The sequence below is a fragment of the Sceloporus occidentalis genome, unplaced genomic scaffold (assembly GCF_023333645.1).
Source record: "Sceloporus occidentalis isolate IW3139 unplaced genomic scaffold, rSceOcc1.0.p SCAF_3, whole genome shotgun sequence".
NCBI lineage: Eukaryota > Metazoa > Chordata > Lepidosauria > Squamata > Phrynosomatidae > Sceloporus > Sceloporus occidentalis.
The window spans coordinates 179,155,824-179,300,002 of NW_028316983.1; the positions used below are offsets into that span (position 1 = coordinate 179,155,824).

The 144,179-nt window shown below is 39.6% G+C and overlaps 1 protein-coding gene across 3 annotated transcripts; it reads left to right on the forward strand.

Moving 5' to 3' along the window:
* The first annotated feature begins 14,909 nt into the window (after nucleotides 1-14,909).
* LOC149317169 (uncharacterized) lies at nucleotides 14,910-95,676 on the forward strand. 3 transcript variants are annotated; one of them, XM_089518835.1, is made up of 4 exons: nucleotides 14,910-15,007; nucleotides 18,994-19,068; nucleotides 92,473-92,597; nucleotides 95,428-95,676. In XM_089518835.1, exons 1-4 carry the CDS (start codon nucleotides 14,913-14,915, stop codon nucleotides 95,517-95,519), a joined length of 387 nt encoding a protein of 128 aa, XP_089374961.1. In that variant the 5' UTR covers nucleotides 14,910-14,912; the 3' UTR covers nucleotides 95,520-95,676. The 3 variants fall into 3 exon arrangements, 1 of the variants encoding a protein (XP_089374961.1); XR_016280735.1 differs by lacking the exons at nucleotides 14,910-15,007; nucleotides 92,473-92,597; nucleotides 95,428-95,676 and adding exons at nucleotides 16,172-16,342; nucleotides 21,689-21,794; nucleotides 23,064-23,590; XR_016280736.1 differs by lacking the exons at nucleotides 14,910-15,007; nucleotides 18,994-19,068; nucleotides 92,473-92,597; nucleotides 95,428-95,676 and adding exons at nucleotides 16,172-16,342; nucleotides 21,689-21,794; nucleotides 23,064-23,590.
* Nucleotides 95,677-144,179: the final 48,503 nt, after the last annotated feature.

A 144,179-nucleotide genomic window follows, 5' to 3' on the forward strand; every position in this document is an offset into this window, starting at 1 on the left:
GTGATTTGGGATGAGATTATCTGAATGATCATTTTCTCTCTTATACACCTGTCTAGACCTTAAAATAATCTTCAGAGGCCTTCTTTATAGTGTCTCCATTAAAGACACTGAGTTAGGTGGGAGCTAATGATAGGATTTTTCAATGGTGAAATCTTAGTTATAGATTGCTCTTCCCATCTCACACCTGCCTTTGATGTTTTTATCATCAAATAAAGCCTAAACTCTCAGACTTTGAACCCTTTACTTGCTTTCCTAGTGGCCTTCTTGTTATTTATCTCTTAGCACTATTGTCAAATTTATTTTGCTTTACTTTGAATTTATTATGCTTGTATATTGTAATTGTGGTAGTGGTGACAATGGTTATGATGATGATGTTTACAATGGTAGTGGTGAAGATGATTGTATTTTAAACTGTGTTCTGTATTTTCATAAGCTAAGATTTTATTTTGTTTTTTTTAAATTCATACACATCAGTTACTAGAACAGAGATCATGTCCATATCCTAATCTGTGAATTAACTGTCCATATAAATGTGTGGTACACAAAATAATCAGGGCTGGAAAAGTTTCTTTTGGGAGGCTACAGATTCTAGAATCCTCTAATCAGCATGGACACTAGGAGTCATATCAACTATATAGGTTGACATGGCCTACTTCTGACAGAGAATGACAATTCTAGTAGATCTCATAAGAGATATCCGTCTTCTTTTTATTTTTTATTTTTGGTAAAATACTCCTATTTTCCCCTTGATGTTGTTAAACAGCATGTGCTTGGAACATCTCCATTCACTCAGTATTCTCACATTTCACAAGCATGTGTGATGTTGATGAGTGAAGGGTGCCCTTTACAATGATGACCACTTGACAGACATTCCCTAGCCTCTGAATCACTTTCACAGTTCTTTTGTTTGGCTTTAATACCTTTGATAATAAGCTCTCTTGATCCCTGCCAAAATGACCTTACTTGACTCTTGTTCTTTTGGAGACAAATTCTCTCATGTTTTTGTCATTTCATTCACAAGGAAAATGAAAGTTTTAGCTAATATGTTGTCAACACCATTGCCCTGATGGTAAATACAGTATTCCCTTATTGGCTACTATACCGCCTGTCTGAATTGTTTTTGAGCATACTGGCATGTCTCATTGTGAACTTATAAAAGATATTTCATAGTCCTGTGTATTGAAGGATAGTTCTGTGCAACCAGAGGATTGTTATATAATCCTTTGGTGTAAATGTGAGCCACAAACTCTGCATAGAAATTGGAAAGCTGTACTGAACTCTTGGCAATGTGTGTGTCTGTGTGAAGGCAGTGTTCAGTATTTTGGCATATGCCTAAATGAGGCAGATTCCCCCCCACCACCACCTCTCTTGTATATTAGTGTTGCATCTCCACTAGGGACAGCAAGAATATTCAGAAAGAATGGTTGAAAATGTGTTTCTTGAGTACTTGGAATCTTTGCTGTTCCAGACTTGCTGTGCATTAAAAATGCACTTTTTACTATCTATCTATCTATCTATCTATCTATCTATCTATCTATCTATCATCTATCTATAGTGTTTGTGTGCAGATGGTAAATTTCTCACAGAAAACAGCATCTTCTACACAGGAATAACTTTTTTGCATAACAAATTCCATTTTCATGCAGAAAGGTTGTTTTCCTTGTTGAAATCATATTTTCTATGCAGAAAATGCTGGGTATTTGGCCAAGAAAACTCAGAAAATTATGTTTTCTATGCAAAAAGACCATTGTTGTAGAAAAAGTCTTGAACAATGAATGATCTTTGAAAACAGCAGTTTTCAACAAATTCTGGGGAGAAAAATGTAAAATTATTCATTCTTAATGCAAAGAATGAAATTTACAAAGATTTGCATCCCTACAAGAGCAAATTAAGGTGGTCAAGGCCATGAGCAGTTCCACAAACAGGAATCCCCTTTTTGCATGTGTGTGATCCATTTTAGTAACTGCGGTAAATAAATAAATAAATAAATAAATAAATAAATAAATAAATAAATAAATAATACTTTAAAAAACCTCAAAAATCTTCATGTAGGAACTCATTTTCAACCCTACAATTTCAATAAAACTAGAAGTCTCATCACATGCATTTTTACTCAGTTGCTCAAACAATACATGAATGATAAGAGAACCATGAGAAGATTCAGAAGGTAACTGGGTAGAGGAGGAAGCAAAATAAATCCCCCCCCCCCCCGCGTTCAGCTTTGGACTTCTAGCCAATGAACAGTTGTATCAACTGATCCATTCATTGTGCTGATTGGTCACAATTATGCCAATTGATCCATTCATGATATAGCCCTATATCTCTAGAGGCTTTCTTGAAGGACCTACCGTAGGTTTCCAAAAAATTGCTATATGAAGATATGTAGATTTCTTGAGAACAACTTAAGAAAGGATTGAAAACTAGAGGATTGAAAATCTGACCCCTCCCTCCTGCTTTGAGTTGGGCTTTTCCCCAGTTCTTTTCCAAGCCTGCACATAGAGAAGTTCACTGACATCCCTTCTGGAGGTGTACTCTGTGGACCAGTTCACATGGCCAGATTTGTCACTGTTATTATATTAGAAATGCTTCTTACATGAGCCAGGGTATCAAGAGATATGGTGGCTGCTTTTTTTTAGTGATGACTTTTGTAATCACATTGGCATATTTGTCAGTGACAATGTTTCCAGCGATTGCCACAGCACATTTTTCAGCAGCACATTTTTCATGCAGAGACAGTCTCTGCAAGAATGTGTCCTCAGGGAGCATTGCATGGAGACAAAATTGACTCTGTGAACCAGTCCTATTTCTCTGCAGAGTATATGTCTTACTCACTCATAACAGATCTGTGACTGGTTGCTTTGTATAGTTTATATATTTCTGGAATAGATAAATGTACCTTGAATAAAATTGGATGGACGGAAGTATCATAAAGAAAGAAAATTAGCAACTCTATGTTAGTGTATTTATAATCAGACTTTCCCTGGTTGACTGACCCAGCCACCCCTCACTGATTTGATTGATTTGGACTGTTCTAAGACTGCCCATGTTGTCCAGTTTTTGTAAGGACTGTTGTACTGATTTAATAATTTTAATTGTTTTATTATAGTTTGATGTACTGTAATGTGTGGATTATTTTAAGGAAGAGGGGGTTGTGGGAATATTTTATTATGCATTTGGTTTTCTTGATGTAAATCGCCTGGATCCTATTGGATAAATAATAATAATAATAATAATAATAATAATAATAATAATAATTATATTTTTGGCAATTTGAATCATCCATTTGCTTAGCAACAGTACATGTGCAAGTGGAAGCCTGCCTTCTTTTTTTTTGTGAAGCCTAACTTCAGAAACCCACATAATATGGAATACTCATACAATATTTTCTTCACATCTTTCCATGCTTTTTTGAATCTTAAGATGCAGTTTTTTAATATTCACTGTCAAACTGTATGTGTGCATGTGTCTTCAAGCTGTCTGTCAATTTATGGTGAAACCATAAATTTCATAGGATTTTTAAGACAAGGAATATTCATGTGTGGTTTTGCCAGTTCCTTCCTCCCAGAAATGGTCTACAGCACTTGCTGTACACATGCATTATAATGTTTAGCTTAGTCAGGTAATGATTGGATTAGAAAAGTCAGGCAACAGGATGGCCATACACAAAGGGAAAGTTGAAGTAAAATATTCAAAATGTATGCTTTTAAAAGAACCAGGAATAGAAAATTAAGTTAGATAGGAATGGAGGGAGCCAAATTTTTTTTTTGGGGGGGGGGGATCAAAATTATAATAGAAGGAAAGAAAAAGAAAAAGGAAAAAATGGATGAAATTAATGTGCATAAGAGGATGTGAGTGATGTTTATCACACTATACTCTTAACGAGCCATGATTCCAGTGTGACTCCTCTAGCTGCCTCCTGCTGCATTCTGGGATTGGCAGTTTTAAGGAGGGGTATTTAGAATTCTCAGGCAGAGAAGTTCAGCTCCTTAAAACTGCCAATCCCAGCATGCAACAGGAGGCAGCTAGAGGAGTCACACTGGAATCATGGCTCGTTAAGAGTATAGTGTGATAAACCTCTTTGTTATGACACAAGATTTAGATAATTGCATAGGGATAGGCAGAAATTAATGTGGTATTACTATTATTATTATTATTATTATTATTATTATTATTATTATTTACTTACCCACCTCTCCCCAAGGCTTGAGGCAGGGAGCAACACAAATTTAAACATATAAAACCATTTAAACACATTGGGTGAAATCATAGGAATAATTAAAATAATCCAACATAAGATTAAAATATACAATTTTAAAATTCATAGTTCAAAATCATCATTTGATAATGATAACTTAATTCACACTTCCTGGATTCACACATAAACTGAAAGAGGATTGTGTTCCAAAATTTATACACTTCTGAATATTGTCATATGATTCTCAAAAAAAGTAGAAAGAAATGCCTTTGAAATGTACGTAGCAGAAATTCATGCAAAAAATGCAAATGGAAGTTAATTCAGATTTTTTTAAAGTTCATGTATTGTAGAAATTGAACCATTTTCAAGCTGAAAACAAAATGAGAAACTAGGTTTAAGAGTCAGTGATCTGAAACACACTGCCAAAAATAATCCAGTTTGAAACCACTTTAACTGCCCAGGTTCAATGCTAGGGAATTCTAGAAACTGTAGTTTAATGAGACATTTGGCCTTCTCTCAGAGAGCTCTGGTGGCACAATAAGCTACAATTCCCAGGATTCCCTAGCACTGAGTGAGGGCAGTTAAATCAGTCTCAAACTGGATTATTTCTGAAGTGTGTTTTGGACCAACATTAAAGAAGTGGAACAGGATTTAATTGGAAAATTGTAAAACAAAGATAGAACAGAAAAGCAGAATTCTATCTGTCCTTACTGTGGGCACAGCATTTCTCATTATATTTCATTGCTTTGTTTTTGCCATGTGCCTTCAGGTCAGCTCTGACTTATAACAAGCCTAACATGAGATGTTCTTTGCATGATTTATTCAGAGAAGGTTTCCCCTTGCCTTATTCTTAGATTGAGTTGTACAAGTTCACCCAGTGGGTTTCTATGGCATAGCGGGCAAGATACACGGTATTGGCTTCAACCTTTAAAGCCCTACGTGGCTTGGGTCCTGACATCTCACAGGAGCACCTTCTCCCATACAATCCACCCTGCACTCTTTGTTCTGCTGGGAGGAATCGGCTAGACTTTCAGCAGTGACCCAGAGATCTTTTTCATCAGCTGCTCCTAGACTCTGGAATGACCCGCTGGACAAGATCCGTTAGATTACCACCTTGGAAACCTTCAAGAAGGCTATTAAGACAGATCTCTTCTGGCAGGCCTTTCCAGACTAGAACACCCTTGTTGACCTGCCTCCCCCCCATCCCTTCATCCTCTCTTCATCCTCCATCTTCTATCTTTTACCCTACCCGGACTCCGCTTGAAATTTTTTATCTCATTTTAGTGCATTTGTATATTAATGTTTCTAATTTTTCTTGTTTGGTTTAATCGCTTTTTAGGACTCCATTGTGTTTTTATGCTGGGGAGAGGGTTGGGAATTTTGGAATTTTTAATGCATTTCTCTTTTAATTGTATGTTATTTTACTGCTGTAATCTGCTTGGATTCCCTGAGATTAAGTGAAATAATAATAATAATAATAATAATAATAATAATAATAATAATAATAGAACCCTGGCCTCCAGAGTTGAAATCCAGTGTTCAAACCACTATACCATTCTAGCTCTGACTTCATTGTTTGCTCCTGCTTAAAGTCAGTTCTGCACATTAGAGAGGTAACTGTCATGATTTTCTTTACACATAGTTATTTTGTATTGGCAGTAAGTATAAATATACATCAAAAAAATTCCCAGCCTTAATTTAAAATGCCAAGTGATGTTTGGTAGTAGAGGAGTTTTTTTAAAAAAAAATCCCTATCATTAATTTTCTATCACTGTGATGAGACACATGAAGCAAGAGAGGTGTGACAAATGCCCTAGAGATCATTTGGTGTTAATCAAGTTAACAGTTGTCATACTTCATTTACCTTTAAAAGTTATTAATGAGCCCAGCATTTGATGGTCTGATTCTGTAATATAGCTAGACAGAAATCTTTGATTATGTGTGAACAGTGTCCTACAGTAACATCAAATAACTTCAGTTAATCCCCCAAATCTCAGTGTTTTGCTGCAACTCTTTTGCTGTTGGTTGCTATAAAACAGTAGCTAGAGAAGCAAACTACACATTATCTTAAGCAGCACTTAAACAAGCCTGTTTGTTTTTAAGTAGCTCTTCACATAGGAGCCTAGTTCACAGAAAGACCATAGCATGCAGGGAAAGGCTTTAACCTCTTTTAATCATCACCACCCCACACTATGTTGCCATGGAAAGAAATCACCTCCTGTGAAAGGGCTGCTTATTGCAAATGGCACATTTAAAAGCAAATACCTGCACCTAGAAGAGAGTATTCTGGGAAGAAAATAATGCTGAAGGAAAAGGTTTAGCTCATTCACCCCACAGCAAGGCTTCAGTTTATACTGGAACTTGCATAGCTGTTATGAGGTGGTGGGGTGGAGAGACATTTGTAATCCCAAACACATTAGATGTAACATGTAGTTTGGCCCTAACTTCATTCCATTGGTTGAGTGGCCTTTTTTTTTTAACACAAGCAATAATTAAACATAGAAAAGAGAGCTAATACTGGAATATAAACTGTGCACAACCCATTGCTACCATCTGCTTGATTGTAACAGATGTCCAGACCAGTATAAAAAAATCTTTAAAAATCTGTGCCAGATGACTGCTGTCTTTGTTGCAAATAAATCTCATCCAATATGTGTATTTAATGCTCTTGTGTTTCATTTTCTCAGCACTGCTTTGGCTTACAGCGTGACTAGATATAAAACAATGTGACACATAATAATTCAGTATAATTAAACACCTGAGTGGGAGGGGGCTTACCATTCTTACTTTGTTTGTCAATGCCTTGCCAAAGAATTATACTCAAACAGAAATATTTTTAAAAAAAAACTTTTTTAAAAGAAACAAAAAGGAAACATTCTTTTTTGGATCATAATTTGGAGCTAACTCTATTGCTAGCTTTTCCTAGAGTAGATATGGGCTTTATTCTGTCATTTTCCTTATGGGATATATGTGTGTTTAACTTCAAAGATGTATCTTATCACATTCTCCTGCATGCAGCCCATATGCAACCCAGGCGTATCCTGTGGCTTTTCAAGAATGCAGCTTTTTTCAAGGCTAGGTCAGCTAGTTGTGAAAACAGGCACAAGCCGAATCTGTGTAAATAACAGGGTAAAACCTACCTGACTAGTTGCAACACGGCAGTCCAGAGCCAAAAAACACAGACAATATTTTCCAGCAACAGTTGCTACCATTTCTGCTAGGGCTTCTATACTGCATGAACTCACCACACATTATACATTCCACCCCCCCCCCCCCCCGAGTCTCTGCTTCTGCTATCTTTTCAGAAGTTTCGCCACAAGGTGCTGAGAAGATTTTTCCTCCCGTAGGTTTTGTCCTGCTGTATCAACTAGAAGGCTGAAAGTCATGACATTGGTTCTCCACTCTCTGTAGTCCTCCAAATACTATGATGAGTCCATGTGTATACACTTATTGTCTCTGTCCCCAGGCTTTTCCTCTCACTTCTGGCTTTTTGGTTTCCCCAATGTTGCACAAGCCCAATAAACACAAGCACAAGCCCAAGAGGCAGATGGGAATAGGTGGAACCCAAACCACCTCATACTCAAAAGCTACCTACAATAATACCACCAATGCTAAACCTTCTCCTTTGCTAGAGCTACTTGTCCTGAGACAATTCTCTCTGCCTTGAGACCTAGAAAAGCACAGAAATTTTCTCAGACATCAGCTGATACCCTGATACCTAACCTCCATTCAAAGCATACTCTAGGTAACCCTAATTTTGGATTTAGCCTGTTGAGCCAGCATGCTGTAGTCTAGCAGTCTGAGCAGTGGACTACAATTCTGGAGACCAGGGTTTGGATCCTGGAAATGCACTGGTTGACCTTGGGCAAGTCATGCTTTTCCAGCCTCAGAAGAGGGCAAATACAAATTTTGAACAAATCTTACCAACCCCCCCAAAAAAAACTAAACAAAAAAATTTGATAGATTTGCCTTAGAGTTGCCATAAATTAGAAAGTACAGTGAGCCTTTGGTATCCACTGAGGTTTGGTTCCAGGAATCTGCTCCCCCCCCCCACAAGCATGCATGGATACCAAAATCAGTAGATATTCAAGTCCCATTAAATACAGTGGCATTGTAAAATACAGTGACAAAAGTGAGATACAGACCGCCAGAAAGAGGCGGCCAGGAGCCGCCTCTCTTTTCCACGTAACCACACCACAGCAACCAAATTTCACAGCGCAGCTACATGGAAAGAAAAAGGAGCGCTGAAAAGCGGCTCCTTTTGCACCGCTGCAAACTGCCTGAGGCAGCACGAGCACGTCGCTGCTGTGCGCGCCCATCTGGATGGCACTCAGCTGTGATGTCCTGGTGACGTCCTAGGGTTGTGGGGCGTCTGGAAATGGCGCCCTGAGGCAACCCTTGCACGTTGCCAGGACGTGCTAAAGGGCCCATTTGTACAGGGCCATAGTAAAATAATAATAATAATAATAATCCACAGATTCATTTTCCATGAATTCAAGTATACACAGCTTTTAAAATAAATAAATTCCAAAAAGTAAACCTTGATTTTTCCATTTTATATAAGGGATTATATAATGCCAAAATCAAGGTTGGGGTTTTGGAATTTATTTATTTTAAATATTTTCAAACTGGATTCTTGGATCAATGGATAAAGAATCCGAGGATATGGAGGGCTGATTGTACTTAAAGGCAAACAACAACAATTGTAAAATGCGTGTGTGTGTGTGTGTGTATTCAACAGTGGTTGATCATGATCTCTCTCTTTCTCTCTCTCTCTCTAATATGCATATATAAACACCAAAATAGCTTCCTTTAGCTCCTTCACTCAGCCTCATTTTATCTCTAGTTCTGTAGGCTTGATTCTGATTTAAGTTCAAGTTCTCTCTTTTGATTTCTCTGTTACTAGTTTCTTCACTGTTAAAATTCTTTACTTTCAGGCTGTTTGTTCTTTGTGGTATATGTATATATGTTTGAAAAGAAGGTGGGGAGAGAAGAATTGTGGATGACTTTTATACACAGAAAGAGACACATGCACTCACCTTACAGCTTTCATTACATATTGTACAGAAGAATATCTGGTGAAAAAGCAATTAAGGTAGCACTCAACAATAACATTAAAAGAAAAAAAAAATACAATGAAAGCACAGGACCAGATTAAAAACAAATTAAAACACACTAATAAAAAACCCATGAACAATAACAATTAAATAAGGACCTTTCATAAATTCCAGTGCTCAGGAGAAGTCAGTTTGACACTCCTCATGTTTTTGAAATAGAACTATAAATGAGCAGCTTATTAATAGGAATTTATATCTAAGTTCTTTATAAATAACCTCAGGTTGTTTGGCAATTTGTAACTGATTTGGTTTGTTTGTTTGTTTTTTCCATAGACCTTTCTGGGTTTGTATTTGCCAAAGGATTTCTGCACCTTTGGAGATTTGCTTCTTTTTGGAAGCAGTTTGCTAAAAGGAAACATTTAGCTCTCTGGGTGTAACTGCTGGTAATTCCGACTAAACCAAATGACATGATTTGCCACCTTTTCTAAGTGTAACACCTCCATTTTCTTTCTTCTAAAACGATGTCTATGAACGTATGCTTAGGTGTGTATGCTTGTCACAAAAAGAATGGCATAAATATGGTAATAAAGATGTGATGATGCAATAACTGATCCTTCCTGGAAAAGAGAGCAATGAGTTAAAAGATTTCTGAGGGCATTTTTTTAAAAAAAACAAAAAACCCTATTTCTGTCATGATATGGATTGATTGATAACCTTAAGGACAAATAAGTACTTCTATTTGCTTTGGTTGTGTGAGGTCATAGCTATGATTGCTCTGAAAGTTCAGATACAAATAAGACAAATGTTCTTTGCAATTTTGATGAAATCATAAATTGCTTCCATTAAGATACAAAGGAAGGGTTTTAAACTGTCACCATCAGCATTTGTACTGCTGTTTGATAAGTCACTTGTGGGTACTGAAATTTTATTTTAATAACAGCAAATGTTGTCTGTCAGCCATAACACTACTTAAAGTCACTGTCACGCTCATGATGTCTATAGCTGCAGTTTGATTTGCAGAGCTGGTAGAAATGGCTGCTGTCAGCCTTGGAATGGATGAAGAACAGAATCTGTCATGAACCTTGAGAACTTAATATATCACTAACGACAGTTAATTTAGCAGCTGTGACCCATGTAGGCAAGGGAATTAATAGCAAATCTGCTCAGCAACAATGTGCTCTCTGGTTTGCTTTTGGAGACTCATAGCCTGAACAGACCGGAGATAAATGCTGGCCTCAGGGCAGAGGGGGGCATGGCATCCACATGACACCTGCCCTGATGCTGCCCTGATGCCACTGACATATGATGTACCCAACCACATGGCGGGCAGCATCACGGTGTTCCTTTGGCACTGTGTCCAGATGATGCAGTGCCAAAACGAGCCCCAGGAGGTGTTGCCGTGGTGACCACAGCACCCTTTTCGCAGTGCAAAAAGGAGCCGCTTTTTGTGCGGAAATGCCAGATCAGGGCTGTAGCATGTAGTTGCCACAGCCCTGATCTGGCACTGTAAGGGGCGGTCTGTTCAGCCCCTCAGTCCAAAGTGATCCAAGCCTTCTTTCTAGTGGTGCAGCCTAAAGGGAACTGGATCACTCTGGGGCAGGAGAGCTTTAATGGTTTCCCAACAGGTATCCCAAAGTATAAAACAAATAGTGTAAGCTAACCCAAAGGTAGCAAAGATTAGGCAAGGGAGAATCAAGTATCACATCTTCATTCTGTAGCAGAGTCAGGATGAAGAAAAGCATATTGTATGTGAGTCAGTTCTGTCATTTAAGGGTCAGCTCCATCAGCCATTTTAAGTAAGGTCGAGAGGGAAGCAAAACAATCTGTCCAAAAAAAAGAGGCTTCTGGTGACCGGTGATGATGAACCGAGTTGAAGAGGCTGACAATGAAATAATCTGTCTATTAGCTATCTGCTGTCCAGAAAGAGTAGAAATGGCCAAACAGTGCTAACCTTGCGTGTGTATGTGCCTTGAGGTCACCTGTTGATGTATGACAACCCCTAGAACTTCATAGAGTTTTCTTAGAAAAGAAACACCCAGAGGTGGTTCTGCCAGTTCCTTCCTCTAAAATATACCCTAGCACGAGGCAATCAATGGTGGCTTCCCATCCAAGTACTAACCAGGGTTGACTCTGCTTAGCTTCCAAGCTCAGATGGTGCATTGGGTTTTTAGTTTTACCTCAACAACTGCTTTTCCCTCTTGGAAAAGAAAAAAACCCAAAATTGTTACTTTGTATAACAAGAATGAGGATCAATCAGTAGGGCTTGTGGATCAGTCACTTTCTAGATGTTGTTGGGATCAGCTTCTGACAGCATGGCCAGCATAGTAAGGAATGGGTGTTTGTCAACATTTTGGGACATATATCCCCCTTTTTTCTGGTTTAAGGTGGGTTATTCCCAATCAGCACTGCTCTGATGTGATGTAATTTCCCCCCCAGCCATCCCACCAAGTGAAAAATATCAAAGGAACCATGACCTGTCAAACAGTAAATTGCCACAAAATGTGGTAAATAAGATTGAATGTGATTCTGCAAGATTTGTACTTTAGGAGATAACAGCCGTTTAACCTGCAGTTATCACTGTCTTCTGCTTGCAATCACATTTTGGTCATACCGCCTGATCAAAGATACTGTATGCAAGATGTTGCTAATGCTTGCTAATAAAAATTTATGAATTTTGGCAAGTGGTGGTTTTGGTCCATAATCAGCAGATATGTCTCTGCGATAGAAACAATGAGAATTGGATATTGGAGGGTAAATATAAATGTAAATATGACCAATATAATATGTTTTACTACTTTTGCTCTTTGTCTGTTCAAAAATTAAATACACCCTACTTTTACACATTGATCAATGGACCAAATGTTAAATCTGACATTAATGGAATACAGTCTCTATACAACAGTTTTTTGATTTAATGTCATGTATAACGACTTCAGAATGCCATTTCAATTTTAAATATGTTGGTTTAGTTAATAATGACCATAATCTTGCTGTTGTAGAACTTATGTATAAATTTACATACAGAAGAAACTGGATGTCTTTCATGATTACCACACTACACTCTAAAGTGTTGCTATTCTTTAACTACTCTGGCTGCCTCTTGTTGCATTCTGGATTTGCAGTTTAAGGAGGGGCATTTAGAATTCTCAGCCAGAGAGCTCTTGGGCCTCACTGAACTACAAGCCTCAGAATGCAACAGGAGGCAATCAGAGCAGTAAAAGTGGAATAGCAACACTATAAGAATGTAGTGCGGTAATGTGGTTTATCTGAAGAGGAACATCTGCATTCAGGTCAAACGTGTGGAAGCAGAGTTGCATATATGGTGCCACTGTATATGCTAAGGAGCATGTGCATACATATTGATTCACTTGCATGGATGAGCATTCATGTTTGGTTAACTGAAAATAAAAACACCTTATTCTGTGCTTTCTGATTGCTTTTCAAGATTTGTAGACCATTTGTAAGCAGAACTATTGCACTAAGAGCACCCTGTTTTTCCTCTTATTAGGGCTTCACTTGCAAAGAACATTTAATTTATTTTTCCCCTAACCCTGTAAGAGGTTTGTCTTAGGGTCTTCATAAGTCAAAACAACTTCAAGGCACACAACAACAACAACCTTCTACCTCTTTTCCCTTTTATTACTCTCCCTTTTTCTATTTGAATTCCCTTCCTATCCCCTGTGGCTGGCTTTCTTTCTTTCTTTCTTTCTTTCTTTCTTTCTTTCTTTCTTTCTTTCTTTCTCTCCCCCACCCCCAGCTCCATTGCAGAGCTTACTTCTTGGTTCCTTTGAATACCACTTGAAAAAGCAGAGAGTAGCATCTTGACACGGCATGTGATCACTAATACAATGAGAGGAGGTGCTGATCTCTGAAGTGTCAATTCAATGAAGTAGGTGTGTGTAAGAGCAAAGGAGAAGGAAAAAGAAAGGAAATGGGGAGAAGAGGCAGATAGGAGGCTCAAAACTTAGGCATCTTAGAAAGGTGGAAAGTGGCAAAAGAAATGTAAGCACTAGAAAGGAACAAGTATATGGCCTGGGTTCATTTTGATGCATTATAAAGTAATGAATCTTTAGCCTTCTTTCCAGATTTTTAAGCTATCTTTAAAGTTCTCTAGCCTTTCTCTTTCCCATAAAAAAATTCCATTTCTCTCAAGCTGAGGAAAATATCCCATGGACTTGATGTAACCATCTCCAAAAATTTTAGTAAGCTGAACTATTTACAAATAAATGTTTATTTTTTTCTTAGAAGAGATCAAGGCAGAGAGCTCAGTTCTATTTTTCATTTGATGATAGATGATAGTTAGCTGATGGATGGATGGATGGATGGATAGATAGATAGATAGATAGATAGATAGATAGATAGATAGATAGATAGCACCTTTTGATTTAGAAAAGGCATAAAAAGAAAATGGAAAACTACAGTGGCTGAGACTGTACGTCACACTGATGAATTGTAAAATTCTATGTGATGTTGGTGCAGTACAGACCACTGAGAAACGATGGCCTGCTGGCACCCATTTTTACTCTGGAGGGACAGTGCAGCCTCCAAACCACATGCAGTCACTCTGAGGTGACACGTGGATACCACACGTTGCTTATGTCAAAATGGCAGTGCCCATGTGGATGGGACGCCACCATTATTGCACCACTGTGCCGTACTAGGGTTAGGGACCTTGTGGTTGGTGCGTGATCCCTAACCCTAAAATCGGAAGCAAGCACAGTGCTTTATGCCTGTTTGTATTGGGCCGTAGTTTCCTATCTTCCCTACTCCATGCCTGCACAATATCCCTGTTCTGGCTATTCAGTGGACAAGGGAGCAATGGGAGACAATGAGGTACAGCCAGCCTTCCAAGTAACCAGCCAGTCAGCTCTGTTCTTGGAATCATCAGAAAGAAGATGCCAGCCTGCTAGACCTCTGGACAATCTTCAGGAAATCGAAGAGGATGGCATTTTATTTCTGTGGGTGGCTGCTGTAATGCAGCAATTTAGCTTAGCTCCCTTTCATCCTCCCTCTGCCCTGCCTGGGTGCTGAATGGCTCTGTGTCTGTGTTTTGTGGGAGTGAGGAGAACTCGGCCTGAAAACAGGTAGGTTGATCAGGGAAGGAGTCATAGTAGTTGGAGGTGCTGATTTTCCCCTATATTTCAGGACCCAAAAAAGTTACATAGGCACTGTTTGTGACACCTGCATATGTTATTAAAAAGTTGCCAGTCAGTGACAATCAAAACATTCCTTTAAAACCCTGAAAATTAAAGGCAGACACTGAAAGTTAAAAGCAACACAGAAAGATCAAATGGCCCAGAGACATAGAAAATTTCCATACCGGATTGTATTTCTGGTAAAACATTGCTCAAACATCCTTAAAAGTGGAGGAAGCATTCATGTCTGGAAGCCAGGCACACTTCCTCAATCATCATGCAGTCATTGCTCCCTCTAGAATCTCTGAGTCATGTCAAGGGGAGCGGATTTCCAATGAATACAAAGTTTGCATTCATAGGAAATCCTCTCTCCTGAAATGATTCAGGGACGCTAAGTGGGAGTGACGATTGCATGACAATTTGTGCTGGCCAAATGGCCGTAATAAAGTTATTATTATTGATTGCATGACAATTGAGGAAGCACAACTGGCTTCCAGACACACACGCTTCCTCCACCTTTTAAGGATGTTTGAGCGATGTTTTACCAGTGATGCAGACAGATATGGAAATCTTCATAGAAAGGTATTGATCTGCTGCCAAAGAGGTTACAAAGTGAACAGGTAAGAGAAATTTCCATAACTACAATGTCAGGGCTGAAAGGACTGTTTCTCTGGTAGTCACCTACAAGGTTGGGTATTAATCATGGTTGGTGACTTGCATGTTAAGTGTGGTGAAGAGACTATTCCAGATTTAGTTCAACACCTGCTTTCAGTAACTTGATTATCTCCTTTAAAATTTGTACAAAAACCCAGGAAATATTCAACATGCCAGTGTCTGACACAGAAGCCAACCCTTGCCATGGGTTGGCACATATGAAGATAGTTCTCTACTGGGCATTGTAACATATGGATAGGCACATCCCATGTCATTCAGATAGTAGTCCTAATCACCTTTCCCCCTGAACAAAAATGTATTCATAAGTAAAATGCATCATTTTGAATTAGACCTACAATAATTGAAGTCAATGCAACTGGTATGGCATTGGGGCTATATCATCAAAACACTATGTTTTAGTTAGCAATCTAGCCATTACTTTTTAAACTAACTAGTTTGCAATCCATCTTTAGTGAAATAGTTCTGAAAATTACTTTTGGCAGAATAATCACATTAAATTCACTCATTCACTCATTTACTCAACAATCTGCTTATCTACATTTGCTTTCCTCCCTTATGCCCATACCTCTAATCACTGTATCTACACATCCCTTTCTTCTGATCATATTACCCCCCCCCCTTCTTTCATTGCTTTACCCACCTGCTGATGGGGAGGAGTGGTAGGGAGTAGATGGATCTATGCCATCACCACCGATCTCATGGCTGTACATAAAACATGGTGAAACACACCAGGCTTGCTGGAACCAACCAGTCCCAACAACTTAATATTCCTCCCACTTCTGTGCCTACATCAACATCACTATGGAGACGAGTACATACACACGTACACACACACACACACACACACACACACACACAGATCGGTTTTCCACTGAAATTGTAGTAAATCCCCACTTCTTCCACCTCCAGATTAAAGCCCTGATCTGCTGAAGAGGCCCAGATTCAGCCCAAATCATCTTGTACATTGTATAAACACATCACAGTGCAAATGAAGTGAGATCATTTTATTTGGCCCATGTAGAGCTTTTTCCAGTTCACAGTTGTCATGCAGAAGAAGGGTTGACAAGTGAGACTGCAGGAAGAAAGAAATTTCAGCAGCTGCTTGTCATACAAAAATCACTTGCTGAGATTTCCTATTCCACCGAGCCATCAAAGCTACAGCACACATGTCTCTTATTTAACCCAGCAATCCTATGCAGAAGGGACAGTATTCTCTGGGATTCCAGTAAAGGACATAAGGATGAAACCTTCCCTCTTTTCGTGTCTTGTTTTGGATCAAGGTAAAAGCAGAGTGTTTTTCTTAAATGTGATAAGTCTAACCATAGCTGGAGCTTCATATAGCATATTTAATGAGATGTATTTTGACCCAGTTCCTAATATTCTACTGCCTACTGTTTTAAAATGGCTCCTACAATTTTTCTTATAGATCCTTTGCATTTAGATCACCTTGGAAACCATTATAATGAAGTTTATTGCTCAAAAGATTCCTTTGATTCTGCAGAATGAAAACAGGATTATGTCTGAGGATATGTATATAAAAAAAGAAGCATCAGCAACAAATAGTAGCATACACCAAAAATCATTATTTTCATTGGAAATAATGGATATCTTAGTTTTGATTGCTACATTTGTAAAACCAGTGTGAAGGAAAATTTGTTGTAGTAGTGTGTCTTCAAGTAGTTCCCAACCTAAATATTGCAATTTTGTTTTATTTTGAGCCCTTCCACAGGGATTTGGAGACCAGCAGACTAAAGTAGGTGTGTGCTAGTTATGTCATGCCCTGAGTCTCAGATGTTAGCATCAGGTAGCACAGGAAATTATTTCAGTTTTTCTTCTTGCTGTTTATTCATTTTGCAGTCACAGCTTACAAATCACATACTAAGACAAAGTGAAACTCTATCTCTTTCATAAATTATGTTCATGTTTACCTTATTTTATACAGAGCACCTGCTTCTCAGTGTTTCTTGTTTACTGGATTCATCAAAGATTCAGAGTCTTCTAAGAGGAACTTAATTTGCTTCAAACTGACATTTCTAATCTAGATTCATCACCTTTTGAATCTGAGTTATTATTATTATTATTATTATTATTATTATTATTATTATTTCTTCCCTACATTTTATTCTTAATGGATGTAGTCACAGTAACTTCCATTCAAATTTCATTTCAATCACTCTATTTTTCAATAATTATTATACATCTCTCTTTTGGTATTGGATGGAACACAAGAAAGATAAATATTGGCTTTTTTCAACAGCAACTGCAAAACCTAATCTTGAATCTTCTTTTCAAGGGTATGAACATCTGACACCACCATTACAATGCTTGCATTTTTAGCCTGCATGGATCCTTTTTGCTTTGCATTGTGGAAATTCATAACATATCAAAGCAGAGAGTGCAATCTAGCCAACAAGAGTGTCAAGGTGTCTTTGCCTCCAATTTTTAAATGTAATTTTAAATTTTAGGAAGGATAGGTTTAAAGCCACATTGGGCAGTGAGGAAGGGGAATCCAGGGCATGTCATAGGCCATGGCAGGGTAGTGTGGGGGCACTCAGCTGGGTGTCACCCCTCTTTCTGGGGATGTCACCAAGTGCAGTCCACACACTCTGCACACCCTTACTGACACCACTGAACAACTTTATGGCAGTTCAAAGGATAGATGAGTAAATTGCAGCATATCAGATTTTACAGAACTTCACCTCCTAAGATTCCTCATCATACATTATGCTGGTTAGAGTTAACATGACCCGCAGGCCAACAACATCTGGAGGCACCAGTGAACCATGGGGAGGGACTGCTGGCACTGTTCTTATTTTGTAACTGTCTCTGCTTTGCTTACAGTTGCTACATGTTCCGTATGAATGTCTGGTTTGGAGGTGCTCATACATGTAGACAGCTATATGAGTGCCTGAAGTCCCACCTTGCACAACAAATTCTACAAAAAAATTATAGGTATAGAGGATTGTGCATATAGACTTCTCCAGCTTAGAAATCCAAGTTAACATGAGGATTTAGGGATGAGGCTAGGATAAGGGTGTGATATTGGGACTGGGATGAGCCTTACTGTCTTTTTACCCTTTCAGCACATGAATGGGGGCTATAGAATTGTCACAGATCATTATTTTCTTTCTTTTGGAGTATGTGTGCCTACCCACACATACACAACACTAAGGAGCTTATCACTAGGCTTGTAAATTCAGTTTACCTCTCTCTTGTTTAAAGCTTAATTCGGACTGCATCCTGATGTTATTAGAAAGTTTTTGCTGCCAAATTTGCTACCCGAATACAGCCCGGGTCCATCCCTGCTTCTAGGAGCACTCCAGCAGCCATTTTCTTAAACCAGAAAACTCCCGGATCCAAAAAGAGCCACATGGAGCACTCCCGGAAGCAGGGATGGGCCTGGGCTGTATTTGGGTGGCAAATTCAATGGCAGAAACCTTCTGATAACATCAGGATGCCACTTGAACTAAGCTTTAAGCTAGATAGAGGTAAGCCAAATTTAAAAGCCAAGCAATCACACACACACACACACATACACACACATTTTGAGACTAACTGAAGAAGCTGGAATATCCAACCATGATATTCAATGATTCCCTTTTCTTAATCCCTTTAATAAATACTCTGGGATTAAGCATCAATTTGTCTGAAGCATTATTAGATGCCTTGAAAATTCTCCCTCCTTCTCTCCCTCCCTCTCCATGTATATGTAGCTGCCAACTGAGAATAATACTTCAGGCCTCTGATAAAGGGAGCTTTGAGCTCTATTTAATCATAATGCACTATACATGTTGTTGTTGTTTTTTTAGTTTTGAGAAGGCACAAGGGTCATTGTTGTTTTGCCTTTCACATAAACCTGTTCTTCTGTCTTCACTTTCAACTCACTGAGTTGCAAAAACTGGATTATAACTAAAGATATTTTCCTCTGTAGACTCAACTTCAGCTGCAGCACTCAAAAGAATTTCAATCCTGCTTGTATTCCTTCAATTGAAAGACTACTTCTCAGGTAATTTGTACAAGTGTATTCTAAAGTACAGTAGACCCTTGTTATACGCTGGGGTTTGGTTCCAAGATCCCCCGTGTATAACAAAATCCGTGTATGCTCAAGTCCCATTAAATATAATGACATAGCACAACGGTGTCCCTTATAAAAAATTGAAAATCAAGGTAAATTTATACTTTTTTGGTACATTTTCAAACCGTGTATGCTTGAATCCGTGTATAAAAAATCCGTGTATAAGAAGGGCCGACTGTATCATAGAATCATAGAGCTGGAAGAGACCTCAAGGGTCATCCAGTCCAACCCCCTGGCATTGCAGGACCTCATAATCAAAGAACCCCCAACAGCTGGCCACCCTGCCACTGTTTAAAACCTAAAGAAGGAGACTCCACCATGCTCTGAGGGAGCGTGTTTCACTGTCAAACAGCTCTTACTGTCAGGATATTCTTCCTGATGTTGAGGGGGAAATCTCTTTTCCTGTAGCTTGCATCCATTGTTCTGTGTCTCAGTCTCTGGAGCAGCAGAAAAGAAGCTTGTTCCATCCTCAATGTGACATCCCTCCAAATATATTTTTTCCTGATTTTGGAAGATTGGATTCAAAAATTAATTTGATTATGTTACATCTTGTATAATTTGCTAGCATAAGCACTAATAACTGAAATAGTTTCATTTTGGAAGTTTTCATTAATTAACTAGTTGATCAGTTTAGGGAAGCATATTTTGTTACTATATCCTTCAAAAGATCTCTTTTTATCCTTTTGAAGCTGTTCACCTTTAACCTATTATTTTCTCCCACATGAACTGCAAAGTCTGTAATATGATTGTTCCCTGGGAATGATGGGAATTCAGGATATCTGAGTATTGTTGGGTTATAGAAGGCTATCCTAAAGCATAGTATTTCATCTTACAACCACTGTGATGCACTGTGTCACTTAGCTTTACCTCCTTTCCTTCCATCCTATAAACATAATACTTCACTCTCTTTCAACTGCCTTGTTAGTTATAATTTAATAAGGGGTGGTTTACTTCAGTAGGAAGGCACTGATCTACTACAAGCACAGGTTGCTCACAGGATCAAGAAAGAAAAAATCTTAAACTTTTAAAAAAAGTTTTTGATCATATGCAGAACATTTCTGTGACAATTTAATCACTGTGTTCTTTCTGTTTCCCAACTCACAACCAGAAAGTAGGGTCTGCAAAGATCAGTGGTAGAGCACAAGATTTTCATACAGGAGCCAGTGGCCCCAAATGCAGTTTGCCACATCTGCAATTCTAATGATCAGGCATCTTCCATGCCCACTCTTTTTTTATCTATCTTACCTTATTTGTATAATTAAAAAAAAAAAATGAGTAAGAAGAAACAGACGCAGTACGAGGAGTTAGATAAAAGCAGAAGGGGAAAGGGAATGAGTGAGAAGTCAAAAGAGAATGAAACCTTTCACTTAATTATCCAGGAGCCTAGCACTGTGTAATAATTACAGACTTCCAAAGGGGTTCATTGCAACTTGCCATAAATAATATTATATAAAACTGTACAATATACAATAATATACACTATAAATCAACCCTGCATCCTCCAGTGCAGGGGATAGAAAGTAGAAATTTCATAATATACAATAGAAATAGAAATAGTGTGATGTGGCAGCTAAAAAGGCCAATGCGATTCTGGGCTGCATCAATAGAAATATAGTGTCTAGATCAAGAGAAATAATACTGCCACACTATTCTGCCTTGGTCTCACTTAGCTGCACCTGGAATGCTGCATCTAGCTCTGGGCACCACAATTCAAAAAAGATGCTGACAAGCTGGAGCCTGTCCAAAGGAAGGCAACTAAAATCATGAAAAGTCTGGAAACCATACCCTATGAGGAATGATCTAGGGAGATGAGTATGTTTATCCTGGAGAAGAAACAGTTAAGAGGTGATATGATAGCCGTATTTAAATTTGCTTGTTTTCTGCTGCTCCAGAGAATTGAGCCAAAAGCAGTGGATTCAAACTAGAGAAAAAGAGATTCCACCTCAACATTAGAAGGAACTTCCTGAAAATAAGAGTTTGACAATGGAACACACTCCCTCAGAGAGTGGTGGAGTCTCCTTCTTTGGAGGTTTTTAAAAAGAGCCTGGATGGGCATTTGTTGGGGGTGCTTTGATTGTGAGGTCCTGCATGGCAGGGTTTAGACTGGATGGCCCTTGTGGTCTCTTCCAACTCTGTGATTCTGTGATTCTATTATTCTAAAGGAAAAGTCAGTCCAGAATGTTATCAACTGAGGGAAGTACTGAAGAGATTTACAATTGCTTCCCTTCCCCCAAAAAGACACCAAACAATTCCTTTCCATTCAGACCAGTAGGAAGATAACTGCCTTTAAAGGCTAAAAGGCATGGCTTCCTTGAAGGTCTTGGTTTCTTGCTAAGCAAATAAATCACTCCTAGCCACCCACACCATTGTATTGCATGACTCACTCCATGTTTTCCATTGTTGTTTTTCCTTCCCTAAATTTAGCTGTACTTCTGCTGCACAAACTCAGCTATTCTGCTCTGACCTGTGCTTCAGAAAGTTCTTTTTCTCCTTTTCCCTTCCTTTGCTATCTCTCCAAAGAAAATAAACATATTATCTTGCCTAACAACAGAGCCATGTGATATGTTGCAGAGGAAGGCAAGACACCATCAGAAGGAAACACCACAACACACAATTTGGTGAAAATAAGCCACAACTTTATTGAATACAGCTGACAGGTAAAGTTGGCCTAAATGCATGGATCTGGAGCTGGCATTGCCAACCCTCCCGTTGTTCAATAAACCAAGTGGCCCAGTCACAGCTGGGCTTCAGGATGACAGAAGGGGCAACCAACTGATTGCATGTTCGCATCTTCACCCCTGTGTCACTATGGGACGCCATACAGGAGTTGCTCCCACAATGGCAACATCCCACTGCTCCCAGCACCCCCAGGTCCTTGTGAGACTCTGGATCTTGTGATCCACAGTACAGGAGACTACACCCACCAGATCCACGACCCATGCTTCCACCGCTGAAAAGTTGTGACAGCACCCATAAACCCACAACCCAACTAAAGGGTGGGAGGGTGGCAAGAGCCAGGCAAGAATGGTGTCATCCACCCAAGCCGCTTGGCCTTAAATAGGACTATCAGCAAATCCTGGTCTGCAGTGGGTGGAAGTCTCACCCTTCTTTACCTCCTAGTCAATCAAGGAGGCTGCTTGCCAGGGCAAAGGGGCAAGGCTTCCAGCCGCAAAGGCCACTGGGACTTGTAGTCCTGACGTGGCACCAGAAGACCTGCCCCCCAGCAGCCCAGATAACCAATCTGGGCCTGGGAAGGCACAACCAGTGCACTAATAATAATAATAATAATAATAATAATAATAATAATAAAGCTTACTACCCCCCTAACCATGTGGAGGAGCTCCATCCACACCCTGATGACTCCCTCTTCCCAGCAACTGAGTTGGCCCAGTGAGTCATGAAGCCCCATTCCCCTCCAATCCTCGTATTTCTTTTCTTCTGAGGCAACAGGCCTATCTATTTTGCTAAATGTAACACAGATGGGGCACCCAAACTAATAAATTCCAATGAATACTAATAATTTGATTCACTACACTTTCAATGAGTTAATTTCACATTTTATAATATGCATACAGAGACACACAAAGGAGTAAGTACTGAACATGCCCTCGTCTGTTGCAAAAACAAACAAAAAACCCTAACAGATCTAAACTGGGTTGTTTTCCAAAACAGCAACATTGTTCTTTTCTGTCAGCAACATCCATGACTGATGGTTGATCATGGAAGAAATGAAAGGGACAGGAAAGAACAAGAAAACAAGAAAAGCTTTCAGCGTTTATTGGTTTAGATCCATTCCAGGAGTGACTTTGGGAAGAGTGTCAAGCTGGTCAATGTAGTGTGACTGCTGCAGGAATATCAGTCCAACCACTGGCATTAGATGACATTAACTTCTTAACAAGCTCCATATTTTTCTACTTGTTTTTCAGAACTGTAAAATTCAAGTAGGTTAAAAAGAAGATAAGAATATATCACTCCTGGAACCTTCTTCCCCCACAAGCAAGAGCCATCACTTCTTTAACTAGTTTCAAAACGGAGTTGAAAACCATTCTGTTCAGAGAAGCCTTCCCAGGCATTGCATAATTGTCGCTTACTATCTGATGTTCTTTTGTTGCCTGTTTATCGAACCATTTCCTGTATTGCTATGTATTGTATATGTATTATCCTACTTGAGAGTATGTATTTTCCCTGGATGAAGATTAACCTTCCATTTTGAAGCCAAGCCCTCCCTCCAGTCCATCTGCCTTGGTCCAGGCCTCAGAGGTAGAGAGGAACTGCTGGACCTCTTACCCTTTCCCGCCACCACTCCCTTCTCCTTCTGTGTCATGTCTTTTTAGATTGTAAGCCCGAGGGCAGGGAACCGTCTAACTAAAAAGATTGCATGTACAACGCTGTGTAAATTTACAGAGCTTCATAAATAAAGGTTAATAATAATAACAACAACAACAACAACAATAATAATAATAATAATATAGTTGATCATTAGGAAGCTATATTTACCTCCCATCCCTTCAGTATATGATAATGAAAGATCACAGACATTACAGTAGTTTAATTTAAGGATGAAGAGGTCAGTCTCCTTCCAGTCCATTCTGTTCTGACATGCGTGCATTCCTCATTGTTTCTACATCAACAGGCATATTTTCTTTAAAAAATAGAATGTTTCCTGATGAAACGTGCATATTTGTATTCATTCAGCTCTTAAACAATCATTTTATCCCCCAATATATAACTGTGTATGCATACTATTTTGAAATATACAATTTTTAAAGTATTTTGGTATGCCAGATGAGAATTGTGTCACAGAACAGGTCTGAGTGTTATTCTTCTGATATTTCTTTATTTTGTACAGTTATAGTAGCAATTAGAATCAGTAGGTTGAGAGGGAAGTAAAATTTATTTTGTAAATTTCTTATTATGTCCTGGCACATCTCCAATGGAAATGCAGAGATATTTTATCCACAAGTGTTTTCCATTATCTTCTAGAAACAGAAGAAAAACATGCTACCTGGACTAAGGATAGAAGCACACCGAAGCAGTAAACATGAGATTTCAAGGAGAGTGTAGCCCCATCCAGCACAGGCAAAATACCTATTCCCTGACTGGCATTCCCATTCACCAGAGCACCTCTGTCTTGTCTGGATCAAGCTTCAATTTGTTCACCCTCATTCTGTCCATTATTGACGAGTCGACACTGGTTCAGTACTGAGACAGCTTCCTTGGAGTCAGATGGAAAGGAGAGATAGAATTATGTATCATCGGCATGCTGATGACACCAAATTATAAAACTCCCAATGCCCCCTCTAAGTGACCAGCATGTTCAACAAGTCACCCAAACCCACCTCCAAGAAAGGCTAGAGCCATTGTAAAACAGTGCCCATGAATCCCATCCCAGAAAGGTGGCCCAGAAGAAAACCATGGTTGATGGTATCAAAAACGACTGAGAGGTCCAGCAGTACCAACAGGAACACACTCCCTCTGTCCAATTCCTTGTGTAGATCATCCACCAAGGTAACCAAAATTGTTTTCATCCTATAACCAGGCCTGAAGCCAGATTGAAATGAATCTAGAAAATCCATCTCATCTAGAAACCCCTGAAACTGGAAGGTTACCACACACTCCAAAAACTTTCCCAAAAATGGAATGTTAGAGACTGGCCAATAATTATTCAGAACAGTGGGATCCAGGAAAGCCTTTTTCAAAAATGGCCACACCACAACCTCCTTTAGCCAGGATGGAAATCTCCCCTGCTAGAGTGAGTCATTCACCATTCCCCTTACCCACTTGTCCAATCCCCCTCTAGTTAATTTCAGAAGCCATGAAGAGCAAAGATCCAGTGTATAATTGGTAGCCCTCACTACTCCAAGTATAAGGCCCAGAGGAAAAGTCCTGCTTAGTACAGCAGCTGCTAGTCAAATCTAAGATAATGCAGGTTTGTATGTAGCACCTGGAGCATATAGCAAGAAATCTCTTCATAGAACACATGGGGAACTTCTGCAGATGTGAATACTTAATAATAATAAATAAAAGTTTTATTTATATACCGCCCTTTTAAAAAATCAGGGCAGTGTAGAACATAATAAACAATACAATACAATAATACAATAAAAAATAAAAATACAAATACATTCAATTAAAACCATCAATAAAACAATTCCAGCCAGCTTGCCTTTGCTGACGAGAAGAGGAGGGGGGGAGGTATTCGGGGTGCACATTAGGGGTATGCCTGCTTGAACAAAAAGGTCTTCACCCCTTTTTTAAACTGGGCCAGGGAGGTGGCCGAGCGGAGCTCAACGGGCAAAGAGTTCCAGAGGTTGGGGGCCGAGGTGGTAAAGGCCCTCCTAGAGGTGGAAGCTAATCTGACCACTGGGACCCTTAGGAATTGTTGCCCAGATGTTCTGAGTGTGTGGGGCGGATTGTATGGAGAGAGGCAGTCCTCTAGGTACCCTGGACCCAAGCCATTTAGGGCTTTATAGGTAATTACCAACATCTTGTATTGCGTCCGGAAGCAAATGGGCAGCCAGTGCAGATCTTTAAGCACTGGTGTTACATGACTGGCCCTGGACGTGCCAGTGACCAGTCGGGCTGCCATATTCTGCACTAGTTGCAGCTTCCGGGTATGGTACAAGGGTTGCCCCATGTAGAGCACATTGCAGAAATCCAAGCGAGAGGTTACCAGAGCGTGTACTACAGTTTCAAGGTCCATCTGGCCCAGGTAGGGACGCAGCTGGCGTATCAGCTAAAGCTGATAACAGGTGCTCCTGACCGTCGCATCCACCTGAGATGTAAGGTGGAGGGATGAGTCAAGGAGCACCCCCAGACTGTGTACTGAGTCCTTCACAGGAAGCGTGATCCCGTTCAGGACAGGTGGAACCACCGCCATCCCCGGGCCAGGAGAACCTGTCACGAGCACCTCCGTTTTCTCTGGATTCAGGCTGAGTCTGTTTTCCCTCATCCAGCCCATTACCGACTCCAGACAGGCCACGAGAGGAGAGATGCCATCCCCGGTCACTGCATCAGTCGGAGACATAGAGAAGACTATTTGGGTGTCATCAGCGTACTGATAACCCCGTGCCCCATGTCTCCGGATGATCTCTCCCAGCGGTTTCATGTAAATGTTAAAGAGCATGGGAGACAGAATGGCTCCTTGAGGGACCCCAGATATAAGGGCCCTCTTATCGGAGCACACGTCTCCCAGCTGCACCATCTGGAACCTCCCAGAGAGATAGGACCAGAACCACTGAAGCGCAGTGCCCCCGATTCCCACCTCTGCCAGGCGCGCCAGAAGGATACCATGGTCTATGGTATCGAAAACTGCTGAGATGTCCAAGAGCACTAACAGGGACACGCTACCCCTGTCCATGCCCAGACGGAGATCATCGACCAAGGCGACTTGGATCAACTTCTCTGATTAGTTTCCATTTGTAAAATTTAATAAATAGTTTTATAAAATGTATCAAATGCTTATACAAACATTAGATCAACTAGTGCATGAATGTATATGTGTACACACATATATACATATTAGGTGTTCTAGAGAACATTGATTACAAAGTTCAGATAAGAAGGAGATAACTTTTAGTCAGATGAAATGTATTTCTTCCCTGGATCAAGGATCCGTTTATTGAACCCATCTGGTATGTTTAAGCTACTAAAACATTTGAAACAGCTTGGGAGCTTAGCAATCAAATTTGTTCTGGCAATAGAGATGCAAAATCTTTTCTTGAAAAAAATGAGTGCTTTCTTTCTAGGAGATCTATTTCTGGCCAATTCACACTTTGCTGCAGTTCATCCCTTTGAATATATCTTATCCTGAAGCTTTGCAAATTTATTTACAAAGCCTATGGTGAGGGAAAGAACATTAAGATGTTTTATCTTTCATTTCATCTGAAAATATGCTTTAAAGGTCTTTCCTTTGAATTTTTTTTAGCTTGCGCTCTGAATTTGACAGTGTTGTCCTTACATATATCTGCAAGGGAAATAGATTTCTCAGATACCTGCTATGATTCTATAAAAATATTGTATAGAAAAGATGCAAGGGTGCCTCATGGGAAATTTGAAGAAAGCAAACAAAGCTTCTCCCCTCCCCCCACCCATTCTATCTTCCACTAGTGGATTAGCATTTTGCACATTATAAAAAATCATTCCTTGCATTGGCTTCAAGTACTTTCAGCCTGGTCTTAATGTTCAGAATACATCTGTCCATCTTGAGCTTTTATCATCTTAACAAATGAGCTCATAGGCAATATGAGTAATCTAAACTTTGATATATCTTTGACATAGATTTTGAAAGAGTAAATATTAATCAACTACTAGAATAGACTGTGTGGCAGTCATTAAAGATTCTACAGCTGAACATGGAATAGCTTTGTTTAACTGCCAAATAATGATTTCATAAATTTGTTCAGAGCCAAACAGATGTATTTTAGATTTTTAAAGCTTAATCTCCACTTAGAAACATTGTTAATAAAGACATAGTCTGGAATCCTGATGGTGTCATATGCATATGTAAGTTTCCTTAAGCATATGATTATATTATTTTGGACCCTGTGCAGCAGACACTTTCAGTTCATGTTTGCATAAACAGAGTTCTACAAGTGTAAGTATTGCACATGCATAATGATTTGTCAGGGCCTTCATTGTACCATTTGATTAATTGGGATTGCAATACAGCTACTGTGCATCCCCACTAAATAAATGGAACAATAAACAACGTATTGGTAGATAGGCAAACTGTGGCATGAGGTCAGGCATATTCAAATTACTTAGAAGAAGGGTGATGTCACACAATTACCATGCAACAACGTGAATGTAGATTTACACAAAGCATATGTGATGGAAAATCAGAGATACAGTATTAATTTTGTATTATTATTAAATGTAACCTTAGGCATACTTACAGAAGAAATCCTGCTTGCTCACCGGTATGTGCTAATACAGTGCTAGACAAATCTTTATCTGAAGGGTCCATGTGCCCATTGCTACTTTTTACAGATTTCCAAGAATTTCTGACCATCCTAGAATTGTCACAGTATGTTCCTGGAACAATCTACAATTCTTTTCTTCTTCTTTTTAAAACAAAAGCTAGTTGGGTAGTGTGTTATTGGGTGCTGTCACAAATTTGGGTGGTAGCATGGGCTGTGAATCTGGTGGGTGTGGTTTCCTGTACTGCGGAGTGCACGATCGGGAGTCCCAAGGGAACCTGGGAATGCTGAGAGCAGTAAAGTGTTGCCATTGTGGGATCAACTCCTGAACAGTCTCCTGGTGACAAAGAGGCAAAGATGCGAGCATGCAATCAGTTGGTTATCCCTTCTGCCATTCCAAAGCTCTGCCATGACCGGGCCTTGGATTCATCACAGAAGAGGGTTGGATGATGACAGATCCAGGCCCATGCACTAGGGCCAACCCCATCTGTCAGCAGTATTTAATAAAGGTGTGGCTTTTTCCTGCCAATTGTGTGTCTGGGTGTCATTCACTGTGATGTCTCCCTTCCCATGCAATTCCTTCTTCCTGTAAGTTTATCACACCTAGTAATTATATTGATAACTTGAACCCTAAGCTTTTCTGTCTATCTCCTCCCCAAATATCATGAGTGCTAATTTTAACTGAACAGTGGATCTTGTATTAAACTAATTTGCAGTGTATTAGTAATACATTGCCACCCTGTTTTTATTAAGGTAAACATCCATATACAGACTGATACCTTCTTTTATCATTTGAAACTGGAGGAATGCTTATGCATACTTTGGTTTTAATATTTTTTCAGCAAGTTGTTACCACCATTATAGCCCTGTTAAGACTTGTTTAGATGAATCACATTCTGGCATTATAACTTGAAATAGAAGGGGGACAGCTCCTATGACTAATCCTTAGCAAACAGCCTCAAAATTGCTCTGAACTTTAAAGTGTAGGAGAAGGTGGTTTGAAGATGGCCAATATTGAGGTAGAAAGGCTAAATAATGGCTTATTTGTTGGATTTTAAAGTTTGATGAACGACCTTCAGTAGTTTGATAGGTATTCACTGTTATTTTTCTATAGGTCATGCTTGGATTAGAGTTGACATCTCTTTGATCTGACTTTCTCCATGGGGGGTGGGGAGGAACTGTTGTGTTAAATCAAGGAGAAGGAGTAGTATATGCTGTGTCCTAGTGATAACAGAAGGGGCCTAAATACCCTAAACACACCTGATTCCATCTGAACTGAATCCTGGACTGATAAGGGGTTTCCTCTCTATGGCTGGGGATGGTATGCTGCACGGTTCCCTGATTCAGATTCATATCATTCCCCCTGACTAACTGCTGAACACTAGAGGTTAAAAACATACTTTCTGGAAGTATTTCATTCCATTTACTTCTTATTACAGTGTTGACACGTAATCTGTTGTCATTAGCTGCTACAGTGTTCTTAAAAAGTGATTTCTTGTTTACTTTTGTTCACTTGTTCATTATATTTCTAAAAAAATATTCTTCATTCCTTTTAAAATTCCCTTTTAAATTCTTTTTTTTAAAAAGCAAAGAAAATGTCAGGTTCAATAGGTGACATAACACAAACCCTGAAAAATCTGACTGGAAATATTTTTTTTTAAATGTAAATTAAAATTTAACAAGAATACAAAACTCCATCACTCCAAATCACAAATCCTATTGTTACTATTGAAATATGTTATTATTGTTATTATTGCTATTACTATTATCATTAATTGTTTATGTCACATCTTTTGTCATTACATTTAGTGATATATAGCTATGAAGATTTCTGGGTAACATTATTACAAAAGGCATTACTAAGGATTCTGTATGGTGTGGCATAGGAGGATTTCAGTGGAGCAGGTGATATCATGAGTTACCATACCGGGTGACACCAGCCCTGGCAAAACCACTGGCAAGTGTCAAGGTTACATTCACTGGAACCGTATCAACTCTAGCATCTTGGTCTGAGTGAATCTGAGCTATTTTATTTGTGAAATGGTAGGCAAATTTTTCACAGTGGGCTATTGCTTGTTTACATTCTCCTTTGAGACAGATTGTAGCAGATTCCTGACCACTCAAAATAACTCTGCTGAATGTTTTTTCCCCCCAGATACAATGATGTTAGCCAGAAAGGCCTTTTCTACTAGCTTTATTGACCCACCATAGGCCTTCTGAGAGATTTTTGCTTGTTTTCACTTGGATTCACTCTGACTTTTCTGCCACTATCATTCTGGTCTTCCCCTTGCCTGTTTCACTGCTGCCTGCCCCTTAGAAAACCAGGGACTTTGTTTGTCTGCACTCCATGAGAAAGGTTGCTTAGGAGTAATCATGTCCCCTGGACATTTCCCCATTCCAAAGATCAATAAGAGCTTCAGCAGGATCACTGGCCAAGGCAGCAAGAAACTCTTCAAGAACCATCAGTAATTCATGAAATGTTATTTGAAATGGTATTTGAAAAGGGAAGGAAGGAAGGAAGGAAGGAAGGAAGGAAGGAAGGAAGGAAGGAGAAATGCAAAGGAAAAGGGAAAGGGAAAAGGCATTTCATTAAAGTTGATTAAATTGTTTTTGCTAAGTGCCTTTCAGGTTCTGCTCCTGCTTCCTAACATGTTCTCAAAATATTATAATAACACTATTTTTAAGTTATTAATTAGCACAAAACAAGGTAACTAGAACAAAATTATCAGCATAAAATCATTAGCACAGAACAAGGTCACTAGGATTCCAATTGTACACATTGACTACTCAGAAGAAAGCCTCACTATGATCAGTGGGAGTTTTTATGGATGACTGCCTATATGATTGAAACATAAATGTGATCCCAGCCAGAAGAATGATCTGTAACCTGGCCAGAACTCCATGGAATAGATGGAAAATAAATAAATATTGATAGTCTGAAGGACAATATAGCTAGATATTGAATCATCTTCAGAAAGGGAGGCCACAGTATCTGTGAACAAAGAGTGTGTCATTTCCTCCTGACAACACAACATATTGCTGCTGCACCAGAACCCATGAGAAACCAAGATGTACAGTTTGAGCACCACATGTTTTAAAGCAAAATAATGCTTCTGGAAGACTTCAGTCATCTATTGCTCTTCCTTCTCCTCCTCAGGGCACAAACTCCCTGCATGGCTTATTCTCAAAAGAAAATACTGAGACTATATTAGCAATTCAGTACCATAATGATAATTTGAGGGTGTGACCAAAGGCTTCAAAAACAGGAGCAGGGACTGCATATAGCCTGTGGACCACAGTTTACATCTAGGGATAACTTAAACCTAAGTGGCATGACAAACAGTTAAGGCACAGTTACTAGATGTTATGAACACCTTTCTAAAAGGTAAAGCAGCTCCAATAAAAGCTAGGCACAATCATGCCTACAAGCTTGCCCAGACTTGAATTGCAGCTTGTACAAACATTTGCAGCTGGGGGTTTTGAGGCTTGCCAGAATCATGCAAATGACAACTTCCTGCAGATCAGGAGAGGCTGTACTGAGCTGTCTGACCCATGCTTGTGGTCTTGACAGTTTCATCATCTCCTTCCAAAATGCAGACATCTTTCCCCCTAGGATATTGGCGGAATCTGCTAACAAGCAAAAGCGATTGGAGGTAGCAAAAACAAAAAACAAAAACTGGGTACTCCCGTGTTCTAGTCCAAGATCCTATCTGAGCATGCCAGTTGTTTTGAGGGGCAAACAAGCAGGTGCTCATTCAGGTCTAAGGGGAAACATAATGAAGAGATGTCAGTATTTTCTGCCAAGCTGGAAATGTGTTTGCTTCATAAAATTAATGAGTTGCATTCTGTTCCAGAAAATGCTTGGGGTGATGCACAGTAATAAAATCTCAAAACAACCATATAACACTCCTAATAAACAAACTTCAGAAATAGTAACAGCAGCATTTAGCTTTAAAACAAACAATCATACAATGTATTGAAATCGCAAGGCATAGGTAAATACAGTTCAGAGACATATGTTTCACAGTCTCGTAGGCAGCTTTAGTTCATGAATACATTATTAATAAGAATAGGTTTCAACTGGTAATAACTTGCTTTCATTTGCACCAGGGCTCAACTTGAGGACTAAGAGGGAAGGCAGACTGGCTGTAAGAGCCAGCTTGCTTGGGGGTGCCACTGGGGTGTTGGGGCATTTTGAGACATTTTAGAGCAATGTTTAGTGGAATTTTAGTGGAATTTGTCATCGTCTTTCCTAAGAGTCTTATTTTTTTTAAGGAATTAAAGATTATGAGCAATGAAAATAATATAATAAAGAGTTACTTTTTAATCACTGTAGAAGGTAATGACAACAAATCAATTTTAACACTATAATGAGAAAAATAGCTTGATAAACTTCAATACAGAGGAGACCAGGCCCTCCCGATACTGATGAAATGTTACTCCCATCATTCTACACCACTAAGTGGCTGATGGTTCTGATGATGGTGGGGTTCCTGTTATTCAATGAACTACCCAAAGTGCTGAACTTATTATGGGAAATGGTTCATTACCTTGGGTTGCTCTTTAAAGTTCAAATAAAACCTGGAATTGATATACTGCCCCATAGACAATGGGGACACCAACTGCCACGTTGATGGGAATTCAAATCTAACAATATATGAAGGGCCACAGGTTCCCTAGCCCTGATACACAGCCTTAGTGGACCCAATAAAAATCATGTCAGTTCTCCTTCTGCCATCTATGTACAGAACCATGACATCTTTTTCTAAAAAGGAGTCAACAGGCAGTAGAATAGATTTAAAGGTGGGGGGGCATAACAGACTTCTATTGGCAAGCAAAGAACAAGTACTTGTGCAGAAAAATCTCCTTTTTTCTAGTACATAGGTAATTTAACACACAGTGAAAGATACTGACAATGAAATGCAAACAAACAAACAAACAAACAAACAAAAGCAAAAACAGAATAGCTGGTATAATCTTTTCCTGCCTCTTTTCCATTTTAAATGTCCTTGTTTGCATTTTCCATTACAATCTTGTGGATATTTTTCCTAGCTGTCTTTTCTTTTAATTCCAAATGGCTCCAAAATAGAAAGTGTAAGAAGGCTTTGATAAGAAATTGCTATATAGCAACAGTACGTTTCATAAACTCCTCTGTAAATTGGTTCTTTCAATGCAAAAATGAGAGAAGACATTTTTATGTGAACTTGGAATATAGGTTATGTTTGGCCTGTTTCGCTTGTTCCAGGTCCAAAATACACTGCAGAAATAATCCAGTTTGAGACTGCCTTAACTACCTGGGTTAGTGCTACAGAATCCTGGGAACTGTAGTTTATTGTGGCACCAGAGGTCTCTGGCAGAAAAAGCTAAATGTGTCACAAAACTACAGTGCCCCAAATTCCTTAGCATTGAGCCAGGGCAGTTAAAGCAGTCTGAAACTGGCTTATTTCTGCAGTGTGTTTTAGATCCTAGTCTACTGAGACCCAATGAAAGGTAAGAAAGGTAAGACTGGGGGATAAGTGTTTTGCTGTTTAATCACACAGTGTTTTGTAAGGAGAGAAATAGTTTCCATTGTTGTTGTTGTTGTGTTCTACACACAGTGGACCCCTCTCATCCATGGAGATTTGGTTCACCCCCCCTTCAAGGATGTCAGGAAAATGTGGATGCTCTCACCCCTTATTATTCAATGGGCATGAAATATGCACATCCACATTATTGCATCTGTATGTATCAGCTGCCTTTGAATAATATGAGGGTTTGGCGTTCCACAGCTGATTGAATCTATGGATTACTAGCCAACCAATATGGTGGACCCACTGTATTTGATATGGAGGAACATGTAAGTGTTGAGTATAAATCAAAACAACTGAGTATTTTTCCACTCCAGATTGGCAAGTTCTCTAGATATGTGTTCTGATATAAGTAGTTTTAGAACATTTTGAAGTTAAACTACTGATATAGTGTAACTGAATGCCTGTCTAATGGTATTTGTTCCCCTGTAGATGTGTATAGGACTAGATAATAACTGGTGTAATTTGACAAGGGAAAATTGTTCTACTTACCTATGAGTATACTAGATATATGATAAAAAAGAACAAGAAGGAGAAAACAATTTTGAAACACAGCATACTCTTTTTTAAAAAGCAAATATAGAAAAATAAGTATGGTTTCAATCAGAGAAATTTATGATAGAAGACTGAGTGACATTGTGATGTAGTTCTTTCATTGTTGGACCAGGGTTCAAATCCCCTCTTGTTAACCCATTTGGTGATTTTGGGCAAGTGACACCCTCTCTTCACAGGGGACAATAATGTCAAACCTCCTTTGAACAAATCTTACCAAGAAAACTCTATGATAGGTTCATTTTAGGGTCACCATAAGTTGGTAATGATCTGAAGGTACACAACAACAAGATGAAAGATTACAGCTCCTCCTGAATGCACAAAATGGAACAACTGGTACGGGTTTTTTTATGGGATCAGACCATCATTACAATGCTGACATTTCCAGAGGTTTTAGACCAGGAATTTACAAACTACAAACCTGACACTGACAGTGCCCTTCCCTAATATTTTTTGATTGTTTGTTTTTGATGTTTTAGCAATTGCTTCATCCAAATATATTCAACTAATTTATCCTTGCATGTAAGAGAAAGTAATTTCTTCAGAATTTTCTCCACTGTTAAAGAAAATGACACCCCCCCCCCCAAGTCCTTTTCTGGTATTTGCACGTTCTAAAGCATTTTGGTAACCTTCAGGCTGTGCAGACCGCCCCTAAATGCAGCCACCTCCAGCTGCACTGGACCACAGCCATTGCAACTGCATGCCATGGCCCTGATCTGGCCTTTCCAGGCCACAAAAAGGAGCTGCAAAAAATGGCTCCTTTTTGAGCCCTGTAAAGGGCGTGATAGCCACAGCATCATGGCTTTAAGGTGCACCTTTGGTACTGCATCGTGTGGACGCAGTGCCAGAGGAGTGCCATGATGCCATGCTCTATGTGGAGCAGCACACAGCATCACGCCACCCTGAGGGCAGAGTCGAGGTATGTATCATGTGGATGCCACACCCCGATTCTGCCCCCAGGCCGCCTTTATAGCTGGTGTGCACAGCCCCTTATTCTCTGCAGATATACAAATGGATATATCTATGCATTTGTGTGTGTGTGTGTGTGTGTGTGCGCGCGCGCGTGCATGTGCTTTTTTTTGTTTGGCCCAATAAATGTATCACTGTTTTGTGGATTTTGGATGCCATTGTATTTTTGCTCTATGGAGAACACAGCTACCTATGGCTATATTTCCAGGTATCCACTGTTGTTATTGTTGCTTAGTAAAAAATTGCAATCTAGTAGAAAACATGGCTTTCAAATTTTTCCTTGAAATCCGCCCCCCCCCCCCACACACACACAAAATAAAAAAAGGCAACAGGTAAACAGCATTCTTTTCAGAAAAGGAAATTATTGTTTGTGTGAGTGTATGTGTATGTGTGAAAAATACCCTAGCAAGTTTGAACAAAAATAATGGGTTTCTGGAAAGCATTGTCTGTACAAAAATCATTTGGATTTCTGAAAAGAGTAATCTTTACCTATTACCTTTTTTATTTTGTGGGCAAAAAACACAATTTTCAAGCAAAATTCCACCACTTTCTTGATTTAAACATACCTCATTCTATTCTTATAGACTATGTCCTTTCCACACAAGATTTGGAGGAATCCAAGCTTTTTGTATGGAATCCATAGACTCCACTGAAAAAGGATTTGCAGTGTTTACTGGAGTATCTGCAAGGATGTGCATTATCAAAAATGTGATCATTTGTCTGCTTTGCATGTATTTTCATGGATGTGCATTTTTGGCAGACGGAGGGTGAATAGACATGAATTTGCACAGGAAAATGAAGACAACTGTTGATGTGGATGTATGAAAATTCCCAACAATTCACATAATATTCTTGTGTGTAGACTAGCCCTGTGTGAAGATTCCTTTGTTTTACAGAGAGCTTCCTTATCAGCCCCGAGGGTGGCACAGCCTCGCTTTTTCTGCATTTCTGTTTAGATTTATACTTAGCCTCTTTAGTGGATACTTGAAACTTGATCAGAGTATAATAAAGTTATGAAAAATTTAAAGTAATCCTTAAAGTGAGCCAACACTGAAAATAATGAACAGGTGGTATTATAGACCTGTGAAAAACAGACACACACACACACACACACACACACACACACACAGGAAAGTAAATGTTGGAGATGTAAAATGGACAACGGATCATTATTCCACATGTGGTGGAAATGTCCATAGATCCAAAAATTTTGGAAAGCAATACATTCTATAATCCAGGACATATTAGAGATTAAATTCCCCATGAATCCAAAATCATATCTATTAAACATGACTTCAGTATTGAAGGGGGAAGAGGGAAAAAATATTGGTGGATACAATTATACATCATTACAGCTGCTAGTATATTAATTGCTAAAAACTGGAAATTAGATAACATCCCAACAATAGAATAGTGGATGCAGAAAATTAATGAGTTTAGAGGACTAGATAGATTGACATGCACTATAAAAATTGAAAATAAGACTAGAAGAAAAGAAGAGTGGCAAATGATTCTACAATATTGGGAGACAAAATGGGGAATAAACCAAAAAAATTTAAGAAATTAAATCCCAAAGAAAACAAAGCAAATGCAAACAAAATAGTAAGGTTAATACTTTTGCTTCAGTATTTTCTAACAACTAAAGGAGCTGAGAATGTGAAAAAATATTGTATTAGAACAAGACACAAAAGCAAAAAGGGCAATTTTTAGTTCAGAAGATGAGAAATGGTACTCAATAAGACATAAATAACATTTCATTGATCTTTTCTTGGTTTTTTGTGATATCATGTATGTATATGATATTAGCATGTATAGTACAATGAAGATAAATATAAAAACAATGTTACAGGGACAAGTATGCCATAATTTGTATTGTTTACAAATCCAGGACTAAAAGGAAGTCATGAAAAGGGGTCATGAATTGCAAGAATGAAACAAAACTTCAATCTTGACTATACAAAGGATTTGAAATTTCTTTTGTATTGAAATTTATCTTTGCAGTATGGTGCCTTTGCAGTATTTCAATTGATAAAGATTATTGAAAAAAATAAAAAGAAAGTGAGCCAACATACCTATATGTTGCTGCATGTATAACAAATGTGTATGAATGGATACGTCCAATTACTAAACTCCTCTGCAAACATTACCTGTTACAACATCAAAGAATAAGTACAAGTCAGTAATTTAGCAGGCACATTATGTGTGAAACATACTCAACTATCATTAGATAAAGTGACAGGAACTAATAGGTGTTAGATTGAACAGGCATGGATATTATGTTCAGAAAATTATAGAACTGCTTGTATTCTTCACTTGAAACGCTCTTCTTTACAGTTGTTGACTTTGCAGAGAATCCACATATAACATTCAGTGGCATTTGTTCTATTCTGTGGTATTAACTTTACAAATAGACAAACTGTACTTGACTGGCCTACTGTTCAAAGTACATGCACCCAATGTATTTATAAATATTGCTTTATTTTTAAAAAGACAGCAAATAGGCAGGGGGGGAAATCTAGCTGTTTCTTCCTCTTTCTTCTTCCATGGAAGGTCTTCATATTATTTTCATCAGATTATTTAGGTTTCAGTCATGAACCATAAGATCAAAATTTCATCTTGAAACATCACTTACATATTTTAAATGAACAATTTTCATTGCATACCATGATAAGGGAGTGAAAATAAGACAGCAAAATTAAATTAAGTCATGCTTAATTTTGCTTAAATTAAACCAATCTGCAACATGGAAACAGGAACAATTCAAAAGGGGGCAACATGTGCATGTCACTGTCAGCATGTCCATGTGCATGCACTGCCATTGAATAGTAGGGGGTGTGGTGATTTGCAGGCAGTCAAATCCATGGAGCACTAGCCTGCTGATGTGACAGGCCCACTATACATGACAATACTTTATTGTGTCCCGTCACAGGGATATTCTCAGACTGGTTACAGAAATAAAGTGCTGTCTGGTGGGCTGCAGTAGAATTGGCTAAGCCCTTGTTGCTATTCACCTGTCACTCCTTCAAGGACACCAAATCAACAACAAGCTTCTTACCAGGCAATTGTGAGGATGTCCCTAAGTGTGCAAATCATGAGATTTCTCAAAGGGGTTTATCAGAAAGTCCACATTTTCATGCCCAGCTTGGTATACACCGAAACAACCCAATGAATGCTTATTTTCCAATGCTTACAATGACAATGTAGGGAAGTAGCGCCAAATCACTGAACCATCAACACTGGCAATCTGATTGGCACATAGATTATAATACTATTGAGGTTTAGATATTACTCAGAACATGTATTAGAATAAAACTGCCAGAATCCCCCAGTGTATGTGTGTGTGTTTGTGGTTCAAATACTTAATCACTATGCTACAGTAGCTTACTTAGTTTTGTTTTGATTGAATTCTTAGGAATCTTCTTTCCTTCTGTCCCTTCAAATAGGAAATCCTGAGCACCTTTTCACCTGCTTCTTAAGCAGGTTTCTTTCATGTTTCTTGAGATGGTGCTTTATATATTCTCAATTTATGATAACCAGTTGCTTTTTCAAAGCATGTAGATAAATTCTGAATGCCTTTCTCAAGGGATTGTCGTTTCTCACCTGAAACAGCAAATTCAAGAGTAATACTTGGAATCATGCAGTTTAATTAGCAAGGCAAGGAATCTCCTAATACTATCTGTAATATGTGTCCTTCATGCTTGTAAAACTGTCTGAATATGGAACTTTCTCTTATACTACAATGGATGCAGAAGAACCCATTCACTAGACTACTGAATGTGCTTCAGCAAGTTGAGTCTTCTCAATGAAAACCGAGTAATAGATCAGTTTTCTGATCCTATCGTGTTTTACCAATGGCTCTACAATCTGTTATTGTTGTGAAGAAGAGGAGCATTGTACACTTGTCCTGTTTTGGATCCCTTCTAAAGAAAAAAAGTTATCGAACTATACATTCTTCATACTAAAACGTACAGTTTTACTTCTTTCTGAAGCAGCAAGTGTACTTAGATTTTTTCTTCAACTTCTGCCAATAATTTTAAAAGTTATTGGCAATGATGTTTTTTGATCTACTGAACTTTAAAGGTTAAGAAAAACCTTGTATGATAGGAGTGGTAACTGCAAAATATCAGGAAGTCATTTTTAATTCCCAGGACCCACAGGAGAAGGAGATTGACATGGGCTATTAAAAGATAAAACATAGAGTTGGAAGGGGCTGCATCAGCCATCTACTCCAATCCCCTGCTCAATGCAGGATCTCCAGCTAAAGCACTCCAGCAGGTTGCTGTCTACCCTTTTTCTAAAGATGTCCAGGGAAACAGACCCCATCACTTTTCAAGGCAAGTTGATCCAGTTGCCAAACCACCATTACTGTTCTTCTACTGTTCAATTGAAAGCTAGTCTCTTGCAACCTCTAACCATTTGAAATTAACTTAAAGTGGACAGAAGCCCACTTCATGTTCTCAAAAATGGGAAAAAATTTAAGTTAAACAGCACTGAGAGACCTTGTAATCTAATTAAAAGGAAACTGGGGGCTTTTTGGCCGTAAGACGATTGGCTTGGGAGACTTGAAATATCAAGGACCACAAAACATCCTTGGTGGGCTGCAAGTCACCTCTAGACACAGACTCTATCTATCCCTGCTGTATGTAGTTGATCTGCCTATGGGCCTTCCTTGCTAAATGCCTTCTTAAAGAGTTATTATGCCTGCAAATTCCATCAGTTTGTGATGAAGCAAGGAAACAAACTTATAGCCTTCCTTGGATCTTCAGTTAAAATCCAGGTTTTGATAGCATCATTTTCTGAAGTGCTGAAAGGAGGTTTGAAACTAATCTTGTAGATGGTGCACATAGCACACATCTCCAATTTAGTCAGATGGCAGATTATGAATATTTTAACTAACAGAATAACATTATAGTCAAATGTTTCAAAAATACCCATTTTTATGCTTTTGAGTTGAGAGAGATGCCTAACTTATTTGCATATTTCATTTCATCCTCTTTGAATTGTACCTCTCTGAGAGAGTAGACCTCACTTCAGACTCTGATAGTTCTCACCCCACTTAAGTGAAAGGTTCCCTTCTATCAAGTTTCATCCATATGATGATTTTATTCCTGATGGCTATGCCAGTGTTGCACACCATTGAGATATGTGCCTGCCACCTCCTGTCACTTTTGTATTGCATTAATCCATCTCATCCAATTTCAAGCATTGTTATATATCCTTTGCTGAATGTGACAGTAGGGTGACTTTTCTCTTGGAAGCCAATTAATTGGCCTTTCTCTACTTGCCTTCTGGCCTTTCAGTTTCCTTTGAAGACACAGTATTAATCTCTGCCACTTTTTAAAGCTTGTTTACAGACTTTCCATGATTATCCATGGAAACTCATTGTCTATTGTGTTTTTGTTCTTTTTCCCACCAAATAGCAAACACTTTCCAGTAGCTGAATGCTAACAATAGCCTCACATCTATTTAAAAGTTTTGGATTTTATTTGTAACTAGACACCTTTCTCGTATTTTAAAGGTTAAGACATATATAGAATGCAATCTTATATATGTTTACTCAAAAGGACATAAAGGAAACCACTAGAAGCTTTGAAACTAGCTGGAAAAAATAAATTTCTAGCACAAACTTTTTGTGGACTACCATCATTGATGTATACTCAGAAATAAGTGTCAGGGATGATGGGAGTTGTAGCTCTTCACCTCTGGCTCTAACTCACCGCCTTGTTACGCACCGGCGCTGACCAGTTTTGGCCAGTGGTTAAAGCTTTGCTCTAAAGCAGCAGAGTTTCAGAGAATAGGCTGAAGACCCTGACAAACTCTCCAAGCCTTCTCACTCTTCTTCCACAGAAGTCTTCACACTTCTCCAGGATCCTGCTGGCTTTTGTATCTTCACTCAAGACACCAGACAACTCAGTAGTCTTACATAAAAGATCTACTTTATTCTACTATATACAAATACTAATGCCCTCACAAATCACAATCTCCAAACTACTCACACAACTCAACAACTATCCACAAAATACATTGGGAACCATAGCAATTATTATAGCCATTGTAAAACACCACCCACTTAGCCAGTTTCCACCCAGTGGGCGTGTACATCCATTTTGATTGGCTCTTATAGTTCAACCCATACTTAATGATTTCATCATTTCACCTTGTCCACTTAATGATTCTCAGGGGATTTCAATTATACACTCTACATTTCTGTCCTTGGCATTTAGGACTTCTAAATTATATTATCTTTTACACCTGTGTGGCTTCTTAATTGCTTTTGCTTAGTCATAGTGACTATCACATACATGTTTTATTTCCATCACTGTATATCCCATGTTGCATTTTCCTTAACAATAAGACCCAATGATTTCAGTGGAGCTTGTTCCCAAGTAAATGGAGATATGAATTCAGTATTAGGCTGTCAAGAAATGCAACATGGGATATGCAGTTATAGATATAAAATATGTATGTGAGAAGCAAAATGACTAAGCATGTATAGACAGAGAAATCACACAGGTGTAAAAGGTGATCTAATTTGGAAGTCTTGGGAGCCAAGGACAAATTTTGGAATGAATATTGGCAACACCTGAGACTTGTTTCATGGACAAGATAATCAGATCATATTCATAGGTCGGACTTGAGTCTGGGGTGAACAAAGTCAACCAATCATGTGAATGTACACACCCAGTGGGTGGCACCTAACAATAGCTATAATAATTGCCAGTTTTGTTAATGTGATGCTGGTTGTTGTGGATTGTTGTGGTTGATTGGTAGAATTGTGGTAGGATAGTTGGGCATATTCTGAGAGCAAGAATTGTAACTGTATATGGTGTATAGTAGAATAAAACAGTACCTTTGTATAAGACTACAAAGTCGTTTGGTGTCTTGAATGAAAACAACAAGAGTCAGCAAATCCTGATGGTGTTGGAGACATCAGAGGAAGAAGAGTGAGAAAGCCTGAAGGGGTTTGTCAGGGTCTTCAGCTTATTCTCAGAAACTCTGCTGCTTTGGAAGAAAGCAGTTACCACTGGCCAAAACTGGTCAGCTCAGCTTCGTTAACTTGGTGGTGAGTTACAGCCTGAGGTGAAGTGCAACAACTCCCATCATCCCTGACATAGGCTGTATCTGCATTGCATATATAATGCAGTTTGACACTGCTTTAAGTATCATGGATGAATGCTATAGGATTCTGGGATTTGTAGTTTGGTAGGGCACCAGAGCTCTTTGGTACAGAAGGCTAAATATCTCACAGAACTACAAAGGCCAGAGCCATGGCAGTTGAAGTGGTCTGAAACTGCATTTTTTCTGCACTTAAAGACTACAATGGTAATGTCACTAATTGTTTCAAATGAGGGCTGTCATTATTTCAAATATCACAAAGCTATTTTGTTGTTGTTGTTGTTGTTGTTGTTGTTGTTGTTGCTGCATGGAATTAAATGAGGACATTGGAAGTTCCCTTAAACTGTATCAGACCATTGGCCAAGCTAGCCCAATATTGTTGATGGGCAAAACCCGTGGTGAGTCTTCTGGGCCCAGGGCTCTCTGAAGGTTTTATCAGCCCCTCAAATGAAACCAAAAAGCTTCATCTGTATGTTATATTTTAAACAAAATATAATACTACTATTTCTGCATTTTTCCTCCTCCTCCTCCTTTTCCTCCTCCTCCTCTTTTTATTTTTTAAACCCTCATTTTAGAATTTAAGAATTTTTAGGAAAAGAAATCAGGGAAAATATTGGTATTATTATTATTATTATTATTATTATTATTATTCAGTTACTTAGGGCTGAAACAGATGGCCCAAATGTGCCGTGCTGGCTCCAACTTTAAGGTTAGGGACTGCACGGCAACCGCATGGTCCCTAACCCTAGCATGGCACAGTGGTGCTATAATGGTGTGTCCCATCCAAAATTCCAACCCATAATATCAATTACTGTTATTCACATACTAATATGTAGTTCAAATATGTAAAAATGTTCAGTATAGTCTGAAAGAATATTCTATTACTGTTTTGCAGCACAATTAATAAATGTCCCACCAGCTTTAGTTGGCACAGGAGTGAAATATTGTTCAGAGATTAAATTCTGCTGGTCTCGCTTCTTTCATTAACTTTCTGTGAAGTCTGAAGTGCTATATAATACAAAGTTAAAATATCTTCATTTTTGACAACAGGTCCTGACATTTCTAAATTCAATTCAAATGCAACATATAAACTTTAAAATACGGGCATTTTACAGTCATTTTTACTGACCTTGTAATTAATAAACTACAACCCAGGGAAATCACAAAAATCTCACTCAAGGCCAGGCTAGATACACTGGGTCAGCTAAATATATTTATTTGTGTATCAGTTCTGTTCACATAAAGCATGGAAAGGAGCATATGGATAAGGGGAATGAAGTTGTCTTTCTCCTTGATGTCGCTCCCCAATGCTCCATTACTTGAAGAAATTTTCCCTCAACCCTGCTCTGATATTGGAAGCAAGTCAATTTGAGAGGGAATTATTCATAGAGGAAAATAGTATTTCAGAAGAGAGGTGAAATTTGGCTCCTCAGGCACACACATATTGCTCTTGCAGAAACAGATCTTCTCTGCTTTCCATGTTATATGCAAACAGGTACATTTTAAAAGTCTATCTGTTATAAAGAGAACACAGACAAGTTCACGTAGGAATAGATTTTCTAACTTTATGTGTTCATATGTGCATGTATTGTAATGATAGGCACATTCTGCCCTATTTTCTTGAAGACACCCCCCCCCCCCAAATCTTGGCATAGTTTTGCATCCATATTTTCAAACATGCACATGTGTTTGAATTGTACACATTTTGGAACCATGCACCCACTGACTAAAGTGTGTGTGCATTTTAGAAACATATGCATATTGGTAAGCATCTGCTATTGTTTCATGGAATACAATTGTCCCTCCATATTCGCTAGGGTTAGGGGAACAAGACCCACGTGAATATGGAAAAACCGCAAATAACAAAAACACTGTTTTTACCTGAGAGGACACCTCTCTAGCAATCTCTAGGTCCTCCAGTGCAACTCTGTGGTCAATGTCCAACATACACTGACCATAGAATGGTGCTGGAGTAGCTACAAATGGTCTTTCAGTGCAACTTTTAGTTAAAGTCGACCACAGAGTTGCACTGGAGGACCTAGACAGTACTAGAGAGAACATATTAATGAAATCCGCGAATAAGCAAATCTGCAAATATCAAAGCCTCAAATATGGAGGGATGACTGTACTTTCTCAATCCCAGATATTTGCAGATTTCCAGTGGCAAATTACATCTAAATATGGCCTTTCAGGATATACTGCTTCATTGCACTAGGGGGCAAACAGGATTTAAACAAGAGTTAAACAAGAGTTAAACAGGAAATGCTTGATGTTTATCACACAACATTTCCTGTTTAATTCTCGTTTAAAGCTATTATCCCCCTGTAATTGACAGAACATATTCCATAGAGAGTGAGCTGTCATCTGAGTTAGCAAGATTTTGGTATTCATGGGGTGTCCTGGCAGACCTCAGCAGATGCCGAAAGCTCACTGTACTATTCACCAGGATTCGCATGCTTTTTAAAAATAATACCTGAAGTTGACTTCTTTCTTATACAGACTAAGCTACAATGGCAGTCCTTCCTCATATCTCTGGAATCACATTTTACCTATAACCAAATAGAACACTACCATAGAGAAACCGTTCCCATGTAGTTGGACAAGTGCATATTAAGTTCATGCAAAATTCACCATTTTCAATAGTTTAAAATAGTGTCAAATATTTAATGTATCCAAATAGTGTAGGGAAATATATAAGCATCTGTTTGACTCTAAAGGAAATTCAGAGATTGTGTAAGGTATACACAAGCCACCTTGCACAATGAATGCATGTGTAAGGTAGTCCTTCATTCAAAAGAGCCCTGGTGGCGCAGTGGTTAAATGCCTGTACTGCAGCCATTCACTCAAAACCACAAGGTTGCGAGTTCAAGACCAGCAAAAGGGCCCAAGCTCGACTCAGGCTTGCATCCTTCCGAGGTCGCTAAAATGAGTACCCAGACTGTTGGGGGCAAATTAGCTTACTTGCTAATTAGCTTACTTGCTGTTCACCGCTATGATCTTTGGAATAGCGGTATATAAATAAAACAAATTATGATGATGATGATGATGATGATTAAACCAACCACAAGCACCAGGCTGACCATGTGTGGTCACTGTGTGAATGGCAATGAGAAAGAAAGATTTTGAAGGAATTTGTGTGGGCTACAACTGCATGTAGGCTACAACTGGGAGCATGGGTGTAGGTTGGATTGCAAGCTTCATCCTTGGCCCAATGTAGTTACAAAGTTCTTGAGAGCAGTAAGCCTAACACGATTGTGTACTTGCTCACAGGATCTGTTTAAAGAAGCAGGTCTACTCAGCCTGGCATGCTTCCAGGGTCACTAAAATGAGTACCCAGCTTGTTGGGATAATTAGCTTACACATTTTATATGACTTAGGGAGTTCTTAAGTGCACTGATAAGTGGTATAGAAATGTACTTGCTATTGCCATTTAACTCTATTGAGCCAGACACAGTTAAATAGTCCACATCAGAGTCTCACACTCAAAGCATGAAGATCTAAGTTATTTCCAAGTACTCAGGGACATTAGCTTATTTGGACACTTACAGTACATCCCCATTCTCATTTCTAGGCCTACATGTGTTCAAAAGAATGCCTGAAAAGGGCCTGGGTCTCAAAATGCGATAGAAAAGTAGATAAAGGGGGTTTTAGTCATTGAAATTCTCTCACACATTTTGGCCAATTGGTGATATTATTATCATCTTCATAGGCAATCAATCCTAGGGCTATCTCTGACCATCTGTTTCCAGTGTTATTAACTGGATTGGGATAATAAGGATTGCACTATGTTTAGAAACATCCTATACATACAGATTGATGCATGTGAGAAACCTGGGCACAGCCTGTGGGCAGAGCTTGGGTTCATTGGCTGGTCAGGGACAAGCCTTTAAACATTACTTATTGACTACAACACTCAAAATCCCCAAAGCAGCATGGCCATTGGTATACTCCCTTGTATTTTCATGCCATTGTATAATATAGCAGTTTCTTTCTGGGATCTTACTTTCATGTGCTCTTGATCAAATTGTCAGTAACTCCACTAGCTGACTGCAATCTAACAGTCTGATCTTGTGCTGCCACTTCAAGCAGAAGCAAATGTCACTAAAGTGTCATCTTGTGTTAAGCAACTGGTGCAGAAGCTTCTGGTGCTGCTTCCACTTGTCTGTTAAAAGCACTAAATTCTAAAATTTCTTCCTGAGATTTGCTGGTGCAGAGTTGTAACACCTCCAGGGTGAGAAGAATACTTAGACTGCTCTTAATGCAAGAAGATATTTAGGGAAACCACTCATCCTTAGAACATACATTCCGTTTTTAATTAGAACAACTCCTCTGCATATTTTACTTCAGCTCAATATTGCTAAGGAAGCTTCTCCACATACCACTTCTGTCAGAACATCCTTTTCCCCATCTTTGTTGGAAATTCTCCTTTGCAGAAAAGTGACAGGATATATTAGGTTCTTGAGCTGCTGCAGTATCTTTAGGTTTGCCAACCAGGAAACTAAAGCTGCCTGTAAATAGTAGCTTTTTACAGCATAAACATAATCTTATGCTTGTATCTATACAGCAGGATGCTCTTCAAGGTATAGGTAAAGTACTTCGGAAACTATAACTAGTTCATAGTGTTGAAATCAAACAGTTAGAGGACAGCATGAGATTTGTATGCTCCTGCTATGAGTGTTCACATAATACTAAACCAAAGCAATGAAGAGTTTTCGCATAATGCTAAATCAAAAATCCCGATTGAAAAAGCCAGGATGTGGATAAGTAGCATATGTGTACATATATCTCCCTGATTCCATTTCATTTCATCTGAGAAACCAAATCTGCAAACTCTAGTTAATAATAGCTTCCTGTGCTGGGAAATATAAAAGAGAGTAGGGATATCCCAAGCAGAGCTATCATTTGGATAGGCAGAAGCTGAACAGCAACCCATGCTGACGCATCCCATAGAGGTTCTAACAAAGAACTTTTTTTGGTAAACAAACAAACCTTATACAAGTAGCATACCTTACAGTACCTGTCCATAATCAAATACATGATTCAATGTAGGAGACAGAAGAAAAGCATGGATATTGGTATTAATTATTCAAGAAGAGAGAGCATGTGGTACAAAGATAAAAGACCAAGCTACACGTTGCATCCACACAGCAGAAATAATCCAGTTTGACACCACTCTAACTGCCATGGCTCAGTGCTATGGAATTCTGTCAATTGTAGTTTGTTGTGGCACCAGAGCACTCTGGCAGCAAAGGCTAAATGCTTTACAAAACTACAGTTCCAAGAATTCCATACCATTGCACCATGGCAGTTAAAGTGGTACCATAATGGATTATTTCTGCAGTGTGGATCCAGCCACAATGATATAAATTGTGTCTAAACTGCTGTGCAAATCTACAGCGCTAAATAAATAAATAAATAAATAATAGAAGGTAACATGTAATTTATCAATTAGTGAGTATAATCACACAAAGGTTACAAGCTGTGTTCCATGAAAACCAGGCTGTGTATTTGTCTCCAAACAAGACAGGACATAAACCAGCCTTGAAACATCATTTGAAGATGGCTTATGAATTCTGATTTTTTTAATGAATAACGAAACTTTTTTCCAAGTCACACATGATGAGAAGCCATGGTGAACTACATCTCTATGGTCAGCTTCTCTATTCATGTGATGGAAGCAGCAAAATGGGAGTGAGGCAGCTGTGTGCACCTGAGCAGAATTAAATGTGAATAGGGCCATTAATGTGCTACTTTGTACTTTAAATTTTACTGTACATTGCAGCATAGTATTGGGCAAGTTTAGAAGGATTTCAAATATATGCTTTCAAAATTATTCCAGGTTAGCAATAGCCTAATACCTTAAATGGCACATTTACTAAACATTTTGTGATGCAGTAAGGTGAGTCCCCAACAGCCAATCCTTGTGTAGTAAAGGAGGGGTTGCTGTGGGAGGAGTGACTATAAAAAGGGAGGAGCAACTCAGAGACAAGGAAGAGTTTAAGAGAAAAAAAAAAGAGAGAGAGAGAGAGAGAGAGAAAACACGAACCTTAACAGAAGACATAGTTCTGTTAAAGGGAACAACATTAATAGTATGAGAGAAAAGGTTTAAAAGAAACAAGAAACAGTTTAGGCTTGAAAGAGTTAAGTGAGGGAACTGAATAAGAAATATCTTGTATCTATTAAAGTATTGTGATTGCTGTAACCATATGATCTATGAAACATTCATTCAAAAATACAGTCTTAACACATGCTTGTAAATAGAGTTAATGTCTGGAATAAACTCTTCCAAAACATAGCCACATAGCCTGAAAAACTCACAAAATATCTATGGATGCTGGCCATGAAAACCTTCCACTTCACAAAGTGAATGTCTATTTGTTTCCAGAAGAGCATTGTCCTGAGTGAATTCATAACAATAACTTCCACAGACAACACACTACCAAAGATAAAACACATGTAAGAGAAGGACACTGGGAATCCCAACCCTAATTCATTTAAAGGAAAGTGTATTAAGGGTAGAATTGGGGCAAGTGTCAAGGACCGAGAGGTCTTAGGATGTTTACGAGATGAAAAAACATCTTTGAAGCATTGAGGGAAATACTGCCTTGGTCACATGTGAGTACATGATTGATCTGTGAGAACTACAAAATTACAAAAACACTATTATATTTTGAACCTTTTCATTGCAAACATATTTGCCATATTAAAAATAATACATAAAATGTGTCTTCCAAATTTGTCCTAACTTTAATTTTACCTTCTGTAGCCTTAATATTCATATATTAGGCATCAGTATGCACAAACTGCCCTTTATGCACCAAAATGATATGATAGATCATCTGTACAAATGGCAGAGTTAACCCAGATAGCATACATAAGTAATGTAACTAAAAGGCAAATTACAGTATCCAACATTAATTGCAGCATGTCCATATGTAGAAACCATATGCCAGTGAATGTGTCATTTACAGTCTGCCTTTTAATGAGTTTTGACACAATCACCAAACAGCATTCACAGACAAATGATTTAGCAACAGCAAAACATTATAGTTCATTCCAAGAAACTGTTTGTTTTGAGTGTAATGTCTCCTGGATTTTGCTTAAAGGTATTTGCTGAACATTAAAATGACCTCCATATATCTTCTGAGTATGTGGAATAAATGAGAACCCTTTGATTGATTAGCCAATTATCACAACATTTTCCAGCTTAAACACCTGCATATTAATGAGTGTTATATTCAGAAAATGGAAAGAATTAAAGAAATAATATTTCAAAGACTTAGACAGTGGGGTTATTTCTCTCTGTGTATGTCCATGTATGCTTGTGTGTGTATATGTGGGTCTTCACATACATTTCACTCACAAATCTACATTCTCATCAAGAAAAGAATAACTTGTAATCACTAGTCAATATTGGGCATGCTACATGTAACTTGAGCGTGTTACAGACCGCCTAAAAGCGGCGGTCTGCCGGCGCTGCTGGTTGCTCCGTGAGGGAGCCGCAGCAGCCAAACCGCGCAGCTCCCGTGCAGAGCAAAAAAGAAACCCCAAAATGGTGCTTCTTCCCGCGGTGCGGTTATGACGCCGTGAGGCGCCAATGGCACACTCACGATGTCATAAGCGCTGTGCGACGTGCGGACGCTATGCGCTCGGAATGTAATAATGGCGGCGCCTGTGTGTATAGGGCACCGCCATTATTACGCCCCCGTCACATGCTAGGGGTGAGGCCGGTGTGGACTCAAGGTCCCCGGCCAACCCCTAGCATGTGATGGGGGCGCCTCAAGAGCCCGTCTGTAACGGGCCTAAGTTTATAAGTATTGTTTAAACAAAATGGTTCCCAGCTGGGAAATCTGAAGGTAAGGGGTACATAAACAGCAGGAGAAACCTATTTTTACAGTGTGGGCAGTAGGAAGCTAAAGGACCATAGAGAACATGGGCTAGGAGTCAAATGGTCTTCCAGTGTCTCTGAAAAACAGATCTAAAATGAAATGATGCTCTAAATCAGTGGTTCCCAAACTTTGGTCCTCCAGATGTTTTGCTCTTCAGTTTCCAGAATTCCTGACGGTTGATCAAGCTACCTGGGGCTTCTGGGTGCTGATGTTCAAAACAACCATTGTTCAAAACAACAATTTTTAAATGAAAATTATTTCATTTAAATACAATGCAGTAACCTCTGGTAGCAGTTGGGAACGAAGGGGGGCCTCTCATCTGCCTCTGGGTCTAGACATGGTGGACCTTTTCTTCTCTCCCTCCAAGGCAGGGATGGTAGCAGCTAAGATTGAGGAAGGGCCTTTCATTTACTTCTGAGGCTAAACATGGTAGAGCTGTGCCTGCCTCTTCTTCTTCCTCTCTGACACCAGGTTAAGATGGAATAACAGCATTCCATTTACCTATGAGGCAAAGCATGGTAGAGCTTTTAAGTAGAGTGGTAGAGTATGAAGAAATACTAGTAGGAGAGCGGAGAGGAGGAGAAGGAGGAGAAGGAGGTGGAGGCACTATTAATACTACTTTCCTGCTTTCTTGGTTCACAGAACTCTAAAAGTTTTGTTTATTTTTCCAGGGAAGGAGACAGAGAATATTCATAATTGTCAGTTGCTTGCCATAAGTGTGAAATGTTACAAAGATCATAATATATGATTCTGTTGTCTGCAGTATAGAAGGCATGGTAATAAACAAAAGGAAATTTTGACATTAAGCTGTGAAGTGAAGGAAAAAAATTTCACTGGATAAAAAAAAGACATTCAGTGGAGAAGTTTAATATGGCCAGTGGTGTGAACAAAGCAGATGGTCTTCATAATTATGCCTGGGCAGAAGTGAGAATATGAAAATACAATTTAAAAAAGACATTAAAAGGAAAAATTTGTAGAAATTGGAGTGGCAAAAACATGAATCATAATGATGGATTATACATGAGTAATATTAAGAAAGACCAGAGAAAGGACATGGCAACAATAGAGATGAAAAAAAAAAAAAACGCAAGCCAGGGACAATGGTTTTATCAGCGATGAAGAAGGACAAATTTCATGATTCAGAGACCTGATGTTGAGAAGATATAGAACTCCAGGAACAGATAGACCCTTTAAACACAGTTGTGAATTTCCAGTATTGCACTGAACACCTCTAAGGTCAGATGTCATAGGACTCCTAGTTCTCCAATGAGTACAATATGTGAGCTATAATAGCCTATGCCCTCAAACTACATTAATTCTTTAGAACACCAGCGAAATACCTTTGTCTCTCCCCCCTCCTCTCTCTCTCTCTCTCTCTCTGTTTCTTTTTCTGTGTGAAATCTGTTGTCTTATGGCAATCTCATAGGGTTTTTTTTTTTAAACTTTTTTTTGGAATGACCTGCCAGAAGAGAACCGTCGCATTACCACTTTGGATGCTTTTAAGAAAGCCATCAAGATGGATCTATTCTGGTGGGCCTTCCCACCAACAACATATCCATTCCTTTCCCTATTCCCGACTATACAAGATATGAATCCTGACTCTGGTTCGGCTATTGTATTTGCCTTGTATTGCATTATATTATATTGTACTGTTCTATATGAGGGCTAATTTTATGAGAATTTTAACGCTGGAAATTTTATATGCTCTGTATTTTATCTGTTGTGATCCTGCCTCGATCCATAGGGAGAGGTGGGAAATAGAAATAAATTATTATTATTATTATTATTATTATTATTATTTTAAGCAAAAATAATACTCTGGGCCTATACAGACTGGCACTTTGTGCCATCCTGTGGGTGGGGTTAGGGCGCAGCTTCTGTACACTGCATGCTCTAACACCGCCCCCAGGGAATCATGATGGTGTCCGCCCTTTCAGATGGCACACACCATGATGATGTCCCTCTGGATCCACATGAAGCAGCACCGAAGGAGTGTCACAAATCTGTGCCGCCACGGCTATGGCACCCTATAGCTGCTTTTGGTGGCTCCTTTTTGTACTCTCCAAAGGTTGAATTGGGGTCACAACGTGTGGTTGCTGCAGCCACAATCTGGCCAGTAAAGGGGCAGCTGCATGCCGCCCATCTGTACTGGACCCATGAGACAATTTTGCCAGATCCTTTCTCTGATTCTGCTTGTATATATATCTTTCCAGCACTCCAGATACAAATACAGCTGAATGAATGCACCGCTTAGAGGCAAAGAAGCTTCTATACATATCCTACAAAGATTCTCCAAACATGTTTTAGGGGGAAAAAATCTAAAATTTCATATACTGAATTGGAGGATTCTTTTCTGTATGCCAACAGTACCTATAATTAGGTTTTTCAGTATCTGTAAATTTCTTTCCTGGCTAACCAGTGGCAGATTTCTTTCTGTTCTTATTTTCTGCAACTCGTATTTCTGTCTGGCAACCTTTGGATTATTGAACTGGAATCCTTAGCTTTAGAAATGCTTCCAGCTCAAGATTTTGCCTGACTTTTTGGCCCCAATATCGAACATGCCAGACAAGCATTTTCTTATTAGAGTTAAACCATGCTTTCTTTCATGCTTATTTATTTAGTTAGTTTTAAATTTTATTCACTGTTCCTGCTTTGTATCATTACCACCATCCAAAAACACAGAACACAGTAAGTTAACCTTTCCTAGCCTTTTCTCCATGCCAGGGAATGCTTCAGCTTCTTAACCTCTACATGTATGCCACCACAAAACATAGAAAGTAAGGGGGCTGAAGAGTGTAAATGCAGTCAAGGTGTGGATATTTCTTGAAACAGGAGTGTGCAAACAAACATACTATTTATGAGAAAGTTCACCTCTGCCACCTAGTGTCTCTTAGTTGCTACATATTCAGTGCCAAACTATGCTTAAATTAAGAGAAGGGGGTGCAGGGAGGATTTTATATTCATCCTCCATCCTTGAAAGAACAAGAATTAAAGATCATTAAGATCTTGTTAAAGTTTATTAGTGTGAACATGTCTTTTATTCATATAGATTTAGTCTCATTAAGTAATTGGAGTGAGATGGAACAGTGCTATGGATAGTAAAGAGGAGAATACTACACTCACATACTTGGGAACAGTGAATGATGCTAGGATTAGACCTGCTTCATTCTTTAACACAGACCAGTTTTTGCCATTAATATAAGTGGCTCAAGACTGCCCTCTTATTGCATTCAGTAGCCACTCTGAATTACTTGAAGAGCCAGAATTTAAACTTGGTTGACTTTGTTCATAATATTGTCCCTTTGGCAGTTGGACACATATTCAGAGCCAGATGCTGAGCTATTGTGATTAATTGGTATAATTTTGTCCAGTTAACCCCTCAGGCACACATGAGGGGATTGCTGTCAGAGCACCTGTAATTCTAGGCCTCTTCAATACGTCATTTAATGCCAAAAACTGATACCCATAGCTACTGTAGGAGAAGATTTTTTGGTAGTAAATTGATGCTGCAGGTAGTCTATAACAAAGAAAAAACCCTTTAGCTGATGGGTTTCAGCATTCTAGGCAATGCGTTTTGCCTATATGAGGAAAGAAATGACCTAGAGCCATGAAACTTACATACTTTTCTACATATTCACATCAAAGTTTGATGCACTTGGCATGTTGTTTCTTAAGTTTCTTTAATCCTTCCCCTGAAAAAAAAATTCGGATATGTGACCACTGAAATACTGTTCTGTTGCTGTTATCACTGCTGAATCATTCCCCCCCCCCCCCCATTTCAAATTCATTTTAAGGACTGGAAACAGTAAATAGTCAGATGGAGCAAGACCTGGTGAATAGGGTGGATTGTCTATGTACTCAAACCCCAAATTCGTCAAAACAATTGTTTAGCTAGCCCTGTGAGCAGGTGCATTGTACTGCAAAAAGAGAATGTCTTTCCAGTTTCGTTCATCATTTCCCCTCCTTTAATTGGCATAGCAAGTTAGAATAGTATTCTGCATTAATTCTGTGGTATTCTGTTTTAACTCTGTGGCCCTTCCATAGATATTCATCAAAGTATATTCCTTATTCCCCCTTTCCCCAAAATGGGGGCATGACTGTACCTACAGATTTTGGGACGTGAGTCTTGAAATTCTTTACTTGTGGAGAACCCAATTGCCAATACTATCAAGGATTCTTATTTGAGCACCTGATCATAATGATGTGATCATGTTTCATTAAAAGTGATGAGCTGTTCCAAAAAGGTTATCATTAGACCACTCAAAATTCTGCAAAATCAGTGTGGTGGTATCCATTTGATTTCATTTTTTGTCATCATTCAAACATTTCAGCACCACTTAGTTAACAGCTTCTGCCTAGCCAATTGCTCATGAATTCCTAGGATACCTTGAATGTCTCAGTAATTGTTTCACCTATCTGCCATAATCAGGTCATGAACACACCCACCAATGTCAGGAGTTGACACTACTGAAGCCCACCCTCCCGGATCCTATATCTTTGCTCTCAAAATCTCAATGTTGAAAGTTCGAACACCACTTCTTTACAGTTGAGTATGATAGGCACTTGTACCTCTGTGAAGACACACACCCAACTAAAGGTGGTGACAGGTTTGGGTGTGCAACGCCGGTACCCTGGTGAGATCAAACTCTTTACCCAAAAAGGCTCTGAAGCTGAATGTAAAGTTCAAAAGGGGGGAAATTTAATTTAAAGGACAAAAATAAAGTTTTCTCCTCCTCATCTCTAAATAAAAGATACTTTACAGTTTCAGCAATCTTCCAGATGTCATCTTTCTGGGTCTGATGTCGGTTTGCTCTCCTCACTGAATGGAGCTGTTGCAGGGTCTTTCAGCTCCTGAATTCTTTATTCACTTGCTGTTGGTAACTAAAATGGCTAAATTGGTAACTGAAATGGCTAACGTGTAAGAAATGCCCTTTCCGGCTGTCTGGGCCTGTTTGCCACCAAAAGACACCTCTCTGCCTGCTCACAGCAAAGACTGCTCCAAACTAAAAGCTTCCAGCTACAGCCGAGCATGTTGGGAAAGGGCAAACCAAACCTGGAAATAATGCAGGGGAATCCTACAGCTCCTCCCACAAACTAATACAAAGAACTTTTCTACACTAAACATACTATGGCCTGAACCAATAGTTTCAATCAGTCCTGGCAGGACATCACAACCTCAGTCTTTGCATCATAAAATCATGGATTTCCTTTGGAGTTTTCTTCTGCAGGAACAGGAACTTCATGATGGCCTGGAGTTCAACACTTAAAATTTCACACTTTCACTTGACATGTGTTTGTGCCCCCACCTCCAGGGGTAAGGTTGGGTCCTGCATGTCCTCTGGCCTCCATCCCCATTTTAAGCATGAGGCTTCAACTTGCCTTGGCTGCTTAAGAAAAAAACAGGTTTATTCACAAAAATATAACAGATAATCTTGAGTACAGACACACAAAATAGCCTGGTTAGCAACATATTTTCTCCATTCTCCCACCGTGCAGAGCATTCTCACCATGTCTCTCTGAGGATGGAACACCACCACAAACTTAAGGGCTCTCAGTCTTCTCAATGACTTCCCATTCAAGCTTTCAAGAAATCACCACCCATGCCTCTGGCTACAAGGCCCTTGAGGCCAGGGAGGCTTGCAGAGAAACCACCCCTCTGGTAGTCTGGTGCCCACACCTCTAGGGGACAGCACCTCCTCTTCTCTGGTACCCCCAAGGTCTCCATAAATTTCCCCTTTCCACTCTCCCTCACATCCTGACACTCCTGACCCTGCTGCCTCCCTGGACCCCCCTTTCCCATGCCCAGCTCACTCTTCTTTTGCCTCATCTACCTTTCTGTTCTCCAGTCTTTCTCACTCAACCTATTCAGCACTCTTCTCCCTTGTCCATGTGCTCCCCTCATCCTTATTTGTTTTTGCCACCCAGGCATCCTCCACTGCATCCTCCTCAGCATCCCCCTCAGTGGTGGCATTTTCCTCCTCTTTTGCTGCACCCTCCCCTCTTATTCCTCATAGGTCCCACCTCCTTCCCTCTTCCTCAGCATCTCCCTCCCTTTTCTTTCATGTCAGGCTCCTCCTTTTGTTTTATCCTTGTCCACTGTTCACATCAGTGCATCTGTGGGGTCCGGGAGTCCTCTTAGTCTCCCATCCTCAGGGAGTCAATCCTGGGGTGTTCTTGGCTCTCTCACTTCCTCCTTCATGGTCCTAGTGAGTGGTGCACACTTCAAGCCCTCTGCTCCCATCTCACAGCATGGCTCTACCAATAAACTGAAAATAATAATAATAATAATAATAATAATAATAATAATAATCAGAAATTAGAGCTACAATGCTGCAAATTGGCAATTTGCCCCCCCTCTCTCTCTCTCTCTCTGTGTGTGTGTGTGTGTGTATAAACTACAGTGACAAAATTATGCTCAATTGTTTGGAAGTGGGTTGGTTGAGAATTTTCTGAACCCCCTTGTACTATCCTAAAATAGATAGTGCAATACTGCTAATTCCCACAGCTGGAAAACAGCTCCCCTGAGGTGCAACCTGTCTTTCCGATGAGGCTAGAGAAAGATGGGTCACAAGGGTTATTTAGGGCAGAACCAAATAAAGGAAAAGACAAAGAATCATAGAATCCAAGAGGGCCATCCATTCCAACCCCCTGCCATGCAGGAACACACAATCAAAGCCCTCCCAACAGAAAGCCATCCAACCTTTGTTTAAAATACTCAAAAGAAAGAGACTTCACCACTTTCCAAGGCAGTGAGTTCCACTGTTGTACCACTCTTACCCTCAGGAAGATTAACATGCTCTATCTCTCATATTAATATGTATTGGAATAGTACAAACATTGTGTTAACAGGTAGTGTACTTCCCAGTCTGTTTCCAGCAACCTCTATATCCTTGACCTACCAGACTAAAGAATAAACGATCAACCAGAGTCTATTAAACCTGTATTATGCATCTGGTCAGCTGTTAACTTTGGGGCACAGTGCTGATAAAGGACCATATTACCTGAAACAATCCCCTTGCATAAGCTTGTCACCTCAGGTGGCAGATACTGAGAGGCAGTGTCAGGGGGAACAGAGCTGTTTATGGTGGCCTGCCCTGCTTTTCAACATGGAGAAAGAAATTGCCCTATCATAAATGAAACAAAATTCAGTTTGGTTGGCTCTTGCACATCTTGTTATTTCAGACATCAAAATGTCTTAGAATCATAGAATCACAAAATCATAGAATCATACAGTTGGAAGAGACCACAAGGTCTTGGACCATCACTGACTGCAAAGCTTATACTAATCATGCTTCCCTTTGGATTCTTGTTAGATGAGTGCAATATGACTCTACAGCAAAAATGGGCAGGGTGTAGGTCTCAGAATCTACATTCCATTCCATGAGCTCTTGAATCCTCTCTGACCTCAACAAATTCTTCCTCCCCAAATAGCCTACAACATCCTCTAGAGGGTACAATTGGTAATTGTCCATTTGTAGTAGCCAAGTGTAGGAGGTGTCTGTGTTGCTGTCTCTCTCCAAAAGGATGTGTGCTGTCCTCTGAACACCCAGGGGTAGGAACACCCCCAGATATCTGGAAGTTGCCTATCTTGTCCAATATATGCATGTAGAGCTTTTAGTTTTCACCCTTCAATGTATATAAACACAAGGACATTTTGTACACTCCAGAAATAGTTTGACTTTCCCATCCTTAAGTATAATGTGGTGGGGATTTTGAAATGTACATTTAGCATATAAATCCAGCTGTTTTTTTTTTAAAGCCAGCTGTGTGGATTTGTTGGAATTACTTTAGTAGTAGGTTTCAACACCGATGCTTTATGTTTCACACCACTCATCCTTAATGATACCTTAACCTAATAACACTACAGTGCATTATTGGAAGTGATGTCTACTCTTATTTGTTGCAGTATATCTGATTTATTTCCTGCCACATTTTACTTCTTTATTGTTTGCATTAGCACATCCAGGAGTCACCAGAATTCTTTAGCCACCATGCAGTATACTCTCAATATTCACATCTCTATTAATTCCACTTCAAGAATGACTGAACAATGAAACTTGAGATGAAAAGATTAAAAATAAAGGTGATCTTTAATGGTTTTCTTAGAATAGAATAGTGCTCTGTTGTAATTCTTCTTATTAGCAAGGTCATATTTTCCCTCTTTCAGTTTTAGATCATTTGATCATAAATTCATATTTAAAATACAATGAACCTTTAGACTGAATGAAAAATAAAATGATCTATCAGAGATTTAAAAGCTCAGATATTTTTAAAAATGAATAGCATGTGCACTCTAAACCTTTAAAAAGGGGTTCCCCCCCTAAAAAAGGTAAATCTAATTCCTGCTTGCAGCACAGATAAGTGGTATTAATTTTCTACTCTGTTGCAGAAAGACTAATCAGTGCTGTAGGCTATAGTTAAATTGTATTTAATTCAGATAAGATATACTGGCAAGAATGCAGAGTTGATAAAGATTTAGTGTTTCATTACTGACTAAAATGAGCATTAATGCAATATTATGTTTTCGTGAACAAAATTTATTCTAACTTGCACATCATTGGAGCCTAAAATATAACAAATGCACAGAAGCTGGCCTCACTGACTAAGATGGCAAAATAGACCTTTAGACACCTGAGCTTGTTGTCCTCTAATGCACAAGCTACAGTTCTGTGGCATAAGAATCTTTTTCTAAATATTGTACTAATGAATTATAACACGAGTTTATCTCTTGGTTATAGTTATATTACACAGAAAACACAAAAATACCTAATGCAATGTAATCTCTTTATAGATTCTCCTGCCAACAGAGATAGGAACTCAGAAGAAGAAGACAGAACTGGAGTTTAATAAAACTGTATAGCAATATAGATGTTAAAACAACCCACAAGATATAATCCAATCTCTGAAGATGCCAGTCACAGATGCTGGTGAAACGTCAGGAAGAAAATCTTCTAGAACATGGCCACATAGCCCGAAAAACCCACAAAAAACATGGCTGCCGGCCATGAAAGCCTTTGACTTCATATATGGTTATTATTATTAATTTTTAAAAAAGAATAGATTTCTGAAGTAAACAGTATTTTGAAGTAAACAGTATTGGCTCCTTTTGACTGTTCAGAAAAACAAACATGCTAGGTATCAGCTGTCATCATAAACCATTCTAATTCAGCAAAAGTAAATTTGAACAATTTAAATGAATGGATGGATATTGCATATAAAATTACTTGACAGTTTTGTTCATGTATACTACTTATCCACGATTTTCAGTGAAATACATTGTCTTTCATTGTGCTTACAGGCTCTCAAGGGGAGCAAATCCATACTCACAGACATATTCAACATGTTCTTTTAATTCTAATGCTTCACTTGATGATGCCTGCCATTGCCATGCAACAATACAGTGCCGTGAAAAATCCTCCAAATATTTATGTTTACATTTCAAAAACTGTCTTGGCTAAACATGTACAGAAATCAAACATTAATAAGCAGGAATAACTGCTTTATTGGCTCTTAATCACAAGTGCTTTAATATCAGGCTCTTGCTGTCTATGATGCTCTTACTGGTTGTAATGTTGTTTGTGACTATGAGAACACCCAACAAACCCTGTTTTGCTTGGAGAATATCTTTTCTATTTTCATGACTAATCAGTTGTCTTCATTGCTTCTTGAAAATATGATATGTAGGAATGAGTGAGTACAAGGCCTTCATCCTCCAAAATGAGTAGGCCATGTTCAAGCACACAGAGCATCTCAAGGCAAAAAGGTGGGGGAAAGTGACATGCAAAGGAATGTCTGGGATCACTGAAGCACTATCTAGGAATAGTTATGTGGTGGCGGCGCCATCTCCCAGGTCCATTTCTCTTTGTACATATCCCCCCCCCCCCAACTAATGGAAACTTTTCTGTTGTCAAATCAGACATGGATGTTCCTGTTTGCAACCTTTCTCCTCCCCTTTTTGGTGCCAGGGAAGCGTGCTGTACTAGTGAGTCATTATGAATAGAACTACAGTGCTCAATGGAGTTTAGGTGACTCTTGGAGAGATATTGTCCTATGTTAATTTCCTTATGGTACTTCTTTATACATGTGACTGATGTCCTCCCTCCTCCACATTTTATAGTGTTCCTTGCTCATAAGAGCTTTTCTTTGGAGAAGAGGAATTAGGATTCTGGATGGTTCTTTACTATGATAGGCACTAGAAAATGAATGCACATTTCCCCCTTGTTTTCATCCATTGTACATCACCTTGGGGTTATCCCCAAAATCTTATTGTAAGAAAATATTTCCTACATATGGTTACAAGTGTTTTTTGCATATTTTTGATAATTTTATTGGTATTTTCTCCCATTTTTAATTAAAATCATGTGTTTGTGCATAAATAAAAACTGAAGGGATTTTTTGTTTATATAAAATACAGTTGCCTAAATCCTTTTTTAGTCCTGACTAGAGTAGACCCATTCAGTCAAAGAGATTTATCTATATATTGATTGAATATGTCTACTGTAGTTGAAAGGCCAGCATGGTGTAGTGTTTTGAATGTTGTCTTATTACTCTGGAGACCAAAGTTTGATTCCCAGCTCAGTCATGAAATCCACTGGGTGAACTTAGACAACTCACATGCTTTCAGCTTCAGGAAAAGGCAATGTCAAACCACCTCAGAACAAATCTTACCCCCCCCCTCCAACAATCACAAAATATGATAGGTTCACCTTAGGATCATCATAAGTCCAAAACGATATGAAGGCACACAGCAGCAACCAACTGCAGTAGGAACTAGTTATCGGGATTTCAGTAAATGTTTTTATCTTAACATTGTGGGGGCATTCCAGAAAATATGGGCGGTGGGGTCCTCAAAAAGTCCAACACTCAAACCATTACACCATGCTGAAATGGTATGAGTCTCGTGGTAGTGGATCATTTTTGCAGGATATCTCAATGTATCAATGCACCCTTTCACATGAGGGACAAGAAAAACTGTAAATATTCTTTGCATCCTTAATGCTATACATGAGCACTCGGTATCGAGGGGGGGGGGAGTGAGAAATGTATATAAACTGATGTAGAAAAATCTATATGTAAAAATGAGAAAACAATAGCCATAACCTAGAAGAGAAAGGACTTTCAAAATGTAATGCAGAACAAAGTTTGGGGAACCTTTTTTGTTCTTTATTCTTTACATGCTTGAGTTTTTTTTTAAAATAAATAAATATTACTTGCACCCACCATTAATGCTCAAAGCTTACACAAGCTCCCATACCATCTTGCTCTGTTCTTCCAGGCAGAAAGAAATAGAAACATGTAAGAAAGTTTGGAACAGGAAGAAGCTGTAGATAACATGAAAGAATGCTGAATGTGTTTTTTTTTAATATACTAAGCTGTAGGTAATGGTTGGCTGAATTTTAAAGAACTTATTCATACCAGGAAGATTCCCCTCCTGAATTACCAAGGTCAGATAATTAAGTGAGAAAATCCTCTCCTAATTCTTGCCCTCCAAAGTATTGTAATCCATTCAAGACATTAAACATTACTGGATTAATGACTGTTAATGTCAGGCTGCTCCAGCACTACGTCTGTGTTGGTCGATGATATAAAAGCGAAAACACTAAGAGGTCGAAAAAGGGCAATTGGGAAGTATCTTTCTTCAGAGTACATTAAAGAGTACAGCATAATGCATTATAAAAAAAGCCTTAGCTTTTCCCCCCAGAGAATTACTGGAACTGCCATAGCGGATCTGTCTTCATAATTGTTCAACTGGGTACATATTTTGGCTCAGAAATGTAGGAACTGTGCCATAAATAACTACAACTGATTCAGGACTACAGCAGAAGACACCACAAGGCACCTGATATGTAATAGCTGCTAAGTGATTTCTTCTAAGATTCCCATGAAATTAGACAGAAGGGTGAAAGAGGTGAAATGTTTTAGGAAGCTAGGCTTTCCAATTCTAAATATCTGTGTCACTAGTGCAGCTTTAATTGCTTTGTGGGCAGGATTAGAGTTGGAAACACATAACCTCTTGTGGATAGTAACTTCAAACAGAAATTTCATTAGTGGGCATCTGTACACATTTACAAGTATGGACATTGTGCTAGCCCAACCTTGGACATAATGCTGGCCTGATCTTGAAATGTTTCTGCTTTGATTCTGCTACCGCTTTGTGAACAGTTATGTGAAGCAAAATTAAAGGTATCAAATTAATGCATACTGATAATTGATCCATCTAAGATCTGAGATCTTCAAGGAAGATCATTTTCTTGGTCTTCCCACTTTCATAGGCCTATCTAATCAGTACATGAGAAATTGCCTTCTTGGTGGCTGATCCAAACTGTGTGGAACAAACTGTGTGGAAGGGAGACTGGACAGGCTCCTTCTCTCTTATCTTTCCACCAGCAAACAAATGTCTTTTGAATAGTTTGGTTCCTGAGAAGAGGAGAGTTTTAATGCATTGCTGAAGTAGATCTTTTCACTTTACTTTTTAGTGAAGTGTTTTTAAATTGCTCTTTAATTCAACCTGTTTTAATATTATAACTTGCTTCAAGATGCTGTAACATTGTAACTGATCTGTACTTGTTTTTAGTTTGTTTTTAATTGTAACATTCTTAATCTATTTCTGAAGAATGGTCTGGGAATTGATTCCCAGTTATGGAAGAAAGGCTGAATACAGGTCAAAAATACTCTAAAGGCAACAGATTCTGTCTGATCTTGAAAGCTATGCAGGGTCAGCACTGGTTTGAACTTGGATGGAGGCCACCGAGAAGTACCAGGTTGTGGTTCAGAGGAAGAAACTGGCAAAACTACCTTTGAGTATACCTTGCCTATGAAATTTTTGGGTCTCTTATGTCGGCAGGTGACTCATACACACAGAGATAGCCCATGTTGTATACTCTGACTGTAGTAAATCTCCAGGTTCTGAGGCAGATGTCTGACCCAGGTTTGAGTGCTTATATTTCATCTGACTTTCAATCCCTTTGTATCCAAACACTTTAATGCTGAGTTAAGAGTTGACAATTCTTTCCTCTGGATGAGTCCTTTTCACTTTAATACCAATGTCATAAGCAAGTGCAACATGGCTCTCTCTGTGCCGGGTATGTCCTCTTTACACTGGGTTTTATCCTTGCTTGGTAGCTGTTGCATTTAAATAATGTGGATGGAAGGGGTGGAGACTTGGAAAGAATAATTTACCAAAAATTACAAATATCTTCATTTCTGAGAAAGAAAAGAACTTACCATTTAAAAAGAAATGAATGTTGAAAAAAGTAAATTTCCACTTTCAGGCAATATAATCTTCCAGCCTAATCATATCATTAGAAAGAAAATGGCTACTTGCACACTGGGATTATTATTATTATTATTATTATTGCCTCATCCCCATCACCTTCCCCTATCAACTGGGTAACAGTGATAAATCACATTAATAGAAATAGCATTTCAATGAATTAAAACTAGGCTATAACACTTCAGGCAGTTAGCCAATTTTCCCAATGGAATAATAATGATCACAATTAATTAGGAAGGGTGATTTAGTTTTTAGGAAACTGATGTACAGTTATAGGCAACGAACAGAGAAATTGATAATCAGACTCATAAAAAGGCTGTACAAAGCTAAGTCTGCAATTTTATGTTTTGTTTTCAAAGCCACTTCGAGAGTTATCTCATTAAAGCTATTTGTATGAGTACAGTAATCAATAGATCTACTTCAGAGATGCCATCTAATATAGCTTCATCCACATTACTTGAGAATCCTTGATTGGATAGCTTGCTGTTGATGTTTCCCTGCATTTTCTAATTATTAGTTGCAATGTTTACTGCCTAAGGTTTTTTGTGCAGGCTTCCTGGAGTATCATTTGTATGCCCCTCAGAACAAAACTAAACACACAAATGTCATGTCCTGGAAGCCTCCAACAGTGCATTTCTAAATACTTCTTCCTATATAGGGGCATTTTTTATTTTCTGTGAAGCATATGGAACAGCCATCTTGCTCTACTCTAAATATGACAAAATCTGACTAGTCATGGTTGAAACAGATGAACACATTCTTTTTTGCTGACTAAATTACAAAGACATTTGCTTGTTATATACTCCCCCAATTTCATATGAACTCTTGGGCAGGGTTATTATATTCTTTCATTTCTAGAAATTTACTTATAGGGCAAGAAAATTTGGCATTCTAGTTTCTACTAAATACCAGCAGAGTAAACTCTAGTAATTATGTCAGAAGCAGGAGTCTCCATTAGGTTCCTTAATGAAGTCACATGTTTTTGTCATTGTATGTACATAAGTAGGATTTTTCCTAGACTTGTAATTTGTACTGGGTTTTTCCCCCTACATGTTTGTTTTGTAACTTTAGGGACTCATCCATGACCATAATAAAGTTATGAAACAAAATCTGGATCCAGCTCATTCTTATTCATTATTAACTTTGCATTTATTCATTGTATGTCCCAATTCTCCGCAATGGCCTTTTCAGAAGAGGTTTAGAAAACATGGAAGACAAAACAACAACAGAAATATATTATACAAAATTCACTAGTACAATTTAGGCTGCAATTCTCTATTAACTTGCCTGGGAGTAAGACTGATCAAACAGAGAGAGATTATTGTAGTTTCTGAGTAGACATTCATTTGATTGAATGGAGTGTGTGTGTATTAGGAATGACATACACACACACTTACTCAAAATATGGAGAGTTTTCCAGGGAGCATGGGCTGCTAAAAAGTCAGATGAATGGATCTTAGATCAAACTACACCTGAATTCCTACTAGACCAAATATGACTTAAGTGAAATTGTTATACTTTGGACAAATCATGAGATGGTGTGACTCATTGGAAAAGTCAATAATGCTTGGTAAATGGAAGGAAAGTAGTAGGGAAAAAGGGAGACTACACTACAGTTGGATTGAGTCAGTGAAAGAAGCCATGACCATGAGTTTAAAGATATGAACAGGGCTGTTGTTGACCACAGCTGTCGAAGGTCCCTAATGTGTGGGGTCACTATAAGTCTACATTGATTGTATTTAAAATAATAAAAATAACAAAAAACCATGCAGCGGGGCATATTTACTCATATTTCTTCCACCCTCCACCCACCAGAATATCCAAGGTAGATCTGATTATGAAATCAAGATCCTCTTTTGATGGTGATGGAGCATAAAACTCTGCTACCACACTGATGTTGGAAATTCAAAGGGTAATGCACCTGCAGCTGTGGGGCAGCAGACAGAAAGTACTGGGTGAATGGTGGGAGGGTGAGCTTCAGCTCTGTCCAACTGTTATCACATAGATAGGGGAGAAAGGCACTGTGTGACAAGTTGCTATATATTTCCTTGTACAATTATCCCAAAGTATTTGCACTTTTGTCAAGAGGATTCTGGACATAATCTTTTGGCTTCTGATGCCAGGTGGTAAGATTAAAAGGCCATTTGAAAAGATGATAAAATACTATGTGATACTGATATCGAGAGAATATAGGAATTACAATATAGTTTGGTTTAAATTTATTCACAATGCAAAGCCAGTTTTCTCAGTCAATCAAGAGGCAGTTTCCAGGTAATAGAAGAGGGGGGGGGGGATAACCACTTGTTCCAGAAAGGCAACACACATCATTTTGTACATTGTAGTAGAATGTGCTTGCACATTCCAAGATAAGGGTATGAATACTGAAGTTACAAATGTCACTGCCAAAAAAGGCTCTATATTATTAAAGATGAAATTTATCTCACATACAAACTGGCACGAGTCTCCAATTTGTATCTCTTAGTTTTCACATCAAAAAAAGAAAGTGGCATGTCATACACTCTTCAGAAGAAATACCTATTTGATTTCTTCCCTTTTACTGATGAATTGGAATGGTGTCCTGATTTTTGTTGTTGATATTTCATACCAAACAAAACAATCAAATTTAAACATATGCAGAGAACAGTTTTCTTTTGGCACATATATTTTTTACAATAAGAGCTTCATGCAACTAATGATAAAAATAATAATAATGATAAAAGCAACATTTTAGTGTATATTTAACACGTTAAATAATTTGAATTATTTCATAAACATTGGCCCAAATCTACTGTTTTTGCTGATTAGATCAGAGCCATTGAATCAATGCTGATTTATAATTTAGCAAGTGATCAAATGGGTCTACTCTGCTTGAGATTAAACTACAGGATTCCACCTATTGTCTTAATTGTTTTAAAGTAGCTCAGAGTTATTTCATTATGGACATGATAGTGTACGGCTGTAAGGAATAATCACAAATTTCCTTTATGTTCAGTGAAAAAAACTGTTAGCCATCACAAAATTTTTCACAAAGTATGTCTTTTCAGAGAAGCTTCCATTAGTGCAAAAAGTGTTGCACAAAAAAGAAACAGCATTTGTGTGTAAAATAAAATGCAAACACATATCCACAAACACATATTCAGCAGAGGGAAATCTTCTGAATTGTTGAATTTCTGTGTGCATGAATTAAAAAATTGAATTCACACCCCTGCATAGTATATACTATTAACAACACGATAATAGATATGTCTAAACTATTTAATGGTATCAACTCTTGGTAAATGGTAACGTGGATGCAAGTTTGCATCCTCAATGAATTTATGACAGCAATTCAGCAACAAGGGCCCACTGTTAACTGTTATACAGCTCTGTATCTTAGCTGCTAGGATGTACAAGCTCTCTTGAAGTGAAAACTACAAGATTTTAAAGAAAATTAAATCACTGACTTTTTATATAAATGAGCAAGCAGTTTGTCTCAGCTTTATTTTGAAAAAATAAATAAAAAATAAATAAATTTCCTTGAATATAAGAATAACAAATGGCATTTTCTTATTTGACTAACACAAACTTCCTTGACTGCATTTGGCATATAATAGAATTAAAACTAAAACAGAAACTTATCTAAGGCTACCTAATGGATTGTGTTGGGACTGAAACCAATGTGACATCACAATATCATGTTGAAGTTTTAATATTTCTTAACCTGTGGTTAGATATTTAATACTCACCAATATTAAAGCATAGGAACAATGAAAGAGCCATATTCAAGCAGACCAAAAACCCATTTCTTCACTGGCCATTCAAGCAGCTGCTTATGATAAAACCACAAACAGCATCATAAAATGGTTGTGCACATTGGTTTATCTAATAAAAATAATAACAGTTAATATCAATATTCTGAGTTGTATGGTGCATTGTCAAATGGCAATCTATCTGCAGTGCAGTAAACACAATTATCCTGCAGAGTGGTAGTATTCTAGAACTGATGCCAAGGAAGAAATGAGATCACAAAAATGCAAAAACTCTACAAATAAGTGTTTTGTTGGGTGTCTTCAAGTCATTTCTGACTTTTGGCGACCCCATGGTGACCCTAGCACAGGTGTTTCTTGGCAAGGTTAGTTCAGAGGGTGTCTGCCTTTGGCTTCCTCTGAAACTGAGACAGTAACTTGCCTAAGGTCACTCAGTGAGCTGTCATGGCTGAATGGGTAATTGAACCTTGGGCTCCCAAGTCATAAGCACACTGCAGAAATAATCCAACTTGAGACCACTTTAACTGCTCTGGCTCAGTGCTAGGAAATCCTGGAAATTATAATTTATTGTGGTACCAGAGGTCTCTGACAGAGAAGGCTAAGGGGCTAAACAGACCGACACTAAATGCCAGCATCGGGCTGGAGTGGGGGCATGGCAACTGCACACCGGTTTCCCTAATTCCTCCCCAATGCTGGTGGCACACTGCAAACCCAACAGCACAGCGGGCGGCATCATGCCATTTCTTTGGTGCAGTGTTTAGACATGCTGTGCCAAAGAATTGGCAAAAAGCCATGACGGTGGCTCCGCAACACTCCTCTGGATGACACAGTGCCAAAGGAATGCTGAAAAGCTGTAGCACTGGTAGCTATGGCACCCTTTCCATGGCACAGAAAAAAAGCTTTTTGCGGCTCCTTTTTGCACTGTGGAAAGGCTAGATCAGGGCCATGGCTTGCGGTTGCCTCAACCCCGATCTGGTACTAAAAGGGGCTGCTGCAGGCCACCCCGAGGGGCAGTCTCTATAGCCCCTGAATCCTTACTCCTTGATTTGCCTTTTGATTGGCAGGAACACTTTTGTCTTATATGGACTAAATTACAATTTGTTCACCCTCATCTAGTCCATTACTGGTGACAGGCACTGGTTTAGGATTAAAGAACTTCTTTGGACTAAGATGGAAAGTAATAATAGAGTGAGTATCAGCTACATACTGATGGCAGATGAAAATTATTCATGTTTCTAAATATCGGAAAACTTTTAATTTCCTTTTCATCACATCCCACTGCCTTGCACTTCAAGAATCTTTGCTAAACTTTGCTATCAACTGCCTTGAGCAGTTTTTATTCACAGTTTTGGCAATGGATGAGGCAATAAAAATATATGAAAGAAGCAAGTAAAAGAAAAAACTGAGTATCACAGCATCAATGTGAGCAACATAATCTGTTAATAACATGTAATTCACTGCGTTTACACATGGACATAGGTAGATGAAGAAATATTGTTTGTACCTAAAGGCGTTCACCAGTATTAATAGTCTAATCTTTTAAAACTTATAGTCCCCAGCTAAAAGAAATAATGTTATCTCTGCCATCTATTTTCCACTCTCTTCTTTCTCTGTAATTAATTTTTTATTGATTTTGTTCCCAGTGGCTGATCACATCATCTACTGAGTCACTACCTTTGAGGCTTTGAATATTTGCTTTATTCTTCTGCTTAGCTATCACAGCCAGCAGTAAACAGCTCTATAGATTCCCCTCTAGGCTATATGCCTTTAGTCATATCATTCTTTGCCATTCTGCTGGCACCAGATACTTATACCTGCAGCTATAGTAATATTCACCTTTTTCACAGTGCTAAATGTTAGATCTTTCTTCCTTAATCCTCAACTATGAGGATGTGCATCTATTAGAATTGTGAGTTTTGATTTTTGCATGTGGTGTTTTGACATTTAATCCAATGAAAAGCTGTTTCCATTGTCTCCAGCTGTCTGGAAAATCAGAAAAAAAAATGTGTCCATAAAAGCTTGGCATTCCAGGATTCCATAGGATGTTACCATAGCAAATAAAGTAGAATCATAGCACTATAATTATGTAGTGTGAAAGGGTCCCTGATTTTTGCCAGTCTGTGATACCTGCTGCAGCCATCTGCACCATATCACATATTAACTCAGAGGGAACTGCATTTTATAGTGCCATGGAACTGAAAATCAGGATTCCACTATACATGAATAACTGTGTTATTTAATAGTACAAGGACACTAGTGGTTATAATCAGAGCTTAGAAAAGTTTTGACCACCACATACATATTACATTTTCTATAGCACTGAAATCATTAGTGCCAAAACCTAAGTACTTCATTTAATCAATGTGTGGACCATGCTATGTGTAGATTGTCAACCTACAGGCACCAGATGTCAACCTACAGGCACTAGTGATTAATATGTTCACTTTTCTTATTAATAAACTTCTTCTTCTTTATATGCATGTCTCTAATAGGTTCTTTATCCTGGTTATTTTTTACTTCATAGATCTTAATGTCAAATTGTGAGGCAAGAATAGAATTTTGATATTCAACATTTGGCTTAAATGTCTCCCAAAGGTCTGAGCTGAGTTGATGAACAATGGAGAACAAATGCAAATGGTTCTTCTGAATGAAAAAGCCTGTATTTTTTTTTTATCTCAGAAAGACAGCATTACGTTATCATCTCATGCTCTGCATCTAAATTGGCTAACATGTATAAGATTGTGTGATCATGCAGGCTTTGTTGACTTTAGAATCTTTCTCTGACTCTTTCTTCTCTTGAATGCAGTCTCATTCTTTCTCAGACCCAAAACCAATGGCCCCAATGAGGCAGCTTGGAGCTGCCCAATTTAAGGTTGGATTGGGGCTGCATGCCGCGGTCCCAATCCAGCCAGCTTCCACCCCAAATAGAAGTGGAAAAAATCTGCTCCTATTTGGGGTCCAAAAGTCCCTTTGCAGGCTTTTCTCCAGCTTTAGGTTGCATGGCATCTAAACGCCATGCCCTCAAGCCACCTGGAAGCCACCCAACATGTAATAGCTGGCACTACTTCCGGCTAACTTGGAAGCATGGAGCATGTAAACACCACGCTCCCAAGCCGGATTGAAGTAAACTGAAGCTTCCAGTCTGTTCCGACCCTCAGTTTCCATTGACTTGCCAATCTAAGCAACAAAGGCTCAGAGCAGAATTCATTTAAAAGGTATTTACACTTTTTGCATGATTAAGAAATATAAAATAAATTGACCTTGGTTTCATTAGTCATTCACTGTGTTCCATTATTATTATTTTTTTAAAAAAAGTTGAATAAATGACATTAATAATTTGATTATAATGGCACTGAGAAAATGTGGTCTGCCTGTCCATCCATCCATCCATCCATCCATCCATCCATCCATCCATCCAACCATCCAACCATCCATCCCAAGATTATGTCAAATGTGGGGCTCTGTGGCTACATGCTGCCTCCAAGGCATTTTTTAAGATGGCCCTTGAGTTCTTCAGATTGACATTTTTGGCTAAAAAATGGGGCTGAGTTAAATTGCTTGGGAGAAATCATTCTCAGATCAGCAGCTATGACAACAGATGGCATCTCTCCCTTCAATCAATGTCTTGAAGCAGTAATGGTCTGGATGAGGAAAAACACACTCAAGATGAATCCAAACAAAATGGAGGCACTTACAGTAGGGGCCCCCAAACCAGGTATAGGGTTGCAACCTCCAGTCCTAGATGGGGTCATGCTCTGCACAAAGGACTGTGTTCGCAGTCTGGGGGTGCTCCTAGATCCATCGCTTCACATGACAAACCAAGTGAATGCGACGATCAGGAGCTCCTATTATCAGCTCCGGCTGATATGCCAGCTGCACCCTTTCCTGGAAGTAAAGGACCTAGAAACTGTTGTACATTCACTGGTAACAACCTGATTTCTGTAATGCGCTCTACATGGGTCTACCCTTGTGCCTAGTCCAGAAACTTAAACTAGTGCAAAATATGACAGCCAGGCTGGTTGCCGGAAAAACTAGGAGTGACCGAATAACAGCCGTCCTAAAATCTCTTCACTGGCTGCCTATTAGTTTCCGGGCACAGTTCAAGGTGTTGGTTATAACCTTTAAAACCCTACATGGCTTAGGTCCAACCTATTTGAGGGATTGCCTGCTCCCATATAATCTGCCCTGCAACCTCAGGTCCTCTGGGAGGAATTAATTGCAGCCTTTAAAAACCAGACTAACTGCTACCTCCCAGAGGGCCTTCTCTGTAATTGCTTCCAAACTATGGAACGGCCTGCCAGACGAGATGAGTCAAATTGCCAGCTTAGACAGATTTTAAAAAACTGTCAAGACATATCTCTTCCGGCAGGCCTTTCCTGAATAAAAGTGGCTGGCCACAGAATGACTGCCCCTCACATCATGTATTAGCCCACTGCCCTGTTTTAATAGATATTTTAACTGTAACGTGTTGAATCCTGTTTTAAGGGGGGAATTTGGGAGATAATGTTGTAAATGTGGATATTTTAATATGTTGTGAGCCACTTTGATTGTCTCGTCACAGAAAAGCGGGATAAAAATAAAAGTTTTATTATTATTATTATTATTATTATTATTATTTACTTCTCATGAAATACCCCAGGAGCATTTTTTTTAAATAAGTAGCAGTACCACTTGCATTGCTTAACATCAAAAATATCCACAAAACTCACAACAGGGATGCCTCGGTTTGAGCCTCCCCCATGCTAGGCTGGGGTGGTTGAGACCACTTGATTGATAAAAGCAGAATTGAACAACGATGACTCCTTTGTAATTGAGTCCCTCGTGAGTTCTCAGTCAAAGTACACACTAAACACAAACTCATTCTCTCTGTGATGTTTATCACACTATGCTCTAAAAGAGGTACTATTCCAGTGTGACTCCTCTAGCTGCCTCCTGCTGCATTCTGGGATTGGCAGTTTTAAGGAGGGGTATTTAGAATTCTCAGACAGAGAAGTGTCTCTGCCTGAGTATTCTAAATACCCCTCCTTAAAACTGAAAATCCCACAATGCAACAGGAGGCAGCTAGAGGAGTCACACTGGAATAGTAGCTCTTTAAGAGCATAGTGTGATAAACATCTGTGTTTCTGTTTCTGTCCCCCCCTACCTCTCTCTCACACACACACTTGATAAGAAAGCTATCATGACTGACTCTACCAAAAGTAACTAAGGTTACATGTAATTAATCTTACACATATATCCTTAAGAGTAAATGCCACTGAACATATGGAAATGACTTCTAGGTAGGCCTTGTGCTTATAAGACTTTTCATATTGGAGGCTGGTTGAATGATAATAGAATTATTTGTCTGCTTTTTGACTGTGTTCTCAGATAACTATTGTGATAGCCTGTTTGGGGATTCAAAATCACAATAGAAGGCTGACCAGCTTAGGAAACATCTAAAACAGATTCCAGCTCAACTTAAGGAAGAACGTCCTTACACTAGCTGTTTGACAGTGGAACACACTCTCTCCTGGAGTGTGGTGGAATCTCCTTCTTTGAAGGTTTTAAACAGAAGCTGGATGGCTATCAGTTGGAGGTGCTTTGATTGTGTGTTCCTGCATGGCAGAGGATTGCATGGAATAGCCCTTGTGGTCTCTTCCAACTCCATGATTCTATGTTTGTATGTCCTTAAAATGTTTCCACTGAGGCAAAATTGGGATTGCCTTGTAGAACAGGAGAACAATGGGAGAACATGGTGCAACCACTTTATTTTGTCTGTTGAACAAAAATCTGAAGACAAAAGACCTGCTACTGCAGTGGTCCCAAAATTGTGCCCTTTAAGATATTTTGGACAAAATCTCTTAAAGAGCACAGTTTGGGGATCACTGTGCTACAATATTGTAATTACATAATTCAGTCACCAACTCATGTTATTCATGGGATTATATAATTTTATTATTCAGTCATGTAACTCTGTAATTTAGTTATGGGATCATGAATCTAAAAACAGCCATGCTGGATCAGACTATGAGCCTATTCCATTTTCATAGCCATCTGAGGTGCCTGAATAGATAATAAACATTAGACCTGAAATCTAACTCTCTAAAATGAGTAATCTAATTAGCAAGGGGATTAGAAAAAGTTATTAGAAAAATCAAAGGAAGTGCATTTGTTTGGGGCAAGAAGTATTAATTTAAGAAGCATGCAAATGACACTAACAGTTATTCAGTGGAATATATGGAAGAACCTCGGGATAGTTAGAAGTATTGGAGTGTTTTAATTGTAGACCAACCATGAAATAACAAGAACAGGCACAAATAACTGGATTAAACAAGGGCCATTTTATTGACCTAAAAATCTATTTAACTGTTTGAGGACTGGTAGAAAGCAAACATATAAACAAGGGGAGAGCAACCTGGTGTGAGTCCAGTTGAGGCCCAGATGTTAACCTACAACAACTCCCCAGATATCCTTTGGGTAAAACACCGGGCCCCAAGGACAATCCAAAGAAGGTTGATTGCTACCTCAGCCAGTCATCTTTGGAAAGCCAAAACTTGGAGATCTTCCTCTCAAGTCACTAAACTTTCTAAGAACGAGTAAACCCCAGATCAACCCAAGGGCAGTCTCCTTTCCACATATCCCATTTGCTTATCCCATGAGCAATTCCATAGACCAACTCTTCACCACAATGGGGTGACATTGATCTTCTCTCCCTGCTACCTGCCAAAACAAAATTTATTTAATGACATCACTTCAAGCCAATTGTCCAATTCCCAACAGTTACAGTATGGGGTAGGCAGGAAAACCCAGGTAATGGGGGGGGGGGGAATTCCTACCCAGCCCCTAGATGACCAGCAAAGCTCATACTGCACGGAGGGCAGGTGAGTGTGTTGCAAAAGGAGAAGAAGAGCTACTCTAGGGGTCAACATGCTTAAATAACTCTCTCAGTTGCCCCTATCACATGGCATAGCTTGGCCAATCAGGCTAAGCTGTCACATACTAACTGGCCTCTATTTATGGAGGCCAACAAAGAAGCCCCCTTCCCATCAGCTTTGTGGAATGGATCAGGGGCCAAAAATGTGGAGAAATTAGGGGAGCACATGGATTTAGAAATACAGTGGGCCCTTGTTATCCACTGGAGTTTGGTTCCAGGACCCCCTGTGGATAACAAAATCCATGGATGCTCAAGTCCCATTAAATATAATGGAAAAGGAAAATGGTGTCTCTGATATAAAATGCAAAATCAAGGTTTGCTATTTGGAATTCATACTTTTTTAAATATCTTCAAGCCGTGGATGCTTGAATCCGTGGATAAAAATACCCATTGATAAGGAGGGCCAACTATAGTAAGATGAAATGAAGATAGGAACATGACTTGTGGAGGCATGTGTGAACCTTTTTGGTGTTAATAAGATTGAATGTATTAGAGGGAGAAAGGTAGGAAGATGAAAGAAAGGACTGATATGCAATTACTTATTGCAAATTTGATTCCTGCACTTTAGAGGCACCTGATGCAAATTGGTCCATGGATTTGCTGAGCTCCTTACTATAATCTTGTGATTGCTCAGCTCAAGTACATTAGAGGCACAGATTTTGCTAGCTGGAGTAATTTACTGAAGAGCTTGAAAGAGAAGATTTATTGGCATGTTATGAATGTACCAGTTTAGTCATGACCTAAGCACATGTATTGATTGCTAGTTACAACTATTTGAGTGAATATCAAGGTCAACCTTAAGTTCCTGAATCAAGAATAATGTCCCTTTCCTTTGGCTTACTCTTTGATCTAATGGCTTAATTGAGAGGGGAAATGGAATGCAGAACTTTTTCAAATGTCTGGTAGCAGTAGAAATGATGCATTGCGTATCTTACAAAATGTTCCTGTTCGACTTCACATAGTCCTGTTATACTGATTTTCTCCCTTTCCTATCACTTCTTTTGCTTCAGACAGGTTGATTGTTGCATATTGCTACCGATACAAAGAGAAATGGAAAATAAAATAAATGATTCCAGAAATGAAAACATTCGATATAATGTTTTGTATGTGACAGTTTTTTTGTTTGTTTGTTTGTTTGTTTGCTCCTCCATCATACTTCTACTGGTGATAAAGTATTTTTGTGAATATATTTCAAACAGAACATTGAAATCACGTAAAAGTGACAAAACTCGGCGTGGGGGGGGGGCACATTCTACTTCTGAAATTGCACTAAACTATATTTATGTCTCTCTTAATGGACAAACATGATTACAAAGAGACCAAAAACAAAAAGAAAAAAAGTGGTTTCTCATCTTGGTAGGACACAAATACAAACAATTTAGATATAGGATAGAACCCTCCATTTTCCCTCTTTAACTTTTTGGAGTGAATATTTATATCAGTCATGAATCATCCTTTATTGTTTTATCCTTTGGATTCTCCTGTACGAACTCGAGAAAGTGTGATTCAGACATTGTATGAATAAATAAATACACAATTCTTTGCATTTCCCTCCATGACTGCTAACTATATTCACAACCACACATGTAGATAACCCAGTTATTTTGCTTTGTCCATAATATATGGGTGCTCAAATATATCCAGCCAAAACAGACCAGTTAATTATTATATCACTAAGAGGATGTGCTACTACCCAAAACATTTGGTACCAGAAGTGTTTTGGATTTTGGATTCCCCCCCCCCCCCCACCAAAGATTTTGGAATATTTGCACATACATAATGGGATACCTTAGAGATGGAACCCAAGTCTAAGCATGAAATTAACTTCTGTTTTGTATAATCCTTATACACATAGCCTAAAGGTAATTTTATAACAATATATTTTATTAATTTTTGTATGAAATAAAGTTTGTGTACACTAAACTATCAGAAAGCAAAGGTGTCACTATCTCAGCCACCCACGTGGATGATTTTTGGAGTATGTTGGATTTTGGAATTCTGGATAAGGAATACACAATCTGTAGACAGAAAAAGAGTCATGTCACTGGAAAGAAAAAAATTATTAATGCTACATTGTATTCTAGATTGTTTTAGAACTATCCAACTTCAACTGTGATTCAGTGATTTTGGATTGTTGTTGTTGTTGTGTGCCTCCAAGTCATTTCCAACTTATGGTGACCCTAAGGCAAACCTATCATGTGGCTTTCTTGGCAAGTTTCTTCACAGGGAGTCTGAGGTTGAGAGAGTGTCCAAGGTCACCCAGTGGGTTTCATGGCTGAGTTGGGTTTCAAACTCTGATCTCCAGAGTCCTTGCCCAATGCTCAGACACTACACCATGCTGGAAGGAAAAGCGAGCAAATGGGAAATCAAGAATTAAAAGAGATATGCATTAATTGTACTAAGCAGAGCTGAATAAGAAAGACATTTGTATAAGGCTTTTTACTAACAGGGATGCAACCATCATGGACCTCAGATCAAGGAAGGAAACTGTATTGTAGCTTCAGCCAATTAACATAGAGTAAGAAAGCTGGGAATAGAGGTGGCGAAGTTACAATAAGACAGAAAAAAAAAAAAAACACTAAGCAGCAAACCTTTATTAGTATTTTCATCAAGTAATGAGACAGCTCAGTATTTTCCTACTTGGACTTCTCCTCCCTGCTGAGCCCTAGCACTGGCTGCAGTCTAAAAAAAAATGAGAGGGAGGAAAGTAGGGAGGGAGGGGAGCAGTTGTCTATCGAGTTCCTTTCAAGAGTCATCCACAGCCATTCCAAAACAGCTTGCAGCAATGTGGGCCAGCAGCATACTTTTAAAAAGTGTTTCTTTTCAAGGCAGTAATCTTGTTGTGAGATTTCTCCTGACACCCTGAGGTCATGGGAGACAGACCAGACCATGAAACTGAGGGCAAGGCCCTGAGTTCTCTGGGAACACTGTACTTCTTCCATGAGTTATGACACATACTCAACACTCTTTTTTGTTATTTATCTGCAACCAGAAGCATCCCTATAATATGACACATTACAGTAGTAGCCCTAGCCCTAGCCCTGTGATGTGATCACGCTCACTGCCCCCTTCAAATCTCATCCACATGCACTACAACACACTTTTTCTTCTTCTAAAGTTTGCTTCTTCTGATCTGACCTTCCTGTTTAAGCTATTTTCAGCATGGTGAAATTCAGTGTGGGGTAGCATCATTCAGATAGAAATCAATGATCTTGCAATTATGAGTGTCATTTGCCAGGTTTTGTAGAAACACTAGTTCTACTCCTGCCAAGCTAGGACTTTTGCTAGATCACAAAGACCTTCATGTAGATAACAACTGTTATTTTCACTTTGTTCTTGGTCTTCTTCTTCTTCTTGTTAACTGTTTTCAAGCAAATCCCCACTCATGGAGACCCTGTGGATTTGCCATCTCCAAGATTCCCTATCCTCCACTGCTCTGCTTAGATCCTGTAAATTCATACCCGTGACCTCCCTAATAGATCCATCTAGAATGTGACTTCCTCTCTTTCTACATTCTTCCACCTTTCTTATCATTATTGTCTTTTCTAATGAGCCATGCCTTCTCATGATATGGCCAAAGTACCACAGGCTCAACTTGATCATCTTGACTTCCACGGTGATTTCAGGCTTGATCTCTTCAGGGACCCATTTGTTTGTCATTTTGGCTGTTCATTGTATTCTTGGCTTTCTTCTCCAACACCATATCTCAGATGAATGTATTTTCTTCTTAACTACTTTCTTCACTGTCCAGCTCTTACATCTATACATGGTGATGGGTAATACAATGGTTGGATGATTCTGACTTCAGTGCTCAGTTGTATATATTTACTCTTTAGGATCTTTTTTACTTCTTTCATAGCTGCTAATACTAGGCTTAGGTCTACAAAAGCTCAGACTGCCAACTTCTGTTTTTCAGTTTGTCTCAAATGCAAGATCCCTTTGCATATTAAAACTAATTGGTTAATTAATTAATTTGTTAAAACTCAATAACAATTTTCAAATTCTTTATTTTAATCCTTTAATGCCAATGATTATTTTTGGTTGGTTTTTTTTTTTTTTTTTGGTGGGGTTTGGGGCTATTTTTGAGTTCTCTTCAGGAATATAGCAGACCAGGGTAAGCCAAGTGGCTCATGGGCCATGTGATGCCCTTGGGTCCCTTACGTACAGCCTCTGAACCCCCCCATAAACCCACCATGAGGTTCCAGACACCATTATAAAGCTGATTTCTGTTTCTAAATTGCTTTAGATTATTGCAAAGAATTCTGGACTAAATAGATTTTGGGTACAATATTTTTATTGTTCTCAAGCAAGATGGCATAATCAGGATTACTAGTAGCTATACCTTAACTTCTAACAGATCTAAAATATAAACTCTTGTAAATTTAAATCACAGCAACATAAAGTATCAAAAAAGTTGAATATGCAAGATTCTAGTTCATCTCATGCTGGAGCATTTCTAAAATAGTACTAGATTGCCATCTGGTGGGCAGTTCGAATCTTGCATTAAGAGAGGATTAATTCAACAGACTTGTTCCAAGGTATCAGAAATATTATCTTCAGCACTAGATCAGTGCATTCCATAACTAATGTATGAAATCATGCCTTAATTAAATTTGTAGAGAACGTTAGCATTATGTATTTGTCCTTGGTGGAAATTACGAACATATTTAGCCTTGTGTACATTGAAAAATGAGAGTAAGATTTTTCAATTTTAAATCTCACTCCTTTCATCCCTGCATAAATCATAGGTCAGCAATATACATGCTGCTAGCAGGATCTGGCTTACTGAAACTTTCATCTGGCTTGTTAACTGCTTCCAAATTCAGACTGGATTTGGAACCTTTCAAAAACAGCTAGACAGGGGATGGAAAATTGGTTGTTATTGCCTAAAATTGGCAAGCAAGCCTTTAGGCTGGTGATCCCCAATCTGTGCCCATTAAGAGACTTTGGACTTCAGCTCCCAGAAGCCTCAGCCATGTTGTCCAATAGTCTGGGGTTCTGGGAGTTGAAGTTCAAAATCCCTTAAAAGAGCACAGTTTGAGGACCACTGCTTTAGTCAATGAAACTCAAATGCCTATGTTTTCCCTCCTACTCTGATATGTTAAACTCTTAGTTTCTGCTTCTTTCCTTTGTCAAATTATTCTTAAAATGGAATTGTTACTTTTATTAAGTGCTTGATTTTTTCCATAACCTTTTGATTTAGTCAATATTTCTTTACTTTTAAAAATGTTAAAAAGCATGGTTGAAAAATGAATTCCTCAGGTGTAGCAATGAATACTGGACTGATGAAAAACTCCATAGTTCAGGACATTGTGAAAAATTTGCACTATGTTTGTTTGTTAAAAGAACCCAGCATTGTCATTATTTTCTGTACAGAACATACTATTTCCTACACAAACAATTTAGTTTTCTTCACAAAAATGTCATACATCAATTTTGCATAATATAAACTCCCAACTATTATTTTATGTTTTTTAATTTTTATTTACAAACAAAACATGACAACAAGCAGTATACTAAAACAACAACAAATAAAAATAATGTCAGAGACAATAAACCCTCAGATGTGGTTATTTCATTGAAATAGCAGAAATTAAACCATAACCCAAAATAATGCCCTGGAAATTGTAGACAAAAGGTGCATTCAGGGATCCTGGAAGACATCTTTCCATAAAAAGTTAGACTACACTGGGAGGTGTCTAGAAACCAAGTTTCCCTGGATGTATTCAATAACTGGATGCCAAATCATGTGGTAAACTATTTTATGTTCATGACCCAGCATGTTCTGCACAGAAAATAATACTTCTATGCAGATATTCTGTCTTCTGCCTGGGAAATGCTGTTTTCCAACCAAAAATAGCATGTGCAAATTTTGCACAGAATTAATTCTAAACTACAAATAGTAATTTTAGCAATTTTCTTCCTTTCTTTCAGCAGAAAGAAAATTGCTAAATTTAAATTATGCTTCCTGCAAGAATGTCCCTTGTGGACATCCTGAGTAATTGTCTGGATGCAGTGAAGGAGTGAATATGAGTGGATAAATTCAAGCTCATTCCAGACAACGCTTAAGTTATTTTGGTCCATAGGAAAACTAATGAAATTTGGCATTTAACTACATATTTAGAAATACAATGAAGGAATCAAAAGCAAAGAGGCTGGCCTTTTCTATGGGTACATTAACACAGCATATAAAAGAGTTTTAGATGTGAATTATTTTCAGTGTTTCACACTCTGCAGTGCTAGAAATTTGGATTGTATGGGGAAATTTTATTGGGGCCAGAAGCCCTTTTTTTGTCCCCTACAGCTACACCCCTGTTCAGCTTTATTATATTCTAATTGGAGGACTCCAGAGGGACCTAATGCATGTTACACGGACCATTTGCAGTAGTTTTCCCCTGCCCTGGCATTACCCTGTCCATATGGGTCAGGGCCAAAGGCCAAATTCAACTGCCAACTGTCTACAAGTGAAAAAGGCAATCCAGTAGTAAATCTGGCCCATCCCTCCTTTGAAGTGGATTAAAAAGATTTACCTTTTGCTCCAGAATTTCCTGGAAAATCCAGAATACTCCAGAGCAATGCCAGGTGGCTGTTTACACATGCCTCCCACTGTGCTGTCCAGCATTGCCACCACTGGTGCAGAGCAGTCCTCTTAGGTCACAACAAGGCACCAAGCCTTGGTGGTGGGCCCCTTGTTTTCTACCTCAGACGTAGTGATTCATGCCAGTGGCTGTGGTAACAAGCAGCTCAAAGAGATGCTGTGTAGACAGCCACCTGGCATCGCTCTGAAATTCACAGGTAATGGGGTGAATTCAGTCCAGAATCTCAGCTTTAGGGCCAGAAAACTCCAGCAGAAACCAAGGGTATTCTGACAAGTGTAGATCCACTCATACATTCGGCTTAGAAAACACTCAGGCCTTTTGTGAATAAAAGTAGCTATTTCCTGGACTTTGAGAATAACCCAGTGATCACATGGCCTGAAGGAGTAGGTTCCAGTCTGCAAATAATACCCCTCCATACCATCTGAACTGAGAACAAAAAACAGCAACATGCAGGCCCATGGCTAACATGTTCATTTTTTTTCTCCTGTATGGTTTTTAACACCTTGCCTGATGAAGAAGCCAATGGACCTTCAAAAGATTGCAGCATGTAACTGCGCATTTTGGTTGATCCAATAAAGGTATCATTGTTTGGTGTTTGTTTGTTTTTATTTCATCTATGGCCTACATGGCTACCCCAGAATGTTATTTTTTATTTTTTTTATTTTTTTAACAATCCTATAATATTGGTGATCCAGAAACGTCCAACCACAAATGAACAAATAATTTGCATATAGAATTGATTTTACTTCCTCTTCCACAACTCTTCCTCTTTCTAAATCTTGTAGTTGGTGGGAATGTTCGTACTTTCTCTCTTCCAAATATATGCCTCACTGTAATTAAACAATTTTCCCCCATCACATATGGTTGATGATTCCAGCTCCCATGGGCTAAGATATTAATATTTACTCAGAAACAGGTACCACTGTGATCAAATGGCTTTAGTCTTGGGTATGTGTGCTCCTAATAGGCTTCCAGCTTAAACCAGTTGACTGAATGTAATTCCTGTGGAAATAATTGAGTTGGGAGCGAAACAGACAGCCCCAAAATTCCAGGCTGATGGTGGCCGGTTTTCCTGTTGAGGATGCCGCAGCAGCCAAACTCACCGGCATCCCTCCGCCCCAAAGAGAACCTGGAAAAAATGGGTTCTTTTTCAGACGCTGTGCACACATCACGAATGTGCAATTGGTGCACTCATGATGTAAGAGACATGCAGTGATATCTATATGCTGCACATTGCTTACATCAAGATGGCAGCCCCCATGTGAATGGGAGGCTGGCATGATGGCGGCAGCAGCACGTTCTAGGGTTCTGGCACTTCCTGCCCATCTGTCCTGGGCTGTGGTTAGCAATAATTTTATTAGCCATAATGTTACTAAGGGCTCTTTGAGACTGGTCTAAATTAATGTGTATTCTCACAGTATAGTTGCTTGGGTTTAGTGATTGCTATCACCATGTTCATTGATTCCATTCATTTTGGGGACTGTTTGTAGTGATTTCTTTGATTGAATCATCTAGGGGTTTTCTAAATACACATTCATCTTCTCTAGGAATAATTTTTGAGGAAATTCTATGGATTAAACGGCCAATTGTCTCATCTCTGGGCTTTTCTTTTTTTGAAAAAAGGTTATAATATTACAATGCAAATGCTCCATTTCGCTCATGGACTGAAGGCCAAAACAGACAGGCAGTAAGCACCAGCTTCCAGGTGGCATGGGGGCATGGCATTCAGACAGTGCATGCCCCCAAGCCACCAGGAAGCCACATGGCTGACTGCATGTGCACTGGCTTTACAGCATTTTGGTGACACGGTAACTACATGTGCCTCACCACACCACAGAAATGCCAAAAAGCCACTGCCACCACAGCTTTTTTCCAGTTCAAAAAGGAGTGACTATATGCCTTTCTTTTTTTTTCTTTTTTTTTTTTTTTTTTGAGCTGGGAAAATGCCAGGTGGGGAGTGTGTTGTGCAGTTGCTGCAGCCCAGAGATCACATGACACCACTCCTTCAGGACCATCGGTTTCAGCCCTGAGGCACAATGGCCCTCTTCATACGGGCCTTTGCGGCACCCCCATCACGTGCTAGGGGTTGGCTGAGGGTGCACCGCCCTAGCATGTGACGGGGGCGTCAAAATGGCAGCGCCCTATACTCACGGGCACCACCATTTTGACGCGACGGATGCTTAGCATCCGCAGGTCCTGGCATCATTGTGATGCCGCAAGTGCGCATTGGCGCACTGAGTCATCACAAATGCACCACAAGAAGAACCTGCTTTTTAAGGGTTCTTTTTACTGTGCGAGGGAGCCACTCAGTTTGTCCTCTGCGGCTCCCTTGCGCAGCAAAACAAGGTGCGGATAGACCACCCTCTTTGGGCAGTCTGTATGCTGTCTATAGCACTTTAAATGCATTTTTTTAAAGGGAGAATGGGAAGAGTAGGCAACATATTGTTCTGATATACCTCAGAATTAAAAGAAATCCACTGAAGAATGTGAATAAAATGTTGCAGCTGCTGGGAATTGCCAGATAATTAGTAAATAGTCTGGAACGACAGAAATACTGATGGTTCCTTCCTTTCTCTTCTCAACTTTAGAAGCTCCCTGAAGGCTGACTGAGAGTTTTCTTGTCCAGATCAGCATATCATCAGCCACTTGGCTAGGTTTCCTTTAACTATGTGAGCCAAAACGTAATATTGTGCTCCATACACACACATATACACCCAGAATCTTTGAAAAGAAGACACTTTTTTTCTGGATACTTTGCAAGCCTAGGCTGTTAAAATGAAGCTGTTAAGCTAATCCTCTCAGCTACAGAGCTCTCAAATAGCAATGCAGCTGATAAGGATTTGGGCCCTTATCAACCTCAAGCAGGATTATCTGTTCTAATTTTAACATAAAAGTCACTTCCCTTAGTTAGCACTTTTTTAATGGAAGGTTTCAAAATTTGACCTGAGCTCAATAATCTCCTTTTCAACTAATCTGTATTCTAACCAGATGGTAAAGGTCCAGACAATCTTGGACTTAACAAAGATCTTTTTCTCCCTGCCAAACCATATATGTAAAGAAGGCCTCATTTTGCCCTCATATTTTGCTAGACCTGGTTGTGTATGTTTAAGATGTATTTCAACAACTAACTGGAAAAGATTAACACACCCAAAGAGGGAAAAAGGTGTTTTCCTCTCCTCTCTGCAGTCACATTTAAAATCTTGCCATTAAAAGCGGCTAAACAAGACTCTCCAGTTTGCATCTACACATGCTCCATGGAAGACATTGCTGAAACTGTCAAGGACAGCATCCAACTAGACAATGTTGAAGACATGACTAATGGAAATACTTGTTCTGTTGTTAAGTACATCTTTGGAAAGCCAATTTGCACAAGGACACTACTTCTTATATCTACTCTAGGATAGGACTGCATAACCTGCCAGGTACAGTGAACACGTGGTGCCTACAGATTTTTTTGCACCTTCCCATGTCACTTGCCACACCTTTTACTGTCAGTCTTTTACACCACTCATTCTTTCCCTATCCTTCTGGTGTCTGCCACTAGATTTCAACCCTTGCTGCTGCTGCTGCTGCTACTGCTGCACTCTCTCTCTCTCTCTCTCTCTCTCTCGCACACCACTGCCAACCACCACAATCCAATGATGTTGCACATTACATCTGCCAAGAGGAGGTTGTAGGAAGTCAGTTCAAATACCTAGCTTTCTGAGTGCTTAAGGCCAAGGCATCTTCCAGGAGCTGTTATCTGGGGGCTCTAAAGTACTCTCAGTGGTGCTGTACTGTGTGCAGGAGCTGCCATTGCTAGAGATGGAGCTGAACTCACTTCATGAAAGAGGTCCAGAATTTCCTCTACATATGTGTGAACATCTGTCCATGTGTGTGTGCAATTTTTCATATATAACCATTTTGTGGCCCTCAAATCCTATCCAGATTTTGATGCCATGAAAAGTTTTGTACATGTTTTATAGGGACTCTTGGAAATGTAAAGATACTGTGCACTTTTCTTAGGAATGCCACTCTTAAACATGCAGCAGCAAAAAAGAAATAGAGAAAGGGAGGGGGAAAGCTGAACTAGGGAAGGGATGTTCATGCAGTTTGGTTAGGCTATTCACTTTGAAATTTAATCATATAGTCAGTTCTCTATATCCATGCATTCCACATCCATGGATTCAACCAACCACAGCTTGTGTGTGTGACTGTGGCAAACAGCAAGGTATGTTTTTGCAAGGTTTGCATTGGGTATATCCCAAAACAAACCTTGCTGTTTGCCATTTTATATAAAGGATGCCATTTTACTATACCATTGTACATAATGGGACTTGAGCATCCATTGAGTTTGGTATCCATGGGAGAGGGAGGGTCCTGGAACCAAACCTCAGTAGATACTAAGGGCCTACTGTATACTTTTAAGAGAACTGCAAATCTTTAATCTCTCCATTAAATTTACTCCAAAAGTTCTAACTTTTATAATTGTCTCTGTGTTATATGCCTCTCCTAGTGTCCATTTCTAAAGATACCAGATATGAAGTGTGTGTGTGTGTGTGTGTGTGTGTGTGAGAGAGAGAGAGAGAGAGAGAGAGAGAGAGAGAGAGAAGGGGTTTTAAAAATGATTGGACCTCACATTCCTGGTAAGAATGGTTTACCACCAAGCCTTTACTTTCAGCAACATCCCCAAGGCCACTGGAATGTCTCTCGCATTTTCATTGTTATGTTATGGGCATTTCTTCAATCTGCACACCATGATTCTACTTTCTCACAATTCATTTCTATGATCAGGAATGGTGAAGTGGTACCAAATGGGATCTGTTGTTGTTGTGTGCCTTCTCTAGCGTCTTCTGGCTTATGGTGACCCACTGTATCATGGGGATTTCTGAGGCTGAGATTGTGTAAATTGCCCAAGGTCACCCAGTGGCTGACTGGGAATTTGAACCCTGGTCTCCAGAGTTGCAGTCCAATACTCAAACCACTAAACCACTCTGGCTTCAGAATGGAAGTTAACCATAAGATAATATGGGAGGCTGAGAAAAAGTTCCCTACAAAACTTTCTCTATGGTACTTGTCCAAAGGGAAGACAAACCAATGACCACTGGGCAAGAATCAAAGGTGGGTTCCACACCGCCCAAAAGTACGTGCTCGGCACCTACTAAGGTTAGAAAGGGGCGTCCTTTCCAGACGCCCCTAACCCTAGTACATGCCAAGCATGTACAAAATGGTGGCGCCCATTCTACATGGGCGCTGCCATTTTGACGTAGCAGATCCTTAGCGTCCGCATGTCGTGGCATGGAAATGATGCCACAAGTGTGCCATTGGTGCCTTGTGGCATCATAACCGGGCCGCAAGGGAATCGTGTGGTTTGTCCGCTGCGCCAGGGAATTGCTGTGCCAGGGAATCGTGTGGTTTGTCCGCTGCAGTTCCCTGGTGCAGCAAACACCTTTTGGGCAGTCTGTAAAGTGCCAAAATTTGATCTTGACATCATTTATGAAACTTGTGTAATTGGGCTAGTTTAAGGGAATTTGACACAAACACCCATTTGACAGATGGCCAATCGGAACTACACATAGGTTATATGAAAGCAGTATTGCCTCCTGCACTACTTAAATAGTGACACTAATTGATTATTGATTTCTGGAGAGATGATTCTGTTTCCTTTCAGCTTTAAATTTATGGCACTGTGGGGAACTAGCTATTTTAGAACTCAGAAAAAATCCTGAGGAATTAGTTATGCAAGTTAATTTTAAAGAAGGACAAAAATGATTAGGATATATTTAGATCATCGCTATAGATGCTAGTGCTATCTGAAAGTTAAAACCATTTAAAAGCAGTGAAGGATAATTAAACCAGTATAATTAGGACTGGGAGTGAGAAAAAGCATGATTAATGCTATTCTGAATCCAACTGCTAGTTGTTTTTTGCAAGGCACATTCATTTTAAAATTGTGGCTTAAATCATGTTGCTAGTTTTGAATAGAGTAGACCCACTAAATCAATGACATTTACTTACATGATGACTCACAATTCAACAGTTGACTGAATGGGTCTACACTAGTTGGGATTAACCAACAGAGTGCTGGGGCAGGTGGTCCACTCCTAGACTACCTCCCCAGCATACTCTGGGTGAAACACCTGAGCCCCAAGGGCAATCCAGCCCACATCCAGAATGCCAAACCAAGATGCCCTCATTTAACTCACAAGACTTAAGTGAGGGTTTTATATCTTAGGCCAGCCCCAAGGCAAGTCTCTTTCCCTACCTGTTTAGTCTCAAGACCTAAACAGTCAGTTCCAGAGACTTAACCTTCACCTGAGAAGGTGCCATATGAATCACATGAATCTTATCTTCCCCAGTATATATCAGGGAAACCTATTTATGACCACATCCTAGCCAATTATCATACTCCCCAAACAACAGTGTGGGGTAGACAAAAACAAAAACAAAAAACAAAACTAACAACCACATTTGGAAAGGGGAGAAAATTCCTACCTGGCCCAAAGAAACCAGAAAAACCCACACTGATGTAGAGGGTGGGCCAGCTTCATCAAAGAGGGAGAGTGAGGGGCTGAAGTTCTGCTCCCACACCTCTCCAAATGTGCCATGTCAATTTAACTGTTAGTCTCTCTCCCTGAGAGGCCAGCAAAGGCTCACCCCCCAATCACATCCAATTGGGGGATAATCATTCTTTGCAAAAACATTTTTTGCAGAAAAATAGAATAATAGAATAACAGAATCATAGAGGTGGAAGAGACCACAAGGGCCATCCAGTTCAACCCCCTGCCATGCAGGAAATCTAACAAACATTTTTATGTGGGGGGAAAAATCTGGCAAACTCAGCGATGTGTCTTTCTTGACTAAATAAATTCGCTGTTATTACAATCTCCATCTGTACCTACTGCCTTCTACTTTACCAAGTGTGATAATTCTTTCTAATGAGCCTGACTACCTATAACTTTACTTATATCCTATCTCTCCCCAGACTGAGATTCAAGGAGACTGGAAGTCATGTCCTCTCATGATATGTCCAAAGTATGATAGTTTAGTCATCTTCACATATAACAAGAGTTCTAGTTTAATTTGTTCTAATATCCATTCATGTGCCCTTTTTAACAGTCTTATGATATCTGTAGAATTATTCTTTAGTACCACACTTCAAATGAAATGATTTTCCTCTTGTCATGGAAGAAGGCTAATGTCATTGTTACCTTCAACTCATTTCCTAGTTATGGTGACTCTAAAGCAAACCTACCATGGGATTTTCTGAGGCTGAGAGTATGTGTATCTCCCAAGGTCACCCAGTGAGAATCAAAACCTGATTTTCAGAGTAATAGTCCAACACTCAATCCATTACACCACGCTGGAACAAGGTAAGCCTCCATTATTTTGTTCACAATGTGCATCTACAAGGAATGTGAGATATTCTCTTGGAAGTATTCTTATATTACAGTGAGTAATGGTATAGTCATGAGCTCTCTGTGATAATTTTTTGTGGGGTTTTTGGGGATGCTGGCCATGAAAGCCTTCAACTTTGTGATAATTTGTGATCTTCTTCAGCACCTAGAAGATGCATAAAGTTCTGTGGCCAATGTTGAGGTGGAAAATGTTTTGTTCAGTATTATTTTTTTTAAAAAAATCACTGTGAGTCATTATTATCCATCAAATGTCAGTTCTAAATATTTTTGTATGCACTTGTAGAAACAGCACCAAACTTTAACAACTACTACAAAACTCCACAATCAAAAACCAAAATAGTTGGCTGTGATCCTGTATCAGCTTGCAGGGTATAAAATCTTCTCTCCACCACCTATATACGACACACCTGGAAGCTAACAATCTGAAACCATGGTAATTTAGTGACCAAGGAAGTAGAGGGCTGGTCAGGTAACTTCTGACTAAGCGCAACTGGATTCCCAAAGCAAACAGCATCATCTGGGATTTTCTGAAAGATGACTCGGTGAGAGGTTGCCATGAATGTTTCCAATTAGTTTCTGGGCAAAGTAGAAAGTGTTGATTATTGCATTTACAGCCCTACATGGTTTGCGCCCAGGTTACCTAGAGAACCACCTTCTCTGATACCAACAACCCTGTGTACTCAGGTCTTCTGGAAAATGTCTGCTCCAATTAGCCAGGACTAGATAGGAAACAGTTTCCCAGAGGGCCTTTTCAGCTGCTGCCTCCAGTCTGTGGAATGACCTGCCAGAAGAGATACAACAGATGAAAACAATGATAGCATTTAAACCAATGTTAAAGACAATCTCTTCCAGCAGGCCTACCCAGTCAAAGGGTCTGCCTTTGCTTTCCTCAGAGGCTGAGAGAGAATGACTTGCTTAAGGTCACCAAGTGAGTTTCTTTAGCCAAGCAGTAATTTGAACCTGGTCTCCAGATTCATAATATCAAATATAGACACGTTCCAAATGTGCAAAAAGTATGTACTAGGTACGTACTAGGGTTAGGAAAGGGCATCCTTTCCGGACACCCTAACCCTAGTACGTACCTAGTACATATAAAATGGCAGTGCCCATTCTACATGGGTGCCGCCATTGGGACATCACGATTGCGCCGCCTCCAAACGGAGTGTCATGGAAGTGACGTCCTGGCACCATGTGAGGGCGCCTGGGGCGCCCTTTCTGCAGCGCCGGAAGGAGCTCCGAAACGGAGCCCCTTTCAGGTTTGTGGCACTGGGTGCAGCCTTTACACGGCTGCGTCAGCATCACAGAAGAAAGGGGCCGAGCAGCCCCTTTCTCTTCATCCCTGCCACTGTCGGGTGTCCTTGGGGCATGAAGCCCCAAGGACACCCCTTTCCAGGCCACGGGGAAGCGGCCTTTTGCTGCTTCCCCGCAGCCTGGAAAGTGGCAGATCAGGGCGTCAGAGGTTGCCGCTGTGGCAGCTGAGGCCCCGATCCGGCAGGGAAAGGGGCGGGAAAAGGCCGCCCCAAAAGGGCGGTCTGTAAACCGCCATAGATGCCTTCAATACCCAGAGTTTATTTGACATCAGTACTAGGAAGAACAGGGTTGTGTTGTTGTTTTTTGAGATTTTGAGAAACAAAATGCAGTTTAGCTGTAATACTTCATTTATTCTCAACTTTTAGACAATGATAACTAACAACAACCTACAAACAGTGGGCAAGATTATCTAGTTCTTTGGCAACAGCATAAGGATCTAAGATGTGATTTCGGCATTCTAAAAATATCTTGTTGGGTGGGGAGGGGGGGGGGTTAATATATTTTCTCTCCCAGACTTTGCACAGCTTTGCTGTAGGGTTATCCATCATGCTATCTGGGTGTTCCACGGGTAATGAAATATGATCTAAATCTTTAAAGCAAATTATTGGCTAAACAATTATGCTCAGTTTCATACAAGGCAGTTATCTCTTCCATCACACGGTCCTCTACTCCCTTATCTGCTATTCTCAGACTCTAGCAATAGGGCTCTATTGATACAATCTGATACATCAAGATCTGAAATTATTCTTCAGTCAGATTCTTCTCTGTTGGAGGGTAGATTCAGTGTGGTGATTACATTAATTTGATATGACAGCTTAGATTAATCAGGATTTATAGGAGAAGATGTGAAATATATATTTGGGCAACTTACAATAAATAAACAGAAAATGATATCTATATAGAAATATACAGTAAATATAACATAAATGCAGGAAATCAAAGGCAAGGTAAAGTACAAGAAGAAGTATAATTCATAGGAAAACATTACAGGCTTAAATCCAATGTTGGTCCCCAAACAGTTTCAGAAGGATGGGTGAAGCACTTTCTGTGAAAGAGCAGTCCAGGGGATGCAACTTGAGATATCCCCTATACCTTATTTCACTAAACCTCTTCTAATGAAAATTGAAATAACTTTCATTGAGAAGTGGGGATATCATATCCCATAGGGATCAAAATATTAATTGTCTCTTCTTGGTTGAGACCATAAAACTTTATTACCTCTGAAACTTTGGAGATTTCTGGTTTTCTTGCATTCTAGTTATGGAGTAATAATGCTTGAAAACCAGCTAAAGATTCTGAAATAATGATTATGGTAGTCAAAGGCTACATAACAGTCTTCTTCATCCATACCGTTTTATACTTAAGAAGATTAAGGCCAATAACAGATGGCCTTAAAGGGCTGCCCCTTTGTGCACTGGATTGAGGCTGCAGCAACCTCACACCGTGGCCCTGATCTGGCCTTTTCCTGGTGCAAAAAGGAGCAGCAGAAAGCCTCTTCTTTTTGCACCGGGGAAAGGGCACCCCTTTCACCTCTGCCGCTGCTCTTCTCCATTACTGCAGAATGCAGCATATGGTCGCTGCACTGCAGAAGTGTTCCCATGCTTCTTGCCATGTGGTTGGGTGGGTGACATGAGGCCAAATTGAGGGTGGAGCATGTGGCGTGCTGTCACCAAGCCCCCACGCCTTCCCCAAACTGGCTCTTATTGCCGGTCTGTTTTGCCCCAATAACTCTTTCTCTCATTCTCTCTCTTCCCAATATCTTTCTGCACCAGAAAAAAAGAAAGAGAAAATGGAAGGACTTTGGAATATTGAATCTTATTAAAGCCACAGTTCATGCTAAAACATACCCCAGGATTAGTAGATTAGTAGAGCTCTCACTCACTCAGTCTCAATCCTTTCCTCTCTCTCTCCTCTCACTTTGGCATATTCTCATCTTTTACACTTAAACATTGGTGTAGAAGACTCCTGTTTTCTAAAGTCAAAAGTACAAGTAAAAGGTCAGATGCGGTCCAGTTTACGTTTTAGTAGTTTTGGGATAATCTCCAAAGGGACCTAATTCATCTTAGATTTCAGGCTTCATTGAAATCTATTGCTTTTTGTTACTTTGCACTGAACATCATCAGCTTGTTATATCACACCGGATGGTTCCTTGGATCCACAACATGGGTCCATGTTCAAATGTATATGGATAAATCTGGCTACATGCCACATCTTCTTTATACTCCAGTTTTCTGCATGGACTTGCTTCCACTTTACTTCTTTACTTCTCCATGTCTTTATTATGAAGCATTTCTGTTCTAAAAATGCTTCTGTTTTCTTTTTCTTTTTTTTCCAGACCTCACTTTCAGTAACAATGATGTTTACATGCTTATTTTCCTTTCAGAACATATGGGACTGCAAATAAATTTGTTTGTTTTTTCCCTGAGCTTCCAAACCCTTCACTTTTAGATTGGGCTATTTTTGTTGTTGTTGTTTTGCAACAGTGAAACTTTACTTGGATCAGTATGTTGTTCATCATTTTTGAAATCTTAAAAGCTTTAATTAGAACTCTGTGAAGTTTCCTCTTTTCCAGTGAGAATAAGTCCAGCTTTCTTAATCTTTCTGCATGACTTCAATCTTTGAAGCTTTGCTTCCCTCTGATTGTGCTATACTGCATTAATGATAGCATAAAAGGTATGAATAAACATTAAAATGCTTGGATCTCAGAGTTTCAACATCACCTCATTAATTTTGATGTCCTAAAAACTATACATATTTGCTACTCAGAATTTTTTATGCTTTGAGTATAGATAGTAGGCCTGCTGGTGCAAAAATAATAAATGGATTTACAAGTGTAATCTGGAAAAAAAGAAAAAAAAAGAAATACCCCATTTTTGCATTCTTGTTAATGCAATAAATGTTACAGTATAAAACCCCACTGGTATAATTATCACCACCTTCAAAAAATCAGAAATAGGGAATGTATGTATGTGGTCGAAGTTTTAGGGATCATAGGAAGAACATCCTATGGTAAGCCAGGATTATCTGTAGTAGTTCGCAGTAACTGTTCTGAATTTTAGACAAGAATCTTTTCCAATTCTAGATATCAAGAACAGAACCTGGCAAAGCATGGAATCAACACACACAATGAAAAGTCTACTTGGACACTGAGAAGTAAAATGGAAAATACCAGCAACATCAGAGAATGGTTGCAAGCAACAATATTTGGTAGGGCCCATCTATTTATATTATCTGTCAAATAATATCATAATTAATTATCTGGTCAAGTATTCCCTTGTCAAAGGAAATAATGATTTGCAGTTGCTTTGGGGAACAGAGTTGAGGTGATGCCACATTTCTTATATTGTTTCTCTCTGTCTTCCCCTCCCTCTCCTTCTCTTCTGACAATGATGACCATGAAATTGGAGGCGCAGAGATGTTACTTACATGTATAAGGGTTTAGAGGCTTATGTGGGACAGACTTTCACCCAATTATGTCTGTCTTCATAGGTCTTGTTTCATAGTATTGCTGGTGTATTTCAGATGAGATGGAATAGTAAGGCCTGCAGTCCTGAGGCTATGGAACCTTAAGTGTGAAGCTTTCAGAGGCTATGATCTATCCAAAAGCACAGACAGGTTTTTGCTATCTGGGTGAAACTGTGTTTGAACAAAGTCCAAATTTTCCTTTGCATTTGAATGCTGCCATGTCAGTGAAGTGGGGATTAATCAACTTTGGCTTAAAGGAGATAGAGTCTCCAAGATAAGCAAGTTTATTGGGATTAAAATAAATTATCTAAGTTTATTTGATTTTAAATAAATAAATAAATAAATAAATAAAGACAGACAGACAGACAGAATTTACCACTCTACTGACATATGGCCCAGCACCCACCTTTGCTTATATTGGGAGCTGTTTTGGGGTACACTAGCTGAAACATAGATAACTGTAGATTGCCTACTGCCTTCAATATCTCCCTTTTGAAAAACTCTCATCTATCCTGAACTCCCTTCTTTTTTACTGTGGGATCACACCTGGTATTTCACTACATTTACTGCAATCAGCTTTCCCAAAGTCTAGAATGTGTGTCTGACTATGCTTGGCTTCCACCTTCCACTGTATAGCAAACAAACTTCGGGAGAACATGATCATTCTCATCTAAGGACCCCACCACTTCCACTCCATTAACTGGGTCATCCCTGTTCATTAGGGCCAAATCTAAAAGAAGTGATCTCCTTGTTGCCTCTTCCACATTTTGGACAATGAAATTGTCTTCCAGGCAAGTGAGGAGTTTGCTCAACCTTAAATGTTGGACTTCCAGCAAATATTAGGATACTGGAAACCATCCATCACTACCACATATCTCCTTTTTGAGTGTGTAATCATTTTTTCTAAAAAGAAATAATTTAATTCCTCAGTCTGATTGGGAGTCTGTAGTAGACGCCCACAATAATATCCCTGTTTTTTACCTCCCTTTTAATTTTCACCAAGATGCTCTCCACCAGGCTTCCAAAATTAAAGTCATGGATCTCTTCACAGGTGTAAACATCCTTGACGCATAATGCTACATCTCCTCCTTACCTGTTTGTCCTATTTCTGTTTAAAAAGTTATATTTGTCTATTATTACATTCCATTCAGGAAATGTATGCCTATTATATCATGTTTGCTTTGCTGTGCTAGGAGTTCAAGTTCATCTTGTTTATTTCCCATGCTCTGTGCATTAATGTAGAGCCATCTAAAATCATGGGACATTCCCCCATCTGCCCATGTAAAGTTTTCCCCCTCCTACTGTTGAGTCCTTGATCTCTCCCTAACCATTTAATGATTATCTCTAGCCCTTGATGAACTCCTGCCTTCCAAAATACTGTCTCCCTCACCTACATAAATCAGTTTAAAGCCCTCCTTAGGCAGCAAAGATAATAATAAATATTTAGAAATTTGTGGGGTTTGGGGGACTAGTTTTTTGAGTGTTTTTCAGACTGTGTGGCCATGTTCTAGAAGAGTTTATTCCTGACGTTTCACCAGCATCTGTGGCTGGCATCTTCAGAAAATTTTCTGAAGCATTATCTGAAGATTCCACAGGTGCTGGTGAAATGTCAGGAATAAACTCTACTATAACATGACCACATGGCCTGAACACCCCCCCCCCCAAAAAAAAAAAAAAAAAAACTATTCAGAAATTTGATTGGCACTGCAAATGAACTTTCATGTTCCCTAACCCACAACCTTCCTTTGTTTGATAGTTTCTCATTGTTGATATTTTGGGTGATGAACCTTGCCCGTGGTCCCGGTCTGGTGCCAACTGGATGAAGATGCCAGCTTCTCTCCAACTCAGGATCAGAGCAAAACTCCAAACAGGCTTTTAGCTTGCTGGAACAATGCCTAGTGAAAAAGCTGCTTAATTAAAGAATCACACTCCAGCAGGTTCACTCCTTAGAGGGCTTTATTACTTTGTTTCTAAATAACACGAGCTAGTTACTACTATACAAAAACTCTTACTCTCACACCACGCTATCACCAACTCTCAGACTCCAAAACTCCCAGACTCCCACAATTCATCAGAACAGCATTTTTTTCTTATGTACAATATTCCCACGATGTGACTACTAAGTCCAGCCTCCTTCTGTACAAGTTTCTATGCAACATAGAAACCAATCCCTATTCAGACTGAAGACATATCATATTTACATTTAGTCTTGTTCAGTTGGCCTTGAACATCTGTCTGTGGCTCTGGCCTCTGACCTCCGGCTGTAGCCAATTTAGACTTCTGCAGACATTGCCTTAAGGAAAAAAAAATACAAATTTTGACTTTGAATGAGGCTTAAAGATTAGATAATATTGTCCATCAATTGTACAGCACTTGGAAGTTACCTTTGGGAGATACTACAACTCCCAGAATCATCATACTAGATGCTTCCAGGACAGCCTGGGAGTTGTAATCTGAAAAGTAACCTGCTGCAACTCAGGTCCCATATACTCATCTTGTGTATTTACAGAATTTATATGTTGTCAACTTCTTTCTGTTTCTAACTCTTTTACTGCTTTTTCTTTCCATCCAGTGACACAAGAAGAAAATCCTTTATTGTTGTTGTTGCTGCTGCTGAGTTTTCACAGGGGACCTTTTCAGAGAATGAGAAATAACCAGCAATAACTTTGCTTCTTCCTAGTTTCTATGACAGAAACTATCTCAAACTTCACTAGATCCATTTGAATGCCCCTTCCTGTACCTAAAATGGTAGTAGAAAAGAGGAACATGTACTGATAATACTACATGAAGGTTACTTGGAGAAATTCAAATGCCTCAACATCAAAATAAGAATTGTCTTAATTTAAAACAAAATAGCCATAAATTCCAAATCTACAATTTAGCTCTCCCAGTATATCTGTTTTCCAATAAAAATATTTCATTTTCTGTGTGGCATTTCTTAATGATTCTTCAAACTCGGAAGTACAATAGAAATAAGATACTACTGGAAAAAGTCAAGATAATACATTTTGCTTTAGCATAATTTTGAATTTTAAAAGCACTTTCATACTCACTCCCATTAACCCCCAGTACTACAAAGGTTCAGGGTTTAATTTCTTTGAACTTGAACCATCTCTCTGTGTCTTGAAACTCTTCCTCTCAAGCTCATTATAGATGAAAGGAACCTTGCCTCTCCTTTTTCTTCCGACAGTTTTTCAAAATCCAAATGGTGTTTTCAGGATTCTGCATTAATATTAACTTTTTGATCATTATTGAAATTACATCTTGACATTTTTATTCTAATTCTTTCTCCATGCGATTAGTGGAGACTTTCATCAGAGGGAAGTTGCAATTGGCATGGTAAATGAATTAGAATGGGAGGGAAGTAGGTGCCACAATGCCTTATATCCTAAAAGTCAAATGAGACAATAGACTTCTGCTCTAGGTATGAAACCAATTTAAAAAAAGACTTAAATATTAGTTTCTGTCTTTAAAATTATACTCCATTTATTTCCCCTCTCCCAAATTTATAGTTACAGATTTTTAAGTAGGACAAAATTGTATTGAGACATCTAAAACTGCTTTTGTAATATAAAGTTTTTGAATCTGTTTATGGAAATACTAAGGGCAGGCACTTCAAAATACAAAGCACTGATACAATGCATTTTCTTTTTTACTGAAGGCAATTATGAAACCCAGTTCATTTCAACAGAAGTAAAGTTATACTGTACTATGAGCCTTTACATTTTGTATTGTAACAACGAGACAGTGGAGATTACCATTAACAAATATGTCAAGATCTGGATACAGTGGTCCTCACACTCTGGTCCTCCAGGAGTTTTGTACCAGCTCTCAGAAGCCCCAGCTAACTTGGACAACAGCCAGGAATTCTGAGAGCTAAAGTCCAAAATGTGTGAAAGACCAAAGTTTGGAAACCATCAGTCTAGAAGATATTTCATCATCATCATCGCCGTCATTGTCGTCATCGTCATCATCATGATATAGAATCCTGTAGTGGCCTTACATCTCTATAAGTACACTTATATTTCTGAGAATAAGAATTGTGCATTATATATGATCCATATCCAATAAAGGGCTACTGTTACATTACTATATAACAGAGTCAGCAAAGTGTCCAATGCACACTGGGGTACAATGTTCATTAGTGCCTGATGTGCATTGGTGTACATTGTACATCAGAGTACAATACACACTAATGCACTACATGTACCAGTGCGCATCACACACTGATGTACATTGTGCACTGGTGCCCATTATGCAGCAATTTGTATTGGTCCTGATGTGTATCAAGCACTTTTGCCAGTGTCCCATTATGCATCTTCACAATTTAGTAAAGGGTTTTTTTTAGTTCCTCTGCTACATAGCTAGGGATAAATAAAGTTATATAATGTAAGAGGTCACATAGGATTCCTATTATTAATATTACCAGTGCTATTATGATTACCAGTTTTTGCTTTTATAACAGACCATCCTAGGTTTATGTACAGTATGTGTATGTGAGTCAGTGTGGTATAGTGGTTTGAGTGCTGGACTACAACTCTGCAGACCAGGGTTTGATTCCCAGCTCAGCCGTGAAACCTACTGGATGACCTTGGGTACGTCACATGCTCTGAGCCTCAGGGTAAGGCAATCGCAAACCTCTGAACAATCATGACAAGAAAGCCCCATAATGTTTGTCAACGTATAGTGACCTTTGAATGTGATAGGGTTTTCTTAGACAAGGAATACTCAGAGGTGGTTTTGCCAGTTCCTTCCTCTGATACAAAGCCCCCAGCACCAGGTATTCATTGTTAGTCTTCCACTCAGGTACTAACCAGGGCTGACCCTGCTTAACTAACGAGTTAGCCACATATGTTAGGTTTACATATCACAGTAGACGTAACTGTTGCATGGCAGGATCACAACTGTCCTCTGCAACTGTGAACATCTTGTAAGTACAAAAGACAACACAAATGACATGTGGAATAGGAAAGAAGGATGATTAGATAACAGAACATTAAACAAGTAAAATTGAATATGAGGTTGTTTATCATAAGCAAATATTGTATTATCAAGTAAGTAGGCAAGGTAGCAAAACAAACAGAATAAGACAAGACTTTTATACCTGTAAAATGAAAAATTACACTCTGGAACTTGTTAATACATTATTTTATTAGAAAAATTATACTGTCCATTCTCTCCAATAATAGTACTCAAATGGCTAAGTAATGGTAAATACAGGTTGTTGTCTTTTTGTTTGCTTTTAAAATAAAAATAAAGAGAAATATTAAAACACAATATTAAAAAGGCATCAATAAAAGAAAGGTCAATACCAGTGTGATGCAGTGACTTGTGTGTTGGACTACAACTCTAGGGCTTGGTTCCCTTTTGTCCATAGAAACCCACAGGATGACCATGGGCAAGTCGCACAGTCTTAGCCCCCAAAAGCCCTAAGATAGGGTCAATTTAGGGTGGCCGTAAGTTGGAAATAATAATGATGATGATGATGAAATTACCTGAAGGCACACCACAATAACATCAAAAGAAAGAGCAACACAGTTTAATTTCAAAAGAGCTGTCTGATAGAAGAGGTCTTTGTTGTGGTAAGGACAGTTTACCCTCCCCTTCTAGAGAGCCTGGGAAAATCCATCAGAAAAGCCCTCTTTTGGTTCCTCATCAAACATGCCTATGAAGATGGTGAGACAGGCGGGGTACAGACTGCCCAAAAAGGATGGTCTGCCGGCACCTAGTTTTGGTCCGTGGGGAAGCCGCAGCCTCCAGACCGCGGGGCTTCCCCATGGACCAAAAAGAAACCATGAAAAATGGGTTCTTCTTGTCATGCCATTACGACATCGCAGTGTGCCAATGGTGCAATCACGACATAATAATGGCACTGTGACATGCAGATACTATACATCCAGCACATCATAATGGCAGCACCCATCTCTACAGGGTGCCACCATTTTGACGCCCTCATCACATGCGAGGGGTGAGGGGCATCTAGAAGCGCCGCCCTGAGGCACTCCTCGAACATGACGAGGGTGTCCTTTTCAGCCCGTCTAGACTGGGCCATAGACACAATGAACTCCTCCAAAGGTTTTGAATGCAGGAAGACTCATATGAGGGAATATAGGTGCGGTACAGACTGTGGAAAAGGGGCGCTCCATAGCCGCCCCTTTCCGCACTAGGTTGGGGGCAGGGCAGCCTCACCGGCAGCCCAGAAGCCCCAACCGCTTCTCTGTGGCCTGGAAAGAGGTGTCCATGGGGCTTCATGCCCCCAGACACCCCGAATGGCACAGCAAAGAGGAGAAAGGGGCCATATCAGCAATGCGCGCGTGCAAAAGGAGCTCCATTTCGGAGCTCGTTCCCACGATGCTGAAAGGGCACCCAAAGGGCCTTGCAGCATTGCAGTGACATCACACACATGCCAGTCTGTGTGGAGGCGGTGACACCATCGTCGCATGACACCATCGTGACACACTCATCACGTGCAGTGTATGGACGGAGCACCTTCAAAATGGTGCAGTCCATATGAACTAGGGCTAGGGAGCATACGGGTGCTGTGCACTCCCCAGCCCTAGTTTTGGCCCAAGGACGGTGCTTCTGCACCTTCTATATCGGTCCATAGAGCTTCTACAGACCAGCATTATATACCAGCGTGAGGGAGTAACTTATGTGTGCTGGCCACTCCCCTGCTGGCATTACACTGCACACCCAACCACATGGTGGGAGGCATCACAGTGCTCTACTGGCACAGCTTTTGTGGCTTTTTTTGTGCCATGAAAAGGCCAGATCGAGGTCACGGTGTGTAGTTGCCATGGCCCCAATCCAGTGAGGAAAGGGGCAGCTGCAGGCCACTCCAAAGGGGTGCTCTGTTGAGCCCCATAGTCTTCCAGGAGGCCCAGGCCCAAACTGAGTAGGGTTTGAAGACATTTTTTTTTAAAAGGTGACTTAGCATTTTGGACTTCTTCAGGTGAGGATAAATCTCCCAGTATTTGCTGGTTTTGTGCCAGACGATCAAACAGAAATCTTTACAGCCACAACACACACATAGACATGCATTGCAGTTGAGATAATATTATTTATTTTGTTTAAATATGATCCACCATTTATCCACTTGAATACATGGCTACCTCCATCATTAGGTATTTTTCATCCACTTTAAATACAACACCTCTTCCCATTTTCTTCTCAACAGAAGTAACACTACTGACTATACTTGGTGACATAAAACATTGGGGGATGTTAATAGCAGGCTATGGCCTGCATCCTACTGATTACTCCCAAATAGAAGAGATTCTTTGAATCAACTGTTCAGCAATGGTTCATAGTAAATCCCATTGTTTTAGTGCATGCATGCTACATAGGACTAGCAACTGGATTCAATACAATCTCCTTCTAACATTCTTATTTCAGGTTGATGTTGTGTATCAGAACTTGTAAAAAAGTAGTAAGACTACAAAAGAAGGAGAGTAGGGATAAAAGAGAGAAAGAGAAATAATGGATGGGTGGTAGGTTTCTGGATTATTCCACAATGCAGAAAGAGGGGGTTTCCTGGTACTTGTAATCCAAACAATATTTTTATTTCACCCTCTGGTGACAATATATTCAGGTCTCTCAGTTACAGTCTCCAAAGAAGGAACCTTAAAAAATATCTTTAAAAGGGACAATACAAACTGTGACTGGTAATCAAAATTTAAGCTTTGTAGGGGAAGATCACTAAAAAGCATATGCAGATTACTAGTTGTTTAACTATGGATTTGCCTATATGAATGAGAATAATTGTATTTTGTATTTTATAGTTTAATAAAATTTATTACAAATTTTTTAAAAGGGGAGAGGGGAAGAAGAAAAAAATTCCATATGTGAACAAATATTTTCAATTAATGTTCATTCCAAATAGTATAGAAAATTATCTATGAATGGGTTTTCTTTACAATCTTTGTGAGTTTGGAACACACATTCCTGTCTAATGCATAGAACATCAGTCCTACTAGATTTTGATCTTTAGTGTAACATAATCAGGGTAAGGAAAATCATGTTCAGTATATTTATTTCCATCAGTAGATGAAATTCTATTACTACTGGGGGAGGAAGATAGCGTATCTCTTTTGCCACCATACACATTTTCCTTCATGTAGATTTGAAAGAAACTCTCCCATAAACAGACGGTTTAACAGCTAACAAGGCTCTTTCATGTTTCCTACCTGCTGAGGGTAGTTCAGTGGTGCAGTATTTGCAGATAGCAGCATATTTCATTTCCAGGCCATTTTAAAATCACTGAAAGGATGTACAATTTCCCTGTCACTCTGCACTGCTATACTACCTTGAGCCTCATAAATGAAACATGAGATCTGGAAGAATGGAATGGAGGAAAAGAATACAGCGATTAAAAAATATGATCCTGTGTGCCACTAGATGTCTCTGTATAACAAATTTTTGTAAAGGGACAGAGAGGTTCAGAACACATTTCATGCACAGAAACTAAGAGTATTCATAACACAGCACACTGATAATGGTCAGAAAAGCAGACCATAGAAATTTCCAGTTATTGTTAGATGATAAATGTAACCAGAAATTATTAAATTACTTACTGTGCACCACCCAAGAAACATCCATCCTTACATGCAAATATAGAGGGGCAGGGTCTATTGATACCCTAAGTCAAACAAAAGTTTCACCTTTCATAAAATTGTAAGCATTGCATGAATCAAGTGGGATCCATTATAATATAATGGTTTAACTGTTGGACTAAGAGACCTAGGAGTTTATCGCACTGGCCCTAAAACGGGCCCAGTGCGTTCTAAAATGTGCACGCGCGTGGCACACACGGAATGGGATGGGGCCAAGAACCCCATTTTACTGCACAGTGGAATGCTGCCTTTGCCACCAGGCATTCCAGTTGTGTCCCCGTTCCTTTCCAGAGGGTGCCATTTTTTAGAATGCTTTAGAATAGTTCTCAGAAATGGAGCCCTCTGGAATGGAATGGGGATGCAATTGAAACGCGCGGCAGCAAAGGCGGTGTTCCACTGTGCAGTAAAATGGGGTTCTTGGCCCCATCCCGTTCTGTGCGCACCACGCGCGTGCACGTTTTAGAATGCACTGGGCCCGTTTTAGGGCCAGTGCGATTAACTCCCTAGGTTCATGAAACCACACTTGGTGACACTGGCAAATCACACACTCTCAGCCCCAAAGGAAGGCATTGTCAAACCTCCTATGGATGTTGTTGTTGCTGTTGTTGTATGCCTTCAAGTTGTTTCCAATTTACAACAATGGACAGATATTGCCAAAAAAACAAATAAACAAACCAAAACTATGACAGAGTGACCATAAATTGGAGTCACCTTGAAGGCACATAATAACAGCAACAATGGTTCAAATCAAGCAGACCTTTGTTGTTTGCTTATATAGAATGAAATATCCATCATTCCATTGTGCTGCCCAATTAGTCTTGAAGGAATGGCATGTAACGTTTTTGGTTTTAAAACAATTATGATCTGTGTTAGTGCCCATTGGTAGTGAGGTCATGCATGGTACCACCTAGACACTCCCCCAGCTGTCCTGGCAGATGTTGCTGCAGCATCAGTGGCCTGCCATGCTACCATCCACATGCCCTGTCCGGGCTCTGCTGCCACAGTAAGATATTTAAGACATTCTCTTATATCTGATAGCATTTCTTGGTTGATGACACTTTTGATATGGGGTGCTTTTCACCAATCTGCAGTAGCATATAGAAATCACTGCTGGGTACATATCATGTCAGGCCCGGACAGGGCATGTGGATGATGGCATGGCAGTCCATTGATGCTGATGCTACTTTGGAATGGAAAGGGATTAGATGTTACTTTCAATTTGGGCATTGCAATTTGGATTATCTCAGTGCTGTGTGGCTGGTGCAAGTTAGAATTAATCCCATTCAAAATTACTACACCTACCAAGGAGGAGGCAGAAAGACTGCATCTACACTGTAGAATTAATGCAGTTTGACACCACCTTAACTCCCATGGCTCAATACTATGAAATTATGGGAAATTATATGAGATATTTAGCCACCTCTGTCAGAGATAAACTATAAATTCCAGGATCCCACAGCTTTGATCCATGGGAGTTAAAGCAGTATCAAACTTTCTGTTCACACAAGGTTTTCTTCTCTAGAACAATAAGAAAAATAACAATGATGGGGAAAGCATGCAATCGTCCTTCAAGTAGAATTTCCCTTTCACAAGAGAGGTTCATGATCCTTTTGCACTGTGGTTGGACAACCCATGTCCCTCAAGATGGTCAACAACTTCCATCAATCCTGCTGAGCTTAACCAACAACAAGATGTATGGGAATTGCATTCCATCAATATCTGTAAGGATACAAACAGCCCAGCTGTATTTCACACCATGATACATCAGTTCAGTATTGACACTGGTAAATGTATGTACTGGGTATATATACTGGGTCAAAAGCAAAGCTAGAAAGGCAATTAAAACAAGCAGAAGTGTCATAATTATCATCTGAAGATCAGAGCATCTCATGAGAAGGGTTATTTTGAAAGAAGTAGGCTTGAGAGTCAATATTTCACAAAGACAACAGTTCTAAATTATGTTAACTTGGAGCCAAGAAAACTTCTTCTATGATAAATGAGCATTGTTTGAGGAAAAGAATTGTGTCAAATGATAGCAAAGTAATTTAGACAGTGCTGTGCTGCAGGGATGCTCACATGTTTTTGAACAGGATCTAGAAAGTTGATATACAACAATTATTCTGTTGTCTCCCTAAGGTCTTAGAATGGGCAAGAGAATCACACCATAAATCCTAACATATTCATTCCCTGGGTAATGTTGCTCTTTCTTTGTGTGTGTGTGTTTCTTTTTCCTGTTGCTGAAGAGAGATTTTAGTCTTCATTTATCCTGACACAATGTCAAAGAAAGATAATATTTTGAAGTTTTTTTTTAAAAAAATATATTATTTATATATATTGAAATTTAGGTGATTTTGATAAGGGGGTGATTTCAATTTCAAACAAAACATTGTTATCCCGATGGTTGCACCACCTCAAATTTAAATGCAAAGCATGCTTTAGAGTATTGAAAATGATTCTCTTGTATCTCTGCATCCCTTGTCGAGCTCTTGTCAGAAGCAGATTAGAAGTTATGTTTGGAGCAGAACAGGCTACAATTTGCACAGTGAGTTGTTGGCTGGGGATAATAGTTGACGATTTTGTATCTACAAGTAAGGAAAAACAATCTTCACAATGTAATGCCTGCTATTGTGGGGGAGGCATCTGTACAGCTTTTTGCTCAGTATTCAGATATCCCAAAGTGTTTTGTGAAATTATTCTGCATAAAACTATATCTGGATTTTTGTGTGAAGATTGTGGAGATTTGCACAAAAAGAACTGTATCCATAGAGCTGTGTATGGTGTGTGTGTGTGTGTGTGTGTGTGACATTGCTGTTTTCTCTGTAAAAAAACCCACCAAAATTGCACAACAAAAATCTTGCATAACAAAAATCTGGCAAAAGACAATAGCAGTTTTATACAACAAAACAATGTGACTTTGTGGGTGTGTGAGAGAGAGAGAGACTGATGTGTTGTTGGGGGCTGCACAAGATTTCATATGTAAGATTTTTGTGCTCACCTGTTGGACCTGTTCTGTCAAGAGCTGCCATTTTCACGGCAACTTCAGTAGGAGCAGAAAGGACATTAGAAGTTTGTTGGGAGATTTACAGTATTTCCATCACCATGAACAGATGTGAGAGCAGGACAGTTAAAAAAAACAGGTAAGAAAAAAAATCAATCCATTTGAGATGTGGTGCTGGAAAAGAGTGCTGGCCAAAAAGACAAACAAATGGGCCCAGAACAGATCAAATTAGAACTCTCTCTGGAAGCCAAGATGATGAAACTGAGGTTGTCATATTTTGTCCACATGCTGAGAAGGCATGACTCACTTGAAAAGACAATAATGCTAGGAATTGTGATGAACAGTAGAAAGAGAGGAAGACTACACACCAGATAGCTTAGACTCAATTAGGGAGGTCACAGGCATGAATCTACAAGACTTAAGCAGAGCAGTGAAAGATAGGGGGGCTTGGAGATGTCTCATCCACAGGGTAGCTATAAGTCAGGGTCAACTTGATGGTAGTTAATAAATAAATAAATAACAATAAAAAATAGACTTCCAGATCCTTTGGAAAATTAGTCTGGATGTAATTAAAATCTGAAATCATTTATTTTCTTAATCAAAAAAAATGAGAGCAATTTATTTTCTTTGAAATGGACATAACTCTATGGATATAAATGTGTGTGCGAATGTGAGGGTTTTTTTTGGCACATTACTAGAAAAATCTGGCAAATGTGTGTGTGTGGGGTGGGTGGGTTGTAAACTAGGACTCCTCAAAACCTGAAATCCCCAATGGGGGTAAGGAATGCTTTGCCTCCTCATGATTTTATCTATCAGTCATGAAGTTGCAGGTGGAATTAACATTGGTGAAATAACTAATGCTTTTCCAATAAAATACAACTCTATTAAAAATAGCTGTAAGGTATGGTTGCCCCCCCCCCCAAGCATGAGGTCTGGATCTGTCATCAACCAATCCCTGATTGATCGATTAATCTGTTTGCTTAGTTACGGCCAAGCTTTGAGATGAGAAGGGGTGACCGGTTAATTGCCTATTCACATCTCTGGTAACTGGTTAATCACAGGCCTCTCTACCTCTTGTCACCAAGGGATGCTGAATCTGTGTTGCCCCCACAATGGCAACACTACCACACTACCAGCACCCCCAGGTCCCTGTTGGACTCCTATCCCCACGCTATGTAGCCCTAGAAACCATGCCCACCAGATCCAGGACCTATGCTAATGCTCTAGGAAAGTTGTGACAGCACAGCCCCCATCTCCAAATGGAGGGAGGGAGGATAGGAACACTCAAGCTAGAATGGTGAAGACCTGTTGTGCCACATGGCCTTAAATAGGCCCATCCACCAATCAGGGGCTGAGGGGGTGGGCAGAAGTTCCTCCCCCGCCAGCCCCTTAACCCATCACAGGCGCTGCTTGCCAGTGATGCCAGCCACTTGTGCAGCACTTCCGGCCCCAGCACCCACTCGGACATGTAGTCCCGCTGCCTCATAGGCCAATCCTGGCCCAGCCAGCCCGGCGCAAAGTCCGTTGAGGCTCCAACGGGCCGGGAAGGCTCCTAGCCAGCAGACCCCCCCCCCAGCAGCAACCAGCTGTCCCACTGAGTTGGGCAGCTTTCCTGAGAGTCTGGTTCATGCATTCTCTGTGCTTCTTTTTAGCTGCCTAGATCCAACAAAGTTCAAATTTTTCAAGTCCTCACATTCGCAATCATGGTGACTCCTAAGTAGCTTACAACATCCCATCAAAAGCCACATCTGTCACTTCGGAGGCCCCATGGAAGAGCATCCAGGAGCTGTAGGAGATGCAAAATCTGCTACTCATTCATTCTGTGTTTAATGCAACAACAGTAGTAGAATTACTGTTCGATCATAGGAGAATAGTAGTCTGAAAAAAGGGAGAAAGGAAAAGTGTGAAAAAGAAAATAAATGAAGAGTTATGACTGCATTATTCATAAACCAAATACAAAAGCATAAACTTTGATATATTTTTTTTCTGTCTAGTTGCTATATTATGTATAAGTTGCAATATTAAATGGTGTGATTTAATTTAATTGAAACTTTTTGACTAACCTCTGCAGTTCAGTTGAATGAATGGCAGTAACAAACAACTCAAACAAGTGTGTGTGTGTTTGTGGGGGGGGGGGGGGAGTTGTTCTAGTTAGATAGAATGCTCCCTGTAATCCAATATATCAGAAACAGCATGTTACTAAGACCCACTAGAGACTTTCAACATGGGTTTCCTTCTGCTGCTGGCTGTGCACCAAATAAATGTTTTCATTTAAAATTGATTTTACTGTAAGATGAAGACTTGGAGAGCAAGTAGAAACTATAGCACCAGAGAAGAACACTGTGAATGAAGGGAATGGGAGGTCTAGACAAGGAGGATTTGTCTTTCCTCTTAATGTTTTTTTCATGATGAGAACTGAAGTCACTATATTACAGGTGGTTGCATTATGATTATGCTATTATTTGTGACTATTACCTTGAAAAATATTTTTGTATAAGAGGGTATGAGGATCTCTCTCTCTCTCTCTCTCTCTTTGTGGAACTAATGGAGGGTCATGTTTATTGACAAGAGATACAGGTGTAAAATATGTCTGCCAAAGAGTTTCACAAATGATGAATTGTTATAAGTACTTTTATTTTGAAATGTCAGCTTTCAAATGCCAGTCTTATGTTTAACTTTTGTTTCTAGTTCTGAGAATATTTAATTGCTAAACTTTTTTTCCATCAGTGCCATTGTCTCTGCACTGATAGGACTGTGCAGGGGTGTAGTTACAAGGTGGACAAAATGAAGGTATTGGCTCTCAAATAAGAAGTCTTCCCCCTTGGTAAAATTTTCCTTTAGCCCCCCAATTTTCTAACATTGCAGAGAGTGAAAAACTGATAACCATACACACCTAGAAAACTTCTATTTGCTGTGTTCTTATTCTCTTGGTAATTTGTCTCAAATTACCATCTTGATCCACAAAAAAAGGAGATAGAAAAAGACTCCAGCAACTATAGAATCACTGCATTAATCTTCAGTGCAAGCAAAATTATGCTCAAAATTCTACCTACCGTGTAATTGCTGACACAGTTGCCATGCCCTCATGCCGGCTTGAAGCCGGATGAAGCTGTGTTTCATCTCAGTATCACGATAAGCAACAGGACAAAACATGCTTATTGAAATCCCCAATCCTACATCATTTTTGTATTAAATGTACAGGAACCCTGTCTTCTGTACTGTACATTTTATTCTAAATCCTATCCGCACCTTGGAATCAGTTCAATCGATTTAGCTAAAAAAATTGAAAACCAGTTGAAGGTGGCAATTCTGTTCAGCCCTAGGTCTCACATTTTCGGCCCCTCCCCAACCTCACTCTCACACACTCTCACACTGTCAGGGATGCTTTGATTTGCATGGCAGGGGTTTGGACTGGATGGCCCTTGTGGTCTCTTCCAACTCTACAATTCTATGATTCTATGATTCAATGAATCAAAATGAGGGCATGCACCCCAAATAAGAATTGTGATCCTCCATGAAAGTTTCTCTCAATCTACAAATTTCTAAAATTGTAGTAATTAAAATTTTGATTGACCATTTAGAAACAGTTTAGGTATCCAAAGAAAAGAGGCAGCACAAATTGCTGTTGTTGTTAGCTGCCCTCAGTCGACCCCAACTCATGGTGATCCTATGGATAAGGCATCTCCAAGACCCCCTGTCTTTTTCAGGGGTGGCTTGAAGCTGCCCCTTCGGAGTGGTCTGTTTCACCCCATAGAGTGTGTGTGTGTGTGTGTGTGTGTGTGTGTGTTTATTTATTTATTTATTATCTCAGCTTTCTCTCAATATTGGGGTGAAGGTGGCACACAACAGAATTTAAAACATGTGGATTTGAAGAAAAACAATAAGCTATATTAAAGCACAATTCAGTGAACTTTGTTAAAACAACCACATAATTAAAATAATTTGAAAGCTCTTTAAAAGCACATCATAGAAAGGAAAAAAGTACAATAATACCCCCCCCCCCAATTAAAATTTCCTTTTTTAGCAGTCTGAATAAAAAGATCTTTGTCTAGGGGTGGAAAGTACAGCAGTGCAAGATGCAACTTAACATCTTTTTGAATGTTACTCACATTAGACATAGGGAATACTCTTAACTGGCCACTATGTCCCAAGGATAGCTGAGCTAACAGTAGACCCGTTACCTAGGGGAGTTAGAAACTACTCAGAACTATCTTCACCCTACTTTAATTTTGTGCTGGCATTGTTTCTGTGTCCCTGGGCTAGTTAATATTTGAATGTTACATAACACAGTTCCTCCTTTGTCCTATCTCCTTTTGACTCTGCTACTAGTAGATATTGGCTATTAGAGCAGTTCTGCCAGCAGATTGCTCTGATGGCTAATCTCTGAGATAAGAAAGCAAAACAGGGCTCTGACAACAGAAGACCATTTCTGCCAGGAGAAGAGGTTTGTGCATAATCCTAACCTCTCTACAGCTGGCACATTTTTTTTTTAGTTATGATTGTTCTGATATGTTAAAATCCAGAAAAGCACAATCTGAACTTTAGAATCTTACTTTCAAAATTTATGTCCCATAACTATGGGGGTGAACTCTTTTGTTTCTTTGTTTTTTATAATGTAATGTTTAACCTGTGCCCTATAATGATGTGGTGTGTTATGTTTCATATATTCAGTTATGGACATTCAATTAGACATAGTCAAATCATGATGAAACCATCAAATTTAAAGTCATATCTACACTGGCTATTTAAACTCGTTCCCTCTTCCACTGCCCACATAGCACCATGTCTTCACAATGCAGAGCCAAAGCCCCAAGTCAAGCACAGACTGTCTTTATGGTGGCAGACCAATTCCCCAGCAAATTCACTTCATCTCTGCTTTAAAACAGATTTTCAAGAATACATTTTGCTCTGATTTTCCAGGAAAACTGGCTACTCATGCATCCTGCTGTGCCAGCTGGTGCTGCCACCATTGGTGAAAGCCTTTCCCTCTGAGGTCATAGTGATAAATGTGATAAATGCTGGTTGCCTTGTTTCTGACCTCAGAGACAGCAACTGATGCCAGTGGTGGTGGTGCTGGGTGGCACAGTGGGATGGTGTGTAAACAGCCTCCCGGTGTTGCTTCAAAGTGTGAAGGTAATGGAGGGAATTCAGGGTAGCTTCAGGCCAGAATAACCTAGAAGCAATTCAGAGTATTCTGGCTAGTGTAGACATGCCCTCAGTCTTGTGATTTAAATTAAGTAATTTTAATAGGACTGAATGAACGTTTTCTTTGCAAAATTTTACATAGTGATATTCAATTTTGTAATATTGAAAGCATCTTTACACATGCATCAGGCACCCACATACAAATATATTTCTGACCTGCTGAAAATGGTAGCTCTAAAATCAATAGTGAGTACTCATGTAATCAAGTTTAGAAGACTACAATTTTGCATGTTTGCTTCTAAGAATTCACGGAATGTTCAGTTTACATTTCTGTGCATACCTTTAAATTTTATCCTGCATAGATGCTAATTAGATGTTTAACACTTGCATTTTTAATTATATGATTTCCTTTCTATATTTTAAATAAAATATATTGAGAACAATCACTTGTGGATTTTTGAAGGACAGACTTGCCATCATGATCTTTCTTTGCCTGCTTATAAATTATACTTAAGCATCTTTATGGTGACATCAATATAATGATGTATTACACTGCCATGTAATCAGTAGGATATTTTCCTAGTAATATATTACTTCAAGTCATCAACCTAGGAACATTACAGCAGTATAACTTTGGCAATCATTTAAACCAGCATATAATCAGAGCTGCTGAGCATCCCACAAACGATGGGATATGCTAATGCATCATCAGACTGCTGTTGCTGTAATACAAAATATAAGCATAAAAGGAATGATGTAATTACAATAGGTAGGCTTCCTCATGCTACTGAAATATAGTATTAGCATAATGGTGGGATGATGGAGCTGGAGCTATGGTAGTTCCCTAAGTATTTCTCAATATATTCTACTTGGCCCATCTCCCACACAGCAAAGCCCAACTGCAGGGAAGGACCACTGTTGGCTCAAAATAGGTGTTCAAGAAAGAGTGGCTTCCAGACGCTTTGGGTGTGTGTGGGGGTGTTGCACATGACACATGCCCCTGTATTGACTGGAGGCCACGCTGAGGCTGCCTAAGGCAGCCCAAACCCAGCTGCAAAAGGAGCAGGGAAAAATGCTCTTTGTTGGCTGTCCATTCTGGACCATGGCAGTAGCCAGCTTCGGAATTGTTGTGTCTGATTGCAGCAGTCCTGCACCTATTTGGGTTCACTTGTGGCTGGAGTGGCCAGAGACCACTCCAAGCCACTTGTCTACTTCACTCTGTTGTTTAAGCCAAAAAGAATTGAGGTCAATGGGAAGAAGGGAGACAGTGTCTTGGCATGGAAGTGCTGAAGTGCAGAGGTAGTGTTTGCAGATTTTATAAGGCAGCTCTACCACTTGCTGTCCCTTTTTTGGTACTTGTTTGGTCCATCAGGCCACCTTTTAGGCCATCATAGGCTTATGCTAGTTAATTTCAGGCTGGATAGGCATTTCCCCCTCTTGTTACACTTTTTTCACAGTGCTTCAGGGAGAGGATATGAAAAATTGGCTTGGAGTGTAGCTTGTTAACTAGATAATAGCCTAGTTGACTAAACTGGAAGAATATTGTGGTTCAGCTCCTTAGGCACTTAATTGGTGAAGGGAACATTGTGTGGGTTATGGGCATAGGGGTTGGGGCCAGCCTGGGACACAATCCACCTTGAAGCTATAGATTTTGAGGGGGAGGTTCCTTGGGAAGGTCTCCCTATTGCCTGGATCTCTATATGATAAGCCAATGTGATGACCAATAAGCTTATCGCATGGGGCTCCGGGAACACTATTGCGATGGGACCAAAGGGGACGTGATGGGAACAGAACGGAGTTATTACCCATTTTATCACACGCCAGAATGCTGCTGCTGCAGCCGGAAGCAGCTACATTTCTATACTGCTTCATACTGAACTAATAAGTCTCTATGTGGTTTACAACATGTAAACTGATTGTCCCCAACAAGCTGAGTATTCATTTTAGTGACCTTGGAAGGATGCCAGGCTGAGTCAACCCTGGAGCTCCCGGCTGGTACTGAATGCACAACCTTGCAACTGTGAGTGAGTGGCTGCAGTACCAGCATTTAACCACTTCACAACCAAGGCTCCCTGGTAAACAGTTACAAATGCATAAATCTAGCTTACACATTCATAACTAAACAGGAGACCAGCCATGGTTTATCAATAAGCTGTGATTTATCAATAAGTACTGTGAGCAGTGTGATTGTGTTTCCCAAGAGGTTCATACAACTAGTGGTTTAGGCCATCCTAAAACTGCTGTGTTCTCCTCAACTTCTTATCCTGTTGTAGTAAGGTAGAGGTGAATGAAGGGAGAGTTGGGGGAGGAGAGAGTGATCAGGTGGGAGAAACAAGAGAAAGAAGCCCAGGGGCGGAGCCAGAGAGAAGGGAGGCGGAGCTACCAGAGGGTATAAAGAGACAGGTGCAGCCTTGCGCGGGGAGAGGTTACGGACGCGGAAGGGGTGGGCACGGAGAAGCGGTCGAGTTAGGGATAGCGAAGGTATCCCACAGCCCTCAGCGGGTAGGGAGGCCTGTCTCCCTGCAGACTAAGCCCAGCCCTAGACCTCCAGGCCCTCATGAGTCTCTGAAGTTAAGAGACCCTAGAGAAGAGGGCGACTTCCCTTATCCCGAGGACGAAGGTTGGGGAAAGGCTGATACCAAGAGTTTGGTGAGTGAATGGTGGGACACTAAGGGCCAGCGGTGGGAGCAAGGACCCAAACCGCAGGACTGGGAGAAGGCCGACCGGGAGCGCCTGGAAAAGCATTCGGGCGGAAGAGCCCTGACTCTAAATTGAACTCGCAGTCGTGGAGACTTAAACGCCCGGACGAGGTGGTTGGACCCAGGTTCTTGTTTGAGACTCAGTTGTTGGTTTGTTGAACCCTGTTTCTTTAACTGTTGCCAATAAAGGCCCCATTGTTGCAGCACCTGCGAGTCAAGGCAAGTTTGTTACACACGTGTTAGAGAAAAGGAGGGAACTACAACTCCCATCATGCAACCCGCCGCGCCGGCTCCGCCCACACCTGTGTACATATGCATTCTTTTTTTCTTTTTTCTTTTTTCTTTTTAACAGAGAGAAGAGAAAATTTCTTCTGCTTTTCAGCTTCACCAAGTAGAGGTGGGTGAGATTAACAGTCAAGCAAAAAGGCTTGTATTTTACAAAGATGAGATAGGTTCTAACAAAACTTAACAGATGAAATACAACTTCTCAATTCCTACTTCAAATTAAAAGTGCAGAGTTGATGTGCCTCTATAAATTCTCTTAACAGAGTTGGAGGCCTCTCAAATTTCAGGTAGACTGGGCACTCTTTATTTTTATTAAGGATGTTTCTCACTGCTTCCATTGATTAATAAAGGTTGCATTGACAAGCGACACCGCAATGACACAAAGTGGTTGGAAGGTAATTTATAAAGAACCCTTTTTATATGCTTAATTTCTTCATTTTCTTTGTCTTATCTCCTGCCACTTTCAGCCAATCTTCAGTAGCTGACTCAGTTGGTGAAATATTGTGGATCAATTTAGTAGAAGCCATTAAAATAATTCACTAAACTAGAAAATGCACATATACCATGTTCAGTAACTAAAATATACTGTCCAAAAGAGGCAGTTCTATCAAGGCTTCAATTATAGTTTTGAATGCAAGTGGACTCCCTGTCTTTTTGTTTTGTTCACAGAAGTTTGCAGGATGTTACAAAATTAGCACTCTGTTCATATACGTTATTCACAATCTTTTATATCCCAGACTTTTACTGAAAAGATTCCACTGAGTTCATAATTATTTGGTGCAATAATCCTTGTATACATGCCTTTGTTACTCCCCAAGAAATGTGTATATTTGTCATGGGTGGCCAAAATGTTATTCTCATAAGTTCATAGTCAGCTGCCAAACTGGTTGTTGAAAGGGGATTTTGAATGTTGCCCTCTTTCAGGTGGTTTGCATTCTCCCTCCCAGTCCAATAGTGAAAATGATGCCAACCATCTATTTTGCTTAATCTGAAATTGTTGCCCTCTATTTTGGCAAGCACATCCAGTGCTTAGTGCCATTTATAATCATGAAATGAGGAAAATGTCAGAATAAACAAGACACAAACTTTGAAGAAGGCACTGAAACTGGACCACAGGCAGGGAAAACTGAAGACATTTTGCTAACCAAACAAAATGGCACCCATACACTTCATTCCATGTACAGAACCCTACTGGACTATCAACTGAATTTCACTTCACCCTGGATGCAACTGCTGTTGAAGGCAGTAAGCATTCTAAGAAGAGGACATATAACACACAGTGTTGCCTCAGAGGGAGCGACCAGGCAGACCCAGCAACATCGGGGACTGCCTGAAGGAAGAGGCCCCTCCCTCCTCAACTGTCATCTTGGCCTCAGAGGGAGCGACCAGGCAGACCCAGCAACATCGGGGACTGCCTGAAGGAAGAGGCCCCTCCCTCCTCAACTGGCATCTTGACCACAGAGGGAGCGACCAGGCAGACCCAGCAACATCGGGGACTGCCTGAAGGAAGAGGCCCCTCCCTCCTCAACTGTCATCTTGGCCTCAGAGGGAGCGACCAGGCAGACCCAGCAACATCGGGGACTGCCTGAAGGAAGAGGCCCCTCCCTCCTCAACTGGCATCTTGGCCTCAGAGGGAGCGACCAGGCAGACCCAGCAACATCGGGGACTGCCTGAAGGAAGAGGCCCCTCCCTCCTCAACTGTCATCTTGGCCACAGAGGGAGCGACCAGGCAGACCCAGCAACATCGGGGACTGCCTGAAGGAAGAGGCCCCTCCCTCCTCAACTGGCATCTTGGCCTCAGAGGGAGCGACCAGGCAGACCCAGCAACATCGGGGACTGCCTGAAGGAAGAGGCCCCTCCCTCCTCAACTGGCATCTTGGCCTCAGAGGGAGCGACCAGGCAGACCCAGCAACATCGGGGACTGCCTGAAGGAAGAGGCCCCTCCCTCCTCAACTGGCATCTTGGCCTCAGTGGGAGCGACCAGGCAGACCCAGCAACATCGGGGACTGCCTGAAGGAAGAGGCCCCTCCCTCCTCAACTGTCATCTTGGCCTCAGAGGGAGCGACCAGGCAGACCCAGCAACATCGGGGACTGCCTGAAGGAAGAGGCCCCTCCCTCCTCAACTGTCATCTTGGCCTCAGAGGGAGCGACCAGGCAGACCCAGCAACATCGGGGACTGCCTGAAGGAAGAGGCCCCTCCCTCCTCAACTGGCATCTTGGCCTCAGAGGGAGCGACCAGGCAGACCCAGCAACATCGGGGACTGCCTGAAGGAAGAGGCCCCTCCCTCCTCAACTGGCATCTTGGCCTCAGAGGGAGCGACCAGGCAGACCCAGCAACATCGGGGACTGCCTGAAGGAAGAGGCCCCTCCCTCCTCAACTGTCATCTTGGCCTCAGAGGGAGCGACCAGGCAGACCCAGCAACATCGGGGACTGCCTGAAGGAAGAGGCCCCTCCCTCCTCAACTGTCATCTTGGCCTCAGAGGGAGCGATCAGGCAGACCCAGCAACATCGGGGACTGCCTGAAGGAAGAGGCCCCTCCCTCCTCAACTGTCATCTTGGCCTCAGAGGGAGCGATCAGGCAGACCCAGCTACATCAGGGACTGCCTGAAGGACGAGACTTCTCCCTCCTTTAACTGTCACATTGTATTTTGTATTGTATTGCAATTTTTTACTGTAAACCGCTATGATCATTGCGGAACAGCGGTCTATAAATAAAATGTATTATTATTATTATTATTATTATTATTATTATTAACATAAAGGACTGGCAAGGGGGCTCAGGAGATATAGATTGGGATGGCTCTACTGTTTTCTACCATTTGACATTAAAGGCACTTATTCCCCTCTGCTAGTTGTAGGCTGGCCTGAAATTCACTGTGGGAAGGGAGCAGATGGCAAGGTAAAGAAAACATGGAAATAATAAAAAAAAGACATTGGGTCAAAGCACTGGGGACACAAAGATTGCTGAAACATATGGATAAGAGGGAAAAAGAGTTATCTTTGGAAACCAGAGGATCAAAAGGAGGGACATAACTTAAACTGGTGCTTGAAAGTACCACTTTATTTGTTGAGATTGCCTGAGGAAGCCTCTTCATTGAAAGAAATTGGGCAGTCTTCACAAATGAATTGCCACTTTCAAACACTTTTGCTTTTTTGAAGCAGGTGGATGCCATTCTGTAGCTCTCTCAAACTAATAGTTAATACATCAACACTGCTCCAACAACAAGGCTACAACAAGTAGTTCCAACTTTCCAAGTACCTCCATTTTCTATATCTTACTCCTTATGTAATTCTTAATTGTATATTTCAAACACAATAAATATGTTTTAAAGGTCACATCACAACAATGTCACTTTAAATATTAAAAAGGAAGAGAAAGAAGAAAACACATTTCAAGGCACTACTACAATGAATTCACTAGTTTGAAGAAGTAATCCATACAAATGCCTTCATTCTTTCATCCACAAGGCCCTTCTTTTGCAAAATGGGGATTTGCACCAAGACAAAAGGATAGACAGTGTAATGTGGGTTTAAGAAGTTGGTTACAACTTTTAATGCAAATGACACAATCATGAATCATATATACATAAATATCTTCTTGGTTTGTAAGTGTGTTGACAAATTAAGGTTGAGAAAACATGGGGCCCAATGGTTTCATAACCAGGAAATGTTCAAGTGGGGCTGCCCAAACCTGTAAGTCTGGTAGACATCTGGTCCAGTTATTTTTATTAGCCAGTCTATGTGACATCTCCAAAGGCTGGCTGGAGGTGAGATCCCCTGCATCTGCCCCATCTGCAGGTTCCCCCTTTCTCTCCCTTTAGCCCCCCTCCAGGGCTTTCTTGCCCCCCCCCCATTTAACTGATGCCCCCTCTTCCCTTCCATATCCACCAGTTATGATGAAGCAACAAAAGCAAATGGAAAGATAGTTGTAGTGCAATGAAGAGATTATCACACATGCAAAATAGAAAAACAAAAACATAATTGAGACTGGCAAGCAGTGTGGAGAAACCATAATGAAGGCAGAAAACACATGCTACAATAAAATGGGGGGGGGGAATCCTTCCCAGCCATCAAAGGCTATCAGCCAAAGCTTGGGAATTCACTAAGGAATGGTATAAAATATAAACCCAAATCAGGTCTCTCTCTCTCTCTCTCTCTCTCTCTCTGTGTGTGTGTGTGTGTGTGTACGCCAAAATGATCATACTAGCCCTATCCTGCTCCACTTGATGAAATCCCTAATTTGTTCCCGTTACATGGGGTGGCTCCACATTAAAATAAACCTTCTTTTTTAGCTTATTGCTTTCTGATAAGGAGATTGACAAGGGTGACGGTTGGGCCAGAACACTCCTATCTTCACATGTTTGCTTACACTGGATTTGGTACTGCTTAAAACAGGTTATAAGGTTTCACCTCACACTGACAAAGTTCATGTTTATACCTGTAGGGTCAGCTATGCCCATGCATTATCACTGCTTGCATAGAAGCATCAAACAAGTTTTCCTATTAAATGCATAGGAAATGCATACTCCTGGTTTATGCATTAAATTGACTTATGCATACCTGGTTTATATATTAATTGTATACACCTGGTTGCATGTGTGCAATTTCATGTATAAAATAATAATTTGTATGGTTGCCTGCCGAAGACTGCATCAATATTCAGGGATTGTGTGCATGTTGCTTAATGCTACTTCCAGATTGAATATGTTCTATCAAAGAAATGTCTTAACAATGATAATTAGCTGTGAGCACAGGAAGAGGCTGTTTCCAAGCACACCCTCCATGCCAAGAGATGATCAGCATTGGCATTTGACAGGTTTATTGGAGACATTCCCCCACCCACATATACACATGTAGTTCTGAAAGATGTATGGATAGGATGAATCAATGCAAACCTAATTATTTACCAAGTAGATATGAAAATGAATGCTGTTCTTGGATGCTCTTGGGTAATTATGGGAAAAGAATCCCAACTGATAATGTAAGAATGAATGTTTCACTGAACATTAATTAACATTATATTGGCAGAGTTGAAAAATCAACAACAATTAAAGAGGCTAACCAGGTGAAAATAATTAATGCAAATTTGGCCAGACATATTGATGCTGTGATGCCTAAGAAACTGTTTTGGCAGTAAATTACATGAGTGAGAGACTGATACAAGTTGGTTTTTAATTTTTAAAAAAAGAAACCTGGAAGTCCATGGTGGCTTCCAAGACAGTGTATGTAGTATGGCTCACTGAATGCTAGATATAACTCTAGAAGAGATGAATTCTATTCCCCATTCAATCATAATGCTTCCAACATTATCACAGGCTGGTAGATCTTTTCCAGCCTACCTTACTGTGTATGTAGAATAAAATAGTAGCATTCCTTTGGAGTGTGATTGCATAAATGTAACAAATGGATTATATAGAAACAACAAGAACACTTATGTTGCAGAAGAGTCCTGCCAGTCCTTGCTGTGGGTGAGGAAAAGGTGCATTCCTCTTTTCTTTTCATTGAATGAAGGTAATCGTTGTAAACAGCTATTCATGTGCACTGAAGTTCATCTGTCCTCAAGAACTGTTGGATCATCAGGACATTTTATTTCATGTTGTGAGCTTTCAGTGTTCCTGACTGCAATCTAGGAAAGAGTTAAGCATGTTCTCTTGAACTGTGACCCACAGCTAAATAATACATCACTTATGGGGCATGCTAGAAACATCTGTATTCCTTTTAATACTTTGTGCCACAATGTGCTGGCCATTAAAAGCATTAAATGACTACATTTGCATATCCTTGTTTTGAGGGCATTTGAAGTGACCTAATCTAATGTTTTAACCCTACACATAATGAAAAGGCTAAATGTTGTATTGCAGTCATGCAGAACAAAGCACCCAACCAGTCGCAGTCCTTTGCAAAACACCAATGGGAGGATATGTTCTCAAGGAGATGAGAAGAACAAAAACAACCCCTTTCTACAGCCATTTCTCTCCCTGGGCTGTTTATACTTCCCCTCCCCACCACTGAATTCTGGATTTATGTCTGCACATTATAAATAAGGGTATGAAATCTCATGGGTGAAAACCTCAGCAAAGGATTTATGAGAGAAATAACTGGCTGAGGAATGATTAAATACTCCCCTCACTTCCCTTCTTTTATGCAAATTATTCACTTAAGAAAGTGAGACAGGGTAGCCCCCTTAGATGTTGCTGCTGGATATCATGTAGTTTGCCTCAGGTGAATATTTTTCTCTCCCCTGTATTTTTGATAACAGGTAAAATGCACATTTTACAGAAGATACTGCAGATTATCACACAGGAAATCCATGTCAGAATAGATACTGGTTGTAACTATCCAGAGCAGATCTTATCTCACAGCCCATATCCAACCTGGGTTTATCCAGCAGCTTTTCAAGAATAGGAAAATCCTTTTCATAAAAAGCTGCTGGAGAAGCCTAGGTTGGATATGGGCTGCCTAGTGCTCAGGTTCTGGGCCATGTGAAAAGATCCATTCCAGATGGTTACGATACATGTTTATCCTGACCTGGATTTTCTGTGTGATAATCTCGAACAATAGTTTGAGTTGTTCATGTCTGCTCTCCAGAAACAATTGCTGGCTTGGATAAAAAAATACTATAAATTAATCTAATGGAATTCACTGAAGGAAAATTCCCTATTAAATCCAACCCACTACCAACCACTATATTCCCTGAAAAGTCTCTTTAGAGTTGTTTGGTCCTTCTAAGATATGTGGAGTGGAGTTTGGTTGGAGTTTTAGCAGGAAAGAAAGGAACATGGGAAGGTAAAGAACATTCACAATTTTTCTTGTCCTTTCTGAGAAAAGGTGTCCACTGTTGCAACATATTTTTGCCCCAATGTGGGAGTGTAAAGACCAGTGTACTGAAAACTACATTGTCTTTTACGCAAACAAAACAAAACCACCTCATACAGGGCACCTTTCCCTTATGCAGGAGATCCGTTCCGGACTCCTCCCCTGCATAAGGGAGATTCCGCAGATGCTCAAGCCCCATTTCAAACATTGGAGCTCGTGCAGGCTGTGTGGCATGGCACATGCACCATGGTCGCGTGTGCCATTACCTTTTATGGAATGCAGCTTTCAGTGTAAGCTGAAAGCCATGTAAAGTGCACACACGTATGATGTAAGTGCACTGCAGAATTATCCTCAAAAAACATAGAATGAGAAAGATCATGAAAAAGAGAAAGAATTTTCTTTCATAAGAAAGAAAATGTGCAAAAATGTATATTAAGATGTCACTCCATAGGGAAAAAAGCTTTTAAAACTGTATGGTTTTTTTTAAAAAAATGCACAAAACATACACAAAGGTGGACATTTGTGATTTGAATGCTGGACTGCAACTCTGGAGACCCCCACTCAGCATGAAACCCACTGGTTTACCTTGGGCAAGCCACATGCTCTCAGCTTCAGAGAAGGCAATGACAAACCTTCTCTGAACAAATCTTGCCAAGAAAACCCCTAAATAAGTTCACATTATAATCACCATAAGAAGGAAACAACTTGAAGGGACACAAAAAACAGCAACAACAATTACAACCAACCCTAAAAGAATTGCTCCACATCAGATGAACATTTATCTTCCATGTATTTCCTTCTTTAAGGTTGACATGCTAAACCTAGATATGGGAAATCAAAGGAAAAGTCAAGCCAAGGACTGGGATGCTCTATGACAATAAAAATAATGTAATTCAAGACTAGGAAGGAATAAAACAACATTGGATGCAATACATAGAAGAATTATACTAAAGAGATCATAGAATCATAGAGTTGATAGAGACCACAAGGACCATCCAGTCCAACCCTCTGCCATGCAGGAACTCTCAATCAAAGCATCCCTGACAGATGGCCATCCAGCCTCTGTTTAAAGACCTCCAAGGAAGGAGACTCCACTACACTCTGAGGGAGTGTTTTCCACTGTCAAACAGCCCTTACTGTCAGGAAGTTCCTCCTAATGTTGAAGTGGACTCTCAAAATGAAGGACTACATGGAACAAAGAGCCATAGGAAGATGAACCCCAAATTCTAAAAAGCGAGGTGGAAACTGCTGTAAGAGAAATGGTGAAAAACAAATCACCAGGAGCATATGATATTCCAATTGAACTACTGCAAGCCACATTGACAGAGTCAACTCTATTACTAACCAACATATGTCAACAGATATGGAAAACAAAACAAGGGCCAACAAATTGGAAGTGATCAATATACATCCCCATTCACACAAAGGGAGACACAAGAAACTGCAGCAACTATAGGACCATAGCACTGATCTCCCACACAAGCAAAATCATGCTCAAAAGTTTGCAACATAGACTACAGCCATACATGGAAAGAGAAATCCCAGAGGTTCAAGTGGGATTCAGGAAAGGAAGAGGCACTAGGGACCACATTGCAAACATACAATGGCTAGTGGAGTACACTAGGGAGTTCCAAAAGAAAATCAGAACATGCTGTATATCAATGCTTTTGACTCCAAAGAACATGAAAGGCTATGGAACACCCTTAAAGACATGGGAGTGTCAACACATCTGATAGTCCTGATGAGGAATCTGTACTCAGGATAAGAGCCTTCTGTCAGAATAGAACATGGAGAAACACAATGATTCCCAATTAGTTAAGGGGTCAGACAAGTCTGCATCCTTTGACGCTATCTGTTCCACTTGTATGCAGAACATATTATTAGAAAAGCAGGATTGGACACAGAAGAAGGAGGAGTGAAAATAAGAGGAAGGAATATCAACAATCTAAGATATGCAGATGGCACCATAGTATTAGCAGAAAATCTCCAAGGAAGATCAAAGAAAAAAAATGCAAAGGCAGGCTTAATGTTGAACATAAAGAAAGCAAAAATAATGACCACCGAGGACCTTCACAAGTTCAACTTAGACAATGAAGAAAATGAAATAGTAAAAAAAATTGCATACCTGGGATCAAACTTTGATAGAAATGGGGATTGCAATCAGGAAATCAGAAGAAGATTAAGAATGGGGAGGGTGACTATGAAAGAACTAGAAAAGATTCTAAAATGCAAAGATATACAACTGAGAACAAAAGTTAGAATCATACAAGCTATTGTACTCCCTATGACAATGTATGGATGTGAAAGCTGGACAGTTAAGAAAGGTGATAGGAAGAAAATCCATTTATTTGAGATGTGGTGCTGGAGAAGATTGCTGAAGATCCCATAGACAGCCAAAAGGACAAACAATTGCATCCTAGAGTAGATGAAGCCGGAAACCTCTCTGGAAGACAAGGGCGGGATACAAACCGCCATATAGTACGTATTCTATACGTACTAGGGTTAGGAAGGGGCGGTGCTTCCGCACCCCCCTAACCCTAGTACGTATAGAATACGTACAACATGGCGGCGCCCCTTCCACATGGGGGCCGCCATGTTTACGTACTGGACGCATAGCATCCAGACGTGTCACGGCGCCTATGACGTCGCGAATGCACCAGCGGCGGTCTGTATCCCACCAAGATGACCAAACTGAGGCTGTCGTACTTTGGACACATCATGAGAAGGAAGGAGTCACTGGAAAAGATAATAATGCTGGGAAAGGTGGAGGGAAGGAGGAAAAGAGGAAGACCACATGCCAGATGGATGGACTCTATTAAGGAGGCCATGGGTATGAGGTTGCTGGAATTAAGCAGAGCAGTGGAGGACAAGGGTACTTGGAGATGTCTCCTCAATAGGGTCACCATGAGCTGAGATCGACTCAAAGGCAGTTAATCACAAACAACAAACTAGGCCTAGGCGGTTTACAGACCGCCCCTTTGGGGTGGCCTGTACCCGCCCCTTTACTCGGCGGATCAGGGTCTCAGCTGCCACAGTGGCAGCCCTGAGGCCCCAATCCGCCACTTTTCCAGGCCACAGGGAAGCAGCAAAAGGCCTGGAAAGGGGTGTCCTTGGGGCTTCAAGCCCCAAGGAAACCCCAACAGTGGTGGGGAAAGGGAGAAAGGGGCCGCTTGGCCCCTTTCTCCTTTGTGTTGCTGGCACAGCTGTGTAAAGACTGCGCCAGTGTCACAAAACCAGGAAGAAGCTCCAAAATGGAGCTCCTTCTGGCGCTGCAGAAAGGGTGCCACAGGTGCCCTTCTGTGGCACCAAAACGTCACGTCCGAACCACTCTGTTTGGAGGCGGCGCGGCCGTGACGTCGTAATGGTGGCGCCCATGTAGAATGGGCGCCACCATTTTGTACATACTCTGTACTATGACTGCTACTACTAATAATAATAGGATTTATTTATATACCACCCAATCACTGGGAATCAGAGCAATTTACAACAGAGGGGTTCATAAACAGTTCCCTGCCCTCAGGCTTACAATCTAAAAGACACGACACAAAAGGAGAAGGGAATGGCAGTTCTTCTCTCCCTCTGAGGCCTGGACCAAGGCAGATGGACCGGAGGGAGGGCTCTTCTTCTTCAGGGTAGCCCTGGTGGAGCTGGGCCAGCCTGTTCTCTCCCTCACAGGGCGAAAGATGACAGTTAAGGAGGGAGGAGCCTCTTTCTTCAGGCTAGCCCTGATGGAGCTGGGGGCAGCCTATTCTCCCCCTCATAGGCTGTAAGATGACAGTTATGGAGGGAGGAGCCTCTTTCTTCAGGCTAGACCTGATGGAGCTGGGCCAGCCTATTCTCTCCTCATAGGCTGAAAGATGACAGTTAAGGAGGTTGGGAGCATCTAAGAGAGATGCCCCTAGGTAACCCTAGTACGTACGGAATACGTACGAAACGGCCTGTCTGGAAAGGGCCCTAGTTACCTGAAAATAAGTCCCATTGAACTGAATGGTACTTGCTTTTAAGTAGACATGTGTGGGGCTTCAGATTGCTTGAGAACCAATCCTCTCCCTTCAGCATCTTTCTGCTCTGCATCAGGTTTGTAATTTGTCAGCATCTCAAGACTGTGGGTGTTTTGGCTTGATTTTAATTTAACCAGAACATCTTGTTGGTGCCAATATTATGCTCTTAATGATGTTTCCAGGTTCAGTTAACTAAAGAAATAGAGCTTTTAAAGCATACACCTATTGATTTTGTGAAGAGTCACAGATTTTATTAAGTGAACAAACAACAGCTTTATCAACAGGCAAATTGAGAGCATTCAAAAAATAAACAAAAGCACGCTCACAAACAGGCATGCATTAAAATTAAGACAGTTCTCTGAGATACGTCCACATTTCCTGCACATAAATTAGTGCTATTTGCAAGCAATACTAACAATAAAAAAAAAGGGGGGGGGGCAGTCAGAATTCAAAGGGAAATACATTAGTTCAAGAAATTGTTTTCAGATAGAGTACATACACATTTTTTACTATCTTGAAGTATCTGTCTGATCTATCCATATTCATTTTTCCGTCCATCTACATATTGGTCAAAGCTAAAATAGAATCTATCTCTTTTTGTTTTTACACCAAACATGTGACATAGATCAGACTAAGAGAAATCTTGAGAAATTATGATTTGTGATAGGTTACTCACTGGCTTAGCATGAACAAATTTTTCACAGTAAGGTTAGCAAAATCCTGGATTATGTCCAATGCCATTATAGATGGTTCTCTGGTCAATGGTCTCTGGAAATGGGGAAAAGGAATCAATCTGGTGGGCCCCTGTTCTGCTCTCCTTCATCCAGTAGGCAAAGAGCTTCTTGATTTGTGACCTGATTGCAACAACAACAACAACCAGTGGTGTCCTTCAGGTGTGGTGGGGCTGCTGGAGGTGAGGGAGGTGTGTGTGGGAGCTCTCAAAAGGACACACTCTGCCCTCTCCCATGCAGTTTTAGCACCAGCTTCCTCAGGAGTAGACTAGTGCAGCTTCAGCAAAGACAGACAGGGAATGCTCAGCCCATCTCACAATGCAGCAGCAGGGTGTAACCCCTCTTCTGGAGTGTCACCTGGTGCAGACCACACTCAAACGCTGAGATACTTCAAATGTATTTTGAGGACTCAAAGGGGAGAAGAGCTAAACATGTCACAATTATATACTGCTAATCACAAGAGTGCACATTGCAAGTTCTGCGTAAGTTTCATTATGTACCTATGAGAATAACAGATTCAGTACCACAATGCTTTAATCTTTCAAAGCAAATGTGTATACATAACTTCCTGCAGTAATAATACAGTACTTAGTGTCATCCTCCATTGGGGAATGCAGCCTTTAGAAATTTGCTTTGGATTGTAGAATACTAGAAAAATTACTCCCCATTTCTCTCTCTCTCGCTCCACACACACACACACACACACACACACTGAAATAGATGAGCTTGTTAAACATAATAACTGAAATAATGTTCAAAGCCCACAAAATCAATTCTATATACATTGAAAGGAGTAAATAAAAGCAACAAAATAAATGCTTGTCACTTGGAACAGCTGGGGAAAATCAGTGGAGAAGCTGTGGGCAGCCATACAACTTCCCTCACTGTGGACAAATCAGTATTTGACAGGGCTGTCAAAGGGATGAGGAGAGTTGCCATAAGCAGCAAGAGGTGACAGGGTTTGTCAGAGACTTGGAATCAATACAGAGGTTGCTACATGCTGCAAATCATTTGGATGGCATCTAATGCTGTACAAAGCAGGCGGGGGGAGAGATCTGTCTTGCTCAAGCTGTTGCAGGTGAGAGTGAAGACCCAGGATAATATGCAGTTCAAAGCAATTTGCTTTGCTGACTTTCTTCCTCTTTATTTAAATTTTGGGAGGATAGTTCTACCACCACAATGTCAAACTGATAGAACACTGGTATAATCAGGTGCCACAAGATCCATATAAATAAATAATAATATAAATAAACTGTTTATTTATATACCGCTTTTCCTCGAGATCAAAGCGGTTCACATCAGGTAAAACTATGACAAACATCATAATACAGTATAAAAACAGTTAAAACATTCAATTATAATCATAAATATTCAATAAAATTATCTAAAATAAGAAATTAAATGGTCAAAATTATAGGCTATCAAGTATCTTAATCTAATTGGGGAATATTTCTCTAAAAAGAGTCGGGAGGGTATGCTTGCTGGAAGATATAGGTTTTTAAAGCCTTTTTAAAGGCTTCCAATGTACCACTAGAACAGATCTCTTCCGGGAGAGCGTTCCAAACAGTAGGCGCTGTCACTGTGTAAACTCTTTGGTGGGTTGTTGCCAGTCTCATCTTAGTATGTTCAAGTAGGAGTTTCCCCATAGTTCTAAGGGTGCAGGGCAGATTATATAGGGAGAGGCGTTCCCTCAAGTAACTCAGGCCCAAGCCATGTACCATATGAAGGTTCTTTATAGGTTAGACTCAGTTCTTGCACCACACAAGTGACTAGATGGAGGAGGAGCTGCAAGAAACCTGAACTAGGAGGCTGACATACAATACAGACTTTTCAACCTGGTAATAGTTCATTTCATACAACCAATACATCATCACTACCTTCACATTAAGAACTTTATCACACAACCCCCACTCCTTCCTCAATCATGTTAATGAAAGGAAATAAATGCATCCTGGTTTGGGAACACACCCTGTCACATGTCTCTCCAATAGCATGGCCAGTCCATTGCTGGTCCTGTGTTCTCTCTTCCATCCTAGTCCTTAATCCTGCCCTACCCAACATCCCTGTGTGTGTGTGTGTGTGTGTGTGTGTGTATTATCACAGAACACTTGCTTTTTCTGGAATAATGAGTGGGAGTGGGAAGAAGAGGAGACACTGACACTACATGATTGCCCAGTCTCAGAACTGCCATGGGAGTAATTTATTGCACTTGAGGACTAACACTATACCGGCATGATTGGGAGCTTATTTATGTGTTTTCCCTGTCAAGGGCAAGGTGTACTCTAACATGGCTTCAAGGACAAGGCAGTGGTGAAATAGAGATGGTGTGCACTAGGTATCACCAAAAGTGCTATTTTCCCACTGTTATGGCATTTTAAAAGCGAGGTGTGTTAAAGTCCCATGAATTGCTTCATTTCTTCTAGGGTGCCTATTACTAAGAACACAAACAAAGGCCATTGTGCCATCATCAAGGAGCACAAAGTTGGATTCACCCTAACCATAAAGAAAAAAATATGCTATTACAGAATCCTATGTAAAAAAAAAAATGTTATTGTGCTACCCAGTCCCATGTCAACCCTCAAGCCAACCCTAGCATTAGGCAGCTGTCTCAAGCAATGGGTTTTTTTTTAACTTCCAGGGATGGAGAGAGATGAAAGCAAGTGTACTGTAATGGTCTGAATGTTGGACTCTAGGAGATAAAGGTTCAAAATCCCAGTCCATCAATGAAACCCACTGGGTGACCTTGGGCAAGCAAAAATCCCTGAGCCCCAGAGGAGCAAAATGGCAAAGCTCCTCCAAAAAAATAAAGCCAAGAAAACAAGTGATAGGGTCACTGTAATTCACAATTGACTGGAAGGCTTAAAACAACCATAATACCAACAGGCAAAAACAACTGAAGGAATTTGATCTCATATGCCAAAATAAAATGGTTGCCTTTGAGTACAATGCACCTTGATGGAGATGAGTGAGTGACATTATCTGCTCCATCTTAAATACCTACTTCCACTGACAGACTGTCTCTCTTTCCAACTCCAACATAGAGTGAAGGGATTTAATAGTATTGGATATAGATGAAAGATAATATAGATCTGCTGAACCACTCAGAAAATAAGGAGACCAGACAACAGGTTTAGGGCTAACCAGGAATATTTTTATAAACCATTTAATTCTAAATCTTAAAATATGAACTTCAATGAGGGGGGCTACTTAGTAGGAATAGCAATTCTCAGTTTTCCCCATCCTGATGGGTACCAGGAAAAATCTATTTTTCTTTCTGCTCCATTGGGAGACAAACTTTTCCCTGAGATGACGGGAAGCTGCACCGCTTTCTCCAGAAACTGTGCAGCTATCATTGCACAGCTTTTCCTGTGGATATGTTACTGTGGATATGTTACAGGTGCAGCTATTGCTGTTCAGGGCCCCACTTAATATATCAAAGGGCTATAGGAATTCTTTTCTCTTTTTGGTTTGTTCTTTTCTCCTTTTATTTTGCCTCAGAGATCTTAGCAGCAGGACCTCGGTGTCTTAGTGTTGTCTAGGTCCATGCCTAATACCTCCAAAAGGTGCGTGGGTGCTCTGATTTCTCATCATCATCATCATCATCACACACACACACAAACACACCTTTGAGGCAAGTGGCATGATATCCCAATGGTGAATAAAGCTAGAGAGGTGAAGAAAGATTGACAGTGTGGATTGTGCAGTGGAGAGTGAATCTGTATACAAATGCAGATTGGTTTGAGGAAGGAGAGGAAGGAAGTATTATGGTAAGAATGAGTACAAGAGAATTGTATTTATTTATTTCTGCTTCCAGAGGAATTTTGACTTTAAACTTGTACTGCAACTTGGGTGACAACAACCAAAACCACTCAGTGTTTTAGGCATCTAGTATAATAGACCACTGATAAAACAAAATCCAAAATTATAACAAAATCCAAAATTATCCAAAATTATACATTTATTGGCAAACCAAAATGCACAAAAGACACAATACAAGCTTTTAAGGCTCCATTGGTTTCTTCACAAGGTGAAAGAAGTTTAAAAAATCATAAACTAGGTTTTTCACAAACCATCATTTTGGCAATGGGTTATGAGAAAACAAAAAGGAAATACATCAACGAATTATAGATAATGAGCTGCAACAACATGTCAATGTAGCCTCTGTATCTCCTGATTTCAGAGATAATGGCAATTCTTTATGCTAACTATTTGAGTGTCCTAAGCGTCCCAAAACACAGGATAGCATTCACATTAGCAAAATTTTTAATGTTCTACCCTCAGCTCTATTGGAAGGGAGATATAATAGAATCCTCTATGCTGCACGCACCTGTCCTTGTGGAACTGGCACAGTGGAGACTATAGGTCATGTCCTGTAGAACTGCCCTTTTTACCATAGTTATCGTCACATTTTTATTTATCCAATTCTTAGTCGTTTTCCTGGAAGAACTGATCAGTTTTATGTATCCTATCTGAAGCAGATGAATGCCCATCAATAACAACAAGGGTAGCCAGATTTTGCACAGCAGCAATGGTCTGTCAGCATAAGATAGTTTCTTAAAATGTTATTACATTTTTAAGGTTGTTTAAAATTTGTATAATATATATTTTATACTCTTACAATGTTTTTATATTGTTTTATTAGCATTTTTTAAATTATAAAGTACAAATTATAACTCATTCTTCATACAGATATATGTTTTTACACTTTACTTATTTTATACTAAATATCAGCTCAGTGCACCCCTTCCCCGGAGCCATTCCCATCCATATACTCCAACCAAAGTTTTCATTCATCTCGTGAAGGTAATTTTCCATCTTCTTTTCTTAATACTTTTTCAATATTTTTTCCCACATTTCATCAGAATCATTTCTTTTCCATAATTCTTTCTTCACTTTCAGTTTACATGTGAATTTATCATTAATCGCTATTTGCCAAACGTTTTTCTACCAATCCTCCAGTTCCACATTTATTTTTGTTTTCCAACTTCTTGCTGTAATTAATCTCACTGCTGTAAGCAAGTTTGTTACAAGATTTCTTTCTTCTTTTTTCCATTCTACATCATTATATAGTGATAACAATACTATATTTGGTTTTCTATCTATTTTTATATTCATAATGTTTTCTATTTCTAATATTACTATTTCCCACATTTTTATGTATTTATATTGCCACCACATATGTATATATGATCCTAGTTCATTACATCCTCTCCAACAATATTTTGAATTATTCTTATCTATATTATGTAATCTCACTGGTGTCAAGTACCATTTCCAAATCAGTTTATAATATTTTCCTTAATTCGTACCGATAGATTTTTCAAATGTTCTCAAATTTTGTTCCATTCATTTCCACAAAATTTACATCCTAATTCTTCTTCCCATATTTCTTTCCAAATATTTTGGTTTATTTTTTCTTTTATTCTCCATTAATATTTTATAAATTTTGCTAGTTACTCCTTTCATATTTTCATGGTTCTTTTCCTTTCTGAATTGTGCATATTTTTTCCTTTCTGTATTCTTTTTCTTCAAATTTTTAAACCATTGTTCTATTTGCATATAATGAAACCATGACATTTTTATTTTCCTACATGTTTTATATTTTGTTTTCCTAGTTTTAATTCTATCCACTTTTCTGTTTTATCTATCTTCCTTTCCTTTAATTCCTTATCGAGTAAATTTCTTAATTTCTTTGGGAAATTCTATTCTATACTGCACTAATATCTCTTCTGCAATTCTAGCATTCCAGACTCTTCTCAGCACTGAAATCTTCATAAGATTCAGTGCATTTTCTTTTACCCATTTGGCTAGATAGTAAGACCACAATGTTAAACACATTTTAAGAAATACATGTGCTGGGTTGCCACCAATAAGTTTTCTATGTAGCCAGGAAATTGGACTTGTTTAACAATGTTCATGCTATGTGAGACCTTTGAGGAACCAGATGGGTACATGAATTCTCCCGATCCCTTCAGGGACTTTAGTTATCTTCTGTTTAAAGATGACTCCCTATTTATAAGGTAATCTGGCTGCCAATATTGTCTTCACTTTTCATTAATTCAATCATTCTTTACTGTGCCTAGATGAAAACACAGGCTGCATTAAGAAAGATTGTAAGATGACAACAGGAAAATAGGATGCTTCTGGAAGACAATGATTGGTGATTAGATGTTGAACATTGATAGTAGAACTTCAGGACCATATATCTCAGATCAACAATCAACATTTTCTCAGAGTTCTTCTGAAGTATGGTTCCAGAACATGGTGTCCTTCATATGTATTTCAATTACTATTTCCATCAGTGCTGACTACAAACCATTCCTGATGGTGTTGATGGCAATTGTAGCCAACCCCCCCCCCCCAAATCCTCAACACTATCACACTGGGGAATCATAGAATCCTAGAGTTGGAAGAAACCAAAAGCCATCCAGTCCAAACCCCTGCCATGTAGGAACTCATAATCAAAGCATCACTCACAAATGGCCATCAAGCCTCTGTTTAAAGACCTCCAAGGAAGTGTGTTCCACTGTCTAACAGCTCTTACTGTTAGGAAGTTCCTCCTAATGTTGAAGTGGAATCTCTTTTCCTGTGGCTTGCATCCATTGTTATGGGTCCTATTCTCTGGAGCAGCAGAAAACAAGCTTTCTTTATCCTCAATATGACATCCCTTCAAATATTTAAACAAGGCTATAATATCACCTCTTAACCGTTCCAGGAAGACTGTTCCAGGAGGCACATAGGGATTACAACTCCTGTCGGATCACAGAATGAAATGAAATCAAGTGCTCCTGTAATCCAAATCCCTTTGTTTTCTGTAATATTCCCATAGGCTAATTAAAGCTGCAGCTTTTTGTATTCCATCTGAAAGAGGCCCAACACAGTTTTTCAAACATGCAAATTTGAGTGCAAGAACAGGTACCATCAGTCGCAAGTAACACAGGCAGATTAAGCTCAAGTCTCATCCATTCAACCATAGCATGTATTTAGGTTTACAAGGATGGTTATTTTCAACTCTGAGGATGCTAATCCTAGAGTCACTGAGACCAGAGGATAAGGTACAATTAGACTTGATCATGGCAATTTCATTAAATGAAGTGGTTTACAGAACAGTGTGGCATCTGCTAAATTTGTACGAATGATTAGGGATGAAATAATAATTATTTTTTTTTAAAAAAAATGTCAAAACAGGTTCTTTTGTGTGTTGAGAAACCCTAAACTGACAGAAATCATCACAGTTTAGGACTTATCCTATGAAAAATTCACATCCAGTGGTTTTGTGCATAAAACATCATTTTATGCATAACAAACAGCTCTACATGATTGCAACTCCAGTCCATAGGCAGTGCGTTGAACAGAGACAATGGTTTCCTGGCACACCATACATTTTATAATACTAGTTAACACCCCAAATTTCCATTCCTATGTACTTCACTTCATGAATGTGATGTAGTAGACTTGCGTGTATGAAAAGTTTATGCAACCAACTTCTTTCTAGAAGCTAGTTTGAAAGATGCTACAAGATTCCAAAGGTGCAAACTGATCCAGACCAAATGTGTTTGAATTCTACCTCAAAATGATGTTTCCTGTGTGTCCAGGACTGGTTCTATGCTTTTTCTACTCACAACAATCTTTGACAACTATCTGCCCATTCTCACATCCCCCACATGTATTTATGTACAGAATAATATGCCTAACACTTTGGAATGTTTTAATACCAGGATAGAACAATGCAAAAAATATTGTTTTCTCTTCAACAGATTTAACCTTACTTGCAAAAATGAAAGTCAAATATTCACATCTCTACCACAGACTGCTGGGTTTTAGCATTCAGAATTTTAAACAGTAACTAAAAGTAATGATTTTAATTCTTGTTAGCAAATGGGAAAGTAAAATTTTACTTGTTAACAACTAGTATCCTAATGGTAACATTGTGGCACTTTTCATTATAATTGTAACTACTTGAATTTTTTAATTTCAAGAACAGAAAAGCTATACCTAGTTTATTGATGTACTTTACTCTGCTAGCCTAACTATAAATATCACCTCTGAAACACCCAAAACACAACAAGACAAAACAATACACATTTGAAATGATATATGGTAATTTGTTCCAAACTCACTTTCATTTCGAGTTTGGTCTGAGCTACAGTGGGAAAGAAAATAGATTTCAAAAGTTATTTACTGTATCTCAGACCAAAATTAGTTATTAAGGATGGAAGGAAGGGGTATTCATACTGAAGTGCTCACACACTTTTATACAAGAAACATAAAATTGTCCATTTTAAATTAGGCTTTTTTCTTTGTTTGTTTTGCAGCTCTGATATCAGATAACAAGGTGGAAAAATAAAGGAAGAGAGCTGAAAACAAGAAAAAGATCATTACATTCTGTCAGCAGAAGGTAGAATCAGAAAAGAGCAGGAAGGAAAGGGGTAGGCCGATTAAAAAGGATAAAGTTTGGGGATTACTCAAAAAATGCATTGCTTTACAGAGATAAATCTAGAGGAGTATATAGCTTACTAAGAAGAAGATAGACTAATCATATGGGTAATATGAAAGCCATAAATAAAAAGAACATGCAGACTACTAAAGCCTCAATTCTTTATTTGCTATTACAACTCTATTTGTTATTCCATTGCACTATTTGCTCTCATAGCTTAGACAATGTACCCAGTATTGCCTGAGTGGATACTGGTGATTTGCTTATACATTGAATGAAACAGAAGTTTGAGTAACAGCACATAAAATCTTTAAAATCTGCTGCACACCAAAAACAGCAATTCACAAGAGATGATCATATGGAGAAAAAGGATGGGAAAGAAGTGGGATGCTCTCACCCTTATTGCATGATCACATGAGGATTATCAAACAACGACCCATGATGCCACACTCATCCCATCCTTCTCCCATCAATAAAGTGGAATGGTCCTGTCACTTTTCATTAACACGAAACTACCATTAATGAAAAATAACAGGACCATTCCACTTCATTGATGGGAGAAGGACTGATAATCTCTGTGCATGTCTATGCCATGCCCAGTGGGTTTTCATGTTATCTAAGCTCCCTCAAAATCCATCACCGGTAAAGATGACAAAAACATGGACAAGCATGTGCATTACGTACCTCCAGAGAATATCCACATCCATTTAATGCTATTCCTACAACACCTTATTTGGGATTAAAATGGCTTTTGTTTTTGTTTTTTGGTCAAAACAGAAAGGAACCATCGATTCACTCACATTTAAAAACCAACCAACCCTGATTGTTTGGGGCCATTGTGCACTTCAGGTTGCACAAGTGTTCCAACAGAGTAGTCCACCTGATGCTTTACAATTTCTGACTTTTGGTATAAAACCTGGATTGACGTCTCATCCCTCTCTATTATTCCTGACCAAAACAGGTTATTAAAACAATTATAACATCATCCATTATTTCTGAAGGAAAGGCATCCTCCCTAAAGGTGGAAATAAGGTTCTGATGTGTCTGGGGACATATGTCCTAGGAAAGCATGAAGCCTGGGGCCCTTTCATACTACACAATTAAAGCATTATGATTCTATTTTGACTGTCATGAATCCAACCTTTAGAATTCTAAGATTTGCGGTTGCATTCCTTCCTAATGGTTACCTTCCTTAAGGTAACCATATCAAGGGTTTTTCAAGACAAGTTTTATTCAGAAGAGGTTTGCTGTTGCCTGCCTCTTAAACTAAGAAAGTGTGACTTGCTCAATTCTATCTAGTGGGTTTGAAGGCCAAGTGGGGATTTGAACTGTGGTCTCCCAGAGTCCTAGTCTGGCATTCCTAATCTGACACTATGCCACACTGGGTGCCCATTGGCAGTTTAGGGAGGGGTATTTAAAATTCTCAACCAAAGACCTGTAGTGTCTCACTGAGCTACAAACCCCATGATTCCACAAGATGGATCCATGGCCGTTGAATGAAATAATGAAGCTCTAATTATGCAAAATGAAAGGGCCTCTGGACATAGATACAAAAGCCATGATGTAATCACTTTATAATCTTGTAGGATGTTTCATGTTCATTCCAATCATTTATAACAGATTCCTCAGGGGAGAAAAGAATAAAACCATAATCCTCAATCCAGTAACAGCAGTTTGTATTGGGGATATGGGGTTCCATGCACAGATTGATTTCAGATTTTATTCAGACTTTTCTCAAGGGGCAAGCCAGTTAACAAAAATTGCAGAAAAATATATAACAAAACTGGTTTAACACATTTATGTATATGTGTATATGTATGTATGTTTGCATGTGTATATGAAATTATTTTGGGCCTGTTCCGATACTTTCTTAATCCTTGCAAGGATGGAAGGGGGAATCTTTCAGTTTGACCATTTTGACAAAAATAACATTTCACACTTTCTGAGATATATTGTGAGAAAATACTTACCTGATCTCAAGAAGCTGCACATTTCTAAGGCTCACAGGATTTTTCTGAGAAATAAAGCATGCACAGTTCCACACTACACTGTACATATAATTCAAAATGAAAAAAAGTTTAAAAGGTCATAAACCCCATTATAGGTTTGCTTTAGGGTCACCATAAGTCAGAAATGATTTGAAGGCACACAAAACAACAACAATTGGGTAAAAACTATCGACAAACAGACTTTAGTCAACTGGAGGCATTACATAAATTAGGCAAAGTGTGGAAACAAATTCATAAATTAATAGAACGCATGTGTGTTCATATGTACGTGTATCTGAGTAGCACATAGATGCAGAGGCAGTGGAGGTTTGGGGATTTATATACTCACTCTGTTCCAGCTTCCTCCTTTTTAAAGATTTTGCACTCCCAAAGAATAACCTGATAATCCTTTCCCCCTGAAACCCTGTCTTCTTATTCTCTGGGAGATCAAGTAGGAATATTTTTTACCAGCACATGATTGTAGAATTTTTTATTTTGCTTTCTTCTCCCTGTTTGTTTGTTGATTGGGGTCTATGTCAGTTGTGTACCAGATAACGGTATTGCTGGTTATCAAACTGATTGGTCTGTTTGGAAGATATGTACAGGAAGTTAATAGCTAAGGAAAACTTGTGGAACACTCTGATGTTCCTTAAAATGATGAGATGTTCCTAAAGCCTACTGCTTGTAAAATGGAGACAAATTGGTTTGGAAAGTTTTCATGACTCACTTCTCCCAGCAAAGGCTGACTCTTCCCATTTGCACTTTAAGTGCACTCAAGGGATGAGGTGGAGAGCTATTATGGCATAGTGGTTTGTGTTTTGGACTATGACTCTGGAGCCCAGGGGTCACTTCCCTGCTTGGCATGAAAACTACTGAGTGACCTTGGGTGAGTCTCAGATTCAAGGGAAGTCAATGGTAAACTTCCTCTAAACAAATCTTGCCAAGAAAACCCTATGATAGGGTCACCTTAGGGTCACCATAAATTGAAAATGACTTGAAGGCACGCAACAACAGCAATATCAGCAGCAGCAACAACAACAACAATAATAACAGTATGATGTGAGGTTTATACCCATGCATGTTTTCTTGAACAGAGGATGGGATGGTTTCTCAGTCTAAATTTTATGGCACTTGATTCTCAAATCCCACTTGCATCTTATTCTTATCCTCCCCCCGCCTCGATAATGAAATCCAGACATATTTTGTATATGTTTCCCCTTAACATATACATGAATTTATACATTTTACCCAAGTTACATAATTTCCCCTCACTTTGTATAAAGTGTGCATACATTTTCAGTTGTACAAATGTTATCTGTTTACATTTTTCACATAGCGTTTTTCTGGTTCTATTCCTGCCCCCACCCTCACCCCTACCCCCCCAAAATCTTGTAATCCTGTGCACATTTTCAAAGCAAGGAACATTTCTTTTTCTATTTAGTCTCAGGAGGTGTAAACATGCACTAAGACTATGACGTCCGAGATAATTCTTTTGCAGAATGAGAACAGGTTCACTATCATCTATTCTGTCAGTTAGTTGTATTGAATGGCATTTAAGGAAATTGAAACTAGTCCAGGGCTGGAAATTTTGGAGTCTTCCAAACGTTGCTGGACTGCAACTCCCATTAGCCCTAAATAGCATAGCCAATGCTGAAGAATATTATGAGTTGCCATCGAACAATATCTGGATGGCTGTATTTGTTTAACTCCTGCCCTACCGTAGTAGAGCCAAAACCTTGATCTCCATCTTTTTCTTCCACCTCATTGTTGGAGAAAGAAAAATAATGTCCACCCACTGATAAAGTATTAAAATCTGCATCTGAAATCCTCTTGATATTTCAGCAGTATGTAACTTCACCTAGGAAATTGGTTGACGTTCAATACTTTATCACATTCAGCTTTTAAACCTCCATAAAAATTTGACAATGACACCTTAGGGGATACTATCTCACTATGTCATTTCCCTCTCACTGCTGCTTTGTCCTCCAAACATGGTTAGCTCACACCTTGTATCTCAGTGGGGAAAAAAGTCAATAAGCTCCTAATCACACTGGTCTAGCTTTAGTCCTCAGATGTAGTAAATATTCCTGGAAATTCCAGTGTTGCACAGTCATGTGGTGTCTGTATTTCTTCCTCTTCCTCTCTCCCCCTTCTCTTTTGCTCTCAACTTCAATTACAGAACAACTTTGGGGGTTGTAATTTTTTTCTTTTATTGTTTTTTTTCTTTAAACCACAACATCGTAAGTGCAGAAATGCATTAAATACAAACACACACACACACACACACAAAACACACTGGGTAGGGAATAGGACAGGAGTGGGATTAAGGATGAAGGTGGAAGAGAGCATATGGAACTATCTACAGTCTGGTTGTGCCAATAAAGGAGTGTGTGGCAGGGAATGCTCCCAATCCAGTATGCATGCACTTTCTTTTTTTAATGTGACCACAAAAAAGAACAGGGGTCATATTATAAAAAAAAATCAGTTCCAAATCACAGAAGTGGAGTTGGACATGCAGTGCCGCTGTCAATGTAAATGCATATTCTTGGCACATATTTATCCATATGCCCCTGCTGAAAATGCTGGTGGTACTCCTTCAGTTGTGCTTTTGGATAGGCATTTGGTTACACTTTCAGTTGCCATTCAGTGCAAGGGTTGTCACGTCAACACATAATTCAATATGAATAAATTTATGACAAACAACTCTGATGTCAGATTTTGGCCATTGGGTGTTATCCACCTTGGATCCTTGTTTGATCTTCTGAGTAGCTGGAGCATAACTGTAGATGTATAGTCTTCTGATAATTTGCAGATATTCTGCCCTAGGTTATCATCTTGATTTTTTTAAAAAAGTGAGTTTGTGTTTGATTAGCTTAAACAATTAATGAAAAGTGGCATCTTTCTGAAATTTCTCTTTTCTCCCATTTCCCCTAGTTAAGTACACAGTAATCTGAAATTTCCAGTCCACTGATTGGGAGCTTGCCTGTTCATTGCTTAAATTCTATTTTCTTGCTGAGTTGCCAAACTTTTCAATCAAAACTATTGTTAAATGAGAACATTCAAGAATATGCAGTTCCCAGCTCTTGTATTTACTATGTTTATAATTTTTGAATTTTTCATCTCTAGAAGGAATGATTTGAGCTGGATTTGCATTTCTATTGTTGCTTTTTATCTGCTCAGCACTGACTTCCGGATGGCAAACACAGTTCTTAATTTAAGAAGAGTTTTATTTTGTTCTGCATATGAAGAAGAAGAAAAGATTAAAACTTTTGGAGAATGTTACTATATGAAGGATGGAATGCTAGTTTCCAAGTGGCTTGTGTAATGTATCATATTTAAAAGATAAAGCAATATTATATTGAAGTACTTCAATCATGGGCATAATTTTTTCCATACTCTTATTGAGCTGACTATCTGATACACTGAGCTGTAGAATTTAAGGGCATCTCTGACACACACTTTCACTCAGTTCCTTAATGTAAAGCTGTGTCTTCATGATCAGCTCACACCATGATTGTTGTGCACAAAATAATAATAATAATAAAAAAAATGTCTGGCTCAGGGGTGAAAAAAGCGGGTAAGATGAAAAAGCATATAACTTTTCATACAGAAGGTTCCAGATTCACTCTCTAGCACCTCTAGTTTTAAAAACATCTGAAATCCCTAGGACCCTTTTACAGCACACACTTATGCCACTATGACACCACTTTAACTCTCATGGAATTCTGGTATTTGCAATTTAGGGAATTTAGGGAGTTGCCATCCAACAACTTCTGGATGGCTGTATTTTTTTAACTCCTGCCCTACCATAGTTCAGCCAAAACCTTGATCTCCATGTCTTCCTTCCTTCTCATTATTGGAGAAAGAAAAATGATGTCCACCCACTGATAAAGTATCAAAATCTGCATCTGAAATCCTTTTGATGTTTCAGCAGTATGTAAGTTCATATAGGAAAGTGGTTAACATTCAGGACTTTATCACATTCAGCTTTTAAACCTCCATAAAAATTTGACAATGGCACCTTTGGTACACATGTATGCATGTATGAATTCCCAGTCAGAAAGGTCTAGCACCTCCCCACACTAGAAATCCCAGGGTTCTGTAGAAGGTTGTCATGGCACTTAAAGTGGCATCAAAGGGCTATAATTACGGAGTGTGAAAGAGTCCCTGTACTGGAAAGACTTGGGAGAACTTGGGAGACTATTTACCAACTTGAATAGACAAGAGGAGCCTCAGTGGATCAATAGTCAGAGATGGTCTTATTTCATGCCATATTGCAACTGAAAAACGTAGCTGCTTCCTGATAAAACAACCATGAATGTAATGTGTGATCTTCCTAGGAACAACAATATAATAGGCTAACAAATTTTGCATACATGTGCATATGCTCTTTCTAATGAACAATTCAGAATTAACATGAGCGCCTTCATTGTAAATCAGTTTCAGTGTTGGCCCAGAGATTCTCCCCATCTTTCTCCTCATTCTTTGGTGCCAGTTTGACCCTACATAATTAGATTGTTTTACTGTTGCACAAAACAGAATCAAGGGCAGGTGTATGTTCTCTTTGTTCCCTGTGGACAGGAAGGAGCAGAAGGTAGTTCTCATTCAGCCCATCTGTAACCAGAAATTTGTGAAACTTTCATGTTATTCTTGTAAATGTTTTTATTGTTTAAATAGAAGTAATTATTTTTCTTCTCCTGCTGGAAACCTAAGGCATCTGCCAAATGTCGTTAGCATTCTGCTAGCAGATATAGCATTTTATAATAGAGCCCATATGTTCAATTGTTTTTAAGGGGAGAGATGGTAGGTAGTTTTACAGCACTAGGGAGCACAGAAATGGAAATTCAACTTCTAGAGGTGGAAAGTGTGCTAAGTTGTGCCTTGAACACTGAGCAAATGTTCAATAAAAATGATTTGAAAAATGCCACTGTTACTTGGCTACTTCACAACTGTTGTAAAGCAGCTATTACTTTACAATCATAAAGCCACTGCTTTTGCTGTTACTTGCTTAGAATCTAAACCAGCTGCATGCAACCCACATCCCTCCAGATATTGTGGATTGCAATTACTATTGTCCCTGAACATCAACCATGCTAGTTGGGGTTCATTGGTAGAGAGAAAGTCCAATGCAAACCTGTTATTTACCTGTTTATCACATTTATACCCTATTTTTCCTTCAGTGAGCTTAGGGAGGTGTACATGGCTCTCCTCCCCACTTTATCTGTACAACAGCTCTGTGAGGTAGGTTAAGAAGAGATATACAATGGCTACTCCAAGGTTATCTAGTGAGCTTCATGACTGATTGGGAGCATGAATGTGGATTTCCCAAATCCCAGTCCAACACTTTTAACATATAGACTGCAATGGCTCTCCAAATTATTTTACAACCTATTGCACAACCATTGTCTTTTATTTAGCCCAAGATTGACTTGAGGACCTGCCTATCACCTGAGAACATAAGTGCAAGGATGTCCTTATGGGATGGACAGGTGGGATATACATTTCAATATATCTTTCCCTGCCAGTGGCTATGGCATCCTTTCTAGGGTGCAAAAAAGAGCTGCTTTTTGCAGCTTCTTTTTGCGCTGTAGAAAGGAGAGATTGGGGCCACAGCATGTAGTTGCCACGGCCCCAATTCAGTCTGAAAAGGGGCAGTATGTCGAGCCCCTCAGTGAGTTTCCATGACTGAGTGGAGATTAGAAACCTGATTTCTCAGAGTCATAGTCAAAGACTGAAGCCACTACACCACACTGGCTCTCTGAATACCCCTCCCTAAACTGCAAATCCCACAATTGCATGGGCAATCAAAGTGGAATCATAGTACTATGAATGTGTAGTGTGAAGGGGTCCCTTCTGTATATGTAGGTACAGAACCGGGGGGGGGCACCCCAACATTTGGAATGCAAATTCCATAATATCCCAGGTTGCATGTGTGAAGGTTCTCTACAGTCCCCTCCACTCCTGTTGGACTGGATGGGACTCCTTGAAACCACCTTTTTATCTATAAACAGACCTTACTGCCACCATCCAATGAATTATCCCCCCCACCTTAGCAACATATCAGGATTTTCCTGGGACATTTCACAGATACTTTCTCTTGCCAATTTAGGAAAGAACTAGCCAAGTCAAGACATGTGAAAAAGGAGTCCAAGGAGGTAAAGTACTTTAAAGAAAAGCTTTATTCTAATGTATGGAGTTATAGCACAAAAGGATATCACTACATGAAGGACCAACTTGTCCTCCAGGCACAAACAGAAAGTGTAAGTTACAGAGTACAAATATTTCAACCAAACCAGTAAATCAAATCCGAATCCTAATGCCAGTGACTGATATATGTTTCTAATCTCACTCATAGCTCAGATAGAATTTGCAGTCTTTGATGTTTCTGGATAGCTGGGAACCTGGACTGTATTGGCCAGCTCCATCAGCTTCCTCCTGGTCTGCCCCACAAGAGTTAGAGATTATTACCAGCCGGCAGGCAGGCAGGCAGACAAACTCCAGACAGACAAAAACCTCATGTTGCATCCACATGTTTTAAAACCTGTCTCTCAAACCTATCTCAAAGACTTACAATTCTTCCCAACTCCCCATCTCATTGGGCAGTTGCCATCTCATCAACTGTGATGTAATCCCTCATTAAAGTGTACCTCTCTCAACATTTAACCCTTTGTTATCTGGGAAGAAGGCTCTAATAAATGGAGGGACTCGCTTTTAACACAGCATGGTTTTCTAAAAACTGTAGATGAAAAAGTAATTTCCCCAAGCTCTTCTGTGCTCCACATATTTTCCTTTCACAGTCTAGATTCATAAAGTGACCCCAAGAGCTTCTATATGAGGACCTTGCAGAAGTGAAGAAAGAGAAGTGAAAGTGAGGAATTGCAGTGGGGTAGCCTGGTCACACACAATGGCTCTTTTGTCTTTAAAAAGGACAGTAGTAGGTAGTGTAACTGCTCTTAAACCTTACATTGAGCTGTTGTGGAGAAAGATTTACAGAGCTATCCTTGAAACACTTACACAACAGGGGACCCATTAATGCAAATAGAGCTCACAAGGAGTGAAATGTTTTGTTGATTTAGAGTCTAATATTGCTCAGGACTTTAAAGGAAACTGGTTTATGTCTATATGCTGTAATAAGCTTTGCTTTGATAAAACAGGAGAAAAGGATTGTTGGGGGGATAGATGTGCTCCTGTTTTTCACAAAAGGAAAGTGCCTGAGAGGGATAAAGGGATTTGTTCAAGGTCAAAAATGGAATATGGCAAAACCAAGAATGTACCAACAGATTTCAGTAGCTGTTTTCTAACCTCACAAGTGCATTTCTAGAAAATGTGTGACTTCACAAAATTATTGCATCTGTGAAATCAGGATTACTGGAATACTTTACCTGGATATAGTTGTTTAAAAAAGACTGAGAATTTTGTGAGAATTCATATTTCAATATATTCCTAGGCTGTGTTTGCCTTCAGTAATCTGTGTGTTCCACATATGTGATGAATTATAAGGTCCCTTGCCCCCTCATTCTCATGTCATCTTGTGTGCTTTTAAATGTGCATTGAAATAGTTATAAAATCTTTAAGGATGCATCATTCCTTTGAGCTACCACTCTACCATAAATGGATTTATTTATTTAACTTCATTAAAACAAATGTGGCAATTATCAAGAAAGACCCCCTGTTTCTCATAGCTCACGTCTACTCCATATTGTTTTATGGAATTTAGTGTGTGTGTGTGTGTGTGTGTGTATGAACATGTGCATGTGAGCTAAATTAATTTTTCCAATAGCTATGATTTTCCTATTCTCCAACACACTGCTTATTTCTGAATTTGCTACAAGGCTTTTCTGCTTCCCAATCTCTTCTGTACTATGAAGGAACTAAAAACCTGGAGAATCACAAAAGACAGGGAAAGACACTTTAGAATCACTGAATAATAAAACTGGATGAGACCACAAGGGCCATCCAGTCCAACCCCCTGACAAACAGAAATGCACAATCAAAGCACTCCTGACAGATGGCTATTCAGCCTTTGTTTTTAAAAAGAAACCTCTGAAGAAGGAGGCTCCACCTCTCTCTGAGTCAGCCTGTTTGACTGTTGAATAGCTCCTACTATCAGGAAGTTATTCCTAATGTTTAACTGGAATCTTTTTTTCTGTAATTTGAATCCTACTATCTGGAGCAGCAGAAAACAAAAATATGACATCTCTTTAAATATTTAAACATGGCTATCATATCACTCTTTACCTTCTCTTCTCCAGGCTAAACATATCCAGCTCCCTAAGCTGCTTCTCAAAGGTTTCCAGACTTTTCATCATTTTGAACACCCTCCTCTGGGCATGCTTCAGCTTGTCCACATACTTCTTGAACTGTGGTGTCCAGAAGTGACATAATATTCCAGGTGAAGTCTGACCAAAGCAGAATAGAGTGGTAGTATTACTTTCCTTGATCTAGACACTATACCACTATTAATGTTGCCTAGAATTTCAATGGTTTCTTTAGCTGCTGTATCACATTGCTGATTTATGTTCAGCCTATGATCCACTAGGGCCCTCTTCAGACCGATCTGAAAGGCTGGCCTGGGTGCAGAGTCACCCCCCCCCCAGGTGCTCTGATGCCTCTCACTGCTCCACATGGCACGTGGCATCATGGCATTAGTGTCAACTATCCCATATCTGTGCGTTTCATTTTTACTGCCTAAGTGTAGTAACCTACAATTCTTTCAGCTGAACTACATTTTGTAAGTTTTGGTCCAACTTTCTAGTCTGTTAAGGTATTTTTGACTTTTGATCCTGTCCTCTGGGGTTTAGCAACCTCTCCTAATTTAGTGTCATCTGCAAATTTGATAAACATATCCTCTAGTCTATTATCCAGGTCATTGATAAAGAAGTTGAATAGCACTGGGTCCAGGACAGAACCCTGTGGCACCCCATTAGTCACTTCTCTCCAAGATAATAATAATAAAATTAATAATAATAAAATTTATTTATATCCCGCCTCTCTACAAAATGCAATCAAAATGGGAAGGAGTCATTTTTGAGTACTCTTTGAGTTTGGTTGATCAACCAGTTACAAATCCACCTAACAGTCACATTATCTAGCCCACATTTTGCTAGCATTTTTGCAAGGATATCATGGGAGAACATGGAGATTATCACACGAGGTAAAGGACAGAATGCTCCCATCCTTACCCTGTCCTTATGGTGTGATTGCATGATTATTTTCAGATGATGTCTGTCATTATCCCTTCCTGAAGTCATCCTTATCACACGATCATGATAGGATTTTCAGACAAATTTGCACTTATCCTGTCCTTCTTTGCTCACTGAAGTGGCATGGCCCCATCACAATGATGGGTGTCACTGATGGGAGAAGGACAGGATAAGCATGGGTGCAATAAGAACAACTTCAACAGCAGCAGCAACAGCTTCATTTATAAACCTCTTCATACTACCTGAGTAGTCTCTAAGCAGTTTACAACTGTATGCTAATTGTTTTTGTGGGTTTTTCAGGCTATGTGGCCATGTTCTAGAAGAGTTTATTCCTGATATTTGCCATATTGTGTATGCTTATTGTCTCCAACAAGTTGGGTACTCATTTTAGTGATCTCAGAAGGAAGC

Excerpts from the sequence above, each read along its gene's own strand:
- LOC149317169 (XM_089518835.1), top strand. The coding sequence starts at position 14,913 with ATGTTTGAGCGATGTTTTACCAGTGATGCAGACAGATATGGAAATCTT. Across the intron at positions 19,069-92,472 it reads ATTGAAAGACTACTTCTCAG|ATATCAAGAACAGAACCTGG; the intron begins GTAATTTGTACA and ends TTCCAATTCTAG. Across the intron at positions 92,598-95,427 it reads GTTGCAAGCAACAATATTTG|TGACACAAGAAGAAAATCCT; the intron begins GTAGGGCCCATC and ends CTTTCCATCCAG.